Source organism: Mustelus asterias, chromosome 20 (assembly GCF_964213995.1).
Source record: "Mustelus asterias chromosome 20, sMusAst1.hap1.1, whole genome shotgun sequence".
Taxonomy (NCBI): Eukaryota; Metazoa; Chordata; class Chondrichthyes; order Carcharhiniformes; family Triakidae; genus Mustelus; species Mustelus asterias.
Window position 1 is genome coordinate 52,948,855 of NC_135820.1, and position 129,255 is coordinate 53,078,109.

A 129,255-nucleotide genomic window follows, 5' to 3' on the forward strand; every position below is an offset into this window, starting at 1 on the left:
GAGTAGATTTCAGGAAACTACCCAGAACAGAAGTGTATCTGGAACTGAAGCTTGGAGGAGAGTCAGAGAGAGTCTGAGGCTGAAGTTAGGAACAGAGGCTGAAAAGATCAAAGGTTCAATGCCCTATCGCATGCTTGCACCATTACTGTGGTGATACATTAAAAGCCCTCAAACACAATTAGTTACATTGTTTTCCTGTCAAATTTATTTTTTAGTCCAAAAAATTATGGTTTTGATGCAAACAGAAATCACAACTGCACTGAAATTATTCACTAACCTGAGGTTAGTGGGGAGGTGGTGGTGGATTTGTAATATCACTGGAACCAGTTATCCAGAGGCCCACGCTAATGCTCTGGAGTTATGTGGGTGGCATTTAAATTCCATTAATTAATAAATCTGGAGCGGAAAGCTAGCCATCAGTAATGATGTCCAAGAAATTGTCATCAATTTTCATAACAGCCCCTCGGGAAGAATATCTGAGATTCTTAACTGTTCTGATCAACAAGTGACTCCAGGACTATAGCAATGTGGTTGGCTCTTAACTGCCCTTTGCAATGGCCTTGCAAGCCATTCAGTTCAAGGCAATTAGCGACGGGCAACAAATATCGGCTATGCCAGAGACGCCCACACCCTATTGGTTCAGAAATAGAAATTCCAATCCTCTTCCCGCACCTAATGGCTAGGACAGACTTTCATCTGTTTCCATAGCTGGTAATTTCCGGAACTGGTCATTGGTCTGATGCCAAGGTCTTATAGCTTGAGGGGCGCCATTCCACATTGAGCATAGCTGACTAGGGGTCTTTCCTGCTCTTACTGCCGGCCATTGGCCTGTTGGAAGGATATGCAGGTTGCCACACTCACCCTGTTTGACCACTCTAGGCCATCAAGTCCCTGGGTGGGTCTCGAATGCAGAGCTTCTGGCTCAGAGGCAGGGATGTTACCCACTGTGCCACAAGACCTCCAGGGAAATAGATATAGTTTTAGGTAATGTATATCTGTATTTGTGGGGGTTAGGAAAAATATATAGCTTTAAGTTGAAATTTAATTTGTATTTATGTATCTGTGCGTTAAGAAATCTTGAGTTTACTTTCACTTTAAAATATGCCTGCATTTTAATGAGGTTTTATGACTTTTAGAATAGGAACTAAAACTATGCTGCAACACAGCACCCACAGAGACAGCAAAAACAATTTCAGTTGGTGATTATGCTTTTATTTGCAATGAGCAGTTTAAGTCTCTCTCTAGCAGAACATGAAGGGAGACTGTAGAAAGCAGACCCCAAATTAATGGATAGAAAGATCCCAAAGGGAGAGGGACAGAAGGAAGTTCCAAGAAGACCTTGTAGTCAAAGGGAATGAAAAGGAATCTGGAAAAGGTCCTGTTAAGAGTTGGGAGCAGAGGCTCCAAGTTAAAAGACAGCGCAACTAGGTGTGGACCTGAGATAACATGAGCTTTCAATAAGCAGGCGATCCAGGAAGATCCAAAGATTGGTGACTCCTTACTATGAGCCTATGAAGCAATGATGCTGTGTTGGCATGACTGGGTATCTGAAAGATTGCATGGTAGGCAAAGCTTAAATGCAGGTGGTGCTCTAGGGAAGAGGAACATTGGAAGGAGAGGTTGAAACCCAGGAGGTGGATCCTTGGTGAAGATATTCAAGAGAAAGTGTTGTTAGGGAAGAGATTCCATGACGTGTTCTTCAAGAGCTGAGATTGAAAACCCTTGTGTGGAAGACAGAGTTCCACTGAGGTCAGTTGGCTCACAGTGTGACAAATGTCTGGGGGAATTGATGAAAAATCCCATAGAAGTTGCTTTGGGTGGCATCTGCCACTTGGTTTCAGAGTGGGGGGTGTCTGACCATAATTTGCCTAATTGGTTTACGTGGACTATGTACATACTGTGAACATTAGAGTATAAGATAGAGTTTGTAACGTGTGATATCCTTACGAATCTGAACATATTTTGTAAAGGTATAGTTGGGGTGATGGAGTAGTATGATATAGTTTAATAAATGTTTTATTCTTTTGATAAAGGTGCTTCAAGAGTCTCTGTGACTATTCAGCATCTGCCCTCCACATATCGCAGCAAAGAAAAGTGAGGATCTATCAAGTCTGGTTCCACCCTAAGATCTGATTTGTCCAGTAGTAATATCAGCTGGAATCATAACACATTAAAGAATAAAGAATTTCAAATCAAATTACCCACAGTGGAGAACTTAACACTGTTCAAAAGCACATATTTTGTGTGATAAAGACATTTTCAGATTGCCATCCTGGATTATATTGATTCTTGTAAGGCAAAAAAAAACAGTGCAATGTTCCATTGCACTGACCAATTGTCCTGCTACATGGATGATGTTATATTTGTATGGTGACACAGTGGTTAGCACTGCTGACTCACAGTGCCAAGGACTCTGGTTCAATTCCGGTCTCGGGTGATTGTCTGTGTGGAGTTTGTATGTTTTCCCTGTGTCTGCATGGGTTTCCTTCAGGTGGTCCGGTTTCCTCCCACAGTCTAAAGGAGTGTGGGTTAGGTGTATTTGCCATTCTAAATTGCCCCTTACTGTCAGGGGATTAGCAGTGTAAATACGTGGGGTTGCAGGGATAGGGCCTGGCTGAAATTGTTGTCGGTGCAGACTCGATGGGCCAAATGGCCTCTGTCTACACTGCAGGGATTCTGTGATAATTATGCAAATACATTTTAGCTGACACCTTGAATTATAACCTAATCAGCATCATTTTAAGTACAGATTGTGTCCAAGGTAGAAACATAATCCCTAAATTTTAGTACTATATCCATGCAAAACACAGTGATGGTCGAATGGATTTTGAAAAATATTTTGAGTGATTTTAGCTCTTCTTCACTTTTCTGGTTGTTAATGTTGCATGCATTTGTTGCTTATTGATTGGTAGATATTTATAGCTCTTTGGCCCTTATTGACAGGCAGATTCCTTCTCATTCAGGTGCAACTCCTTTCATGAATATCAAATTTTAGCCAATCAGGTGCAAGCCTGATGTACAATTTGAAGTGATGATTTCAAGTATGATGGTGTGACAGATGTGGTGGATGTGTAGTGAATGCAACACTTACTTACACTCATGTAATTAGATTGTTATGTTTTTGGACTGAATTTTTCCGGGAGGGGCCATGGTCATAATGTTCGGGACAAAGCCACCTACACTTGGCTAGCTCATCCCACAGATACTTGATGGCCGATGGGCCTTTAATTGACGTGAGACTGGATTTTCAGCACCTTTAGAGAGGATGCCCTGCCACCCAAGAACAACAGTACCACTGGGAGCCACCGGCGTGCAGTTCCGATGAGGACATGCCAATGGAACCCAGCCTTTTTGGTATCTCCAGGGTCTCATGGGGGTCAAGATGGCAGGTCCAGGCAATGATGGGGTGGGCAGACATGGATCAACAGGGTGTGGTAAGAGGGGAAACATAGGGGTTTGGGAATATTTTGTTTGAGACCTCTAATGGTTATAGGGTGGCTAAACAGGAGATACCACTCCGTGATCTGCCCACAAGGCCATCAAGTGGACACATGTCTTGGGCCTCTCCCACCATGGAAAAAAATCTAAAGGCAATAGGCTGATGCCATTAAGTAACCATCGAATGACCATTTAAGGGCCTCAATTGGCCCACGGAGGAGCAAGCCTGTCAAGATGGAAAAATACCAGTGAGGGTGGGCAGGCGGTAGGCATGGTACTGCTGCCATAGCAACCAATTTTATACTGTATAGCCTGCTGGGGTAGGGGAAGCATTTTGCACAATGTTGGGTACTAATTGACCCTAGAAATGTGATTGCCACCACTTAGTGGCTGAGGGGAGGGGAGATGGAGCTGGGACACCAGAGAAGTGGCCCAAATTCTGGACCGTGTTTGGTCTTTACAAATGAGAAGATCTTCAAGTTTCCATCCTTGGGAAAGTCAGCAAAGCTGGGAATAGAGGCAGCAGATCGGCACAGGGCCACCAACACTATTTTGTTTGCTGTCCAACCTCCATTCCATTCTGATTTGGGACAGGAAGATTCATCCCACCATTCCAGTTGGGGCAGATTGAAGCTGATAGCCTCGGTTTGTGTTGGAGATATTGGTTAACGTTCTGATGTAATATTAGTTCTTGATCCTCCAATTGTTCATTCAGGAAAATGATTCATAACTTTATGTTATTGAGATCAATTAATTAGTTACCAAATATAACAATAGCATTAAACTATTGGGACAGTCAAAGGTATGTACATTTTAAAAACACCCGGACAACAAAACTAGCAATGACTTATGGAGTAAGCACAATTCAGTTGTGATTTAAATATTTATTATTTATTTGAAATTGGTGTCTTAGCGATGCATTTTGTTACAAATATAGGAAATGGTATAAGCCATTAGGCCCTCACGTATATCCCGCCATTCAATGAAACCATGGCTGATCTGCAACCTAACGCTATATAGCAACCTTTGCCCATATCCCCTAATACCTGTGGATAATGAAAATACAGCAATCACAGATTTAAAATTGACAATTGGACCAGCATTATTTGCCTTTTGTGGAATAGAGTTCCAAACTTCCATTACTCTTGAAAATCCCCCCCACACAGGACTTCAACGTGAATTCCACCTGGACAAATGAATGGGTATCATTGAACATGACAAACAAGTACTTGATCTCAAACCCAACCCAACAACTGCCTGGTTTCAACCTTCCAAAGAAAGAGTGGTCCACCCTCAACAGGTTCAGAACCAGCCATGACCTCTACTTTACCACCATCCACAAATAGGGCATTAGTGCCAGCCCCCTGTGAGCAAACTATGCACCACATTATAGAAGTGTCCAATCCACAGACTCAGCCAAGGTCAATTGCACTCAACACAGCAGGACTGGAAGAAACTGCCTGGCTTAGGGACTTTGCATTTGCTAAATAAATAAATCATTCTTTGACAGTAGAAGTGTTCCTTAATTTCGCTCCTGAACGGTCTAGTTCTAATTTTCTGACTATTTTTCCGATGTACGACTGATTTGTATCAATTTGGTGCAATGTTTGCATGAATACTGATTTATTTTTGTCACTGGCTGTTGTCTCTGGATAAAGCTCGTTTGCTCACCCAACAAAGCTAAAAAGAAAATGACAGATACAGAGCGACAAACTAAAATACTTGTCACACTTTTCATGTTAATTTCAAATTGCGGAAGTCACTTAGAACACCACCTCTTGGCTTTATGCAGTAATGACAGTCATTATAAGCAATACTCTGTGGTGAACCATCGTTGGTTCCCACCAGGTAGGACTGAGCCAGGGTCTGGCCAGTACTATGAGTCTGTATATATGTTACTGTTGGGGTTAGGGTTGGGCTGTTCTACATGTTACTGTTGGGGTTAGGGTTGGGCTGTTCTACCTGTAATATAGTTATTATGGTACATCCCAGTCGGGCTCCGCCTCCTGGGAGAGGTATAAAGGTCACTGCTCTGTCTGGGACCCTTCAGTCTGGGATCGTGTATTATATATGGTAGCTCTATTGTAGTAGTCAATAAAAGCCTTTATTTCCTCGAGCATCTCTAGCCTCGTGAGTTATATCGCACATCAATTTTATTGACTACTAATTGAACTCTCGTCGTTGAAAAAAAAAAGAAAACGATACAGAGAGCATGGAGCAAATGCTTAAACCCGAACGACTTACGCTGGACCCACGTGCGGCGGGCGCCTCCAACACCTTCGACCACTGGTTGAAATGTTTTCAGGATTACCTCGAAGCCTCCGCAGCGGTCACCACAGACGACGACAGACTCCGGGTCCTCCACGCGAGGGTAAGCGACGCTGTATATTTAGCGATCCGTGCGGCCACCGACTACAAAGGGGCCCTCGAGCTTCTTAAGAAGCGCTACATTAAACCGCCAAATGAGATGCATGCTCGATATCTCTTAGCCACTCGACGACGGCAGCCCGGCGAAACGACAGAACAGTATGCGTGCGAGCTCCTACAGCTAGCCAGGGGCTGTAACTGCAAAGCAGTGTCGGCAGACCAGAACATGAACGACCTCGCTCGAGATGCATTTGTGGCGGGAATCGGATCGTCTTATATCTGACTTCAGCTGTTGGAGCAAGGTAATCTCGATCTCACTAAGTCTATAGAGCTAGCGGATACGCTAGAAACGGCCTCCAAAAGCCTGGCGATGTATCCCGACGACCACGTGGAGACAGCGTGGCAGGGGCAGTCACAGACCCCACTTCATCCAGCGGGACCGAAAAGCTGCGTGATTGCGTCCCTACCCTCGGGCCTGACGACGGCAGCAGCTCCAGGCGGCCCGCGGTGTTACTTCTGTGGGGGAGTGAAGCACACTCGGCAGCGATGTCCCGCTACAGCGGTGTTGTGCTCCGCCTGCGGCAAGAAGGGGCATTATTCGAAGGTATGTCGATCCAAACTTACATCCAGGAACAGCAGTGCGGCGTGTGACTCCCCGGAGCCGTTTTCCTCGTCGTCGGCATCGTCAAGGGTTTCTTCCACGTGTGAGGCCAGGATGTCGCCATTCCAGACGACGGAGTCGCAAGAGACGCGCGACCACCAGGGGTCGCTGATTTGGGCGCCATCACCCACGTGCGACCTATGGGAGCAGCCATTTTGGTCGGCACCGACCGCGAATGACCAGCAGGGGTCGCCATCATCCATCTCAGCTGCCTGCAGTGGCGCTCACGAACCAACGGTGGCGTCGATCATCCTGGACCAGGCAAAGCCTCACAGACTCGACAAGTCCATGATGGACATACAGGTAAACAAACGCACGATTTATTGTCTGTTTGACAGCGGGAGCACAGAGAGCTTTATTCATCCAGACGCCGTGAAGCGGTGTGGCCTCCAGATCCAGCCTGTCAAGCAGACAATTTCGATGGCGTCAAGGTCCCGGTCTGTCACCGTGCTAGGGAGTTACGTGGTAAACCTAACGGTGCAGGGCACGGTTTACGAAAGCTTCAAGCTCCTGGTGTTACAGCACCTTTGCGCGCCAATACTCCTCGGACTAAATTTCATGGTCCACTTGAAGAGTGTAATCCTACAGTACGGTGGGCCACTCCCTCCGCTTTCAGTGGGAGAATCGCAGCCTCCAAATTGCCTAACGCGCTCCACCTGTAGCCTCTCGATGCTTAAGATTACCACACCCTCCTTATTTCAGAATCTCGTGCCAGGCTGCAAGCCCATCGCGACTAAAAGTAGGCGTTACAGCGCTGAGGATCGGATCTTCATTCGATCTGAGGTTCAGCGGCTCCTCAAGGAAGGGATCATACAACCTAGCGCTAGTCCTTGGAGAGCGCAGGTCGTAGTGGTCAAGAGTGGGAACAAACCCCGGATGGTCATAGACTATAGTCAGACCATTAACAGATACACGCAGCTGGATGCGTATCCCCTCCCGCGCATTTCTGACATGGTCAACCAGATTGCGCAGTACCGGGTGTTCTCCACCATCGACCTAAAGTCTGCCTACCACCAGCTCCCCATTCGCCCAGAGGACCGACAATACACGGCTTTTGAGGCGGATGGTCGCTTGTACCATTTTCTAAGGGTTCCTTTTGGTGTCACCAATGGGGTCTCGGTCTTCCAGCGTGCTATGGACCGAATGGTGGACCATAACGGACTGTGGGCTACCTTCCCGTACCTGGATAACGTCACCATCTGCGGCCATGACCAGCAGGACCACGATACCAACCTTCTCAGATTCCTACGCACTGCATCTTGCCTGAATCTGACCTACGACAGGGGGAAGTGTGTATTTCGCACGTGCCGCCTAGCTATCCTTGGATACGTAGTGGAAAACGGGGTCATTGGCCCTGATCCAGACTGTATGCGTCCCCTCCTCGAACTTCCCCTGCCCACTAGCGTAAAAGCACTGAGAAGATGCTTAGGCTTCTTCTCTTACTACGCACAGTGGGTTCCCAATTACGCGGACAAAGCCCATCCGCTCATCAAGTCTACCTCTTTTCCCCTAGCACCAGAGGCTCGTTTGGCCTTTGAAAAACTAAAATCCGACATCGCGAAAGCCACGATGCACGCCATCAATGAGTCCATCCCCTTCCAGGTGGAGAGCGATGCATCTGATTTCGCCCTGGCCGCCACCCTTAACCAGGCGGGCAGGCCCGTCACCTTTTTCTCTCGCACCCTCCAAGGCCCCGAAATTCGACATTCAGCGGTGGAAAAGGAGGCCCAGGCCATTGTGGAGGCCGTCTGGCATTGGCGCCATTACTTGGTGGGAAAACGGTTCTCCCTGCTCACGGACCAGCGGTCCGTGGCGTTCATGTTCAATAACACGTTACGGGGCAAGATCAAGAACGATAAGATCTTGAGATGGAGAATCGAACTCTCCACCTATAATTATGACATCATGTATCGTCCAGGGAAACTCAACGAGCCCTCGGATGCCCTGTCGCGTGGAACATGCGCCAGTATGCAGGAGAATCGATTGCAGGCTCTCCACAATGACCTCTGCCATCCAGGGGTCACTCGGCTCTACCACTTCATAAAAGCTTGGAATCTACCCTACTCGGTGGAGGATGTCAGGTCCATAACCAGAAGCTGCCGGGTATGCCCGGAATGCAAACCGCACTTTTACCGACCTGACAGGGCACAACTCGTTAAGGCCACTCGTCCCTTCGAAAGACTGAGTGTGGATTTTAAGGGCCTCCTTCCCTCGACAGATCGGAATGTGTACTTCCTCAATGTGGTTGATGAGTACTCACGATTCCCTTTTGTCATTCCCTGTTCTGATATGACCGCTGCCACGGTTATTAAGGCATTTCGTGATCTTTTCACCCTGTTCGGTTACCCCTGTTACATCCACAGCGATAGGGGCTCGTCGTTCATGAGCGGTGACTTGAGGCAATACCTGCTCTCATACGGGATTGCCTCTAGTAGAACCACGAGCTACAACCCTAGGGGTAACGGACAGGTGGAACGTGAGAATGCTACAGTCTGGAAGGCTGTCTTACTGGCGTTGAAGTCAAAAGGCCTTCCAGTCTCCCGTTGGCAAGAGGTGCTCCCTGATGCGCTCCACTCCATACGCTCACTCCTGTGTACGGCAACCAACGCTACTCCCCATGAGAAACTGTTTTCATTCCCTCGGAAGTCTTCCTCTGGGACCTCATTACCGTCTTGGTTGACGTACTCAGGACCTGTCCTCCTGCGGTGACATGTTAGGACCCGCAAGTCCGACCCTTTGGTTGAACAGGTCCATCTCCTCCACGCCAACCCTCAGTATGCCTATGTGGCATACCTTGACGGGCGAGAGGACACGGTCTCGATTCGAGACCTGGCGCCAGCAGGGGGCTTGGAAACCCCTGTCACTCCCATACCTCCTGTTAGAGACCCCCCAACTATTGTTTCCCCTCCTGACACGGCGCGGGCAGCATCGGGACCATCACTTAACCCTTTTACTCCCGTGTACAGCTTGCCTGAGTCCAGGAGATGATCGCCACTTCAAGGCGTGTCCGAGTTCAGCGGATTGTCACCACCTCGGGGTCAACCGGCCCGTGAGACATCGGAGGAGCCATTGGACACTGCCTTGGGGAGAACGCCACTGCGAGTGCCTACACCGGTGTCACCGCCGGTGTTGAGGAGGTCACAACGACGGTGCGGTCCTCCTGACCGTCTGAACTTATAGACTGATGAACAATTGTTCTGTGTTTTTTTTGTACCCCGCCGGCCTTTGTCTTCAAAGGAGGGGTGAATGTGGTGAACCATCGTTGGTTCCCACCAGGTAGTACTGAGCCAGGGTCTGGCCAGTACTATGAGTCTGTATATATGTTACTGTTGGGGTTAGGGTTGGGCTGTTCTACATGTTACTGTTGGGGTTAGGGTTGGGCTGTTCTACCTGTAATATAGTTATTATGGTACATCCCAGTCGGGCTCCGCCTCCTGGGAGAGGTATAAAGGTCACTGCTCTGTCTGGGACCCTTCAGTCTGGGATCGTGTATTATATATGGTAGCTCTATTGTAGTAGTCAATAAAAGCCTTTATTTCCTCGAGCATCTCTAGCCTCGTGAGTTATATCGCGCATCATACTCTGATGGAGTTGGAGGACTCTTTTAACAGCTAAATCTTCTGTTAACATATGAGAGGTCAGCATATAACAGAAGGTTCAGCTAATTTACAACACAACCTTGCTGGGGAATTGAATTCTCCCAGATCATGAATATTGACATTGTGCCTTTCTCACGTTGTCACTGCCATTGGCTTTTGTACTCAACTGCAGATTAGCAAAGATATTAGTGTCTTAGTTACAATCAGTGATCCCTAGCCATGTAGCAATTCATAAAACACCACCCAGGCTGCTCACACGTTATTTTCTTTATGTTATTGTGCGTGTGTGGCCATGCCAAAGTAATTAAAGTTACCACATATTTAAATAAACAGGCGGCACACAACCAAAAATGTTTGGCCGCATCTGCGGATAACAAAATTGCAGGAAGCAAAGTTCTTGCTCATGCACAACTTTAGTTATTTCTTCTGTGCTATCATATTGAGCGACAGCTGACTCTTCAGCAGATTCCAAGCTGCACATGCTATCTGCACTGGAAAGACGGCTTGTTTGTCCCACAAAGGGGAACTAAATGGCCAAAAGTAGGTCGGGGGAACATTGTTCTTCGTAACAAGGCAGGCACAGAAGTCAGAGCAAAATACAATGAATGCTGGGTATCTGAAGTAAAAACAGAAATGCTGGAAAAACCCAGCAGGTCTGGCAGTATCTGTGGAGAGAGAAACGAGTTAACGTTTCGAGTTTGTATGACTTTTTCAGAGTAGCATAGCTCTAACTATCGGCTCTCACTATCATTTAGAGAAAAGCAAAATGGGGATGCTGGAGTCTGAAACACAAACAGAAAATGTTGTAAAATCTCGACAGGTCTGACAGCATCTGTGGGGAGAGAATAGAGCCAATGTTTCAAGTCCAGATAATCCTTCGTTCGAGTTCTGGCAAAGGGACTCGAAATGTTGGCTCTATTCTCTCTCCGCAGATGCTGTCGGATCTGCTGAGATTTTCCAGCATTTTCTGTTTTTGCCTAACTATTATTCAACCTGATATTGGTGAATGATTTACAGAAATCAAATACAGATGAAAATGAAAATAAAGATTCCACCTGCCACTCCAGTTTATTTTCTTTTGCTTAGATACTCAGCTGTGTACTCAATTCTCTTGCCGATTGGGGAGTTTTAGTCAGCTACTGTCCATTGAGGCAGTCTCATCTGTGTCTGATGCTTTCATCATTCAGTATTTATCAGCAGATGTTTCTAATACAACACTCAATACCAACCAATAATCAGTACCCTGGAGCATTATTCATTTCTGTCGAACCAAAGCACCCTAAAATTAATTTAGCAACTCCTGTACTACTCTGAATGAGACTGATTAACTCAGAATACTGTAGACCTTCTGAATTGGTGCTGTCCAAAAGAAACTGGTGATGGAAGGATTAAGAACCAGAGGGCAGGTGTTTAAGGTGATTGGCAAAAGCTTATGGAGTGATTGTTTGGGATTTGGAATGCACTGCCTGAGAGGGTGGAGGGAGATTCGGGGGCGACACAGTGGTACGGTGGTTAGCACTGCTGCCTCACAGTGCCAGGGACCCAGGTTTGATTCCCGGCTTGGGTCACTGGTCTGTGTGGAGTTTTCACATTCTCCCCATGTCTGCGTGGGTTTCCTCCAGGTGCTCCTGTTTCCTCCCGTAGTCCAAAGATATATGGGTTAGGTTGATTTACCATGCTCAAATTGACCCTAGTGACAGGGGGATTAGCAGGGTAAATATATGGGGATAGGGCCTGGGTGAGATTGTTGTTGATGCAGGATTGATGGGCCAAATGGCCTCCTCCTGCACTGTAGGATTCTATGATACAGGGGAAAGGTAGGGAAATGGGCCTAGATCACTTGCTTTTGCTGCAAGCCAACACAGGCATGATGGGCTGAATGGCCTGTGTTGTAACCATTCTATGATTCTATGTATACAGCTTTGTTAACAACAAAGTGTACAACAGAAGTGATTTTTTTCAACATTTTTTCCCACCCTCAGTGTGTTTGATGGGACAGTGTAGAGAGATCTTTGTTCCCTATCTAACTCACACTGCATCTGTCCTGGGAATGTTAGATGGGGCAGCTTTATAGATAATCTCAGAACATTAACTCTGGCTGGGACTTCCCAGACCCGCCACCAGCAAGCATTGGCATGGGTGGAATCGGAAAATTTGGAGAGCTGTTAACATTCAACAAATCCCCATTGTTTCCCTCCCCACCCACGATGATGCCCACTCATGTCAGAGCCAGAATATTCCACCCTTTACTTTTCTCTCATGTCTGCTGAGTATTTCCAGCAGAATTACCAACTACTGTTGAAGTGTATTTTCAGTAGAATGTTATTTGCTTTCGACATTTCTTTTCCGACACTATAAAAAGGGGTGGCACGGTAGCACAGTGGTTAGCATTGCTGCCTCACAGTGCCAGGGACCGAGGTTCAATTCCCGACTTGGGTCACTATCTGTGTGGAGTTTGCTTCCCGTGTCTGCGTGGGCTTCCTCCGGGTGCTCTGGTTTCCTCCCACACTCCAAAGTTGTACAGATTAGATGCATTGGCCATGCTAAATTCTCCCTCAGTGTACCCGAACAGGCGCCTGAGAGTGGGAACTAGGGCATTTTCACAGTAACTTCATTGCAGTCTTAATATAAGTCTATTTGTGATTAATAAATAAATAAAGTAAATAAACTTTAAGTTAGTACAATACAACCCTACAAGAGTGTAACATGGCCACCCGTGAGAGGTGCTACACAACCCTGAGGCCTAACTTCAGCCTTTCGATCAGAATTCAGAGCAGGAGAATGTTATAAAAACAAGGCAACCTTCTTTGAAACCAAGCGCATATCAGAAGAAGAGAGGAAACGCAAGTCGACCAAGTCCCGAGCTAGCAACTCATCCAGAACTCAATTGTATGCTGTGCCCCATCTTACCTGAAGCAGAACTTTCCAGATGTATTTCAGCGTTAACAGTCATCTATGTACCCTGCATCCTTCACCTCAGAGGACGAATGAGAGAGAGAGCTAAATTAACACAGAGTGAATCTTGCCAACAAGTTCCAAGTGCCTCTTGCACATGCATGTCAGCTGAATTTTACTAGTTCGGGCATATGTCATTCCAATCACCTCGGTGATAACGTCAAAAAGCATCCTCCTTTGGCAAGCCTCACCAAATCCAAATTTATTTTGCATGCAGTCCACACAGCCACCCCGGCCATTTTTTTACAGTGTGAATATCTTGCACCACCTTACCTGGATTCACTTAACAGCCAAGCTTGCTGTTGGGCTGAATTCAGAATAGGTCACATATGAAAACATTCATTCCTCCACTTACCCTAACTTAAGGAGACAGTCCCAAAATGTACCCATCTTACAAACTTCAGAAGGCACAAAGTTGATATTTCAAGTGGAAACCACAAGTAAACATCAAAAACTTACATTTATATCGTGCCTTTAGCATTATAAAATATCTCAAGATGCCTTACAGGAGCATTACATAATAACATATGACACCGAGCCACCTAAGGGAATGTTATGTTAGAAGAGCAAAAGTTTGGTCAAAAGGGTAGATTTTAAGGAGTGTCTTAAAGGAAGAAAGTGAAATGGAACAGAGCTTAGGGTCCAGACAGCTGAAGGAATAGCGACCAGTGAAAGTTTATTTCTTTATTAGTCACAAGTAAGGCTTACATTCACACTGCAATGAAGTTACAGTGAATTTCCCCGAGCCGCCACACACCTGTTTGGGTCAATGCACCTAACCAGCACGTCTTTCAGACTGTGTGAGGAAACCGGAGCACCCAGAGGAAACTCACGCAGACACGGGGAGAATGTGCAAACTCCACACAGACAGTGCCCCAAGCCGGGAGGGAATCTTGCAGAGTCGTGAGGCTGAAGGAGATTACAGAGATAAGGAGGAGTGAGACCATGGAGGGATTTGAAAGCAAGGAAGACATTTTTAAAATCAGGATATTGCTTGAGTTGGAGCCAAAATAAATCAGTTGGCACAGAAGCGATAACTGAACTGGACTTGCTGTGAGCTATGAGATGGGCAGCAGAGATTTGGATGATCACAAGTTGAGCATGACCAACATAGCAGACCAGTCAGGAATACATTGGAATAGTCAAATCTAGAGGTAGCAATGGCATAAATGAAGGTTTCAGCAGCAGATGAGCTGAGACAGCGGTGAAGTTGATAATGTTATTGTGATGGAAATAGGCAGTCTTAGTGATGGTATGAATATGTGATTGGAGGTCATCTCAGAGGCCAAATAAATAACAAGGTTGTCAATAGTCTCTAAGTGTTGCCAGAGAGAGGGATGGAATCAGCAGCTAGAGAATGGAGTTTGGAGCAGGGACTGAAATCAATAGGTTCAGTCTTCGCAATATTTAATTGGAGAAAAGTTTTGCTCATCCAATATTGGATGTCAGATAAGCAGTCTGGTAAATTAGCAATAGTGGAGGAGCCAAGAGAGGTGGTAGTGAGGGAGGGCTAGGAATCATCAGCATAAATGTGAGAACTATGACAAAGGGGCAACAAGTGGATAAGGGGGGCTAAGGATAGATCCTTGGGGAATACCAAACGTAATGATGCAGGAGCAGGAGGAGAAGCCATTGCAAGGGGTACTCAGGCTACAATTATATAGATAAGAATGGGACCAGCTGAGAGTGCTCCAGCTGGGTAATAGTGTAGAGGCTTTGGAGGAAGATGTTGTGTTCAAATGTGCCAAAGGCTGCAGGCTGGTGGAGAAGGATGAGGAGAGATAGTTTATCTTTATCAGAGTCACATTTGTAACTTTGGTAAGAACTGTAGCATGGGCAGAAACCTGATTGAAGAGATTCATACTCAGGGAATTTTAAACAATTTTCCAGGAATTATGGCTGGCACGGTGGCACAGTGGTTAGCGCTGCTGCCTCACAGCACCAGGGATGCGGGTTCGATTCCAGCCATGGGTGACTGTCTGTTTCAAAATTGCGCATTCTCCCATTGTCTGCGTGGGCTTCCTCCAGCTGCTCTGGGTTCCTCTCACAGTCCAAATACGTGTCTGTTAGGTAAATTAGCCATGGTAAATGTGTGGCATTACGGGGGTAGGGTGGGCCTGGGTAAGATGCTCTTTCGGAGAGTCGGTGCAGACTCAATGGGCCAAATGGCACTGTAAGGATTCTATGGTTCTATGGACACGGATCTGGGAGGTTTAAAGACAAGTTAAAAACATGTCCTTCAAGAAAAGGAGGGTTGGAATTGGGGGAAATAGTTTGCAAACACACTGGAGACAAGGGTTGCTTTTTTTGAGAGGGCCAATGATAGCACAATTAAAGGAGAGAGGGGCAACACTTGAACAGAGAGAACCATTAAGCTTATTCACAAACATGGGGACCAAGAAGGGAAGTTGGGTGGTCAGCAGTTTAATGGGAATTGGGTCAAGGGAGCAGAAGGTGGGTCTAATGGACAGGATGAGCTTGGAGAGGGCACGGGGCAAAATATCATAGAAATCATAGAAACCCTACAGTGCAGAAGGAGGCCATTCAGCCCATCGAGTCTGCACCGACCACAATCCCACCCAGGCCCTACCCCCATATCCCTACATATTTACCTGCTAATCCCTCTAACCTACACATCTCAGGACATTAAGGGGCAATTTTAGCATGGCCAATCAACCTAACCCGCACATCTTTGGACTGTGGGAGGAAACCGGAGCACCCGGAGGAAACCCACGCAGACACGAGGAGAATGTGCAAACTCCACACACACAGTGACCCAAGCCGGGAATCGAACCCAGGTCCCTGGAGCTGTGAAGCAGCAGTGCTAACCACTGTGCTACCGTGCCGCCAAAATAAGAGGAACTGAAGATGCAATTTCAGAGCTAGACCAGTGGTGACGTTTAAAGGAAATCTGGCCCAATGGGCTGATTGAAGGGAGGCAGATAACCGCTGATTGGATGGTTTTGATCTTAATGACAAATGTTCATGATATCCTCGCACTTATTGTTGGAGGTGAGAGTAGAAGAGACTGGGAAAACAGAAAAGATGAACACAGGTCTTCCACTGGAGGTTCATACACTGGAGTTACCCTGGAAGATGTACTGTAAGACCTCTTGGTAGTCCTCACACAAGAACTGTGTGGGAATTGCCCATTAAGTTTCAACTTCTATTGGGCAATTGCCCTGTGCCTGAAATCCACTGAAACTCTGATTTGAAGATGGAGATTTTGAATGGTACCCACTTACTTAGCAGAATAGTTACGCAGGAAAGGATGGAGAATTAAGACCAGTTCTAACTCTTTTTTGGTAACTACGTCACACTCCAATCCCCTCACTGGAACTTCCGCCTCCATCCACCCCTACCCAACTACTCTCCTGACAACCCCCCCACCCACCACACAACCCACCCTGGCCACCCAACCACTTCCTGACTCCCCTCACCTCCTGACTACCCCCCACAACCATCTGATCCCTCCCCTTAATCTCCATACGTCCTCATCCACTTACCTTAGGCACTTACATTCCCTCCTAGCTTGACAAAACGGCTGAGACATTTAATCTTACCCAAATATGGCAGCTAATGCTATAAAAAGGGAAGGTGGCTTTGTTTCCCCGGTTAGCATTGCTGCCTCAGAACACTAGGGACCCAGGTCACTGTCTGCGCCGAGTCTGCACATTCTCCCCGTGTGGGTTTCCTCCGGGTGTTCCAGTTTCCTCCAAATGCTGAAAGATGTGCTGGTTAGGTGCATTGGCCATGCTAAATTCTCCCTCAGTGTACCTGAACAGGTGCCGGAGTGTGGCGACTAATAACTTAATTGCACTGTTAATGTAAGCCGACTCTTGACACCAATACATAAACCACTTAATACTTCTACTCTCCGAGGGAAGGACTCCAGAAGCAGGGGCACACTACATTTCTCAACAGGCCTGGGTTAGAAATCCAAGTGAGAAATGTGGATCCCCAGACTAGCAATCCCACTATAAATGCCATTCAACGGAAGATTTGGCCCATTCACGATTTTTCTCTCTCCATAGATGCTGCCTGACCTGCTGTATATTCAAAGCATTTTCTGTTTTTATAGTTGGCTTAGACCATATTGAAATATTTCCCTCTCCATTTCCCCCTTGATAATCCAGTTTGAACGTACAGTTTAGATTTATGGTTTGAAAATCTCCTTTTCCTCCATCCGTTGAAGTGTTTGGGCAGTTTCATGCAGCACACAGCACAGAACCCACTATAATGTGGCACTTGGCTCAGTCCTTAAAGAGGAAATGATTAGCTGCAACAATGCCTAAACCTCAACTATTTGAAGCAAAGATGCTTTACTGGCAGTCAGTCAGTCAGTCTTCCTCTACAACTGCACTTTAACAGTGCTGAATAAATGTAGCCTGAGAGTGCTTGGATTGAGTGAAATGTTTTTGGTGACAACATGAATTTTATTTCTAATGAATGAATTGGGATGTGACCTCGGGCACTGGGAGCAGAGTCAGTATTTTACAAAACACATATAAGCTGCCTCCACCCCTGGTAGTTTTGCATCGTTAAAGAGGAAAATGGAGAGGCATACACACATCGTGCCTTTATAACCGTTCCTTTTTCGTGATAGGTGAGATGGGCAATGGAAACACTGACATAGAACAGGGTGAGTGCTCTGTAAAGAGTGGAGAGAAGGCTGCTGGTTTTGGAAAAAACTAGTTAAAACCCAATTCCGCTAATTTCATGTTCAGATAAGCAAGGATTGTTTTCAATGGTGACATGGAAATGTGGACCAGTGCCAGCTTTTCATTTTTATTAGGGAAGAGTGACCTTGCTGCTTCCGATCTGGCCTGGCTCCAGCCTTCTTTCAGTGGGAGGTCATTTTATTTCTTGCAAGTGTCACATTCCAACAAAGATTACAGGATGGGCTTTTTAAGATGACATCAAAGTTACACAAAGAGTTTTAATTGGATATGTAAGAACTGCAACTCTTATTTCCACACCAGGTGAAGAGAGTTGGTAAGCTCTACGAACCAAAAGATGTCAGCAGAAACCACACTTGCAAGAAAAGATAAGCAAAGAAAAAAAATCATAAATATACAATAAAACAGATCAAATGTGTGTGAACACTTTCCCAGCGGGTGAATATTGGCTTAGAAATTGCTGTTCTTGCTATTAGTCGACAAATATTTCACACATTTGTCTGACATTTAAAATAAATGAGGAACATCATGCAAATGCTTAAGCCTTTGTCTACTATATTCATCAATAATGATTCCTCGGCTGGAGCACTTGACACCATTTTGCTTTCGGAGAATAGATGTGAAAATCAATCAGCTTTCTGATCAAACATCATCTTCATCATTCAATTGCTTCCATAACTTCCATCACTAGTGTGCGGGGTCCTGTCATGATGATGTTGCTGACTGTTTTATAGTCCAAATGCATTACGTGTCTGCTGTTCGCAGAAACAACAAACTGTCTGACCTGATAGAAAAGAGAAAATACCTGTGAAAAATGTGAATGTAAAAGATACACTGAATGATAGCTTTCAACTGCAGTACCGAGCTATTCCTAACCCCTCTCTTCACGCATCCTACTTGCAGTTGAACCCACACAACGGCTGTGGCACCCCAAAGAATGTTGCCCGCGAACTGCTGGACATGCAAGATGGAAAAGTCGTAGTGTCACCAACAAGGTGAACAGGGTGAGTAATTGTATATCTCCTTAGCCAAGGGGGAGGCAATGGCTTAGTGGTATTACTGCCAGACTACTAATCTAGAAACTCAGCAAATGTTCTGGGAACCTGGGTTCGGATCCTGCCACAGCCGATGGTGGAATTTGAATTCAATAAAAAATATCTGGAATTAAGAATCTACTGATGACCATGAAACCATTGTTGTACAAGATTATGAAGGGGATAGATAGGGTGAACGGTGGGAAGCTTTTTCCCAGATCAGAAGTGACGATCACGAGGGGTCACGGGTTCAAGGTGAAAGGGGCGAAGTATAACTCAGATATTAGAGGGATGTTTTTTACACAGAGGGTGGTGGGGGCCTGGAATGCGCTGCCAAGTAGGGTGGTGGAGGCAGACACGCTGACGTCATTTAAGACTTACCTGGATAGTCACATGAGCAGCCTGGGAATGGAGGGATACAAATGTTTGGTCTAGTTGGACCAAGGAGCAGCACAGGCTTGGAGGGCCGAAGGGCCTGTTTCATGTGCTGTACTGTTCTGTGTTCTTTGTTTGTTGTTTGTTTGTCAGAAAAATTCATCTGATTCTCCTTTAGGGAAGGAAATCTGCTGTCCTTACCTAGTTAGGCCTACACGTGACTCCAGAGCCACAGCAAATGTGGTTGACTCTCAACCGTTCTTGGGCAACTAGGAATGGGCAATAAATGCTGGCCAGCCAGCAATGCCCATGTCCCACGAATGAATAAACATTTTTTAAAAATCAGACTGTACAATGAAAAGCATGAGGAAGTGTAAGTCAGAATGGTGAATTCAATGCCAAATAGAAACAGGAAACAAATTAAACGGCTGAATTTACCTGGCCACACACTGTTGGGCCTGGAGGTGGTGTGGCAGGAACATAGTGGGTGCCAGGTCTGGAAGCTGTGCATTGTATTCCCACTGCTGAGGAGCTTTCCCAGGGACAGGATAGGATGCAGATCAGCTGCCCACACCACAGAGGGAGCAGCTAATTTAAATCATTAAGACACGAGTTAAGGGCTCACCAATATTTTTCCAGTGGAGGAGTGAACCTACACTCCCATCCTGCCCTGGGTGTGAAGGCTGCCAGTTCCATGGAAGTGGCCACTCTAAAACAGGTTGGAGCCAGCAGCATTGGACCAGCAGTACTGCAGGCCTGCTTGCCGTTCTTAACAGGATGGTAAACATTGATTAAGAGGCAGTCTCCAGGAAAATAGCTCTGCTGGTCTGGCTCCCAGCAAGGGCAGGCTCAGGACTATTTGGCCCCAACACCGCAATTCCAAAGTCCACAGGGAGTTACAAGCAGATCAATCGTGATCTTAATTAAATGGCGGAGCAGGCTTGAGGAGCCAAGTGGCTTTCTCCTGCTTTTAATTCATATATTCATATCTAAGAAGTGGGGAAGAAAGACTTCTGTGTCAATCAGACGGAGCCATTCATAGTATGAATAGCAGAAGCTTTACCTTGCTTCATAGCGTTTAATCTTCACAAAGCAAACATAGACATTAAAAAAACTGTTCAAAGAAAAAATAAATTATTATGTGCTCATAAAGATGTCAATGAATCAAAACAAACCTTCCTTTCAACCTATATAAACAAACCCTGTTAAACTAATCCATTAGTGCACCTTGAAGTTCAGCGATGCATTCATAATGAGGACATCTGAAGAAACAGATGTCTGGCGATCTGTTATTTTCTGGCTCATTGGTTTTGTACATAGTGCATTCTGGGTTGGTGGGCATGGAAGATGCTGGTGGGCATGGAGGGGCATAGGTTTGTGAGAACATGGAGGGGGCATGGGTTAGACCTTTGAAACGTACCTGTCATAAAGTCTCCAAAATCAGACTCTGGTTCACAATTCCTCGGAGGTGTCTTTTGGTCTAAATGAAAGCACTCTCGAACTCAGTATAAAATTATATTATACATTGGTCACTCTTTTCCAGAGGCTCCATTACTACACTATAATTAATTAACCCTTTTAATTGCACATTACTAAATCCAAAATAACCTGTTTCCGTAGTTGGTTTCTTAGCATGCTGTTCCAGAGAATTTTCTTGCATACATTTCATTAACTCATCCTCCACACTAATACTGAAAGTTTGATTTTCCCAGCTAATATGAAGATTAAGGTTCCCACAATTATTGCATTATGCTTACCAAATACACCTCCAATTTTCTGATTTATACTCTGCCCTAATACTTACTATTGTTCCGAGGCTTATAAACTTATAGCTTTGATTTGATGACTCTTATTTGCTAAACTTGGGGTAGGAACTCCAGGAAATACATCTTCAGCTGATTTAGATTATTTTTTTATTACCTTCACAGGATGTGGGCTTTGCTGGTTAGTCCATATTGCCCTTAACTAATTGTCCTTGAGAAGGTGGTGTTGAGCTGTTGTCTTGAACCACTGCTGTCCATGTGGTGCAGGTACACCTACTGTGCTGTTAGGGAAGGAGTTCCAGGATTTTAACCCAGTGACAATGAATGAATGGTGATTCCAAGTCAGGAAGGTGAGTGGCTTGGACGCAAACTTGCAGCTGGTGTTGTTCCTATGTGTCTGATCCCCTTATCCTTCTAGGCTGCAGAGGTCAAGGGTTTGGAAGGTGCTGTCGATGGAGACTTGGTAGTTGCTTCGGTGCAACTTGTAGATGGTACTCACTACTTCCTCGATTCATCGGTGTTGGATGTGTTGAATGGGGTGCCAATGGTTGTATTGTCCTGGATGGAGCTGAATTCACCCAAGCAAATAGAGAGCATTCCATCACATTCTTGCCTTGGGTGTTGTAGATAATAGACAGGCTTTGGCGAGTCAGGCAGTGAGTTACTCTCTGTGGAATTTCCAACCTCTGACCTGCTCTTGTAGTCACAATATTTATACAGCTGATCCAGTTCAGTTTCTAATCAGTGCTAACCCCCAGGAAGTTGATAGTGGGGGAATTCAGCATTGCTAATGCCTTTGAATTTCAAGAAGAAATGATTGGATTCTCTCTTATTGGATATGGTCATTGCCTGGCACTTGTGTGGCGAAAATGTTACTTGCCACTTATTAGCCCAACAAATGTTTTCCAGGTCTTGATACATTTGGACATGGATTGGAATATTGTGGTGTGTTATTTTGGGATAGACCTCTAATTTTACATATTTTGTTTTGTGCTTACATTCCAACATAATGAAGGTGCTTACATTCCAAACATAAAAATACCATGCTGGAACCATACCTTCAAGTTAAATTGTTTCTTCAGTAATGAAGAAAAACACACAGAAGGCTGCATTTTAGGAATAGAAAAATTGGAACACTTGAACAGGGTTATCTCCTGAACTGTGAAATCCCTAGCCATATTTCATTACAGGTTGTAATAAAGACAAAAGAACAAAGAACAGTACAGCACAGGAAACAGGCCCTTCGGCCCTCCAAGCCTATGCTGCTCCTTGGTCCAACTAGACCAATCATTTGTATCCCTCCATTCCCAGAATGCTCATGTGACTATCCAGGTAAGTCTTAAACGATGCCAGTGTGTCTGCCTCCACCACCCTACTTGACAGCGCATTCCAGGCCCCCACCACTCTCTGTGTAAAAAACGTCCCTCTGATATCTAAGTTATACCTCGCCCCTCTCACCTTGAGCCCGTGACCCCTCGTGATCGTCACCTCCGACCTGGGAAAAAGCTTCCCACTGTTCACCCTATCTATACCCTTCATAACTTTGTACACCTCTATTCGGTCTCGCCTCATTCTCAGTCTTTCCAGGGAGAACAACCCCAGTTTACCCAATCTCTCCTCATAGCTAAGACCCTCCATACCAGGCAACTTCCTGGTAAACCTTCTCTGCACTCTCTCTAAAGCCTCCACATCCTTCTGGTAGTGCGGCGACCAGAACTGGATGCAGTACTCCAAATGTGGCTTAACCAGCGTTCTATACAGCTGCAACATCAGACTCAAGCTTTTATACTCTATACCCCGTCCTATAAAGGCAAGCATACCATATGCCTTCTTCACCACCTTCTCCACCTGTGCTGCCACCTTCAAGGATTTGTGGACTTGCACACCCAGGTCCCTCTGTGTTTCTATACTCTTGATGGCTCTGCCATTTATTGTATAACTCCCCCCTACATTAGTTCTTCCAAAATGCATCACTTCGCATTTATCTGGATTAAATTCCATCTGCCATTTCTCCGCCCAATTTTCCAGCCTATCTATATCCTGCTATAATCTATACTTAGCACTCAAGTTCAATATATATTAATGTAAAAATAATATCAGTTGGGGTAAAATGTCTGGTTGTGAAAGCATTTTTAATTGAGGTATAGGATTAAAGTGAAATTGCTAGAAGTGCAGTAAAAATAATATACCCTCAAGGATTCCTTTAGAATAGAGACAACAAATAAATTTATTTCAATGGCAGCTATTCCTCAGTTTAATGTGAAAGCTGGTTTTCTCCTGTGCCTGCTCAATATTATGAACAAGATATTAATATGATAAATAGATATCTCCAATATGGACAATCTGCTAAGTGATTGAATATTTTTACAAACTCTTAGGCCAGCAGCATCAATCTGTTACACACCAGCAAATTTCTATAACCCAGCAGCACCAGCCTGTATGGCAGCGGCCATCAAAGTAGACTTAATTCTGGGGAATTTGAGATTGTCTTTGATTTTGATGGGAGGGAGGAGTAACTATAACTTTTTTTTAATTCATTCGTGGGACATGGGCGTCGCTGGTCAGACCATAAGCCCATAAGACATGGGAGCAGAATTAGGCCACTCAGCCCATCGAGTCTGCTCCACCATTCAATCATGGCTGATGTTTTTCTCATTCCCATTCTCCTGCCTTTTTCCCATAACCCCGACCCCTCTTATTAATCAAGAACCTATCTATCTCTGTCTTAAAGACATTCAATGACCTGGCCTCCACAGCCTTCTGCAGTAAAGAGTTCCACAGATTCACCACTCTCTGGCTAAAGAAATTCCTCCTCATCTCTGTTTTAAAGGATCGTCCCTTTAGCCTGAGGTTGTGCCCTCTGGTTCTAGTTCTTCCTACTAGTGGAAACATCCTCTCCACGCCCACTCTATCCAGGCCTCGCAGTATCCTGTAAGTTTCAATAAGATCCCTCCCCTCATCCTTCTAAACTCTAACGAGTACAGACCCAGAGTCCTCAACTGTTCCTCATACGCCAAGCTCTTTATTCCAGGGATCATTCTTGTGAACCTCCTCTGGAACCTTTCCAAGGCCAGCACATCCTTCCTTAGATACAGGGCCCAAAACTGCTCACAATACACCAGCATTTATTGCCCATCCCTAGTTTCCCTTGGAGGGCAGTTGAGAGTCAACCACATTGCTATGGGCTCTGGAGGCACATGTGTGCCAGACCAGGTAAGGACGGCAGATTTCCTTCCCTAAAGGACATTAGTGAACCAGATGGGTTTTTCCGATAATCGACAATGATTTCATGGTCATCAGTAGATTCTTAATTCCAGATATTTTTTATTGAATTCAAATTCCACCATCTGCTGTGGCAGGATTGGAACCTGGGTCCCACAGAACATTAGCTGAGTTTCTGGATTGATAGACTAGCGATAATACCACTGGGCCATCACCTCCCCTTCAGCATTTGCCATGAAGCAACGTAGAAATCTCAGTAACGTGTGGTGTAGAGTAAATTGTGGTATAAGTCATTCATGCAACCATTCCCGAAATCTCTGTGGCATTATAACCACCATCGTTCCAAGGAAATTCTGAGCCTAGGTTAAAAAGATCTCAGCGTCACTGCTGGTCAGTGATACAAGAATGATGGAAACATGTAGAGTTTTAACAAAGGGGCCACACTCTGTTGTCATCGACAAATCTGCTGTCCCGGTGGCGTGGCATGTCAACTCAAAAGCTTCAAAGATAAAATTTGTAAACAAATTAAAATATAAATAAAATTAGAGCTTATTTATTAATCACAAGTAGGCTTACATTAACACTACAATGAAGTTACTGTGAAAATCCCCTAGTTGCCACGCTCCAGCGCATGTTTGCGTACACTGAAGGAGAATTTAGCATGGCATCCCCAGACTGTGGGAGGAAACCAGAGCACCTGGATGAAACCCGCGCAGACACAGGGAGAACGTGCAAATTCCACACAGACAATAACCCAAGCCAGGAATCGAACCCAGGCCCCTGGCACTGTGAGGCAGCACGGCTAACCACTGTGCCACCGTACTGCCCCTGAAACTGATAACTGATAACAGCAGGACAGTGGTTAGCACTGCTGCCTCACAGCGCCAGGGACCCGGGTTCGATTTCTGGCTTGGGTCACTGTCTGTGTGGGTTTCCTCCGGGTGTTCCAGTTTCCTCCCATAGTCGGGAACAAATGTGCTTGGAACGTGAATTGGCCATGCTAAGTTCTCCCTCAGTATACCCGAACAGGTTCCGGAGTGTGGAGAGTAGGGGATTTTCACAGTAACTTCATTGCAGTGTTAATGTAAGCCTACCTGTGACTCATAAAACAAAAACGTTTTTAAAAACTTAAATATTATCCCACAAAATAACTGAAACCCAGCAGTAACACACTTCACACAGCAGGGGGAGCAATAGAGAGACACGGATGCAGAAATGTGTACCAAAGTGGATTGTTAATCATGGTTTCTGTGGAGTGAAGATCAGGGATGTGTTCAGTGGATTGCAACAGAATATTACCATACTTCTTCAATAAAAGACAATATTTTCAGATATTACCTTGCACTGGCTGCAAATGGATTTTCACTCTGTGGGTTACATGAATACGAATTGCATCATTATAAATTACTATGGAAGCTGATTCAAGCACAACTTTTAAGAAGGAATTAGATGAAAGGCTAAAAAACATTTTAAGGGGCAGAGGGAAAGACTTTGGATTAGCGTACATAGCTATGGTGGGCAGCTAGCAGTGGCATGATGCCCAAATAGTCTCCTTTTGTGCTGACGCTTCAGGGTCAGCAGAATAATCAACACCTTTTTAGTTTAGTTTACTGAAATATATTTTTCCCTCATTATTTTACTGTTGACTTTCTTAAGATCATAAGAAATAAGAGCAAGAGTAGGCCATTCGGCCCACTGAGCCTGCTCTGCAATTCAGTAACTGAATGGCTGATTCAATGCAGCTGTAACTCCATTTTCCTGCCTACCGCATCATCCTTGAATCCCATGTCATTCAAAAATCTATCTAACTCAGCTGTGGATGTATCCAATGATCCAGCCTCCAGTGCTCTTTGGAGAAGAGAATTCCAAAGACTAATGACTCTTAAAGAAGAAATCTCTCATGAACGAAGAGAGTTTCTGGTCTCCAATATCTTCTCCTATAATTTCCCCACCACTGATATAAGGTTCACAGGCCTGTAATTTCCCAGATTGTCTCTTGTGCCCTTCTTAAACAGAGGAACAATGTTAGCTACTCATCTCCTATTAGGCTCAACAGTACAGCACAGGAACAGGCCCTTTGGCCCATCAAGTCTGTACCGACACAGATGTATCCCTAATCTAATATTTTCTTGCTTCTATGTGGCCCATATGCCTCTATTTCCTGCCTATTCATGTATCTATCCAGATGCCTCGAACGTTATTATAGAATCTGCTTCCACCATCTTTTCCGGCAGCACGTTCCAGGCATTCACCATCCTCTGTGTGAAAAACCTACCCTTTACAACTCTTTCAAACCTTCTCACTCTCACTTTCAACCGATGACCCTGAGTAATTGACCTTTCGATCCTTGGAAAAAGACTCTGACTACCCACTCTATCCAAGCCTGTCATAATCTTGTAAACCTCTATCAGGTTCCCCCCTCATCCTCTGACACTCCAATGAAAACAATCCAAGTTTTTTCAACCTTTCTTCATAGTCCATATCCACCAAACCAGGCCACATCCTGGTAAATCTCTCCTGCACCCTTTCCAATGCTTCAACATCCTTCCGGTACTGTGGCAACTATAACTGTACACAATATGCCAAATGTGGCCTAACTAAAGTCTTATACAGCTGCAACATGATTTTCCAATTGCTATACTCAACGCCCCGACCAAGGCCAGCATGCCATACGCCTTCTTGACGTCCTTGTCCACCTGAATTGCCAACTTCAGGGAACTGTGGATCTGCACACCTTGATCCCTCTGTTTGCTAATATTTCTAAGCGCTCTACTATTTACTGCATACTTTCCTTCTGCAGTAGACCTTCCAAATCGCAACACCACACATTTGTCTGGATTAAATTCCATCTGCCATCTTTCGGCCCAGGTCTCCAGCTGATTTATATCCTGCTGTATCCTCTGACAATCCTCTTCACTATCCGCTACTCCCTCAACTTTTTTATCATCTGCAAATTTACTAATCAGACCACCTACATTTTCCTCCAAATCATTTATACATATTATAAACAACAGAGGCCCCAGCACTGATCCTTGTGGAACACCGCTTGTCACAAACCTCCAGTTAGTAAAGTATCCTTCCACTGCTACTCTCTGCTTTCTATGCCCAAGCCAATTTTGTGTACACCTTACCAGCTCACCTCAGATCCCACATGACTTCACCTTCTGTATCAGCCTGCCACAAGGAGTCTTATCGAAAGCTTTACTAAAGTCCATGTATACAACATTCACTGCCCTGCCCTGGTCAACTTTTCTTGTCACTTCCTCAAAGAACTCAATCAAGTTTGTGAGACACGACCGCCCCTTCACAAAACCATGCTGCCTGTCGCTCATAAGTCTATTCTCTTCCAGATGTGAGTACATGCTGTCCCTAAGAATCTTCTCCAATAATTGCCCCACCACTGATATAAGGCACACAGGCCTGTAATTTCCCAGATTGTCTCTGGTGCCCTTCTTAAACAAAGGAACAATGTTAGCTACTCATCTCCTACTAGGCTCAAAGGGCCAAATGGCCTCCTCCTGCTCCTATCTTCAATGTTTCTTAAATGGAAAGCCCCTTATTTTTAAACTGTGTCCTGGGTTCTAGATTCTCCAGTGAACGGAAGCATCCTCTCAGCAACGACCCTGTCAAGCCCCTCAGAATCCTATCTGCTTCAATAAGATCACCTCTCATTCTTCTAAAGTCCAGTGAGTATGAGCCCAACCAGTTCAACGTTTTCTCATAAGGCAACCCCTTCATCCCAGGAATCAGCCTAGTGAACCTTCTCTGAAAGGCTTCCAATGCAAGTATATCCTTCCCTACGTAAGGAGCCCAGAACTCTGCACAGTTCCTCAGGTTCGGTCTCACCAATGTACAATTGTACATTGTACAATCTACAATTGTATCGAGCCTTCATTTTTATACTCCATCCCCCTAACAATAAAAAAAACATTCCATAGCCTTCCCAATTGTTTGCTGTACCCACAAGTTAACTTTTTGTGATTCATGTGCAAAGACGCCCAGATTCCTCTGTATCTCTGCATTCTGCAAGCTCTCTCCGTTTAAATAATATTTTGCTTTTCTATTCTTCCTGCTAAAGTGGACAAGCTCATATTTTCCTACACAATACTCTATCTGCCAAATGTTTGTCCACTTGCTTAACCTATCTATATCCCTTTGCAGTCTCTTTATAGCTCCCTCACAACTTGCTTTCCTTTGTGTCACCTTTGTGTCATCAGCAAGTCTGGTTCTGTTGTACTTTGTCCTGTGATCTGAAAAGGGGGCAACGGCTAATCTGATTTGAGTGAAAACAATATCATTCTATCCTAAAAGTATTTGATGTCAGTACCAGTGATTCGATACAGTATAAAGTTTATTTATTAGTGTCACAAGTAGGCTCACATTAACACTGCAATGAAGTTACTGTGAAAATCCTCCAGTCGCCACACTCAGGCACCTGTTCAGGTACACTGAGGGAGAATTTACCATAACCAGCGCATCGTTCAGATTGTGAGAGGAAACTGGAGCACTCGGAGGAAACTCACGCAGACACGGGGAGAACGTGCAGACTCCGCACAGACAGTGACCCAACCACTGTCACCGTGCCGGCCCAGCGTGGACTGCCTGAAGTTACAATTTATGGACATATAGAGAGATTTACAGTAATTGAAACATTTGACATTTTCATTATTTTTTCATTCTGGTCATTTCTAAATAAATATTTTAGTTTTCGAAAATTAAGTCCAACCTTTGAACAGCTGATGGGGGCAGAGGAGAACATTACTTGTTCAATCACTAGAGACTAGATTTCATTTTTAAAATGTGGTTAATTTTAATTTAACTGCAATACAATATAGTACAAGAATATAATTTCCTATCTGACTAAAGTCAGACTATGTGCCTCGTTTAAAGCTCAATGCCTGAAACCTGGCAGTAAAATAATCGTTACATTTCATTTGTCATTGCTTGAGGCGTGAATCTAGCTCTCTCTAGTTAATACTGGACTGAATCAGGTTTGCATCTGGCATTATCCTCTAAATACAACAACCAAAGGACCAGTAATAAAGCAAGTGCTGCTCCTGGAAATTGTATGCTTATTTTAATTGTAGTGCTTTTCATTTTATTTCCAATAAGAAATAGTGTCAGAATGGTTCAAACAATCTTAATCTTTTCATACCCTGATTTAAATGTTATAGTGAAAAGACTTGTTAGCCCAGAATCTGCATTAAGAATTACTGTTGAGGCAACAGTGCTCAATATTACTGTGGAGCAAATCAAAAAGCAACTTCCAGCCTCTACACATGTGCAGCTAAAAGTGGAAACTTAGAAATTAGTGCCCAGCTTGTACTGCTCTTCCACAACTGCACCTCACTGGTATCTCACTGATGGACTCTAATGTCAAGTCTAAGTGATGCGCGATTAAATCACTCAGGAGGCTGGATCGTACCCGGGAAATAAAGGCTTTCATTAGTAACAAGAATGGAGCATACTGCATAACAATACAATCCCAGACTAAAGGGTCACCAGGCAGTGCAGTGACCTTTATACTCCTACAGGTAGGCGGAGCCAACCGGAGTGTACCACAGAACAATACCAACAGGTAGAACACCCCAACCCTAACCCCAACAGTGACAACAGTAACATATGTACAAGTACCCATAGTGCTAATCATCTATGGTTCAGTACCCATAGTGGTAACCATCTATGGTCCACCACACTAAGAAAGGGTGCAAATCTGCAGCACTTATTTACTAAACATGCCTAGAAAAGTCAACGCTCATGCACTCAACTGTAAGTCAATTCTTAACTGTGCATTCAGTCTTATATCACTGACAAGCAACAGGCAGCATTTAATGATCATGGTGGTGGGCTTGCCTGCTGCTGAAGAGCCAATGGCAACCCCACTTTAGCTATTTCTGGGACTGACGTGAATCAATCACAATTATTTATTTATTAGTGTCACAAGTAACCTTACATTAACACTGCAATGAGGTTACTGTGAAAATCCCCTAGCTGACACATTCTGGCACCTCTCTGGGTACACTGAGGGAGAATTTAGCTTGGCCAATGCATCTAACCAGCACATCTTTTGGACTGTTGGGAGGAAACCGGAGCACTTGGAGGAAACACACGCCAGTACGGGGAGGACGTGCAGACTCCAAGCCACGAGTCGAACCTGGGTCCCTGGAGCACTGAGGCAGCAGCGCTAAAACCACTGTGCCACCGTGCTGCCATTGAGGTTCCTGTCTTCACCAGGGGAAATTTCCTGCAGTGAGAGATTTCCTACTCGGAGCTGTTGGCCAGAGTACAGCATCTCCACATTGGGAACAGTGGCCATCGCTGGTACTAAAGGAGGCTTGAGGAAGAAGATTGTCCCTGGAAACGCTGGACATAAATGAGTACAGCTGAATGCCGGGGCCAGTCAGGGATGTGGATTCCCATGGGTCCCTCCCTTGCTGCAGATGGCTCCCTCCTTTGGGCAAAGGATGCCAGGGTAGGTGGCATCCCTCCTCCCATCCCTGGCCCCATCCAGGCTGCAGGCATTCCTGTTACAATCCCCACAGAGACCGATCATTTTTTTAAAGTTACCTGAATTTGTGGTGGCCAACTTAAAGGAATTGCATGACAAGATTTCAAGTTAGAATTTTTACTGTAACGCACTAAAAGCAACATCAACTAAACATTACTTAATCAGCAACCAGTGCTCTGTAGTACTGAAAAGATCATCTTTATTACTGTCCAAATACAATCAGTAACACCATGCAGCATACTTATACATTACAGTGGACTTTCCCCAGGATTGCTATCTTTAAAGGACACAGTCGACAATCACTCCAGGCTTCCAATGGGTCACATCTCCCTGTTTTGCCAAGTTTTAATGTCGAAGGGCTGCCCACCGAAAGATGCTTCCCTCATATTTTCAGAGAGTTTCCAAACTGATTACCAGTAGTAAGATCCATTCTGGTGATCTGGAGCTGCTTGACTGCTTCCACAGTCTATCATTATCACAATGGGAGGCCTGTGGGCGGCACAGTAGCACAGTGGCTAGCACTGTTGCTTCACAGCGCCAGGGACCCGGGTTCAATTCCTGGCTTGGGTCACTGTCTGTGTGGAGTTTGCACATTCTCCCCATGTCTGCGTGGGTTTTCTCCCACATTCTGAAAGACTTGCTGGTTAGGTGCATTGACCCAAACAGGCGCTGGACTGTGGTGACTGGGGGATTTTCACAGTAACTTCATTGCAGTGTTAATGAAAGTCTTACTTGTCACTAATAAATAAACTTTACCTTTACTTTATTGTAAATTCACAGTTTGATTGACAGCCTGATGAAATTGAATAGGAATTAACTGTCTTTGATGTGAGGCTATGAATACAAATGTTTATTATGATAAGGTAATGAAGGGATTTAAATGTATTGAGTGATCTTTTATCAATGAGAGTGATGTTTTTTAATATCGTGAAGTTTGTAATAGATACTTAGAACTTTAATTTATTTCATCTCAGCATGGTTCCTGAGTTCTGCCAATGGAGGATGTAATTGCAAAGCGTGAAGGTGGGGGTGGTCATGGGTTTGCATAAATTGGCAGAGGGGATATAAGGGGCCATGGGGATAGAGATGGGTTATGGGTTGGCAAGGAGTGTATAAAGGGCCATAAGGGGTAGGTAGAGAGACATAGGTTGGCATGGAGGGCATGAGAGGCCATGGGAGTTGCCATGAGGTGCTATGGATGGGGGCATGGGGTGTTTGGAAAGTGAAGAGGTGTGAAGGGTGAGGACAAGAGACCCTTACTCTTTATTCCTTCACTTTATTTGGCTTTCTATACATGTTTACACAATAAATTAAATATTCTAGTTTATACTTCTTGGTTTAGACTGCATCTTAGGCCCGATTCTACCATTGCGTTGCGTCCATTTTCGGGCGCGAAAACTTGTATTGGTTGGGCATGAGGCGAATAGCCCAATCTGCGCCCACGGCCGCGCCGATCCCCCCATTTACCAAGGCTCGAAAATGGACGTGATCGGGACCACGCCCAAAATGGGCATGACGTCAGTTTAAATGCATTTGCATGCATGTAATGGGCTGGACGCCCAAATTTAGCAGCATTTCCCCCTTTACCATCACGTTTGCCCATCCAGATTTGGCGTGAAACGAACATGCTCGGCAAAGGTCTGTTTCAGGTGCTCCAGCTTCTGAAGAGGTAAGTTTAGAGCTTCCGGTGACTCTTTAACTCAGATCGGTGTTGGGGGGGAGGGGGAGGGAGGCGGGTCAGATCGCTCTCTGATTGGGGGTGGGGGGGAGGAGGAGGGAGGCAGGCCAGGTGGATCTCTGTTGGGTGGGTGAGGGGGGCAGCGGAAGGGGGTCCGCTGCCACTCTGCGGGCGATCGGTGGGGGGAGAAGTGGGGCAGGAGGTCGCAATTGGTCTGGATAGCGGGGGGGGGGGCGGGAGTTGGATAAGGGAGGCAGTTATGTTGTGGGGTGGGGTGATGGCTGCGATTGCCATCGCTCCTGGGCCGCTTTATGTGACCCGAGAGCGATGTGGCAGGGTAGCATTTTTCAAATTTTTTTTTACTGCGTATGCGCAGTTGAAGGCTCCGATCGGAACATCAGTGTTTCGGGTGCGATAAGCCCCGCCCACAGCATGATTCAGATTCGTAACTTTTGTTTCAAGCTAAGTGCATATGGGGGTGCCTGAGAACAAGTTTACAAGTCAGATCTGAAACACTCCCAGATTCAGCATTTAGAATCAAAATGGTAAAATTGGGCCCTTAGTGAGGATTCCTCAATCTGCTCAGACATCTGCTGAGAACACCAGGTTGGATCAGATGTCTGAGGAAAGCAGCTTACTGCTCAAAAGCTTGTGAAATGTCTGTAGGCAGCTTTCAGTGTAACGAAACAAAGCACCTTCACCACTGATCTCAACATCTGGACCAATGTCACAACAAGATTCAGCCTTATAAGTTGTATGGTGTTAATCAACACTTTGTGAGCCAAAGTTGGGTCAACGTATGGAACATGATGGGTAATATTTAGCTGCCTTAATTAAATCGTCAGGGTGCGACGATTCGGCGGCACGGTAGCACAGTGGTTAGCACTGCTGCTTCACAGCTCCAGGGACCTGGGTTCGATTCCCGGCCTGGGTCACTGTCTGTGTGGAGTTTGCACATTCTCCTCGTGTCTGCGTGGGTTTCCTCCGGGTGCTCCGGTTTCCTCCCACAGTCCAAAGATGTGCGGGTTAGGTTGATTGGCTGTGCTAAAATTGCCCCTTAGAGTCCTGAGATGTGTAGGTTAGAGGGATTAGCGGGTAAATATGTGGGGGTAGGGCCTGGCTGGGATTGTGGTCGGTGCAGACTCGATGGGCCGAATGGCCTCCTTCTGCACTGTAGGATTTCTATGATTTCTTTTGCAGTCTGGTCCTTCCAATGCTGGAATGCAGTATTGCTGCTCACCAGCTTACCTAATCAACAATAATTGCACAACACCAAGGACTGGCATCCTCCCAAGTTTTCTGATCTTCAAAATTTTTGTTTGCTTGAACTTGTTCTTATTGACATAGTGCTTATCCATTTTGCTATTCAGGTCAGAAGAACGTAATGTGATTATGAGAGGAGTGCCCATAAACACTGTAACTGGGGATAAGTGGTTACATGGTATCATAAACCTACTTGTGGTTTGCATCTTTCCTCAATGAAGTCAAGGCAGATTTGGCACTCCATGGCTGAACTAGACATAAAACAATTTATTCTGTTAAGTGCATTGAAAAATGGTGATTTTTTTTGCCACCATTCAGGATAAAGCAGCCTGCTTGATTGACACCCCTTCCACAAAGCATTCACTCCCTCCACCACCAATGAATAGTGGCAGCAAGATGCACTGCAGGAACTCAGCAAGGCTCCTTAGGCAGCGCCTTCTAAACCCATGACTGCTACGACTAAAAGGACAAGGGCAACAGACACATAGGAACACCATCACCTGGAGGTTCCCTGCCAAATCACTCACCATGCTGATCTGGATCTATATTGTGGTTGCTTCACTGTCACAAGATCAAACTCCCACCCTAACACCACTTTGGGTGCACCCACACCGTATGGACTGCAGCGGTTCAAGAAGGCAGTTCAGCACCAAATTCTCAAGGGCGATTGGTGATGGGCAATAAATGCTGGCCTAGAGATGCAGAGATCCCGTAAATAAATTAAAACCTTATTTATGCTGAACCAGAACTACATCAGTAACATATAGGTTTTTTAAGTTCTACCTTTGCTGAATGGCAAGTTTCTCACAAGGCCAAGGAGTCACAATGCATGTACCTATATATCCCTTTGATTAATACTAACACATAACTCAGCACACTCTTAATGTGCAGCTCCATTGCAATGACATCAGCATACATATGAATCCTTGTGTCTCCAGCAATTGTCAAATAATATATTAACCATTAAACATAATTTGTTGCTTTTCCCAAGTGCTACCTGAGTAGTAGTATTACATCAACTGACAATTATCTTGCTCTAGGAGTCTCTCTGGGCCAAGATGAAATGTACTGGCTGTATTTCTTATGTAGCTGCACAGGCCCTGCGTCCTTTCAGTCTCATGTGCAGGTAGTTGAGGGGGGAGTATATGCTTCACATGTGCTGCCATTTTGACAGAGAGCAGCATCCATGCCCATTCCTGGCATGTCAATACATTTGGGCATTGTCTCTTAATGGAAAACAGATGCCAATGATACTTCTTCTTCCGACTTCTTCCAATTCACTTGAGGTCACCACAATGCTGGTTGATCATCCTTCTCCCTCTCCTTCCTGACAGTCACCCACTCCTCCTCCAATCCCACTACATTTAAGTCTCTCAACACTGCATCTTTCCGTCTGGTCTTCAGCCTTCCTTTCCTTCTACCTGACAGTCCAGTCTTCATTACTCACCTCACCACACTTCCTCTCTCTCTCCACAACAGATGATCATATCATTTTAATCTCTTTCTGGCTACTTTCTTCAATGCTTCCACAATCTTCGCTAACCCCCGATGTACTCATTCTTGATGTTGTCCTTTTTCATTACTGCTCACATCCATCTCAGCATTAGTATCCAGTCATCTTTCCTGCCTTCTTGATATTGCCCAGGTTTCTTCACAATGGAGCAAGGTTGGGTCTTTGCAGATTCTTCCTTGCAGTTTCAGCGATACTTTTCTGTCTGACAATGCTCCACTGAACTCCTTCCAATTACTCCAACCAGAGTTAAACCCTTGCTTAATTTCCACTTCCATAACCCAACCACAGGTACAAGCAAATCAGCGTCTGTCAATTCCTGTCCCAAAGCTGGATACAATGGAAAGGGTTAGCGGCAGAAACATAGAAACTAGAAGCAGGAGGAGGCCATTTGGCCCTTCGAGCCTGCTCCGCCATTCATTATGATCATGGCTGATCATCAAATTCAATATCCTGAACCCCCCTTCCCTCATTACCTCTCGATCCCTTTAGCCCCAAGAGCTTTATCTAATTCCTTCTTGAAATCAGACAATGTTTTGGCCTCACCTACTTTCTGTGGTAGTGGATCCCACACATTCACCACTCTCTGGGTGAAGAAATTTCTCCTCACCTCAATCTAAAAGGTTTACCCCTTATCCTCAAACTATGACCCCTAGTTCTGGACTCCCCCACCATTGGGAACATTCTTTCTGAATCTACCCTGTCTAACCCTGTTAGGGTTGTATCAGTTTATATGAGATCCCCTCTGACTAACCGACTTAGTCTCTCCTCATATGACAAACCTGCCATCCCAGGAATCAGCCTGGTAAATCTTCGCTGTGCTCCCTCTAAAGCAGGACATAAGAACATAAGAACTAGGAGCAGGAGTAGGCCACATGGCCCCTTGAGCCTGCTCCGCCATTCAATAAGATCATGGCTGATCTTTTTGTGGACTCAGCTCCACTTACCCGCCCGCTCACCATAACCCTTAATTCCTTTACTGTTCAAAAATTTATCTATCCTTGCCTTAAAGACACTCAATGAGGTAGCCTCAACTGCTTCACTGGACACCCTTCTTCAGATAAGGACATCAAAACTGCACACAATACTCCAGGAATGGCCCTGTACAATTGCAGTAAAACATCTCTACTCCTTACTCAATGGCAGAAATGGCATTCAGCTGTAAAACTACCTGCTAAATCCAAGTGATGGTTGAAATGGCTGAGGCATTGAACAGGTATTTTGTGTTGGTCTTCACAGTGCAAGACACAAATAACATGCCAAAAATTGATGACAGGAAGGCTATGGCAGGTGAGAACCTAGAAACTATCATTATCACGAAAGAGGTAGTGTTGGGCAAGTTAATAGGGCTAAAGGTAGACAAGTCTCCTGGTCCTGATGGAATGCATCCCAGGGTACTAAAAAAGATGGCGAGAGAAATAGCAAATGCACTAGTGGTAATTTACCAAAATTCACTGGACTCTGGGGTGGTTCCCGCAGATTGGAAAACAGCAAATGTGACGCCACTGTTTAAAAAAGGAGGTAGACAAAAGGCAGGTAACTATAGGCCGGTTAGCTTAACTTCTGTAGTAGGGAAAATGCTTGAATCTATCAAGGAATAAATAGCGAGACATCTGGATATAAATTGTCCCATTGGTAAGATGCAGCATGGGTTCATGAAGGGCAGGTCATGTTTAACTAATTTGGTGGAATTCTTTGAGAACATTACATGTGCAGTGGACAATGTGGATGGATGTGGTGTATCTGGATTTCCAGAAGGCATTTGACAAGGTGCCGCACCAACGACTGCTACATAAGATAAAGATGCACAGTGTTACGGGTAATGTATTAGCATGGGTAGAGAATTGGTTAACAAACAGAAAGCAAAGAGTGGGGGTAAATGGGCGTTTTTCTGGTTGGCGATCAGTGACTAGTGGTGTGCCTCAGGGATCAGTGTTGGGACCGCAATTGTTTACGATTTACATAGATGATTTGGAGTTGTGGACCAAGTGTGGTGTGTCAAATTTCGTAGATGACACTAAGATGGGTGGAAGAGCAAAGTGTGCAGAGGATGCTGAAAGTCTGCAAAGGGATATAGATAATCTAAGTGAGTGGGCAAGGGTCTGGCAGATGGAGTACAATGTTGGTAAATGTGAGATCATCCATTTTGGTCGGAATAACAGCAAAATGGACTATTATTTTAATGGTAAAAAATTGCAGCATGCTGCTGTGCAGAGGGACCTGGGTGTCCTTGTGCAGGAATCTCAAAGAGTTGGTTTGCAGAAGGTAAATGGAATTTTGTCCTTCATTGCTAGAGGGATGAAGTTTAAAAACAGCGAGATTATGTTGCAGCTGTATAAGATGCTGGTGGGGCCACACTTGGAGTACTGTGTACAGTTTTGGTCTCCTGACTTGAGAAAGGATATACTGGCACTGGAGGGGATGCAGAGGAGATTCACTTGGTTGATTCCGGAGTTGAGAGGGTTGGCTTATGAGAAGAGACTGAGTAGACTGGGGCTATACTCATTGGAATTCAGAAGAATGAGAGGAGATCTTATAGAAACATAAGATTATGAAAGGAATAGATAAGATGGAAGCAGGGAAGTTGTTTCCACTGGCGGGTGAAACTAGAACTAGGGGGCATAGCCTCAAAGTAAGGGGAAGCAGATTTAGGACTGAGTTGAGGAGGAACTTCTTCACACAAAGGGTTGTGAATCTGTGGAATTCCCTGCCCAGAGAAGCAGTTGAGGCGACCTCATTGAATGTTTTCTTATGTTCTTATGATACTCTTGAGATGAATGCAACTTATTTGGAGGTTGGATGAGATAACTTCCTCAAATCTTGAATCTCAGGCCTCTATAGGAGTACTGTGAACATCCATGGAGGAAGAGCAAATAGTCTCTTATCTTTATAATGGAGGCTTCCACTGCAGGTGTCTCTGGAAGTGCCAAATATTCCAGAGGGACAGAGTGAGTAACGGTATGTGATGTGAAATGCTAGTCAAACCAGTTGCAGTGGGAAGATGGTAGGTTTTGTTTGGGTGCATCTAAGTAGAAGAAATACGATCCCATTCTGAGAAGGAAGGGTTCACATGACTCAATACAAGGCATAAAGAGTTCAAGAATAGTTTCTGACTGATAACATTGGGTAAAGTAGAATTGGAAAACAGAGGGCGGATTCTCCGACCTCCAAGCCACATGTTTCCCGCTGGCGGGAGATGGTGTGTTGTTCAGTAGTGGCGGGATTCTCTGGTCCCGCTGCTGTCAATGGAAATTCCGGAGAATCCTGCCGGCATGAACAGCTGGAAAATTCCGGCCAGAATGTCATCAGAAACACACCATCAGCATTTGCCCTCGTACTTCAATGTCTTCGCCTTTTTTCGCTTCCATTCATTGGATCCAGCTCATGGGAGGTGAAAGATCATGGTTGGAGATCCCTACACTTGTCATCAATCTCTACAAGCTGTTACATTGACTTAAAATGTTCAAAGCATAAACTATATCGATTAGCATCTGATGCAGAGAAACCCAGATTAAAATGAAAACCCATGGGAACGCCACCACCTGCAAGTTCCCCTCCAAGTCACTCACCATCCTAACTTGGAAATATATTGCTGTTCCTTCACTGTTGCAGGGTCAAAATCCTGGAACTCCCTCCCTAACAGCACTGTGGATGTTCCAACACCACATAGACTGCAGCGATTCAAGAAGGCAGTTCACTAACACCTTCTCTCAGTGGCACAGTGGTTAGCACTGCTGCCTCACAGCACCAGGGACCCAAGTTCGATTCCATCCTTCGGTGAATGTCTGTGCGGCGTTTGCACATTCTCCCTGTGTCTTCCGGATGCTCCGATTTCCTCCCACAGTCCAAAGATGCGCAGGTTAGGTGGATCGGTCATTGCTAAATTTCCCCTTAGTATTGCCCCCCATGATGTCTAGGTTAGATGATTAGCCATGGGAAATGTGTGGGGTTACGTGGATAGTACAGGGAGAGGATAAGATACTCTGTTGGAGAGTCGGTGCAGACTCCATATCTTCATTCAAGTCATTTGTATAAGTTGCAAACATTTGAGGCCACAGCACTGATCCCTGTGGCACATCACTCGTCATATCCTGCCAACCAAACATAAATCTATTTCTGCCAAGCCTGTTAGCTAACCAATCTCCAATCCGTGCCAATACCATCCCGTACACGGTGAGCTTTTATTCTCTGCAATAACATTTGAAGTAGCACCTTATCAAATGCCTTCTTGAAATCTAAGTACAGTACATCCCCCAGTTCCCCTTTATGCACAGCACATGTGACTCCTTCAAAAAAACTTTAATAAATTGGTTAAATATGATTTCCCTGTCACAAAACCATGTTGACTCTGTCTGATGTCTTGATTTTTTCCAAGTGTCCTGCTACAACATATTTAGTAATGGCTTCTAACATTTTCCCTAGGACAGATCTTAGGCTAACTGGCCTGTAGTTTCCCACTTTCTGGGGGCAATTCTCCCATCCCGCTGCGCTAATTTTCTAGGGCAGCGGGCCAGGAGAATTGCGCAGGGTTCCCACAAGCGTTTACGCCCCACGAGCGTCTCCCAGTGCTGGATTTCCGGCGCAGTCTGCCCTGCACCGGAAATCGGAGGGGAGGCTGGACTAGCATCTAAATAATAATTTATATATCATTTAAATGCTGTTAGCGGGCCCGGGACAGAATTCTCTGGGCTCGCTCGCCTCTCCCACCCTGCTGGAGTGTTTCACTCCAACAGGGTTTAGAGTAGCTCCCCAATTTCGGGGAGGTGGTGACCTGACCCTTGTGGAGTGATTAGTGGGGGGCAATCGGGGTCCCCCCCGGGGGGGGGGGGGAGGGGTTGAGTGGCGGGGGGGGGGGTGATGCTCCCTGGGCATGGGCACCTTGACAGTGCCAGCCTGTGCCCCTGGCACTGCCCGAGAGGCAAAGTGCCCATGCCCAGCGGCACCTTGGCACTGCCCACCAGGCATCGGGCAGTGCCAAGGGGGCGGGGCCTAGGGGGTGATTGGTGGGGGTGGGGGTCCTGCTGCCACTCTGCATAGGGATCGATGGGGGCAGGAGGGAGGCCAGCGATCGGGGCAGGCTGGTGTCTGCCAGGAGGGGGGTCTGCCGGGGGGGGGGGGGGGGGGGGGATGATGGGGGATGTCTGCCTGCTGGGGTGTCTGCACTGCAGGGGGGTGGGGGGAATTGGCACTGCGGGGAGGTGGGGCTGGAGATCAGTGCAGTCTGGGATTGGGGGGGGGGCCCGGGAATGGTCAGGGGAGATACGATCGAGCTTTGGGAGGTTCGGGGTGGGGCAGCACTGCAGGGATCGGGCTGGCCAGCAAACGGGAGGCTGACAGTTCGGGGCCACTGCGCATGTGCAGAGGCCACTGGTTTCAGCCTCCCGGGTGGGAATAGGCACCACCCCCCCCACCCCCCACCGAAATGTAATGATATTCACGCTTGCGGCTTCTGCATCAATTATTTAATTAGCCACTTCTTTCAAGACCTTAGAGTGAAGTTGATTTGGATGCAGGGATTTGTCAGCCCACAGACCCAGCAGTGCCACTTCTCTGGTGAGTTCAATTTTCCTGACTTCCTCCCTTCTTTCCACTTCCTGATTTACAGCTATTTCTGGGACGTTACTTATGTCCTCTGCAGTGAAGACCAATGCAAAATACCTGTTTAATTCATCCAACATAGCCCTGCTTTCCATTATAAATTCCCCAGACGCACAATTCCCCAAGCACATTAATAGAGACTGGGACAGCGAGAAATGCTGCAAGTGGTTGTTATGTTTAGTTCAGTTCATTCTTAGAAGACGTGGAGGATTCCAATTGAATTGCGTCCACTCACAAGGTCATTAAAACATTTTGCGGTAAGGAATTGCCATGCATGAATGGTCGTAGGATCACCTCCTGTTACTGCTGCTGTTTTGCATTCCTTGGGGGCTTACATAATTCCTGACCTGATGTAGAAGCACTTGCACAGATTATCTGAAAAATCTTTAGATTCTCTGCACCCCTGCAGAACTGACAGAAATTCCCTTTGAAAAAAAAACTATTTTGCCGAGCTTGCAAAGTAATTTTAAGTCTAGCGTCCGCATTAACCTTTTAAATTATACGGCAGCACACTAGCTTCCCATCCCAAGTACTGAGCTCTCATAGCATGGTGAGCTCAGCAATAAGATTGAAATTAAGTGAACTGAAGGAACTGCACCGGGATAAGCATAGTTCCTGCCTTCTGAGCATCAATCACACACTCTCACAGTTTGCAATTTTGCCCCAGGGGACAATGTGAACCTGGCTGAGAATAACACAGGTTTGGGACGGCACAGTGGCACAATGGTTAGCACTGCTGAGTCACAGCGCCAGGGACCCAGGTTCAATTCTGGTCTCGGGTCACTGTCTGTGAGGAGTTTGTACATTCTCCCCGTGTCTGCGTGGGTTTCCTCCGGGTGCTCCGGTTTCCTCCCACAGTCCAAAGATGTGCGGGTTAGGTGGATAGGCTATGCTAAATTGTCCCCAGTGTCAGGGGGATTAGCAGGGTAAATGTGTGGGGATACAGGAATAGGGCCTGGGTGGGATGTGGTCGGTGCAGACTCAATGGGCTGAAAGGCTTCCTTCTGAAATGTAGAGATTCTATGATTCAGAGAGCTGAGACGGTTGTAGTTTTTTTGTATTCATTTGTGGGACATGGGCGTCACTGGCAGCCAGCAATTATTGCCCATCCCTAGTTGCCCTTGAAACTAAATGGCTTGCTAGGCCATTTCAGGGGGCAGTCAACCACATTGCTGTGGCTCTGGAGTCACATGTAGGCCAGGCCAGGTGAGGACTGCATATTTCCTTCCCCAAAAGACATTAGTCAACCAGATGGGTTTTCCCGACAATCGGCAATGGTTTCATGGTCATTAGTCGATTCTTAATTCCAGATTTTTTAAATTGAATTCAAATTCCACCATCTACCGTGACGGGATTTGAACCCAGGTCCCCAGAACGTTAGCTGAGTTTCTGGATTAGTTGTCAAGCCATAATACCACTCGGCCTCCCCAGTTTGTATGCATTATAAAGTTCATACCCCTGGTCACCATCTTATGATTCCTTGCTGGAAGCATATGTGCTTGGATGTAAGCTCTGCTATCTTGGAGCCCAGTAGTTTGAAGATAATTACTCCTGAGGCCTATGCATAAAAAAATAGCTGCTTGGGTGAGGTGCAGGAGCAGAACTGGTGTCCACAGGACCATAGCTTGGGATGAACAGGACTTCTTCAGCTGGAGAGGATAGGTCACAAAACTTAAGAAATCAAAAGTGAAAATATGTTAATCGATGTTAACAACTTCGCTGAAATTCAGTCAAAAAAAATTGAGAAATAACAAACAGAACCGAAATTTGTACAGGAGCATGAGGTATCTGAAAATATCCATGTGCATTCTGCTGAAAGAAAATCAGAATCTAAAAGCCTATTGGTGAGGCAATGAAACTTCAAGCTAAATCAATCACAAATTAAGATTTAAAATTGGAAACATTTGACAAGGAATTATAATTTCAAAGTCTACTAACAGTAAGAAGCCATATGTCAGTGCTCTATATGTGTGGGCACTCATTAACACAGAAAAGGCTTAAGTCTTCCAGCTGTTTCCAAAACAATAATGAAAGAGGCGATGTTTAGTTCCATTTTGGAGAACTGATGTGCAGTGCCAAAGAGCTAGAGGACTTAGCTATAAATTCTTACATTGTGCTCAGTTCTCTCTTTAGAGTTGCACTGTGCAGGGAGGCATCACATGGAGACCAGGCATTTGACTATTGGGAGAGGGAGATTAGATGAGGAGCTCCTGTTGAGTGTTTCCTAGCAACCAGAGGAGCAGTGATGTTGATTTAGGTGCATTCCATTACTCCTCCCCACCAAGCCCTTGGCAAGAAAGCAATTGGTGTGGGAGGACTTATGATGAAGAAAAATATCTATGATGAGATGTCCTTCATTAGAGCACTCATTAAATAGTTTTACATTTGCTTTGAAGTTAGACAAATAGCGAGTAACATAATTATAGTCTCCTTAGAACATTCAACTAACAACAATGCCATTGGCTAACTAATTTCTCTCTCACCAACATAGTTGGAAAAAAAGTATCTTCACATCATATAATCACAGATCAGTTATTCTTTCTTACCAGTTTGTTTTACCTCGGTTAGTACACTAACCACAATAGAAAATCTCTGACTCTTGGTTGCCATTTTTAATTAATTGCCACTACATTCAACTTATTTTTGGAATAAGAGAGTTCCTTGTGTTATGTTACAAATTGCTTTTTTAAACTCCAGTGAGGTAACTTTCAACATTAGGGGATGTAGAAAACTAGCTTTCTTGGAGTAGGCACCTGTTATTCATCCCTTTTGATTTGCATTTCTACTAACTGCTCTGATACCACCAGCTTTCCACCCATATTAATTAGCCCTATGTGTTATTCAGCCATGACTCAATGGATAGTACACTCATCTGTGTCAGGAGGTTTGGGGTCCAAGTCCTATTTCAGCACTTACGCACAGATATCAAGGTTGACACTCCAATGCAATTCTGAGGGATGCTGCATTGTCAAAGGTGCCATCTGTCGGATGAGACATTACACCAAGCCCTCTTAGGTGGATTTAAAAGATCCAATGGTACAATATTGATGGAGAGCAGGGGAGTTGTCCCCAGTGTTCTGGCCAATCAACAACACAAAAACAGATTATCTGCTTATTGTCACATTGCTGTTTGTGGGAGATTGCTGTACACAAATTGGCTGTTGTGCATTTTCTGGCACGGGGGGTTGGCGGGGTACCTGCAGAATAGCAGGAAGGCGATGGCAAGGAGATGTGGCACCTCATTAACCAGGACTAATCAATGGCAGATGCAGTAGAATGTGAGGTTATTCACTTTGGAAGCAAAAACAAGAAGGCAGATTACCAACTGAATGGCTGTAAATTGGGAGCAGGGAGGTTTCCGACATTACAACAGTTTTTTTTAATTCATTCGTGGGACATGGGCATCGCTGGCTGGCCAGCATTTGTTGCCCATCCCTAGTTGCCCTTGAGAAGGTGGTGGTGAACTGCCTTCTTGAATTGCTGCAGTCCATGTTTTATGCTTTGACCCACAATTCCATTTGGGAAGGAATTCCAGGATTTCGACCCAACGACTGCGAAGGAACGGCGATATATTTCCAAGTCAGGATGGTGAGTGGCTTCGAGGGAAACTTGCAGGTGGTGCTGTTCCCATTTATCCGCTGCCCTTATCCTTCTAGATGGAAGTGGTCGTGGGTTTGGAAATTTCCCAAACTCCTGTTATGTAGGGCCATCACAGCCATCGGATAAAAAATCTGCTGGATTTGAATCCTGAGCGCAGAGGTGAAAGTTAGTGTCTAACCTGCGACCCAGTTCCTATGGAATGAAGAGGCAAGTGTCCTTTTTTTACAACATATTTCTGTGATCTAAAGCATTACCTTTATTCCAGCTGCTGCCGCTGGACCGCCTGGATCTACTGCCTGAATGTAACACGGTCTTCCACCTCGCACAACAAAACCCCAGCCCACTGCATCACCTACAATCTGCAATAAAAATAAATGTACAAAAATAATTTTATTTTACAATAACTGTTTTGTAGACGGGATGAATTTATACGATACTCTGCACATAATGTTAGCAGACTTTGCAAGGCATTACTGTTGGCATGGTCTCACTCAGTGTGACCATGGGTCAGAGTCCGATTCTGCACTCCACATCATGTTTATCAAAGATGCTAGCCAGAAATTTCAGAGCTCCCATTTTTGGGTGGCCCTTCCATGGAGTGAACTTTCCCTGTGCACAAGTGGTGAGCTCTGAGAAGCCTTGGCTATTGTCTCTAGTACCTCATTGCCATACTAAAGGCACTGTGGAAGAAGCTTGTTGCAGCTAGGTATAGGAAGTTCCGGCCACAGCTATCTCAAAGGTTAAGTAAGGTCTTGTGCGATGGGGGTCTAATTGGAAATATACATGTGCAAAGTATATTCCTGCCACTTTGGAGAATTAAGAGACTGCTTGGCACCTGAAAAATGTACCATGGTGCAATTTCCCATCAGTGGTAGCATCTTGTAAGGCTGCTTTTGTATAAATATCGACTCAAATAAATACCTGGGAAAGATTTAAACCCTAATCATCTTGAATGCTGGTGGTGTCCTTGATTAAAGAAACATGCTTTTATTGTTGTCCGTGTCAAAGATTGGGTGCCCAGCTGAGAGAGGTTCCTGACAGCAGGCAAGACGTTTTGAGAGCTGTTGAAATTTATTAATAAGATTTGATGACAAATAAATTTGCACAGATGTTGTTTAACAACTGGAAACACTTGTAATGGAAAATTCCATTTGCTGATGTACAGATCATAGGAATAGAGGGAGTTAATGACTGTACAACAGTTCTGCAAAAGAAAATCACATTTGAAAGATATTAGGCATCTCAGTGATCCATGGATGCAGAAAGAATGTGAAACTGAGTCGGTCAAAGATTGTAATGATAAGGTACTGAATGCAGTTAAGAGCTGGAGTGTTATTGGTAAAGACTTAGCTTCAGCCCAGAAAGCTTGAAGGTCAGACCAATGTCACAACAACATTTAAAGACATAATTTGTTCAAAAATTGCATGGGGTAGACAGATCTGAGAACTATGTAGATAAAACAAAAACTTTTGGGAAAGAGCAAAATGTCTTTATTTCTCCAGTTGTAGTTCAAAATACTTCCATTGCAGAGTCCAGATTGAAATGTTGGTGTGTGTAAAAGGGCTTGAGGTTTGTTTTGTTTCTTGATCAATGCAGCTTATGTTAAAAAAAAACATTGTCAATATTAGCACGGCTCACGCAAGGTATTTGGCACGGGAACATGCTCATAGCTCCCTCCACTTAGTTGGAGGAAAGCAGCTCCACCCTCTAATGCATATGGTTCTTGCTTTAAATCACAACTTTTTGATGACCTTATCAATTAACAAAAACAGAATTAACATTTTTAGCAGGTGATTTACCCCAAAATGTAACTGGACCAGAAAAAACATAAAAGACTTTTAAACAGTACAATCTGTATTGCATTTGATGCTGACGAGTCAATTACCTAAAGATTAACAATGCTATGCTGCTGTTACAAAGGAATCTCTTTAAATATAAATGATGAGCTCTTCATTGCAAGCTGTATGTGCTGCAGGAAAGACTACAGATAAACAAACTTGCAATGTTCAAAGATGTACAGGGGGATTGGTAATGCTAAATTGCCTCTTAGGGTCAAGGGGATTAGCAGGGTAAATACGCAGGGTTATGGGGACAGGGCCTGGGTGCGATCGTTGTCAGTGTGTAGGCTCGAAGGGCCAAATGGTCTCCTCCTGCGCTGTAGAGATTCTATGATTCTAACCTGTCCATGCTATTTGACTCAACTGCAACAAAGCCAGACATTCGAGCATTTCAGCTTCAAGGTCCTGCTCATTCTTAAGAAAAATGGTTGACATTAAGTAGAACTGAAATTTAAAATGCTATAATATCGATAACATAAAAAAATAGTATGCCCGAACCGTGAATAAGATTGTGTACTGCTAGTTTGCTAATTTATATTGGTTAAAAGAAAAGCCAATGTACATGTAGCCTTTTCTAGAGAATTGGTTGCTTCTCATGGTTATTTGATTGGCCACTGCTAACAATGAATAAGGGGTCATTCTGTATAGAGGCACGGGAAGCTAATCTGAAATCAAATCTTCAATAAATATTTTGCTCAACCCAAGGCCCTGTTACACTTTGTAAAAAAGCTGCTCTTCCTACTTTTGAAGATAAATCTAACAGCAACATATCCGCCAATCTTTAGGTTTCCGCTTTTAGGACTGGATGGACAAAAACCCCTCTACAGCTCAAAAGGATGGAGAAAGGACAAAAAAAAACACACAGGTAACCAAAAGTTTTGAAGTTTAGGAAAATTCTAAAGGGAAAGGTTGGTGTACAGTTTATGGCACGGTGGCACAGTGGTTAGCATCGTTGCCTCACAGCACCAGGGACCCGGGTTTGATTCTTGGCTTGGGTCACTATCTGTGCGGAGTCTGCACATTTTCCCCGTGTCTGCATGGGTTTCCTCTGGGTACTCCGGTTTCCTCCCACAGTCCGAAAGACGTGCTGGTTAGGTGCATTGGCCTTGGTAGATTCTCCCTCAGTGTACCAGAACAGGTGCCGGAGTGTGGCGACTGGGGGATTTTCACAGTAACTTCATTGCAGTGTTAATGTAAGCCTACTTGTGACACTAATAAATAAACTTTAAAAACTTTAGTACATAACAATGTCAAGGTTAAAAGTTTATTTTAAATGGAAAGTGAAAAAGAAAAAGAGAATTGGAAGCAAGAAAAAGGGGGTCACCAGACAAGAACTGGTGAAGAATTAACTCTTATGGAAGGTTGTGTTGCGATTCCATTTTGTTGCATAGCCTTCTTATTACAGTAATAAAGCTATTCCCAATGGATGAAAATCTTTATCACTACTTATGACTGTTCATTTCTGTGTTGTAGTGTCTTTGTTGTACCAGGGAGGCAGCGGTTTTCCTGAACTTAACTAAGCATTAAAATGACTGGGAACTAACATTCTGGTCTAAGCTGAAATCTGGCTCTGTAATATTGCTGTGGAATACTAATGTATGCACACCTAGAACATAACTAAAAATTTCTTTCTTCACCATTTCAACATGGACATTAATTTATTTGTGCCTGATATAAATTAGAAAGGGAATTTTCATAGAAAAATAAAATCGTAGATAAATTATAAAGGGAATTTTAGATACATCCATTCAGCATTTGCACACTAATATTGCATGTCATATTGCAATGCTGTTGTGCTTTATTAATTAAATCAAAGCATTCGCCTTTGAGTGCCATCAAAAGACCTGAGTAATTTAAACATTATTTTCTGTTAAATAATATCAATGACAAGTTAAACATTTGCACAACAAGCATTAAGCACTGATCACTGGCACATAATCTAATTAAAGATCTAACAATATGTTTCATGTTTTCTTCATAGGCTGCTCCCGAGACTCCCCACTCAGTTGGAGAACCGCGGTGGCCAAAGAACATTCTTGGCACCTCTGGTGAACCATTGCCACAACTCCAGCAGGCATATGGGCAAAGGGCTGGAAAATAGGTTTGAATCCTGCCTGGCATCAGAGGCCCAAGGAGCCAGGGTAACAAGTTCCAGCATCAGTTCTCACATTCCCAACCAGTCAGTTGGCATGGACAGCAGTCAATGTGCCCAGAAAATGTGCTACTCAAAGGGCACAAATGGACCCAGACTTGGGATGAAGTCTGAACCCCAAAGATAGTCTACCTCATCATCTTATGATGCCCCTATTTTAAAATCAACGTTAATTTTTTCTGGGTTAGGAAGGGGAACCTGCCATCCAGATCCTGCATCCTGGATTGACATCGTGGGCAATGTTCCTTGCCTTTGGAAGAAGATGCATATATAAGATTACAGGGGGTGGGTGGGTGAAGCATCAGATGGCCTGTCCAACTCTGAGCCCATTGAGGCCCTGAACAGGCCACTTAATGGCCATTTAAAGGGCTCATTGTACCCCTGACATTATTTTATTTTAACTGTGGTGCACGGGCTGGTATCCGACAAGGGAGAAGGACCTCCTTTGTGGATCCTCTGTGCCCATCTGGGCACAACACCAACAGGACATTTCCCCGCTTTAATTCTCCCCAGCCTCCTGAACCCAGCCTTCCAGTCTCACCTCACCCCCTCACTGAGACCCGACCCTGGACTTACCCGGGCTCATCAGCATGGTGGGACTGCTTGTAGTCCCGGCAGTGGCCACTGCTCCTGACTGGCACTGCTGGAACATGATGTGGAGATGCCGGCGTTGGACTGGGGTGAACACAGCAAGAGTTTTAACAACACCAGGTTAAAGTCCAACAGGTTTATTTGGTCGCAAACACCATTAGCTTTCGGAGCGCTGCTCCTTCGTCAGATGGAGTGAAAAGAGCAGCGCTCCGAAAGCTAATGGTGTTTGCGACCAAATAAACCTGTTGGACTTTAACCTGGTGTTGTTAAAACTCTTGATGCTGGAACATACAGAGCTGGCAGCAGCTCCTCAAGACAGGACGTTCCCCACCCCCCAGGAAACGGGTGCCAGTCTTCCTCAGAAGCTAGCAAAATTGTTCTAGCTGTTAAATTGATGTGGGGCAGCCATGGGGATGATGGGCAGATTCCACCTTGACTCTTCAGCTGAGGTGGCAGGGACAATGATGGTCCAAAGATGTGTAGGTTAGGTGGATTAGCCATGGTAAATGTGCAGGGTTATAGGGATAGGACGGGGTGGGTTGGGGTGGGGTGGGCCTGGGTAAGAAACTATTTTGGAGAGTCAGGGAAGACTCGATGGGCCAAATGGCCTCCCTCTGCACTGTAGGGATTCTATGGTTCTATTCTGCACCCCATATTTCCACTCCATCTGACGAAGGAGCAGTGCTCCGAAAGCTTATGGTATTTGCAACCAAATAAACCTGTTGGACTTTAACCTGGTGCTGTGAGACTTCTTACTGTGTTCACCCCAGTCCAACACCGGCATCTCCACATCATGGCACCCCATAAATCCAGCCCATAATGCTAAGATACTTGTGGGGGGTGGAATTCAAATGAGGTTACCTCCTGACTCAAACTGCAGAGTTCACCAGCAGACATGATCCGGGCTGGAATGCAGGGATTGCTGATTCCTGAGATTTCACCATAGTTCACAGAAATACTTCTGCACAACGATAACATTGGATCTTACACAAAATTCCATACAGTTTGAGATAAAGGGCTCTTTACTCTCCCATGGCAGTGTTGCAGTTCAATCAGTTTACAACTTCTACTTAGATTATGCCACAGCTCCACTTCCACTGCAGTAACTGATTAAAGTGTCAAGGAATGCACACTTACTGTTAATGTTTTCTTTAAGTAAGGTGCTCCAGGAGACAGGAGTTCTTCATTAGTTACTGGCCTCTTCAACACTACAACGTTAAACACCAGTGTGTTAACATTTTAAAACCAAGAAAATGGCCACATCAGCAACACACCATATTCGGACAGGCTGTTACCAACTGGCAGGAAGGAATCGTTTTCTTGTTATTACATTTAGTCAAAAAAAAAAATTGAATTTATAATGCTGCCTTTTTATATCTCTCAATGCATTTCAAAGTTCACGATACAACGGATTATTTTGGAATGCTGTGATTAGACAAATTTCAAAACTAAACAGGGTAAGAAGGGGACGTGATTTTCAACTTGTCTGTTCCTCGCCTGAAGGACAGGCGACCACTGAAAGAAAACTTGCGAAACTCGTTTGACATATGAGGCCAATCTGATCCAATTTTCAGGCAGCCCCTTAAATGGGCGCTCAAATGCCGGCTCAAAGCATATGCAGATAGGGGCCTACACCAGCTGCAAGGCACTGATGACCATCTTAATGTACAAATGAACTGAGTGTGCACCATGCAGGCGAGACTCAGTCACACAGGAGATTGAACGGCCTAAAAAACTGACCATAGAATCCCTACAGTGCAGAAGGCGGCCATTCGGCCCATTGAGTCTGTACCGACCACAATCCCACCCAGGCCCTGTTCCCGTAACCGCACACATTTACCCTGATAATCCCCCTGGCACTAGGGTCAATTTAGCACGGCCAATCAACCTAACCCACACATCTTTGGACTGTGGGAGGAAACCGGAGCACCCGGAAGAAACCCACGCAGACACAGGGAGAAAGTGCAAACTCCACACAGACAGTGACTCAATGCTGGGATTGAACCCGGGTCCCTGGTGCTGTGAAGCAGCAGTGCTAATCACTATACCACTGTGCTGCCGTGGTTTGAGTCCTTAAAGGAATTGCTGGAGACTGGTCCATGAAAAGCTGGATAACATTTTTTGGAGAGAATTTTTGAGAGACCTGGATTGTACCACCATCCCTGACAATGCCCCCCTCACCCCGCCACCCAACTCCCCCCAATGTTTCAGCTGGGTCCATGCTGATGCTGGCCATTTTTCAGCTTCCCAAAATTAGCAAGCTGCAGTGAAGTTTAACTGCAGTCTGCCAGTTGGATTCAACTAAGTTCCAAACATGAAAATGGTGGCTTTAGTCAGGCACCCCTGGCACACACTGACGATGCACCCATTCTGGGCTATAGAACTCCCACATTGTGGTTCTGTAGTTGATTTAAAGGACAGTAATCCAACAATGCAGTGTCGGACCTTACTCGGATTTTGGAGTAGGCTCAAACCCACAGCACAGGGGCAGAAGTTTTACAAAATCTGTGATGAGCTTTCTCTAGCCTCAAAAGAAAGAAAGCTCATGACTTATTTCCTCTGATTTTTGTAAAGCTATTTGCTCCTGATAGGCTCTGCCAGCTATTTTTCTGGCAAAATTTCCTTCGGGTTCAGTGTCCACATACAAGTTGAACAAACCTGCTTACATCATGATATTTACAGTGTCAATGTAATGAAGATTCACAAGGCATGGTGGCACAGTAGTTAGCACTGCAGCCTCACAGCACCAAGGACCCAGATTCAATTCCAGCCTCGGGTGGCTGTGTCTTTGTGGAGTTTGCACATTCTCCCCCGTGTCTGCGTGGGTTTCCTCCAGGTGCTCCGGTTTCAAAGAAAGAAAAGTACAGCACAGGAACAGCCCTTCGGCCCTCCAAGCCTGCACCAATCATGATGCCTGCCTATGCACTTACGGAGTCCGTATCCTTCTACTCCCATCCTATTCATATATTCGTCTAGTTGCCCCTTAAATGCTGCTATCGTACCTGCTCCCACCACCTCCCCGGGCAGCGCACTCCAGACATTCACCACCCTCTGTGTAAAAAAACTTGTCTCGTACATCTCCTCTAAACTTTCCCCACGCACCTTAAACCTTTCCTCTTATACTCCAAAGATGTGCAGGTTAAGTTGATTGGCCATGTGGTAAATTGGCCCTTAGTGTCAGGGGGACTAGCAAGGTAAATATGTGGGGTTACGGGGTTAGGGTCTGGGTGGGCCTGTTGGTACAGGCTTGATGGGCTGACTGGCCTCCATTGTAGACATTCTATGATTCGAGCTTGATCCACTATGCTACCTTGATCCAAAGGTAGTTCCCTTTTTGGTTCTACTCCCCGCCAATGAAGATTTAAATGCTCTTATATCTGTTATCTATTAAAACAAGTCACTTGACATGGGCGACACGGTGGCACAATGGTTAGCACTGCTGCTTCACAACACCAGGGATCTGGGTTTGATCCCGGCATGGGTCACTGTCTGTGTGGAGTCTGCATGTTCTCCCCGTGTCTGCATGGGTTTCCTCTGGGTGCTCCGGTTTCCTCCCACAGTCCGAAAGACATGCTGGTTAGGGGCATTGGCCATGCTAAATTCTTCCTCAGTGCACCCGAGCAGGCGCCGGAGTGTGGTGACTAGGGGATTTTCACAGTAATTTCATTGCGGTGTTAATGTAAGCCTACTTGTGACACAAATAGATAAACTTAAAACTTGCAAAACCATTATTGAAAAAAACCTCAGTATCTCTGAAGTACTTAAATTGCTTCTTTCTGTTAATTGCCTTTGTATTAAATTAATTTAAATCAATTCTGAATCTTTGTTACTTAACAGGCTTTACGCTCCAGTAAAATTGCAGTTTTATTACGCACAGTAAATCTCTGAGACCTGTGATCAGATTGCAATCTGCAGCATGCCAAGCACAACCTGTAGGTGGGAGAGCAGGAACAAGGACAGGGCTGTCAAATAAATAACTACCCGTGGCAATCGTCAACTACATTGCTTCCAGAACAGCATACAGAACCTCATTAATTAGTGAAGCAAATCTGGCTGCAACTTTGTTTTTGTACAAAATAGGAAGTTTTTGAAACCTTACAGCTATTTAATACCAATGAAACAATGAGTGGTCTAAACAAACACTTCTTTGAAAGCGTAGGCAGCATTGACTAGATCAACAGGAATCTTTTAAAACCAGAATACCTAAACGGCATTGACCCCTGAGATTAGTAATGATCACAAAAGTTTATAATGAACCGAGAAAAGTCTTTGAATGTGCAAAACCTTGCTGTAACTACAGGGAAGAAAAATTCCATATTTGAAACTCAGATCTCTAAACGCAAACATATTTTTCAAAGACCATGGGCTCAATGTTAATCCCCATACTTTCCTTCCCCCGCCAAATTAAGTAGTGGGAATGTAACCCCAACATGCCAATTGCATTACCTGTTTAATGGTGGTAATATGGAGATATCTGAGTGTCCAGCCATGGAAAGATGGGACATTGGCCAGAATTTTACCGACACGCCCGCCCCGATTCCGGGGGCAGGCGAGGCTCGGAGGACCGCATACTCAATTGGCCTCGGGCAGGATGGTACGAACCTCGGGCGGACGGGCCAGTATAATTCCGCCCAATTTATCTAAATGTGCAATTCTGGGAAACCTTGCAGTAAAAAGCAGGCGAGAGCTGCAGGCTCCACCAGGTAAGCAGCTTTTTGCATTAGTTGTTGGCCAGGAACAGTGGGAGTACTCCCCCCAGGACGCTCAGGAAGTTTTACATGGTGAGCGGGAAGCTATGGACATGAGACTGGAGCAACGATTGAAAAGCAAAGGAGTGAAGAAGCCTCAATTGGGCAGGAAACAGATAAGGCAAGTTACAGAAGGAAAAAAAGGAGGGGAAATTCTGGTATGTGGGAACTGTAGAGTGAGCGACCAATGACCAACAATGAAGCTCAGGCCTGGAGCAATGTTGGAATGTGCACACAGAAGGTGGGATTTTCCCCTCCTGTTTTTGATGGGCAGATTTGGTGTCAGGAGTGGAAATTCTCACCAGAACTCCCAAGTTGCATTTCCCCCGATGTAAATGCATAACACACTTATCCCCATCAGTGACTGGGCACGTTTGAATGGATTAGCATCTAATTATCACCCCTATCCCCCACCGTCAGAAAATCCATTCACGTTGGTGTGAAGGCAGAACGGCATGTATCACGACTTGTCTCCCAAGGCTTATACCTGGCAAGCAGAGCTCCCAGGGAAACTCAGGTGAGTGCCATACTCAGGGGAGAGGGCAGGTCATGTCAGGCACTACCCCTGTGCACTACCTGGGGAATGCTCCCAGGCACTTCCCTGGCACTATCAATGCCAGGGAATGGGGGATGATTCAGGTGTATATGCCTGATAATTAGATGCTAATGCATTTAAATTATGTTCCCAAAATTGAACGCCAGAAAGCATGCCCCGTCACTGATGGGGGAAGCAGACAACTGTGTCATGCATTTCTGTCGGTGTGAAACGCAATTTGGGAGCTCTGGTGAGATTTTCCAGTCCCGTCACAGAACCTGTCCAACAGAAACAGAAGTTGAAGATCCCAGCTTGTGTGTGCAGGGTGGTTCCAGGTGAATTCTGCTGTGCTGGGGTGACCTTTAAATATGGCACCCCAATCTTCAAGGATCTCAGTTGCTGGCAGGTGTATCAGAGGCCACCCTGCCAGCGCTGTGTCATGGAACTCACCCCTTTTTAAGGTTTTTGTTCTAAGTGTGGAACTATATGGCACCTCCCCCAAGGTCATACCTCCCAGCCCCTTTAACCCTCCCACCCAGACCTCACAAAACAGGCCCTGAACCCATTCACTCCCCTTTCTTGGGCCTGCCAGCCAGGTCCTGCCAATACATCTCTTGTTTGGTCCCAGCAGTGGTCAGCAATTGAGCCTGGCAATGTCAGGACTACAGAGCTGTTGGCCATCCAGCTAACTGGCAGCTCGTTAAGGTGGGAATTCCTCCCTCGATGGGGGGTGGAAGTCTCACTCTTAGCCAATTAACAACCCACTGAACAGTAAATGGCCAGGGGAGAGTCAGTATTAGCAAGGGTGCATTCCCCACAAACTCTTCAGGTGACAGGATGGGGAACCCCACCATGCAAAAAAATCCTGCCCTATCTTTTTTTCACAGAACAACACCAACCATCCAGATTTCAAACCACAATTCCATCACACCAGGGACAATTAGCACCATCACTGTAGTAGTCACCAACACAAAGACTGGTGCATCTAAACCTGTGAGATCCAGCACAGAAACAGATCATGAAGAATGTACAACCTCCACTAGCTAATGGTAGTTTGGAAAGGCCAATGAGGGGTTGCAGGTTGTGAAAGTGTGAACATGGTAGAAACCAGTTCCCTGTGGTCAGGTAAGTAAAAACACCCCACTATGGTCTGAGGCACACACATCAGGCCTGAAAGGACCAACTGCTGGAACTTTTATAGGTGGACCTTTGATTTCCTATCAACACTGTTTATTTACTGAGACCCAAAGTCGGCGGCTCTGTTGATGTCCCCATGTTGTACGTACGAATGAACGTACAACAGAAGTGCTGACTTCAAATTGAAGTTAATAGAACATCATTGTCATCTACACACTATGGTAGCAAGATTGATAATGATAAAGAATTCCTTACTGGAAATATCCATACGAGTCAATGGCTGATCTGGGCAGATCCTAAGTGCACAATATGGTGAATTGAATGACGCACTGTTGCCAGGTCTGAAGTAAGGTTCCTGACCTCCCACCAAATGACTATTCAGCACCCCCCCCCCCCCACCCCATAAAGGGATTGGTTCAAGAATTTATTTTTTTCTTCAGGCCACGATCCAGCCCTTCTTTCACAGACTGGCTTCTAAAGATCCACCAGGGATATAAGAATTGGGAATGGAGGGATACAAAAGAATGGTCTAGTTTGGACCAGGGAGCGGCGCGGGCTTGGAGGGCCGAAGGGCCTGTTCCTGTGCTGTATTGTTCTTTGTTCTTTGTTCTTAATTCTCAGACTTGGGAGTGTCCAATCTCAGAGTGACGACCTCTGCATTAATGGGTTTGTTTGGGGCTTTTGGGAGGACCAATCCCACAAAAGGTTACAGGAAGCCTCTGGACATGGTCAAGCTTGAGTTCCATGGAAGATTGTGGCACTTCTGTTGTACGTTCATTCGTACGTACAACATGGGGACATCAACAGAGCCGCCGACTTTGGGTCTCAGTAAATAAACAGTGTTGATGGGAAATCAAAGGTCCACCTGTAAAAGTTCCAGCAGTTGGTCCTTTCAGGCCTGATGTGTGTGCCTCAGACCATAGTGGGGTGTTTTTACTTACCTGACCACAGGGAACTGGTCAGTGATAAAGTTTTAAGAAACCCCCAATTTGGGATTTCCTTACATGCCATGGATGTTTTGAACTCCAAAGGATGTCAGTGACATCACTGATCAGCTCCCTGACTAGAGGCCAGGCTGATTGTGGAAAGAAGTGGATGCCGACTGGAACATTCCCCACACTGGGGAGACATGGCCAACAAGTTGCAAAGCTGAATTACAATCAGGCTCACAGTCCCGTGATGCTTAACTTATAATCCGCCTCCTTGGAGCGGATGGGCTGGGTGGTGAACAATCGTTGGTTACCACTGTGGGGTTATTCTAATGTTGTTGTTGGGCTAGGGTGTTTACACTGTGGGATTAATATACCTGTGGTGGTTGCTGTTGTGGCACATCCCAGTCGGGCCCCGCCTCCTGGGAGAGGTATAAGACCCTCTGCTCGGGCGGGACCCCTCCAGTCTGGAATGGTGTACTCGTGTTTAAATAGTTCCATTGTTAGACAATAAAAGCCTTCAATTACAGAAGCCTTGTGTCTCGTGCTCGATTGTCGCGCATCAATTTTATTGTCTAACACGAAACTCTCGACAGAAAGGAGAGTATGGAACAAATGCTAAAGCCAGAGCGTCTGACGCTGGATCCACGTGCGGTCGGCGCCTCTAACACCTTCGACCACTGGCTGAAGTGTTTCGAGGACTACCTGGCAGCCTCTGCAGCAGTCACCACGGATAACGACAGACTCCAGGTCCTCCATGCGAGGGTAAGCGACACTGTCTACCTCGCGATTCGTGCGGCCACCACTTACCCGAGGGCCCTCGAGCTTTTGAAAAAGCGATACACGAGACCTCCCAACGAGATCCACGCTCGTTACCTCCTCGCTACACGACGTCGGCAGTCGGGCGAAACCATGGAGGATTACGCCAATGAGCTCTTGCAGCTTGCCAGGGGCTGTGACTGCAAAGCTGTGTCGGCTGAGCAGTACATGTACGACCTCGCCCGAGATGCGTTTGTGGCAGGGGTAGGGTCTTCGTACATCCGGCTCAAGCTGTTGGAGAAGGGGAATCTCAACCTGACCCAAGCTATGGAGATGGCTGAAATGCTGGAGGCGGCGTCGAAGAGCTTGGCCCTGTATCCGGAGGACCACGTGGAGACAACGTGGCAGGAGCAGTCACAAATCCCTCCTCGCCCCACGGGCTCGCGCTCCCATATCGACCCGACGACGGCGGCAGCCCCAGGCGGCCCGCGGTGCTATTTCTGCGGAGGAGCCAAGCATCCACGGCAACAGTGTCCTGCTAAAACGGTGGTCTGCAATCAATGCGGTAAAAAGGGGCACTACGCGAAAGTCTGCAGATCGAAGCCCAAGAACGGCAGTGCAGCCTGTGACCCTCCAGAACAGAGACAATCTCCATCGACGTCGCAGTACCCACGAGGTCCGTCCACGTGCGAGCCCAGGACGACGCCATTGTGGCTGGCGGAGTCGGAGGAGGATGACCACCAGGAGTCGCTACGCTTGGCGCCCTCAACCATGTGCGATTCATGGGGGCGGCCATCTTGGTCGACGACGACCAGGAGCGACTAGCAGGGGTCCTCAGCATCAACCTCGGCTGCCTGCAGTGACGTCCAAGGGCCAACGGTGGCGTCGATCACCCTGGACCAGGCTAAGCACCACAGGCTTGACAGTTCAATGATGAACATTAAGGTAAATGGTCGTACTGTTTATTGTCTGTTTGACAGCGGGAGCACTGGGAGCTTTATTCACCCTGACACTGCAAAGAGGTGTGGACTCCGGGTTCTACCTGCCAAACAGACAATTTCTATGGCATCACGGTCCCGGTCTGTACCGATCCAAGGACGTTGTGTGGTAACTCTGAAAGTGCAGGGCACAATTTACGAGCGATACAGGCTCCTTGTGTTGCCGCATCTTTGCGCGCCAATTCTCCTCGGACTAAACTTTATGGTCCACATGAAGAGTGTGATCCTACAGTACGGTGGGCCACTCCCTTCGCTGACAGTAGGGGATCAGCCGCAGCCTCCAAATTGTCCAAAGCGCCCCGCATGCAATCTTTCCACATTAAAGATCACCACACCCTCTTTATTTAAGAATCTGGTACCAGGCTGCGAGCCCATCGCTACTAAAAGTAGGCATTACAGTGCTGAAGACCGGATCTTCATCAGATCTGAGGTTCAGCGGCTCCTCAAAGAAGGGATCATACAGTCCAGCGTTAGTCCGTGGAGAGCACAGGTCGTGGTGGTTAAGAGCGGGAACAAACCCCGGATGGTCATCGACTACAGTCAGACCATTAATCGATATACGCAGCTGGATGCGTATCCTCTCCCGCGCATATCTGATATGGTCAATCAGATTGCGCAGTACCGGGTGTTCTCCACCATAGACCTTAAGTCCGCCTACCACCAACTCCCCAACCGCCCAGAGGACCCACATTACACGGCTTTTGAGGCGGATGGTCGTCTGTATCAGTTCCTTAGGGTTCCATTTGGTGTCACCAATGGGGTCTCGGTCTTCCAGCGTGCTATGGACCGAATGGTGGACCAGAACGGGTTGCGGGCTACCTTCCCGTACCTGGATAATGTCACCATCTGCGGCCATGATCAGCAGGACCATGACACAAATCTCCAGAACTTTTTGCGCACTGCATCTCGCCTGAATCTGACCTACAACAGGGAGAAGTGTGTATTCCGTACGCGCCGGTTAGCCATCCTGGGATACGTAGTGGAAAACGGGGTCATTGGCCCCGATCCCGACCGTATGCGCCCCCTTACTGAACTTCCTTTGCCCGCTAGCGCAAAAGCACTGAGGAGATGCCTCGGCTTCTTCTCCTATTATGCGCAGTGGGTCCCCAACTACGCGGACAAAGCCCGTCCGCTTATTAAGTCCACGACTTTTCCACTCACGCCAGAGGCCCAATTGGCCTTCAAGGCATTGAAAAGCGACATTGCGAAAGCCACGATGCACGCGGTGGATAAATCCATCCCTTTTCAGGTGGAAAGTGATGCATCTGATTTCGCCCTGGCCGCCACACTAAACCAGGCAGGCAGGCCCGTCACGTTTTTCTCCCGCACCCTTCAAGGTCCCGAAATTCGGCATTCAGCGGTGGAAAAGGAGGCCCAGGCTATTGTGGAGGCCGTCAGACACTGGCGCCATTACCTGGCGGGGAAGCGGTTCACCCTGATCACGGACCAGAGGTCCGTGGCGTTTATGTTCAATAATACGCAGAGGGGCAAGATCAAGAATGACAAGATCTTGCGGTGGAGAATTGAGCTCTCCACCTATAATTACGATATTATGTATCGTCCAGGGAAACTCAATGAGCCCTCGGATGCCCTCTCGCGCGGAACATGCGCTACTATGCAGGAGGACCGCTTGAATGCCCTCCATAATGACCTGTGCCATCCTGGAGTCACTCGGCTCTACCACTTCATCAAAGCCCGCAACCTGCCCTACTCGGTGGAGGATGTCAGGTCAGTAACAAGAAGCTGTCGGATTTGCGCGGAATGCAAACCGCACTTTTACCGACCTGACCGGGCACAATTGGTCAAGGCCACTCGCCCCTTCGAGAGGCTGAGTGTGGATTTTAAGGGCCCCCTTCCCTCTACGGACCGGAACGTGTACTTTCTTAACATCATAGATGAGTACTCCCGGTTCCCGTTTGTTGTCCCCTGTGCAGACACGTCGACTGCCACGGTGATCAAGGCATTCCGTGATCTTTTTACCCTGTTCGGGTACCCCTGCTATATACATAGCGACAGGGGCTCGTCGTTCATGAGTAACGACTTGAGGCAATTCCTGCTCTCATACGGGATTGCCTCTAGTAGAACCACGAGTTACAACCCTAGGGGCAACGGACAGGTGGAGAGAGAGAATGCTACAGTCTGGAAGGCTGTCCTATTGGCGCTGAAGTCCAAAGGCCTTCCAGTCTCCCATTGGCAGGAGGTCCTCCCAAATGCGCTTCACTCCATTCGCTCCCTCCTGTGTACGGCAACCAATGCTACTCCCCACGAGAGGATGTTCTCATTCCCTCGGAAGTCGTCCTCGGGGATATCTTTACCAGCCTGGTTGACGTACCCAGGGCCTGTCCTTCTGCGGCGACATGTAAGGGCCCGCAAGTCCGACCCCTTGGTCGAACCGGTCCACCTCCTCCACGCCAACCCTCAGTATGCCTATGTGGCATATCCTGACGGGCGGGAGGACACAGTCTCGATCCGAGACCTGGCGCCCGCAGGGGACGTAGCAACTCCTGTCGCTCCCATACCCCCAGTCACGAATCCCCTATCGCTTATTTCTCCCCCGGACGTGGCGCGGTCAGCACCGGGACCAGTGCATAACAGTTATACTCCACTGTACAGCTTGCCTGAGACTCGGAGATCGGCGCCATCGCAGAAGGTACCGGGATCCCCTGCACTACCGCTTCATCAGGGTCAACCGGCCCGTGAGTCCTCGAGGGGACAGCCGGACGCTGTTTTGGAGAGAACGCCACCGCAAGCACCTGCTCCGGTGTCACAGCCGGTATTGAGGAGGTCACAACGACGGTGCGGTCCTCCAGACCGTCTGGACTTGTAGATTTTTTTTGTATATATATAGTCTGTTTTCGCACCCCGCCGGCCTTTGTTCTCAAAGGAGGGGTGAATGTGGTGAACCATCGTTGGTTACCACTGTGGGGTTATTCTAATGTTGTTGTTGGGCTAGGGTGTTTACACTGTGGGATTAATATACCTGTGGTGGTTGCTGTTGTGGCACATCCCAGTCGGGCCCCGCCTCCTGGGAGAGGTATAAGACCCTCTGCTCGGGCGGGACCCCTCCAGTCTGGAATGGTGTACTCGTGTTTAAATAGTTCCATTGTTAGACAATAAAAGCCTTCAATTACAGAAGCCTTGTGTCTCGTGCTCGATTGTCGCGCATCAGGCTGCCCATCACTTTCCAAGCTCAGTTGAACTTAAGAACATAAGAACATAAGAACGAGGAGCAGGAATAGGCCAACTGGCCCCTAAAGCCTGCCCCACCATTCAATAAGATCGTGGCTGATCTTTTCGAGGACTCAGCTCCACTTACCTGCCCACTCACCATAACCCTTAATTCCTATACTGTTCAAAAATGTATCTATCCTTGCCTTAAAAACATTCAATGAGGTAGCCTCAACTCTTCACTGGGCAGGGAATTCCACAGATAGCCAGCAGGAAGCAGAGGAGTTAGAGGAAGGTTTGTGTCATTAAATAGATTTTTCAAAACTTAGACCCACCCAACTCAACTCACCCTTTGTACAGGTTAAAATTCAGCCCAGGCTTCTATTGTTTGGATCTCAACAAACCAAGTTTAGGAGAGAATTTCACAGTAACTTCATTGCAGTGTTAATGTAAGCCTACTTCTGACACTTATATCAATCTCCTCCAATGATATGGCAGAATTGACATGTAGATTTGGCAGTCTGATATTAAAGCCATCACTATTCCTGCTTCCCAACTTAATTCCTAATGAACTGCAAAACAAACTAGTGCAAATATCATCGCTCTTTACACTTAAAAAAAACTTTTACTAACATTTAGCTATCTTTTTAAGTACTGCAGCGAAACTTATGCTCCAGTTGTTTGTCCCTCCTGGAGAAAACATTAAAAGCTATTTGATTGGATTTGACAGGGCAGTCACCCAGTAACATTGCTGTAAAAGTTTGACATAGGAACAGGAGTAGGTCTTTCAGCCCATCGGCTCTATTCTGCTGTTCAAGTAAGTCAGAGCTGATCTGTATCTCAGTCCTATTTTACTGCCTTTGATCCACATCCCGAGACCTTTACTGAACAAGAATCTATCAAGCTCAATCTGAAAAATTTCATTTGGCCCAGCTCCAGGGATGGGTGTGGGGATGGTGGTGAGTGGGGAGGTGCAGTGGAGCCAGAGTTCCAGTCTTTGGCTATCCTTCATCTGAAGAAATACTGATTGCACCCCTGACTCGAATTTTAAACTTAGGGGCCATTATCCTGGATTAATTTACCCTTTTGAATCCTTTCATCATTTTAAACCACTCAATTTGATCCCCTTAATCTTCTATACTCAAGAGAATGCAAGCCAAGATAATTCAACATGTTCTCAACATTCAACCCTTAAAACTCGTATCAGTCTGGTGAATCTCCATTGCAACTTCTTCAAGGCCATTATATCCTTAAGTCTTCTGGGCTGAAGACAGCACATTATAAAATGATGCGCTGTCATTTTTCACCCATCAAATTGAATGCACAAAAACAATCCGAGGCTAAAGGTGCTTAATTTTGCAATGTGGCTTTCCCGGTATGTATGTGATGTGCTGTAATGGAACTTTTGCACCCATTGTATATGCCATTGTCACTGCCATTGAACTGAGTTGCTCTCACCTGACTTAGGGTTACACTCTACTGAAGGCAAGCAGGCAAGGCTGGGAGATGTATTGTAGAAGGCTGTGCTTCCTGCGACCCCAGAAGTAATGCTGCTCCGGCGTACGGCCGACACTACCTTTATCTCTTTGTTGGTTTGCACTTGAAATAAGGAACAGGAAACAAGTTAGACCTTCATCGCTTGGCTGTCTAGAATCACACATTTATTCCCATCAATAGTAAAATAGCCACAGCCTTTATTGATTCAACCTGGGCATTGTAGGAATGGTGATAAGTCAGGATGGTGAGTGACTTGGAGGGGAACTTGTAGCTGGTGGTGTTTCCATACATCTGTTGCCCTTGTCCTGCTACATGGTAGAGTTCGTGGGTTTGGAAGTGCTGTCGAAGGAGCCTTGGTTACTTGCTGCAATGCATCTTGTAGATGGTACACACTGCTGCCACTGTCTATTGATGGTGGAGGAAGTGATTGTTTAAGGTGATGGGGAATATCTGATCAACAGAGGCATGAAGTGTTTTCTAAAGGTTGAAGAATGCCTGTGTGTGTACCCCTTGCTAACCTGTTACTCTTGGGCTTTCAGTCCACACTGATGTATTTGCCAATAGTGTTGGCATTCTGGAGGGATGAAATCAAATAGGCCAAATGTCTTTCTTCATTCAAAGTATTACAGAAATTTACACTACAGAAGGAGATTATTCAATTTATTTTTCTATACCTGCTTTCTGAAAGAGCTTTCCAGATACTGCTATTCCTCTTCTCTTTATCCAACCCTTTAATAGTTTACTTTTCACAAAAAATTTCCATTTCCTTTTGAAACATTATTATGAATTCACTAACAGAAGTATCTTGAGTGGGATGTTGTATTTTTCGACAGCCTTCTGTACAAAAGAAAGTCGCCTAACCTCTCCTAAGAATGCAACCATCAGTTGTCAACATTCAATGGCATTACCAATGCTAAAACCCAATTAGCAACAAGCTGGGGTTTAGCACTGACCAGAAACTAGGCTGAACCAGCCATACAAATACTGTGGCTACAAGAACAGGTTAGAGGCTGGAAATTCTGTGGAGAGTAACTCACTTCCTGACTCCCCAAGGCCTGTCCACCATCTACAAGGCGCAAGTCAGGAGTGTGATGGAATACTCTCCATTTGCCTGGATGAGTGCAACTCCAACAATATTCATGACATCATCAAGACCATTTGATTGGCACCCCATCACCTTAAACATTCAATTCCTCCACCACCAATGGACAGCGGCAGCAGTGTGTACCATCTACAAGGTGCACTGCAGCAAGTAACCAAGGCTCCTTCGACAGCACTTTCCAAACCCACAAACTCTACCACGTAGCAGGACAAGGGCAACAGATGTATGGAAACACCACCAGCTGCAAGTTTCCCTCCAAGTCACTCACCATCCTGACTTGGAACCATATCAACATTCCTATGTTACTTGGTCAAAATCCTGGAACTCCCCTCCCTAACAGCACTGTGGGTGTACCTACACCACATGGTCTGCAGCAGTTCAAGAAGGCAGCTCCCCTCCACCTTCTCAAGGGCAATTAGGGACAGGCCTAACCAGGGACACCCACATCCTGCAAAAGAACAAAAAAACCTTACCCCTAATTATTTGTCTGAAGAACTTAAACTCACATCATCGCATAACCAAAACACTGTCCAGTGGAACCCATCTTGTGATATCTGTTATTGGATAAACACCTAACCAATGGGCTGCTAACATGAATTTTATATTTCTACAAACCAAGCTAAAATCAGTTGCTAACTGAAAACATGAGAAAATCTTGAATTTATAGCATTGAGAAATTAAAACATCACATGGTAAATTAATTCATCAACATCAGGCCAGAATTTAAATTGAAATAGGCTTCTAGAACATTGATTCTGAAAAATGCTGTGGGCATTCACATTCAAGCGATGAAGCAAACACTATTTTTGACACAAGCACAGACAGACGTCCAAGTACGTTTCAAACAAGTATGTACTTCTCGGAAACCCTCCTACCTGAGAGAAAACTTGAGCTGTCTTGTTCAGGGTTTAGCTTCCGCAGGCAGAACGGGCTGTCGTGGGATTCCTGTGCCGTCCCTGAGTTTTCACTCAACAGTTCAGTGAGCCGTCTTCTTCGGCGGAAGTTTATGCGGAACTGGTACAGTAAGTTGCCGTCAAAGAAGTGGTGACGGTTGGAGACTGCAAAACAGCAAATCATCTGCTCAGTCAAAGCAGTCAGGTTACTGAATGCTGTTCCATTTTTAGAATTATACCAGCATTCCACAACTGGAGTCGCTGGAGCTTTGACTGGCACAGTGAGGCACACGCTGGTCTTTCAGCTCCTAAACTGGAATAGTTGTCCGACCCAGACTAATGAAATGAAAGTTTCATTGTTCTATTGTTTGCAAGGTCATTCCTGACATTAATTTCAGTTTTGAGTTCGGAGTGGATATAAATCCAGAGCAAAAAACTGCCCCGACTTGAGGACAAACATGACAATCCAACTCAGAGATGGAGGGCAGAGTTTTCTAAACAAAATCTAACGGGCTAGAAAAGGGTAGGTTTTCTTGCCGTTTGTTTCAGTGAGTTAAGTAACACGAATTTACGGCACTCCGTGCAAAACAGAAGCTGTCATGCGATTCCCGCCAGTAGGGGAGGTGGAGCCTCAGCTCGCCTGTGAAGCCGGCTGCTGAGCTCTTGGGGTGCCATTGCGCGGGTGCCCAATCTCCCAGTATATACTGAAATCAGCCTTGTGCCCTTTCTGGGTGAGAGGTTGATTTTGTGGCAAAACTGTGCCGGTAAGATCGCGACAGGCAAGAAACCAGGCGCAAACCCAATTTTTCACCTCTCGTCCTATCTTACTGGCTTGCCACGCCAATCAACCGGCACGGTGAGCCGATAAGATCATTCCCTGTATCTTTCTTACGCTGCCCTTAATTGCATTCGAATTGCCTGACCTGGAAATGTTTCACGGTGGCAAACATATACGTCCATGTATTTTCCTTTATAATCATATTTAATGACTTCACATTTCATATTTACATTGTGTTTCTTCACGAGCGTTGAATGAAGGGAAATATAGAACTCTAAAAAACAGTTGCTTTAGCGTTGGGTGGGAGGCTAGAATTCTCAAACACGACTCCAACCTGTCGCAAACTCACCCATTCTGTTTTAATAGAGGTGAGATTGGGGCCTGATAACCAACTGTTCAATTCGGTATGACTGGAGGATATCCATTCACCCAGAAACCTGTCCTTCCGGATTTCCTGGCCACAAAACAGCACTCTGCCTCCACCCTAAGCCCTGCAGCTTCCTTTTCACCTCCCCAAGAAAATATCAAGGTCATACATTGTGCAGAAGAGTGCTTTCCTGACATAGGATCAGAAAGGCTCCAAGTCTCTTCAACATTTTACTTTAAAGGACACATTTGTCATCATTGACTGTCAGCCTAGAACCTTTTTGTATTAGAAATCAGGAAAAGTTAACAACACCACATCCTACAATTAAGTTATTGAACTAATTTAACAAATACTTAATAGACTTCTCTCTTAGCCAATAAATATTCACATGTTTTAACTTGTCACGCGAGCATTTGCATGTTGCAGAGAATTGAACCATAATCAGCATTTTGGCTCAGACAGGAAAACATTAATAGTTGCCAAAAACAAAATGGAGAGGGAAGTAGAGCCAACGTGGTTCTGGGTGGGAGCACCTGGCAGTGGCGAAAAGGTGGCTGAACACTGTTACTAGGGGTGGAATCTAAGGAAAAGAGCACAGCTCCCAAGAGTGGGGACAGAAGTGGACACCATGCACATATTGGGAGCTTGTGGCCGCAGGTGTAATCTCGCAGAGGAAGCAGACAGGAAGTGTCTGCCCCTATCATCACCAGATTCAGCTGTAGGTCGGGCAGACTAGAAAAGGCCCACTTCTCCAAGCATTCAATCTCTGCAGGCAGGGAGAGGTAGGAGCAAGATATTCCACAAGCAGGGCCACTAAAACATTGTGTCTGGAACCAGAGTCCCCTTTTGCAGCTTATTTTTAATTAAACTCCCTCACTCCATTCCCCCAACTCTTCTTTTTGGCAAGCATCTTCCAGTACCTCAATCACTTCACCCTCTCCTCTATAGCAATCATCTTCCGCCATTCCCACCACTCCCCCCGTCCATCAGCACCACATCCAGTTCCAAGCCTCGTTGAAGGTTCTCCTCCAGACCATTCAGGAATGGTGCGAGTGCTCTTCCCAAAGGTCGGCAATTGAAGACCCTTCCTCTTGACCAAAGCAGCTTGAATGGAGATTGCAGAGGAGGTGAGCATCTGAGCAGCAGTAAGCATGCATACGGTGCCACAAAAAGGTTAACGAACCTCCTCCAGTCCACCAGAGTAAGTGACAACGTGGTGTTGCATCAAAGGGCCTCACGTGAAGGTATCAAGAAATTGAACTTTTCAAGTGAGGAGAGAGGCAGACCGGAGAATGCATGGTCATCCTCAGAATAACATTGCACATTAGGCCAAACCATGAGGGAGTTGTGCTTGATAAGGGGATTGGGTACTGGTTGGAATGTGGGGATATTGTGTGGCATGGGAATGCATGGGAACAAGGGAATTAGATGTCTTTTGACATGTCACTAAGTCTCCCCTTTTCCATGCAGGATAAGATCACCTTCAACTCCAAGGGGAGGGCCAACATAGGAAGAGGTGTTCCAGAGTTGAAAGACTTGACGCCACATATGGAGGAGGTCATGGATACCAAGGGAGTGTATGGTGGCTGTTACATTACAAATGGCGAGGTTAGGTTAACCAGACAGTAGAGCAAGAACGCCTTCAAACTGGTGTTGAGATATGGGCACACAAGAGGCATGCAATCCAAATGGACTGTGCTTCTCCTTAATGCCTTTCTTCTTGTTCTCCACTGCAGTCACTGCCATAGGGTGCAAAGGTCCCAGCCCGTTGAACAAAACAGCAACTCTACCATTGAGAAAGATAACCAACAAAACCCAGATGATGCACCATCTTCCTCCCCTCCCTCATCCTCCAGCATGGAGTTACATTCACACAGGTCTCAGGTGGTTCACGTGTAGAACCTGGGGCACATGTTAGTGAACACTTCACAGACATGTATCAGCAGCTGAGGTGCTAGCCAGCTCACTGACAGTGGGAGGGCTGTTGGATTAGGCCTATGATGAACCGTAGGCTGATGATGGGCCACATTAAGCCTGTTGGAGATGCAGAGATAAACAAGATAAAACTGGTATTGGTTCCAGAGGTGATGCAGAACCTTGGGTAGATAGTGAAGGAGTTCATTCAAACCTGAGTTCTGCCATGGCTCTGGAATGTGGGCACATGGCTTCCTCCATGGAGAGGCTATCCACGGCCATGGACAGCCAGTTCTACCACAAAACTCATACCTTCATTCTGTCACTCTGCCATGGACTTGATCAATCAGTGGCTCGGTGAGAGGGGCATGAGGCACCTGGACCTTCCTTCAGGTGCTCTTTCTCTCCGAGAGATAGAGGGGCGCCATTGCACACTGAGAGGGAGGAAGAACACCAGCCCGCTGCTCCTCACCCCCTCGGCTGGTGACCCCAGGGGGCACCCCTACACCCGTGCAGGAGACCCCCACGTAGACCAGAGCCCTCAAGGCCTCAGCCCACCTGAGGGTGGCCACCAAGGTCATCGCACGCAATGGAGCATTGTCTTCAGCAGCCTGCCTCCAGCTGTGGATGTCAGGGTTGCAGAGGAAATATTCATGATTGGCAATCATTGATAAATGAAAGTTAGTGAGGGAAATCTCATACTTGGAAGCAACAATGAGTGATGTGTTTGCCTTCAGTCTTTACTGCACGGTGATGTGCGTGACTTAATTTGTGTTCTCAACATAACAGAACATGCAGCCTCTAATGGTCCTTCCAAATATGCCATGCTAAGGAGATGAACTGAGGTCACTTGTTACTACCACAAGTGATGTACTATTTGTGAACTCTCGGCCCGACCACTGTGAGCAAGGAGCAGGAAATTCGCTCATAATAGTTTCAGTGACTTCTTTGCAAGTGCAAAACCTATATCCTGGGGCCAATCTTATCTTTTGATTTTGTATAATAAATGTCCACTGCACTTGACTTTCTAGGTGGTCGAGGATGTGGATAATGAAGCAGCTGGAGGCTGACACAGGTGGTCACACATTCAAAGCATGCACTGATTTGTAAGCAATGTATTGCTGATCAGGGAAGCGCATCACTTCTGCTCAAACCAATTAAACTAGAATTTGTCTCTGAAACCCTCACACTTCTCTCCTTGGCTCTGGCACCTTGGTAAGGTGCCACGGCTTCTCCAGCCTCTTCCTCATATTCATCTCTGTCACCCTCATCTGAGGAGGAGAGCAGCTCCTCCATGTCCTCGTCTGCCAATTCCTCTCCTCACAGCATAATTGCTTCTAATTGCTAGAATGTTTGTTTTAATCTGGACCAATGCTGTTCTGTTGTTGGTTTCCCCCGGGATTTTGCAGAGTAGGGCTTGATTAGGATGACTGATGGGGCACAAACCACATGAGTGGGTAGAATGTGGCTTACACAGAGAATTCATGCCTCGTTGCTGTTTAGATGCTGCTTTTGAGTTGAGAGAGAGCAGTGATTCTCCTTTCCCCTCTCTGAAGTCTGGGAGCTGCCACAGGCTAGGTTTACTTCTCTAAAGTTTTGCTATTTTGATGATAGTTCCTTCTCTGGAAACTGCTGTCTGGATCTTTGTCCAGAAATGTTAAAAAGGTAGAAATCCAGCACCACATAAGCATACTTTTTTCTTGTGCTAACTAATTCTGAAGAGGGGTGGATGGTTACGGGGATATTGCTTTAAATTGGAACAATAGAAATAGTTAGCTGTTAAGGATTATATTTTGTCATGGTTAGGTATTTTGATTGGTAAAAGTTATGCTAATTCATTTTGTCATGTTCTAACTGTATTCTTAAATAAAGTTTGTTTTGATAAAAGCTTCCTAGTGGGTCAATACCTGGAGCGAAACATCTTATGCTCACCGTAATGCTAAAATCAATTGCAAAAGTTGTGATCTAGGCTAACTACACGATACACCTTGGAGTTTCTGGTCTGGTCCCTAACACTAGTTTCATCTGGGGCTATGGCAGTTTTATCTTTTATCCGCTTTGGATCACTAGAATGAGCTGCTGGCATAGAAATTCAATGCTGCTATCACCCTGAGGGCAACCGGCATCAGGTTCCCTCCAAATTCACGGAGCTGCAGGGCTTATTGACAGAGTGCAGACAGTTCAGTGACTGCCTTCCAGGAAAGCTTGGGCCAACTCTGGCCTCTCACACATTTGATGCACGTTCTGTACATGTGCTGACATGTCAATGCTCATAGATGACAATGACAGCCGCAGAGGCCTGCATCCTGATCTTCTACCCCTCGGCTGGTGCCAGCTGATGGCCCTGTGGCCTGTGTTACTGTTTGGGCCATGGTTCCCCTCCGGCAAATCCTCTCCTCCATACCCAGGTTTGCAAAACGATTGGGCGGAATTTTCCGTTATTTGCACAGAGCACTGGCTGAGACGGGAAAACCGGCATGCAGCTTGTCGGCTGCACAGTCGGCTTTTGTCACCACATTTTGCGGCACTCTGGCAGGGAAAGGCCTAATAGAGCTGGCAATGTCATGTCGTCAAGGGGGGATTTCCTAATCTGGGGGAACGGTATGGTGGGGAAGCGTTTTAATTATATTAAAATTTATTGAACAAAGGTTCCTACCTTCCTAGGAGAGAAACTCGTCACGTCACTGGCGGAGCGCGGAGAGAATCGGAAAATGAGATCTCGCCAGCAATATTCGCATTTTCCGAGACTCCGGAAATTTTGCACTCACATCACTGTTTGCACTCGAGGCTAATGCGGGTGTGACATTGCAACAATTGGCCCAAGAAACCCATTGCATTGCAAATTCACAAAGTGAACCGTGTGAAGAAGGCTGGCAAAAATATGAGCACATCTGTAGAGATGGCATTTATCCATCGAGAAGATGCGTTTGGCCATTTGGAATGCATGACCCTTCCATGGGCACACCCAGGCCACCTCCCATCCCACGGTGCCCACAAGAAACTGATCTCCAGCCAGCTCTACCTGAGGAGGCAGCCATTTGAGGACCCGACCACAACAACCCTCTCCCCTCCAACTGCCCCACCTCCTGTAGCCTTGCCACTAGCAGACCGTCCAGCTTCTATAGCCCTCCCTTCTGCTTCTAACTTCAACAAAACAAAACCTCAGATGAACAACTTTGCCTGGTGCACGTCATCGTTAAGCAGTCGGGAGACACAAATTTCCCTTGTGTAGCTAACTTAATAATTTTGAAAATATCCCATATACGAGGGTTTATGGCATGAAAATGCTTGGAAAATAGGTTCACGCCACTGGGTGACATGATGCCCATTCTGCCATTGACTGTTTCAAGAATTCAACTGAACGTCAAGAAACCAAAATTTTGGCTCCCATCTAATTAAGACCCCCACCTGCCTCATTTCTTTGGGCGGCATAGTGGTTAGCACTGCTGCTTCACAGTGCCAGGGATCCAGGTTCAATTCTGGCCTTGGGTCACTGTCCGTGTGGAGTTTGCACATCCTCTCAGTGTCTGCATGAGTTTCCTCCGGGTGCTCCGGTTTCCTCTCACACTCCAAAGATGTGCAGGTTAGGTTGATTGGCCATGTTAAATTGCCCCTTTGTGTCAAGGCAATTGCAGGGTAAATATGTGGGGTTACGGGAATAGGGCCTGGGTGGGATTGTTGTCGATGGGCCGAATGGCCTCCTTCTGCACTGTGGGGATTCTATGATTCCTGCTCCTAGAGACCCCATTAAATGCCACTCTAAGAGTGGGGTGAAGGAGGGGAGGGTCCAGGCAAAAAGCCAAGTTAAATGATCAAATTATGTGGTTGGGGAAGGGTGTAGGCATAAAGTTGGAGAAGGCTGTACAGATGGGGTGGAGATGCAATGTTTCCACTGAACAAATTGGAGGATTCAGTATGGGAGGATGGGGAAAGATGGAACTGTGGGACTTAGTGTGGGACAGGATATGGGTGGCTCCATTTATAAATATAAAATAACTATGTAAAGGTCCTATTTAATGAAAAAACTGTTGTTGCCATGGTTTCCTCACCATGCTGAATGATTCCATGTTCAAGCTCTCGACGACAGAGCTCCACTGCGTCCGTCCTGGATGAAGCTTCCCCTTCTTTTATTAGCCAGTCAACGATTTCGCAGCCAAACACTGCACGCTGGTACTTCACTCCATTTTCCTCTTGTAATTTCATGATTGCATCCTCAGAACTTATAAGCCTGTCAATTATGTAGAGATGTAAACATCCTGAAATGAATATAATTTGGAAGCGAGCTACAGAGATTAGTGGATGTACTGGTTGTCATTTTCCAAAACTTTTTGGATTCTGGAGAAGTTCTGGAGGATTGGCAAACTGCCAACATGACACCCCTATTCAAAAAGGGAGGGAGGCAAGAGGCAGATAACCATTGGCCAATTAGCCTAACATCTATTTTAAGTTTAAAGTTTATTTATTAGTGTCACAAGTAGGCTTACATTAACATTGCAATGAAGTGACTGTGAAAATCCCCGAGTTGCCACACTCCAGTCCCTGTTCGGGTACACTGAGGGAGAATTTAGCCTGGCCAATTTCACCTAACCAGCACACCCTTCGGACTGTGGCAGGAAACTGGAGCACCCGGAGGAAACCCACGCAGATATGGGGAGAATGTGCAGACTCTGCACAGACAGTGACCCAAGCCAGGAATTGATCCCTGGTCCCTGGCACTTTGAGGCAGCAGGGCTAACCACTGTGCCACAGTGCCGTCCAATTGAGAGTTTTTGAGGAAGTATCAACCAGTGTGGATATGTGGGAACCAGTAGACGTGCTTTATTTGGATTTCCAGAAGGTGTTCAACAAGGAACCACACAAAAGGTTGAGTCATAAGATATGAGCCCATGATGTTGGAGGTAGTATTTTGGAATGAATAGAGAATTGGCTAATGGACAGGAAACAGTGAGTGGGAATAAGGGGCTCTTTTTTAGATTGGTGACCTGCAATCAATGCGGTTCCATAAGGATTAGTGCTGGGACTGTAACTGTTTACAGTATATATTAGTGATTTAAAGGAAGCGAATATACTGTAGCCAAATTTGAAGATGGCACAAAAATAGGTGGAAAGGCAAGTTGTGAGAGGGATACAAACAGTTTTCAAAGAAATATTGATGCATTAAGTGAGCAAAAAGAACAACAAAGAACAAAGGAATTTACAGCACAGGAACAGGCCCATCGGCCCTCCAAGCCTGCACCGACCATGTTGCCGGACTAAACTAAAACCCCCTACTCTCCTGTGGACCATATTATTCATGTATTTGTCCCATCCTATTCATGTATTTGTCCAGATGCCCCTTAAAAGTCACTATCATATCTGCTTCCACTACCTCCCCCAGCAGTGAGTTCCAGGCACTCATCACCCTCTGTGTAACAAACCTGCCTCGTACATCTCCTTTAAACCTTATCCCTCGCACCTTAAACATATGCCCCCTAGTAATGGACTTTTCCATCCTGGGAGAAAGCCTCTGACTATCCACTCTGTCCATGCCCCTCATGATCTTGTAGACTTCTATCAGGTCGCACCTCAACCTCCGTCGTTCCAGTGAGAACAAACCAAGTTTCTCCAACCTCTCCTCATAGCGAATGCCCTCCATACCAGGCAACATTCTGGTAAATCTTTTCTGTACCCTCTCCAAAGCCTCCACATCCTTCTGGTAGTGTGGCGACAAGAATTGAACACTATATTCCAAGTGCAGCCTAACTAAGGTTCTATAAAGCTGCAACATGACTTGCCAATTTTTAAACACAATACCCCGGCCAATGAAGGCAAGCATGCCGTATGCCTTCCCGACTACCTTCTCCACCTGCGTTGCCACTTTCAGTGACCTGCGTACCTGTATACCCAGATCCCTCTGCCTAAGGGTTCTGCCATTTACTATATATTTCCTATCTTTATTGGACCTTCCAAAATGCATTACCTCACATTTGTCCAGATTAAATTCCATCTACCACCTCCCCGCCCAAGTCTCCAACCAATCTATATTCTGCTGTCTCCTCTGATGGTCCTCATCACTATCCGCAAACCCACCAACCTTTGCGTCGTCCGCAAACTTACTAATCAAAGCAGTTACATTTTCCTCCAAATCATTTATGTATATTACAAACAGCAAAGGTCCCAGCACTGATCCGAGGAATGCCACTAGTCACAGCCCTCCATTCAGAAACGTACCCCTTCCACTGCAACCCTCTGTCTTCGATGATCGAGCCAGTTCTGTATCCATCTTGCCAGCTCACCTCTGATCCCATGCGACTTCATCTTCTGTATCAGTCTGCAATGAGGGACCTTGTCAAAGGCCTTACTGCAGTCAATGTAGACAACATCCACTGCCCTACCCTCATCAACCAACTTCGTCACTTCCTCAAAAAACTCGATCAAGTTAGTGAGATATGACCTCCCCTTCACAAAACCATCTTGCCTCTCGCTAATACGTCCATTTATTTCCGAGTGGGAGTAAATCCTGTCTCGAAGAATCCTCTCCAATAATTTCACTACCACTGTCGTAAGCTCACCGGCCTGTAATTACCTAGATTATCCTTACTACCCTTCTTAAACAAAGGGACAACATTGGCCATTCTCCAATTCTCTGGGACCTCCTCTGTAGCCAGTGAGGATACAAAGATTTCTCTCAAGACCCCAGCAATTTCCTCCCTTGTCTCTCTCAGTATTTTGGAGTGTATCCCATCAGGCCTTGGGGACTTGTCTACCTTAATGTTTCTCAAGAACCCCAATACCTCCTCCTTCTTGATCTCAACATGACTCAAACTATCTACACACCCTTCCCCAGACTCATCATCCACCAAGTCCTTCTCTTTTCGGTAGATCTAATGTAAGGGGGAGCTATACAATAAATGGCAGAATCATCAGGAGTATAGACACACAGAGGGACCTGGGTGTACAAGTCCACAGATCCTTAAAGGTGGCAGCACAGATGGAGAGGGTGGTGAAGAAGGCATATGGCATGCTTGCCTTTATTTGACGGGGTATAGAATATAAAAGTTGGCATATGATGTTGCGGCTGTATAGAACATTGGTTAGGCCACATTTGGAATACTGCGTCCAGTTCTGGTCGCCACACTACCAGAAGGACGTGGAGGCTTTGGAGAGAGTACAGAAAAGGTTTACCAGGATGTTGCCTGGTATGAGGAGAGATTGGGTAAACTGGGGATGTTCTCCCTGGAAAGACGGAGGATGAGGGGCGACCTAATAGAGGTGTATAAAATTATGAAGGGCATAGATAGGGTGAACAGTGGGAAGCTTTTTCCCAGGTCGGAGGTGATGAACACAAGGGGACACAGGTTCAAGGTGAGGGGGGCAAGGTTCAACACAGATGTCAGGGGGACGTATTTTACACAGAGGGTGGTGGGGGCCTGGAATGCACTCTCAAGCAAGGTGATTGAGGCGGACATGCTGGGATCGTTTAAGACTTATCTAGATAGCCACATGAACAGACTGGGAATAGAGGGATACAAATGAACGGTCTAGCTGGGCACATGAGCGGCGCAGGCTTGGAGGGCTGAAGGGCCTGTTCCTGTGCTGTATTGTTCTTTGTTCTTTGGTGAATACTGACGCAAAGAACTCATTTAATACCTCGCCCATTTCCTCTGGCTCCACATAGATTCCCTCCCCTGTCCTTGAGTGGGCCAACCTTCTCCCTGGCTACCCTCTTGCTCTTTATATATGTATAAAAAGCCTAGGGGTTTTCTTAATCCTACTGGCCAATGACTTTTCGTGACCCCTTTTAGCCCTCCTTACTCCTTGTTTAAGTTTCTTTCTACTTTCCTTGTATTCCACACTTGCTTTGTGTGTTCCCAGCCTCCGAGCCGTAACAAATACTTCCTTTTTCTCTTTGACGAGGCTCACAATATCTCTCGTTATCCAAGATTCCCGAAACTTGCCATACTTACCCTTCATCCTTACAGGAATGTGCTGGTCCTGAATTCCTAACAACTTATACTTGAAAGCCTCCTACATACCAGATGTTGATTTGCCCTCAAACATCTGCCCCCAATCTACATTCTTCAGTTCCTGCGTAATATTGTTTCAATTAGCCTTCCCCAATTTAGCACATTCACTTGAGGACTACACTTATCTTTCTCCATCAGTACCTTAAAGCTTACTGAATTGTGGTCACTGTTCCCGAACTGCTCCCCTACTGAAATGTTAACCACCTGGCCGGGCTCATTCCCCAAATCCAGGTCTAGTACGACACATTCCAGAGTTGGACTATCTACATACTGTTTCAAGAAGCCCTCCTGGATGCTCCTTACAAACTCTGCCCCATTCATGCCCCTAGCTCTCAGTGCGTCCCAGTCAATACAGAGGAAGTTAAAATCTCCCACCACAACAGCCCGGTTACTTTTACACCTTGCCAAAATCTGCCTACATATCTGTTCCTCTATCTCTTACTGGCTGTTGAGCGGCCTATAGTAAACCTCCAACATTGTGACTACACCCTTCCTATTCCTGAGCTCTACCCATACTGCCTCCATGTATGAGCCCTCCGAGGTGTCCTCCCACAGTACAGCTGTGATATTCTCCTTAACCAGTACTGCAACTCCCCCACCCCTTTTACATCTCTCTCTATCCCACCTGAAACATCTGTATCCTGGAACATTGAGCTGCCAATCCTGCACTTCCCTTAACTAAGTCTCTGTAATAGCGACAACATCATAATTCCAAGTACGAATCCAAGTTTTAAGTTCATCTGCCTTACCTGTTATGCTTCTCGCATTGAAACAAATGCACTTCAGTCCACTAGACCCTCTTTGATTAGCAACCACACCCTGCCTGCTCTTTCTCTGAGTCTTACTGGCCCTATACTCTAGTTCCCCTTCAGTTAATTCACCTTTGCTTTGGTTCCCACCCCCCTGCCAAACCAGTTTAAATCCTCCCGTGTGACACTAGCAAACCTCCCGGCCACAATATTTATGCCCTTCCAGTTTAAATGCAACCTGTCCTTCTTGTATAGGTCCCAACTCCCCCAGAAGAAATCCCAATGGTCCAGATATCTGAAACCCTCCCTCCTACACCAGCTGTTTAGCCACGTTTTGAGCTGTACTATCTTCTTATTTCTAGCCTCACTGGCACGTGGCACAGGGAGCAATCCGGAGATTACAACCCAAGAGGTCCTTGCTTTTTAACTTTCTACCTAACTACCTTAACTGTTGACAAATGGATTATAATATGGGAAAATGTGAAGTTGTTCATTTTGGAAGGGAGAACAAAAGAACAGAGTATTATTAAAATGGAGAAGAATTGCAGAAAGGTGCAACACAAAAGGGACTTGGGGCACTTGTGCATGAAACACAGAAAGCTAGCACACAGGTGCAGCAGGTAACCAGGAAGGCTAATGGAATGTTGGCCCTTATTTCAAGGGGATTGGAGTATAAGAGTAGGAAGGTTTTGCTGCAACTGTACAAGGTACTGGTGAGGCCACATCTGGACTACTGTGAGTAGTTTTTGTGCCCTTATGTAACAAAAGATATTATTTCATTGAGGCAACTCAAGAGTTCACTAGGATGATCCCCGATATGGAGGGATTTTCTTATGAGGAAAGGTTAACCAGGTTCAGACTCTACTCACTGGAATTTAGAAGAATGAGAAGTGGTCTGATTGAAACATATAGGGTTCTTATTCTTGCTTGACAGGGTAAATGCTGAGAGGGTGTTTCCCCTCATGGGAGAATCTAGGACCAGAGGGCATAGTCTCAGAATAAAGGGTGAAAATTTAAGATGAGGAGAAATTTCTTCTCTCAGTGGGTTGTCTCTCTTTGGAATCCTTGCCCCTTGTGAGAGTAGAGTCATAATGGGTGGGACTTTACGGCCTCGCTCAACCCGAGACTGGAAAATCCCGCCCAAGGTCAACGGACCTTCCCATGTTCTGCTCCTCGCCCGCTCCGATTCCATTGGCAGGCAGGGCGGTAGAATTCCAGTTTATGTATATTTATTTAAGGCTGAGATAGATAGATTTTTGATCAGTCAGGGAATCAAGGGTTATGGGGAAGGGACAGGAAAGTGGACATGAGGAATGTCGGATCAGCCATGATCCTGTAGAATGGTGAAGCAAGCTCGAGGGGCCGAACAGCCTCCTCCAGTTCCTATTTCGTATGGCCTTATAGGACAGTCTGAACCACTCTCCTAATGGGCATCAACATCACCTTGTGTTAACATGGCAGAAAATATGAATTTGACAAGAAGAATAAGCAGGCACACGAATCATTCCTCGTCTGGCTAGGCTTCAAAAACACCAAGCCCAAAACATGTTGAGCAACCTCTTGCAATTTGGAAAGTGTGTGCCCATAAAAAAAATCCACATATCTGTCTGAGCTAGTTTCTGTGCATCTGTAATAAATAAAAGTTGAAGACACACCATTAATCACCGTTCATGCAAACATAAAATGCCACCAAATAAATATATAAATGGATATATCAGCAGCCTTCATTGTGATTTTACAAGCCTCCAAAGTGCTGGCTTTATCATTTGGTAATTAGAATTCTGAGTGTTGCAACACAGAGTGAGGCTATTCAGCCCATTGTGCCTGTGACAGATTTTGGTACAGTTTTCTAATCAGTCCCCTGCTTTTTCCCCATGGCTCTGAACATTTATTTTCCTTTGAGTATTTATCCAATTCTCTTTTGAATGTTGCTGTTGAATTGGCTTTCACCACACTCTCAGGCAGTCCAAAGATGTGCAGGTTAGGTCGATTGGCCATGCTAATTTGTCCCTTAGTGTCCAAAGCTGTATAGGTTAGATGGGTTAGCCACGGTAAATGTGTGGGGTTACAGGGCTAGGGTGGTGAGAGGGCCTGGGTAAGATACTCAGTCAGTGTTCACTCGATGGGCCGAATAGCCTCTTCTGCACGGTTATGATTCTCTGATTCCTGATCACAACAAATCATTGTGTAAAAAACTGTTTCCTCATGGTTTATTGTGTCCTTTGGTTACTGACCCTCCTGCCAGTGGGAACCATTTCTCCTCCTTTATTCCTGTCAAAAATATTCATGATTTTGCACACCTCGGAATAACTCTTAATCTTTTGTGCTCTAAGGGTAGCATCCACAGCTTCTCCAGTCTCTCCATGTAACTGGAATCCCTCATCTCCAGCACCATTCTAGTAAGCCTTGTCTCAACCCTATGCAGGTCCTTGACATCCTTCCTAAATTGTGGTACCCAGAATTGAACACAAAACTTTAACAGAGGTCTGACAAGTATTTTAGAAACGTTTTTAGCTTCCTTGTTTTTGTACTCTATTCCTGCAGTAATAAAGCCAAGGATCCAGGTGATCGTTATAAAAACCCATTTAGTTCACTTCAGGGAAAGAAATCTGCCATCCTTACCCAGTCCGGTCTACTTGTGACGCCAGACTCCATTTGGAATGGAGCCGTTTTGGGCCCCATACCCAAGGAAGGACGTGCTGGACTTGGAGCGGGTCCAGAGGAGGTTCACAAGAATGATCCCCAGAATGAAGGGTCTGTCATATGAGGAGTGGTTGAGTCAAGGGCACAACCTCAGAGTGAAGGGACCTTCCTTTAAAACTGAGTGGAGGAAAAATTTCTTCAGCCAGGGGGTGGTGAATAGGGAGGCCAGACGTCCGGCTTTAGGCCAGACAGTCCGGCGTTTGAGCACTCTGTCCTCTGTCCGGCGCCACCTCGAACCGGACGTTAATTTGTCCTCCTTTTTTGGGTCTGACTAAAAAAGGGCAGGCGCTCGGCTCTTTCTGGAGGATTTCCGAAGTCAGCTTCATTCCGTGGAGTGCCCGAAGTCCGGTGACGCAACCTCCGCGCTCCGAAGATGACACAATGCTCAGTCGGAACGCAGTGCCCTCGGCTCATTCCGATCGGTGGCCGAAGATGAGTCGGGAGTGCTCGGGTGGGTGGTGACGTTCTCGGCTGTGTGGAGGCGCTTGCCGAAGCTGACGCAATGGGCGAGTGTCCAAGCGCTCGGTTGTTTCCGGAGGGATCCAAAGATGAGTCGGGGGGAGCTCGGATGGTGACGCGATGACGTTCTGGTCTGAGCCGGCATGTTGCCGAAGATGACGCAGTGGAGGGGGGGGGGGGGGGGGGGGAGCTGGGCGGAGGGAGGGGGGGGGGTGGATGGAATCGGTCGGAGCGGCTGTCCCAGAGATCTTCAGCTATTTCCGGCGGCTGGCCAAAGCTGACTCGGGGAGGGGGAGACTGCCGAAGATGACGTGTTGGGGGTGGGTGGAATCGGTCGGAGCGACTCTCCTGGAGATCTTCGGCTATTTCCGGCGGCTGGCCAAAGCTGACTCGGGAGGGGGGGGGAGAAGAGGCTGCCGAGGATGATGCAATGGTGCGCTCGGCTGTTTCCGGATGGTTTCCGATGATGACGTGACGCGGGGAGGCTGGCTGAGTGGATGGTGTCAGTGCGCATGCGTGGCTGCCATCTTTGTCCTTATTTTTGGAAATTTGGAAATGGCCACCCTAGTGGTGAATCTGTGGAACTCATTGCCACAGAGAGCTGTGGAGGCAAGGTCATTGAGTGTCTTTAAGACAGAGATAGATAGGTTCTTGATCAATAAGGGGATCAAGGGTTACAGGGAGAAGGCAGAAGAATGGGGATGAGAATCATATCAGCCATGATTGAATGGCAGAGCAGACTCAATGGGCTGAATGGCCCAATTCTGTCCTTATATCTTATGTACCTGAACAGGTGGCGGAGTATGGCGACTAGGAGATTTTCACAGTAACTTCATTGTAATGTTAATATAAGCCTACTTGTGAAACCAGTAAATAAATTTAATTTCAGATCTCCAGCATTTGAATATTTTCTTTTGAGCTAATTATAAAATGTGTCAGAGGCACAGAGCATATATGGTGAAGATGCTTAAAGGAAAGATTGTTTTAACATTTTTATTTATTACGCATCAAAGGATAACAGTACAAAGTTACTTTGCAATGTTTTCAGGTAAGGTTGATATTTTTTCATGCATTGTCAATACCTGAATTTGAAAATTGAACGTTCTCCCAAATTAGATCGCAAAGGGAGATACCAGGCTGGACTGGTCCAATTGGAATCAGTTTGTCTAGGATTGACCGCCTCGATTGTGCAAAATAACTACTGCAATCGTAAAGATCATTGACTTGACATTAAAGGATATCAGAATGAGATAGGCAGACTGGTCACAGATTGCAGAGACTGATATATATGGATTTTGTAAAGCAACTCACTTTTCATATAAACTCTGGCCCCTGATAAACACCTTCACCTCCTTAGTTAATGGAAACGTTCCGTCATCTTTCCGAAATCTGTACAGTAGTTTTGCATCCTTGAACTCTGAATGTCCATCACAAACTAAAATGAAAAAAATATTTTCCATTGATCCATCTGACTTTATAACAGTGCCATTCCTATGCAATTAATAATCTTCCAATGCGGCAAGATTGATTTTGACATTATGACAATGCAGTGATTGGAAAGAAAGTTTTTGCACTTATACAGATGTCATTGCAGGAAACAAATGGAAAAGCAAGTTCCAACGTCCAGGAACAGATTCCACTCCCATATGGAATGAAGCTCTTGAATTTTCTTTATTAAAAGTAAGTTTTCACTTGAGGGCAAGGAAAAATCCGCAGGTAATCTTGCAGAAGTGAAAACGTGGAACTCAATACCACAGGAAGTAGTTGAGGCAAATATTGTAGATACATTTAAGGGTACCTAGATTAGGGTACAAGGGGAAAAGGAATAGAAGGTTATAATTATATGATGAAGGATGAGAGGAAGCTTGATTGGAGCATCAACGCAGTATGGACTGGTTGAATCCAATAGTCTTTTTTGATGCTGTATATTCTATGGCATTCTAAGGTAGTCCAAATAAGTGCATTCAAGTGAATGTGTTATTTTATTTTGGAAGAGGATCTGGTGGTATGTCATCAATCAAACCTCACCCACTTTATAGGATAAATTGGTTTATTCTGAAATAAATTGGCCTTTCAAACAAATTTCCAAAATGGTAAGATTCTCTTGTAAACCACACTTGCAAACTAAATATTTACTGTTATTGTCTCAATCGCTTTAACCCCATTTGTGGTTATTTTTTTAAACTTAATCCTTTTCAAACAGTTGATCAGGATTGTTTCTTTGAAATTTTTCAAAATATAAATATTACGGAACTATGGAGGAGGTTGTGAGCACTCCCATGTTGGATAACTCTAAAGTGGCTTCTGGAAATTCCTGTAACTGTACAGAGGTAGAGGAGGTTTCTGGTAGTGATTTCGTGGATGAATGTAGCACGTAGTGGGAGGCAGAAATTTACAGACCAAGAAGGTTCAAGGTTCAGTCCCTGTCTGTTAGGATTTAGCTGGTTTCAAGAGTAACAGGGAGACTTACACAACAGGTCTAGGCTGCGGAAAGCAAAACAAAGGCCAGTTGGTACTTGACCTCTTGATCATTATTCAGGGATTAGCGCTGGAAAGGTGTACACATGCAGAGAGGGTCAAATTCAACTACAGTGCCACCATAATCATGATCTTGGATTTGAAGCATATGAATGAGATACAGGAGGGATGCTGCAGAGAGCGGAATTGTCCTGAACCCAAGTCATCTCCTTCATGACAGGAGAGTACATTATATGGAAGTTCTTGAAGTTAAAATTTAAAGTTTATTTTATTAGTGCCGCAAGTAGGCTTACATTAACACTGTAATGAAGTTGCTGTGAAAATCCCCTAGTCACTACACTCCAGCATCTATTTGGGTACAATGAGGGAGAATTTAGCATGGCCAATGAACCTAACCAGCATGTCTTTTTGGACTATGGAAGAAAACTGGAGCACTCGGAGGAAACCCACATAGACACGGAGAGAACGTGCAGACTCCGCACAGACAGTGACCCAAGCCAGGAATCGAACCCAGGTCCTTGGTGCTGTGAGGCACCATGTGTCACCATGCTAATCGTACAAAGGCAAAAATCCTTAACAGCACTTGAGAAACAAAGATAGACTAAAACATGGAGTATAATCAAGTTCTTATAGTAGCCATATACTTGAGGCTGGACACAGTGTGATCTTGCCTGCATTGTGTAGTTACCCCAGTTAAATCATACTTTCCTAATTAAGAAAACATATTTATTCCTCAGGATTTAATGGTGCTGCAGTGTAGCTCAGATTATTCAACGAATGATCTCACCCTTTTAAACTTGGATGATAGAACGCACACACAAAGTTAATATTTAACTTCAGAAAAAGCTCTGAAGCTGTAAAACAAAATATTATGGTTACTTTTCTTCTGCTACCATATGATTTTATGATTCTACTCGTGTATAACATTCTCATTTCAAAGGATGAAATGATGAAAAAAAAACATATTATTAACGTTTTATTTAAAATCTGTGGAAAGCAATCTGCCTGTACACATTTTAAACCAATTACTGGGATCTCGAGTCACATTTTCCTTTTCATTATCACTATCATTTACAACAGTAACATTGTTGCTCAGTAGAAAAAATATTAAAAGATTGTTTTCTCTTTACTGATAACTTGTCATAATTAAAGCCTTATAGTTGGCAGTGATTACATAGCATATCCAGCACAGAAACAGGCCATTCAGCCCAACCAGACCCTGTCAATATTTATGAAGGATGGCATAATGAAATCTAGGAAACCGTGAGGGTAGGGTGGATTAAAAAATAGTTCTGTAACTTGCACAATTTAACCCCAATACAAAATTTCATGCAACTGGGGAATAATGGCTACAAGAGGCTAGAACAGCGGATTCTCAGCTTGCAAGATTTTCTGTCCATTAATTTTAATCGGCAGAAAATCATACAGGACTTGAATCAGACAACATGGCCTCGACATTTACATACTCAATGTGTACGCCGGGGGCACCAAATTGTCAAATCTACCCCAATATTCTTATATTTGTTGTGCGCAATGGAGAGGAACCTCCAGTACATGCATCACATTTGCTCCATTAACCCTGGTGTAAGGCAACGTTCAATTGCAATCTTAATAATTACCATGCTGTCAAAAGTAAGTACAGCTGCTAATGAAGAGTATTAAAATTATATTCAATAATTGTACATGGTGCTTTAAATCTTCAAACCACTGACATTTCCGACAAGATATATGCCAATATTCAGACATCTTATGGACATTACAGTGCTGCTTAATCAAGCACATGTCACTATTACAGTCTTCATGCAAACAAATAGCACAGAGACACTGAACAAGACAGATAAAGAGTACAAGAGAATTTAATGTCAAACTAAGCTGTTTGTTGTAAATCTTGGAAAGTATGAAACCTGTGCAGCAATTTGTATTGATCAAAATAATCATAGCATGTCAGCAAGATGTCAATACAGGCGCACAGATTCCATGGGGTTAAAGACTGAACATGTTTGTTACGAACAGTGAGGAATTGTTCTACAGTTTGTGCAATGCAATGAACCATTAACCATCCAGTCAATGTGCAGCGCTGTGTGTTCTCCATGGTTGCATGTAACTATTGGCAGTAGGTTACTCTTTGTTTATACTGAAGGTTCTTTTCGCCTTCTTCCTTCTGCTAATAAATTTTCTCCCCTCCAGCAGACATTGGGATAAAAATTGGATAAGGCCTATTGGTGGGCACTGGGATTGCAAATTCACAATGCACCATTACCCCAAACCTGATCAAAGTGATGCAGACAGCATGCAAACTTCATGCTGCCTTATTATTATTCATTGCCATTATTGTGGCATGCAGTCCAGCATTAAATGTGCTGCTGTCTGGCTGCAGGGGCTCCAGGTTCATGCAAGGCCAACACTAGTTAAAGTTTGCCCGCACTTAAACAACAGCCTGCAATTCTTAAAGGGGAGGAGGTGCATTGGGCAACAGCAATGCTGGAAGTGGATGACAAGAGATTTTGTGAGTAGAAAAAAAGAGATGAGAAATGCTGCAATGGGACAGAGATAAGCTCCCAATGCAATGCAGGAGATTTTAGTGCAGGAGGTGGAAAGGAAGAGAAACAGGGTTTGCCTTTCTAGTGGGAACAAGGAGCCCTCCAGAGAAGCAACTCAAAAGGTAATGGGAACAGAAAACCACGGAGATCAGTGTCAGCGGTTTGGACCTGAGGACTTGGCTGCAGTGCTGGAAGAAGCTCAATAGCCCCAGGGCAATCAAGGACAGTGAATATATCTTCGAATGTCAACAATGTCCGAACAACTGGACGACTAACTTTACATACTGCTCAATGCGCCACACCCCCATCAGCTAATGCCTAACATGCAAATGCTTCACTTCATCCACTGACCATTTCTGCAAGTCTCACAGTTTCCATGCACTGACAGCTATGGTAGGTACATCACAAGACATGCAATCTCATCCCTCCCTTTTGCAGAACAAGGTGGTGCGTAACGGGAAGCAGCAGCAGAGAACTGATGGAGGATAGACATGGCTGCTTTTCTTGCTGGAGGAGACGGGTACTCCATGTTATTTGCCCAGCCATTGCAACTGGTTCCTGAAGTCATCCAGGAAGATGCTATATTTCTGCCTTATTCACCCTCCCAAGTCCCACTTTGCCTGCAATCTAGTATACACTGCAGATGGTTTAACCATGTTCCTCATGCTTTCCACCCATTTTGTATACTTATACTTTCCCGAGACTTGCTGCCTGGCCAGCCATTGGTGCATGATGATGAAGGACAAGGGAAAATCACACCATTTAGGAAACAGTACTGTCCCTTGCTCTAAAACTTGCAGCTGTCAGCTCTGATAAATAGTGGCTACCTTAGCGTGTAATTGTGGTGATTATCCCTTTAAGGGTAACACAACAGAAGACACAACAGAAGAGGATCACCTGGCTTGAGAGATCAATTGGGGCTTTGAGTGGTTAATCACCCCAGGGGGTGGAGTTATCTTTGAGGCAGAAGACAGTCTGAAGGCATGCAGAAGAAATGAAAGGGACTAGGGCAACTGGGGGCAGTATCCCCTTGTTAATAAATACTCTTTGTGTTCCTGACAAAGTCTGTAGCATGCATCATCACATTGGCGATGAGGATAAAATGGATTATGATGACACAGCCAACCCATGAATATCTGGTTTTAATTAAAGTCTGAGGAAAAAAGATACTCACCAAATGCCTGTTTTTGGATGAATAGACCAAGTAAGATGTTGAGATGGTGCCAGACTCTGAGTCTGTGGATTGGCCGGTACAGTCAGAAGTTTAGAGATATATAGGAAAACAACCGAACAGAAAATAGCCCCCAAAAGCCAGAACTGTGACTTTGATTTTTCAAGAAGTGGAACTTAAGTAAAAAAAGACAGGGAGTTGCTGCAGTTTTCTTAAAAAAGAAAGAAGAGCACAGAGAACAATGTTTAAAGTAAAAAGACCTGTCCCAGAAGCACTGGAAAATGAGTTTAAGTTTTATTTATTAGTGTCACAAGTAGGCTTACATTAATACTGCAATGAAGTTACTGTGAAATTCCCCTAGTCGCCACACTCCAGCACCTGTTCGGGTACACTGAGGGAGAATATAGGATGGCCAACGCACCGAACCAGCATGTCTTTCGGACTGTGGGAGGAAATCGGAGCACCCAGAGGAAGCCCACACAGACACGGGGAGAATGTGCAGACTCTGCACAAACAGTGACCCAAGCCGGGAATAGAACCCGGGGCCCCTGGCGCTGTGAGGCAGCAGTGCTAACCACTGTGCCACCCATAAGAGGCTGAAACAGAAAGGCTCCCGCTAAAAATTGCTGCACTAACCAGAAAAGGTCTGAGGGTCTGGGGAGAAGTCCCCAACCTGCTTAAAAAAAAGAAGTTAAAAAGTTTTTAAAATAACGGCCCCACACGGACAGTGCTGGATCTGCTGATGAAATTAACAAAGGAAGGAATGGTCACATCAAAAGATGGAAAAGAAAAACAGAATCTTTGACAAGGTGCTGCGTAGGAGATGGTTAAATAAGTTAAGGGCCCATGGTGTTAAGGGTAATATCCTAGCATGGATAGAGGATTGGCTGACTGGCAGAAGGCAGAGAATGGGATAAAGGGGTCTTTTTCAGGATGACAGCCGGTGACTAGTGGTGTGTCTCAGGGGTCGGTGCTGGGACCACAACTTTTCACAATATACATTAACGATTTGGAAGAAGGAACTGAAGGCACTGTTGCTAAGTTTGCAGATGATACATAGATATGTAGAGGGACAGGTAGTATTGAGGAAGCAGGGGGGCTGCAGAAGGACTTGGACAGGTTAGCAGAGTGGGCAAAGACGTGGCAGATGGAATACAATGTGGAAAAGTGTGAGATTATGCACTTTGGTAGGAGGAATGGAGGCAAAGACTATTTTCTAAATGGGGAAATGCTTAGGAAATCAGAAGCACAAAGGGACTTGGGAGCCCTTGTTCAACATTCTCTTAAGGTTAACGTGCAGGCTCAGTCGGCAGTTAGGAAGGCAAATGCAATGTTAGCATTCATGTTGAGAGATCAAGAATACAAGAGCAGAAATGTACTTCTGAGGCTGTATAAGGCTCTGGAATATTGTGAGCAGTTTTGAGGCCCATATCTAAGGAAGGATGAGCTGGCCTTAGAAAGGGTCCAGAGGAGGTTCACAAGAATGATCGCTGGAATGAAGAGCTTGTCGTATGAAGAACAGTTGAGGACTCTGGGTCTGTACTCGTTGAAGTTTAGAAGGATGAGTGGGGATCTTATTGAAACTTACAGGATACTGCGGGGCCTGGATAGAGTGGACATAGAGAGGATGTTTCCACTCATAGGAAAAACTAGAATCAGAGGGCACAACCTCAGGCTAAAGGGATGGTTCCTTAAAACAGAGATGAGGAGGAACTTCTTCACCAGAGAGTGGTGAATCTGTGGAACTTTTTGCCGCAGAAGGCTGTGGAGGCCAGATCATTGAGTGTCTTTAAGACAGAGATAGATAGGTTCTTGATTAATAAGGGGATCAGGGGTTATGGGGAAAAGGCAGGAGAATGGGGATGAGAAAAATATCAGCCATGATTGAATGGCGGAGCAGACTCGATGGGCCGAGTGGCCTAACTCTGCACCTTTATCTTATGATCTCATAGAATCTCCAAGCAGCTAAAAGGAAAAAAGTTGCAGAGATTGCTGAGTTTTTTTCCAGTAAAATGAAGGGTTTTAAAGTTTAAAAAAAGGTTCAAAGGAGCACCTGCCAGTTTCGCGGCAAATCTTCAAAAGAATGGGCAAATGGCAGAGACAGTTGGCAGCTGGTGACAGTTTTTTAAAAAGTTGATGGTCTTAAAGCAGTAATGCATTTAAAGTGTCAATGCATCTAAAGTGGTAATACATTTAATGCAACGGAGGGCATTGGACAGGAAAATTGGAGAAGACCCCAGAAACAGGGCAACTCTCAAAAAGATCCATAAGCAACAAAGACCTCAAGGAAGAGGCAACAGTAGACCCCAGAAGGAGAGCACTGAAAAACCCCAGAAGGAGGGCAATGAAAAGCACTAAATGACCAAAATGAAGGACAACAAGAGAATTGCAGAATGGAAACAAGTCAACGCTTCATCAGAAACAGACGTAACCAACAGTGAAGCCAAAGAGGGTTTAGCTGAAGTTAAGACAAAGAGAAAGGGAGGTTCAATTTGTGAAATGTATATGTCCAGTAAGAGCATGATGGATTCCCCTCAGAAGAAGTATAGAAATAAAAGGCTTCAAAAGAAACTCAGAACTATTGAACATGAAGAGGAAGCAGCAAAAATAATTAAAGCCCAAGAAAAGACCTTAAACAACAAGATGAACTGACGGCAAACTTGGAGAATAAAAAAGTTGCAAAATGTTTACAAAATGAAATTAAGAAGGAGAACTAAATGAGACAATTGAGGATAAGCTGAACTCCACGAAAAAACAACCAGAAAATAAGATCAATTCCAGTGAAGAATTGAATCAGGAGAACAAGAGCTTGAAGAAAGGAAGCTTAACAATGAGAAATTAACTGAAGAGTAAAAAAACATTAAAATTGACACAGAATCAGCAATTCAGACAGAGAAAGCAATTAACATTACATGCCAGAACAAGATTGCTGAATTGGTCACACAAATGGAAAAGCAGCAAGACCATATTTGAAACTGTACATTTTTAAAGCCTACCTATAAAAGTGTTTAAAAATACCACAAGCCAAGATCTCATCAATGAGCCATCAAGAAACAATTTCAAACCTGTAAGTAACAAATACCTGAGAACCTGTTCAACCTGCTATAGTCATAACTGATGTTTCTGTGGAAGCAAGTTGTAATGAACTGTCTGTGCTCAGAAGAGGCACCTGTTATTTACGTCGATCCTGTGGAAGCATCTCAGACTACAGAATTACACAGTCGTACAAGAAACAGAAAAACCCCCCAAAGACGTGATTTATAATTATCCAACGCATGTGTAGAATGTTTAGTTAGAATTTGGGCTTGAGTAACTCAGGTATGAAGATTGAATAAAAGAGTTAAAGGGGGAGAGATGTGGTGATTGTCCCTTGAAGGGCAACACGGCAGAAGAGGGTCACCTGGCTTGGAGGGCCAACTGGGACTGAGGGTGGATAATCACCCCAGGTGATGGAGCTCTCTTTAGGCAGAAGACAGTCTGAAGACATGTAGTAGAAATGCAGGGACTAGGGCAGTCAGTGGGCTACTTCAGGGAAGCGGGGGGCGGGGGTGGGTGGCTGCTGGCCTCTGTACACTTTTTCATTGATAATAATTTTTCCTTGTAGCATGCATCATTACAGTATTGGGCAAGAGTGGGTTGTAGCAAGTTCAGGGGAAAAGGGTGGAATGTGGGCCATCAGAGGCCTTAGATGAGGGCTTTGATGGAGGCTGAATATAGGAAAAGGCCGAGGGACATCCACATAGCAATACCTGATGAACTGCTAGGCCTGTCAGCAACCTTGTTGCAAATGTAGATGGGAGGCATCCAGCTCTGACTTGGCACGGGCTTCACAAAGAGCTTCTAGTCCACCCTTTCATGCATGGAAATGGTTGTCAACTCCATGATAAAAAAGGTGGACCCAGTTCTGATGCAGCGAGTAGTGGCCAATATCTTCCCTTGCAGCACAGGTAGAGGCCATTCAAAATACAAGTTCTGCAGTGGAAGCTTAGCTTGGGGTCATGAGATCCATGCTTGGTGCCAAGCAGACTTGGACAGCTGCTATCATGGCTACAGGTACCAGAGGCATGGGTCTCACAGCAGTCCAGCAATCTCCGCTCCAGCACATTACTTAGATTGCTGAGGTACCAAGAAAGGCCAGTGACTCTGTGGTACCCAATCCCTCATAGGATGACTGCATCCATAAGCCCACTACTGCCAGTCCACCAATGCCCGCAGGCTGCTACTGTCCATATATCAAGGTGATGCTGTCCAAAGCCAGAACCTCATGACCCAGAGCTGCTCCTGCCATCTACTTCACTGAATGTCAGCAGCCTTCCACTTGCCATGCTGCAGTTGGAGCACTGGACAGACAAATGTACCTGCAAGAAAATAAAGGATAAATTCATCCTGAGAGCATGGCCAGTTTTGCGGGCAGTGACATCTCCTAACATGACCTGTTTTAAACTGGCGCAAAAGGAATCCCACGGCTACTCAATTTGTACCAGGCAAAACCTGCACTTGAAATGTTATGATTCTTTGCACTGGTTTGGTCAATCTCAGGGGATTTGTGGTAAAAAGAAATGAGCAGAAACACCAAGCCAATGCACATAGCAAGAGAAAGGTTTCCAGCACTTATACATATGATTATGCTGTGCATCTCTTGGTTCTATTATTTGGGTGTAGATGAGCTGGAAATGACAGTGGTAAAAGAAGGGTTCAAGAAATTTTCACAAGAGAAAGCTGAGCTGACAAAAAAGACCAGTTAGGAATGCATATAACAAACATCTCGAGAGTTACTACCAGGATCCTGATCCCAGGGGCAATCCTCAGATTGACAGTCGCACAATCAAGCCTATAACTAAATTAAAGAATGAGGATCATTGTGACTGCACTTATTTCAAATATTTTGAATAAGTGTAAATGCCTTAATGCAATTAGTTAGTGAAATTGCACTTGACATAGGTGCTTCATTATTTAGCAGGTCGTTCCAATCCTATTTTTAAAATTATTAATAATGAATACCGACGAAAATGCACATCCATTATTCACCCATCAGCCACTGTAGTATTTTAAGTCTCGAGAGCTGAAGAATGAATTATAAGCTGTGCCATTATTTGTTACAGAAAGATTAGTTACAACAGTCGTGGATCATCTTGGACAGAATTATAGGGCAAAAAGAGAAGTTATGCATGAGGTTATATTAAAGTCCATCAAAAGATCAAAGGAAGGCTAATACAATTTTTGGGAGAATTATTATAAAAGATGATGTCAGGTCTTCATTAGCATTGCTGTGATTTCAACTTTCCTCATATGGATTGCAATGAAATGACTGTGAAATTCCCCATGTCACCACCCTCCAGCGCCTGTTCGGGTCAATGCACCTAACCGGCACATCTTTCAGACTGTGGGAGGAAACCAGAGCACCCGGAGGAAACCCATACAGACACGGGGAGAACGTGTAAACTCCACACAGACAGTGATCCAAGCCCGGAAGAGAAAGAAAGATTTGCGGTCATGTAACACCTATCATGATATGGTGTCCCAAAGCCCTTCACAGTCAATGAAGTGGAGTACTGCCATGAACAGAACTTGGGTATAAACAGTCATATGTATAAATTAAGGATAAAAGGAAATATAGGAGGAACGTTTTTACGAAAAGGATGTTAAATATATGAAACAGATTACTGGCACGGACGGTGAAACAAGAAACCTTAATGGATTTCAAGAAGGAACTAAAGAAGGAACTGGGTGGCACGGTGGCCCAGTGGTTAGCACTGCTGCCTCACAGCGCCAGGGACCCGGGTTCGGTTCCTGGCTTGAGTCAGTGTCTGTGTGGTGTTTGCACGTTCTCCCCATGTCTGCATGGATTTCCTCCGGGTGCTCTGGTTTCCTCCCACAGTATAAAAGACATGCTGGTTAGGTGCATTGGCCTGAACAGGCACCGGAGTGTGGTGACTAGGGGAATTTCACAGTAACTTCATTGCAGTGTTACTGTAAGCCTACTTGTGACACTAATGAATAAACTTTAAATAGTTCTTTTTTTTTAAAATGGGATTCTGGTTATTGGAAACACATAATGAGGTCCTCCTGATAAAACTTTCTCACTATGTTCATATTTCTTAGCATTTTCTCCAAATAACACATACACAGAGCACCACATGATCAGTATTCTGTTTTTATTACTCTATTAATTCTGTTGCACCATTATACTTAGATTTAATTACTTGATCCTTGACCATTTGATCCAAAGTTTTCCATGATACCGTCCAGTGATCAGGATTAGGAAGCATACTAGGTGGGAACTGACTTGATCAACGACATTCAACCCCATTCACTCACCCTCCATTAGACTTATCAGTATTAATGATACAGCTCAGAAGGGATTTAGTCCTTTTTCATTATGGCATTAAAGACATATGGTGTAAATGGACTGTGACAGTAACATACCATGATGAATGATGTTATGATCCATTAACTTTTGCATTAGTTTTATGGCTGTCTCCCTGTCAGGTGCCTCTTTATGGTCTATCAACCAATCAATTAGCTCTTTAGCAACAAAGCAGTTTGGATAGGTTCGCAGATTATAACGACGGTCTTTGATTAATTTTCCATCATGCAGTCGAAGCCTGATAAATAAAACAAAGCTAAATTACAATTTTCATCAACAAAATGTTCCTTCGATAAACAACTAACATTTCAGCAGTGCCATTTTCAAATGCCAGTCAAATTCTGATCAACAATTTTCAATTCTAAATCAAACCAGTCATGGCCCTCCTGCGTACAGAAGGCCAAAGTTATCGTTAAGTAATTAGATTAACTGTTGGATGTTAATCAAAAAGAGACAAAATAAATTGCTTGGATTGAATTGTTGAAGAAAAGAAAATCAGATAAAAATGTACTTTTAGATTTGTGACACATCTCAGAATCACCTTACAAATAACCAGATGAATCCTGCAATTCTAAAATAGCCAATCTATCAGTGGAAAGCTTCAATATGTTGTTACATTGTCAATTTTTGAAAAGCTTTATTTGAACAGTGAACACTAACGGGGTAATGGCTTGGAAAAGTTAATAGAATAGATTTTCCAAAACAGTGCAGTTTGAAGGTGCAAAGTTCACTAAAAGTGAAGTGTGCTGATTGCACACAATATCTGTGGCCCACTTATCGTAAGTGCACGTAGCTCCAAGTGTGAACTTAGCTATGTCCAGGGAACAAGCAGATGTGGGAAGTAAATTGCAAGTCAGGATAATTTAAAGTGGGCAATTAAAGAGAAGTGGCAGGACAGAGGGCAGAACCCTTGCAGCTTCAGAAAAGACTCAAAAGGCCTCGCAATCTACCGAGATTGAAGGAAGCTTACAAAGTGAAGAAGCAGCCTAGCATGTAACCCTCTGCCTCAGATTTCTCCCGAAGCATTTATCATCACATGTTGAGTTTGCATAATTATAAACTGTACATATGACAGGTTTTCAAATGCATTGTTAAAAAAAAATCACTTTAATCTGGACCTCTGCTTGTTGAGGAACACCAGAAAATTAACTAATTAACTAATGGACGGCAAAGTTCTCATGAGGGGTTCAGGCCCCAAATCTTTAACCTTCCCTTTTTTACAAATTTTATATTTCCAACATTATTTTTCTGTTTATTGGCAACAATGTAGGAAATGGTGGACAGAAATGTTTGTACAGGCTGTTCGAATAACTGGTCAGAACAAGACTTGTATAAACAGGCTTGTCCTAGTGTAGAGAAGGTAATGTTATTTTACACAATAAAAATGAAACAGGAATCAAGGTACAACCATCACAGACTGGGGATATCTTACGCAATGTATACTTCATCTGTGAATATCCTGCACCTTTTAATTCTATTTAGACTCAGCCCATTTTAATTGAGCAGATAGGCTGGCAGATAAAACAACAGCCCAGATGATTGTACAGCCCAAAAACATTCTGACCAAGAATAAGGAAGTTGCAGAAATGGCCAGAATTTCTTAAATGAAGATTAGGACAACCATGAAGTTTTAAAAAGGTGACCTACAGTAAAAGAAAGGCTAAAAGTAAAGAAGAAAACAGGAAGCAATATCAAGTGTTGAGAAATAAATAAATAGGCAAATTGGAAAGTTTAAAAAGACAGTATGATAAAAGAATAGCTGTTTTTGTTAAAAAGCAAGAAATTTGTCAAAGCATGGGCAAAACTACTGAAGGAAAGAAGGTGCCCTGATTGTACAGAATAAAAGAACAGCAGAATTATTCAACTGGCATTTATTGGAGGACACAGGAATAAATAATAAATCAAAATATTAACAAAGCTGTATTAGAAGGGTCAATGGGTCTTACGTCACACAGCCTGGATAATCTATTCCGGAGTACTGAAGATTAGTTACTAAATATAGCCTGAGCACTAACAATTATTATCCCAAGTTATTTAGAAACAAGTACTGTACCAAAAGACTGGAAACTGAGGCAAAAGCTATTTTCCTGTCAAAATAAAGAGAAAGAAATAAGCCACTTAACCATGAACCAGTTGACCTCATATTGGGAAGTAAAAAAACTGCCACTAATCATAATAAGGAAAATTAGGGTGAACACTTCGAAAGGTGCAGATTCAGAATGGGCAGTTACATGGATTTATAAAGCACAAGACATGCCTGCCTAACACGAAAAAAAAATTTTCAGAAAAATAACTGAGCTGATAAATAAATGGAATGCCTAAACTTCCAAAAGACATTTGACGAAGTGCCATTCAAGAAATTTACCAAGAAGATTAATTGAAAGTAAAGTGTCAGCATGCACAGAGGAGTGGCTAAAAGAAAAAAAAGAGAATCGCTGCAAAAATTGGTGAGACATGACTGAGATCTGGCCAAAGAATATGTGTTGGGACTTCTCACTCTGTATCTATTTAATATTGAAATTCCTTTATCTCCTACCAATAAAACCTTACTTCCTGCTGTCAACAACCCCCTCCGCAATATAAATTCCTATTTCTATGTTAATAATGGAAAGTGCTGATATAAACTTTTTATGTTGCAATTATGACCTCCAGTCAATGGTGGTGCTATAACCTAAAATTACTGTTTCTCGCCTCCTCAGCCTGCACTACACAGGAACTTGTATGTAGCACCCAACACAACTTTTCTTTGTCCCAGATGTTACTATGTGAAGAAGGATTATACAAAACCAAAGTTTTCAAAATGATAGAATGTATTACTTTAAAAGTGCACAAGAGTTTCATCTGCACACCTTAATCCTCTAACCCCTGCTTCACCTTAAGACTACAATCGGTCTCAAATTCACAAATAAAATGGTGAAGGATGAAAAATATAATAGATTAATACTGGACATAGATATTGAGGATATCAAAATTTGCTGACAATTACCAAATTATGGAGAATGGCAAACTGCCACCTGGAATGTGAGATAGAACCGTGGTTTTGGTAGGTTAGGGAAAAAGCCAGATATGTGACAAATGCAGTTTAACACAGGTGACCCACAAAGTAATAGTTTAGGCAAAATAGTAAGGAATAGAAATATACTGCAAATAGCAGAATTCTCAATGAAGTGAAACAACTGAAAGATCTTTAAAACCAGAATTACACAAATGGAGAGCCACGGAAAAGAAATTGTAGATTTTATGTATTAGTGTATTACAAAAGCAGAAGGTATGAGTATTTTATACAAGACTTTGATTAGGGCACGACTTTGAGTACTGTTTAGTTCTGCACTCCCAGATCTAATTGGGTTATTACCAGAGATAATGAATACTGTTAACAGGAAAGGATTGAAAAAACTGGAATTCTTTACAGTGAGGGTCAATCTGAAAAATGTTCAAAATTTTGAAAAGGTTGAGAGGGTAATTAGTACAAGATTATTTCCACAGCTCAGTGAATCAGTAATAATAAATTGAGGATTAGAACAAGAAATCTGGAGGAGGTGAGGGGGAGTATGAAGGACTTTTCCCCCACACAAAAAGTTTCCAAGAGTGCAGAATGCATTAACGCAAGTAGGTACTAAAGCCAAATCAACATGGAAATTTAAAGGAGTCTAAACAAATATGATAACCAGTTATGAGGGAAAAATTAAAAAAATACAGTTAAATGTGAAGGTGTTCCATGCGCAAATTGATTGAACCAAATGTTCATATAACATATTATACAATATATAATATATAAATGTCCACTTTTAGTGTTGGAGATTTTACAGTATCATTGATCTTGTCATTGTATCTTCTTAAGAATAGATAAAGCCTTCAATGAACTTTACCAAAGCAACGCTGTTCCTTTCACTTTAATAGCAAAGAAAATTTAAATGTATCAAATGGTCTGTTTGTCCGCAGCAAACTACCCAGCCTTCAGGAGAACAGTGACCACGACACCACACAACCCTGTCACAGCAACTTCTGCAAGACGTGCCGGATCATCGACACGGATGCCATCATCTCACGTGAGAACACCATCCACCAGGTACACGGTACATACTCTTGCAACTCGGCAAATGTTGTCTACCTGATACGCTGCAGGAAAGAATGTCCCGAGGCATGGTACATTGGGGAGACCATGCAGACGCTACAACAACGGATGAATGAACACCGCTCGACAATCACCAGGCAAGAGTGTTCTCTTCCTTTTGGGGAACACTACAGCGGTCACGGGCAATCGGCCTCTGATCTTCGGGTAAGCGTTCTCCAAGGTGGCCTTCTCGACACGCAGAGTCGCTGAGCAGAGACTGATAGCCAAGTTCCGCACACATGAGGACGGCCTCAACCGGGATCTTGGGTTCATGTCACACTAACTGTAACCCCCACGACTTGCCTGGGCTTGCAAAATCTTACTAACTGTCCTGGCATGGAGACAATACGCATCTCTTAGGGCGGCACAGTAGCATAGTGGTTAGCACTGCTGCCTCACAGCTCCAGGGACCTGGGTTTGATTCCCGGCTTGGGTCGGTCACTGTCTGTGTGGAGTTTTCATATTCTCCTCGTGTCTGCGTGGGTTTCCTCCGGGTGCACCAGTTTCCTCCCACAGTCCAAAGATGTGCGGGTTAGGTTGATTGGCCATGCTAAAATTGCCCCTTTGTGTCCTGATTTGCGTAGGTTAGAGGGATTAGCGGGTAAATGGGTAGGGATATGGGGGTAGGGCCTGGGTGGGATTGTGGTCGGTGCAGACTCAATGGGCCAGATGACCTCTTTCTGCACTGTAGGGTTTCTATGATTCTATGATTCTCTTTAACCTGTGTTTAACCCTCTCTCCACTCACATTGTCCGTACCTTTAAGACTTGATTGCCTGTAAAGACTCGCATTCCAACCATTATTTTGTAAATTGAGTTTGTGCCTTTATATGCCCTGTTTGTGAACAGAACTCCCACTTACCTGACGAAGGAGCAGCGCTCCGAAAACTAGTGGCTTTTGCGACCAAATAAACCTGTTGGACTTTAACCTGGTGTTGTGAGACTTCGTCGTGAAATAAGCCAGACCAGGTGAGGAGGAGAGATTTCCTTCCCTAAAAGACATTGGTGAACCAGGTGGGTTTTTTGGACAATCGACAATGGTTTCATAGTCATCATTAGATCTTTCATTCCAGATGTTTTAAAATTGAATTCAAATTTCACCACCTGTCTGGTAAACAGGAGATCCTGAGTCGGAATTCAGCGGTGCCTTCGTGTCCATTGCATTTTGCAATTTTGGGGCGGCACAGTGGTTAGCACTGCTGCCTCACTGCACCAGGAACTCGGGTTCGATTCCCAGATTGGGTGGCCGTCTGTGTAAAGTTTGCACATTCTTCCTGTTTCTGTATAGGTTTCCTCCGGGTGCTCCGGTTTCCTCCCACAATCCAAAGATGTGCGGGTTACATGGATTGACCATGCTAAATTGCCCCTTAGTGTCAGTGGGACTAGCTAGGGTAAATGCATGGGGTGTTGGGAATAGAGATGGGGTGGGATTGTGGTCAGTGTGGACTCGATGGGCCAAATGGCCTCTTTCTACACTGTAGGATTCTATTCTATTATATCTGCTGTGGTGGGATCCGAACCTGGATCACCAGAGAATTTCCCTGGGTCTGTGGATTACTAGTTCAGTGAAAATATCACTACCTCCCGTAAAGTGTTCCCAGGGCAGAAGATAATTGAAAGTCCAAGATGGAACAGTTACATATGAATTGTAGATAGAGTAGATTTATGGATTGAATGCTCTTTCTTCATAGAATTATAGAACCACAGAAAAGTTACAGCGCAGAAAGAGGTCATTTAGCCCCTTGTGTCAGATAAATAATAAATTCACTCTGAATCTTATACACTCCTAGTTTGGCATCTTATTCACCTTAAATATTCCAAGATACAAACTATTTGTAAAATGTCTACTGCTGTCAGAAGGTGCCAAGGAACCATAAATATGGGTTATAGATCCTGCATTATTCTTACAATTGTCTCTTGTTAATACTGATTGAAAAGCAATTATCAAAATTAACCTACAATAGTTTATTCTTTGGATCATTTTATGGAACTACTTGTTCTTATATATTGATGTAACATGACATTTAATTTTTTACAAACTGCTGGATCAATAAACAGCAAACAAACCAATGCAGCAGCAACTACAATATGCCAACTTCTCCTTCTGGCCAGTAATCTCCACTAGCTGGATGCTGACATTATCAGAAACTAGTTGAGTTCTTTGGAAAACTGTGGGATTACGTTTGAAAGGCTTTGTCATTGGTGCAGTGTCTTCCAGCAGCAAGCTTCAGATGTAGAATAAGAGAAAGAACATTATAACCCAATTTCCCACCCACATCCACAGCCAGAAAAGCTTCTTCTGGAATTAGGACTATACAAAATAACCATACAAATATTTGAGTCCAGCATATTTCAGACACTGCAAAACAATCTTTTAAAAACAAAGTCAGTCAGTATCTGTGGCTAGAGGAACAATTAGCCTTCAAGTTACAAGATATGCCCAATTACAGCAATTAGGCCATGTCCCAATGGGTTACATAGAACTATAACATGGTAGCGAAATAATACTTTGCATCTAAGTTGAATGCTCCTATCTTTATAAAACGGTACATTAAGAACCACTTGTGTTTATATAGTGCCTTTGATGCAGTTAAATGTCACAGGACTCTTCATTGGGGCTTTATCAAATGAAATTTGACAGAGTCACTGAAGGAAGTATCAAGAGAGGTGACTAAAAGCTTGATCAAAGATTTGGTTTTAGAAACTTAGGTAGTGAGGTATAGGGAGATAATTCCAGAGCTTAAAGCCTAGGCAACTAAAGACACACCAATGGTGGAACGATTAAAATCAGGGATGCACAAGAGGCCAGAATTGGAGGTGTCCAAAGAACTCAGAAGGTTGTAGGACTGGGGGAGGCAACAGAAACGAAGAAAGGTAAGACCTAGGATGGACTTGAAAAAGTCGAAATCGTAAAATGTAAGTCAGCTAGCACATGGACGACGAGTGAACAGGCCTTGGATACAGGTAGCAGAATTTTGGACAAGTTCAGCTTTATGAAGTGTGGGAAATGGAAGGTAGCAGGAGAGCTTTGGAGCAGTCAAGTCTAGAGGCAACAAAGCATGTGTTTCAGTAGATGAGTTGCAGCAAAGGGGAAGTTGATCATAGTTACAGAGGTGGCAGCAGGCAATTCTGGTGATGAAGCCGATATGCAACTGGAAGCTCATTGGAGTAAAATATGATACAGAAATTGCAAATGATCTGATTCAGCCTGAAAACATTAACAGCGAAAGGGCTGGAGTCCCTAGCTGGGAAATCGGGTTTGAGGTGGGGTTGACGATAATGGCTTTGACCTTCCCATTATTTAGCTGGACAAAATTTTTGCTCATCCAGTCCTGCATGTCAGGTAAGCAGTCTAACAAATTAAGAGACTGTGGGAGGGGTTGAGACAGGTGGTACTGAGGTGGTGATAGCATGAGGATGAGAAGTAGGAGGGGGCCAAAAGAAGACCTTTAGGAATCTCCTGACTTACCATGAGCAATGTCTCAGGAGATCAATAGGACATTGACAAGGATTACAGTATCTCCTCTCAATTAAATGCTATTCAGCACACGAGAGATCATCTAATTGAATTCATTGGGCACTCCATGATCACTGTTATATTAATTATTTGGGTTTAGTCTTGTGGTGCTCCTGAGTATTTGGCACATTATAACATTCAAGGCTATGGGCCAAGTGCTGGCAAGTGGGATTAGGTGGGCAGGCCAGGACCTTTCATGCGTCGGTGCAGACGCGATGGACCTCTTCCGCACTGTAGTATTCTGTGATTCTGTGTTTTCTTATTTTTTCAAGTGAACATAGACCCATTAAAAATATACCGTGCTAAGTGATTACATTCCTTTCATTTTCAACATTCTCAAGTTGCAAAATTGACTCACCTCCCATCTCAGTCAACCTTAGTAACATAGAAATTAGTCAAAACATCGTTTTAGTGGGAGGAAATTGGAAGATATGTTGCTTAGGCAGTAAGGTACGATAGATGGAGTCTTGCCTCTAGCAGTGCATGTACTACTTTTCCTGCGACGCTGCATTTTATGTACCTGTATTATTGTGCACCTAGTTACAAAGATAATTAAACAGCATGCTACTTTTTGCGTACACTTAAAAGGCGCTTTCAAACAACGTGGAATGTGTCAGTTTTTTGTGGGAAACATTTTTTCCCGGGATCAACAGAACGGAACAACACTTCATATGAGGTCCAAAACCAACCAGATTCCTAAATATTTGCAGATCTAATTTGATGGATACGCATTTTCCACACTTTCGTTTAAATACACTGGATTTTCCGCACATAACAGTTGGTGCGGTACTACAACTGTCCCGATCCCCTGTAACAGACATCATGCTGCTTCCATACCTTAATTGCTCGCCCGTAATTAGTACTTCAGCCTTGTAATGTCTTTCAGTTGCTTTCTTTTTCACGCTGTTCTGAAGACTTTCCATTTTTTTTAACAAAAATCTGGTTCCAGTTGGCCGCCTGCCTAAGCTGTGTGCTGGGTGCACCTGCTGGCTATGGTCAGAGCCCAAAGCCCTGGAATCCCGGCTTCCTGCGGTCAATTTCACAGACTGCTGAACGGGGTTGCTCAATACTGCCTCCCCCGCGTTCAACTTTACCTTTCTCCCATTCTGCCCTCTCTCGGTCTGTTTTGTATGTGGGAGCTGAGCAGATTGCCCGCTAATTGAATACATACTGTAATCTGATCTGTTATCAGTAAAGGACGAGATTAGCAGCAAACAGTAGCATATGCTGCAAAACAGGCAAAGCCTTTTGGTCCAAATTTACCTATAAATCTGCGCATTTTATGCCAACTCTCAGATTTGTGTAGAAAGTGTATATATTAGCACATTTACACTAACTCTCAGATTTGTGGAGAACATAAGAACATAAGAAATAGGAGCAGGAGTAGGCCATCCAGCCCCTCGAGCCTGCCCCGCCATTCAATCAGATCATGGCTGATCTGAAGTGGATCAGTTCCACTTACCCGCCTGATACCGAAAACCCCTAATTCCCTTACCTATCAGGAATCCATCCATCCGTGATTTAAACATATTCAACGAGGTAGCCTCCACCACCTCAGTGGGCAGAGAATTCCAGAGATTCACCACCCTCTGAGAGAAGAAGTTCCTCCTCAACTCTGTCCTAAACTGACCCCCCTTTATTTTGAGGCTGTGCCCTCTAGTTCTAGTTTCCTTTCTAAGTGGAAAGAATCTCTCCATCTCTACCCTATCCAGCCCCTTCATTATCTTATAGGTCTCTATAAGATCCCCCCTCAGCCTTCTAAATTCCAACGAATACAAACCCAATAGAAAGTGTAGAAAGTGTATATATTAACACATTTACACCAACTCTCAGATTTGTGTAGAGAGTGTATATATTAACGCATTTACACCAACTCTCAGATTTGTGTAGGAAGTGTATATATTAAGACATTTACACTAACTCTCAGATTTGTGTAGAAAGTGTATATATTAATGCATTTACACCAACTCTCAGATTTGTGTAGAAAGTGTATATATTAATGCATTTACACCAACTCTCAGATTTGTGTAGGAAGTGTATATATTAATGCATTTACACCAACTCTCAGATTTGTGTAGAAAGTGTATATATTAAGACATTTACACTAACTCTCAGATTTGTGTAGAAAGTGTATATATTAATGCATTTACACCAACTCTCAGATTTGTGTAGAAAGTGTATATATTAATGCATTTACACCAACTCTCAGATTTGTGTAGAAAGTGTATATATTAATGCATTTACACCAACTCTCAGATTTGTGTAGAAAGTGTATATATTAACACATTTTACACTAACTCTCAGATTTGTGTAGAAAGTGTATATATTAACGCATTTACACCAACTCTCAGATTTGTGTAGGAAGTCTATGTCTTCATGTTGTCGGAATATACCGACATAATTGAGAAATTAACGAATCTACCATACCTCACGGAATTGATCGTCAGGCGCTAGTGTGAGGGCATACATCCCATAAAAAACCAGATATTTACAGATATCTGGCACCTTTCCTTATGTTTTGTATTGATCCCTGTGTACTCCTACAAGCCATCACAGGCAAGGCATTCCAAATACCTGACAATGTCCATTTACCTCCAGCCTCAATCTCATTGACACATGGAATCGCGCCCCAATCTTTTATTTTGAAGTGGTTTTTTTTCTCTTTCGGTGAGGACAGTTAGTGCTAGGAGATAGCATTTTCCAGAACCTTCCGGTCAGATATGGGATGCAGCAAAAAAACTCTGTCCACTCTGCACCAACAACATACCCTCGCCCTAAACTCAGCAAGCTATTCATGTATCTGGCACTTCCCCCCTTTTCCAAAACCAATCATCCTTAGATCCCTCTTGTACCAAATCTCAGGACAGTTCTGCACAGTACGGGCGGCATGGTAGCACAGTGGTTAGCACTGCTGCTTCACAGCTCCAGGGACTTGGGTTCGATTCCCAGCTTGGGTCACTGCCTGTGTGGAGTTTGCACATTCTCCTCGTGTCTGCGTGGGTTTCCTCCGGGTGCCCTGGTTTCCTCCCATAGTCCAAAGGTGTGCGGGTTAGGTTGATTGGCCATGCTAAAAAAAAATTGCCCTTAGTGTCCTGAGATGCGTAGGTTAGAGGGATTAGTGGGTAAATATGTAGGGATATGGGGGTAGGGCCTGGGTGGGATTGTGTTCGGTGCAGACTCGATGGGCCGAATGGCCTCTTTCTGTACTGTAGGGTTTCTATGATTTCATATCGTTCAGAAACTGGATTCAGACTGCTCTAACGCATTCCACTCATAACCTACAGAGATGTTCATTCCGCCAGGCAGTGATGCATTTGAACTCGCATCCCAGTGGTCAAAGCTAGGTAACAGTATGTTGCCCATTGCATTATCTTGTTATCCTATCTCCTCTAATGATTTACACAAATTTTTTTGAAGGATCACTTTTTTACTCTGTCCTTATTCATCATGTCATTTGTTCTCTCTCTGGAGCTGAAATTTCACTTTTTAGAAATATTAGGAAACAAGTAGACAAGAATAGAAAATGTTGTTTCCTTCCTAATTTCAGCATCCCCTCCTGTGAGAGACTTGCATTCCTTTTTTCTTTCTGTACTTCATTGTCACTCTCTCCTGCAGCCTTTGCTTTTCTTTCTTTGTGTTTTAACCAATGTGCATTTAATATTACTTCACATGCAGTGACATTTTGGAGAACCTGTTCTGAAAACTGGACTTTAATAAGCCTTAATTTAGGAAATAAAATGCAAAAACATAAATATTGCATATATGAAACACTCAGCCAGCATATGTGCAGAGAATAGCCAAGTTAGTCAGAACAGGAAAAATAAAAATTAAGCACAATTTAAATTGATCAATTAAAAAAGCAGGAGGGTTAGGGAGGAGATTAAAATCATACAAGAGGAAATATGGGTTCTATGAGCAATAATGTGCATTAAAGCTGTGATGATATTTATGATAATATGGTGAATTGAGCAGGGTGGGGGAGCACCCTGGTAAGCCCAGGCTTTTGTACTCAGAGTCATCTCAGGAGCTGACTGCAGCCACAAGGCTACAGGCCTCTGTATAGTTTCAACCTTTAAATAAACGAGTTGTGTTTTCCCTAAACTGGTGATCGAACATCTTTACATATGGCTATAAAATGATGGAATAATAATAATGGAATTTAAATACATGAGATATAAAAGTACATGTGAATGGATGAGGTGGCGGGGGGGTAAATCATGTCTGAAATTGAAAGAGGAGAAGCTAGCAGCGCCCCAATCATCTGAAGAGAAAAAAAAGCAGACAGACAAAAAAGACATAAATGTTTTCAGACAGAAAAGGACAATAGAGGATCTTCACCACAAGCATTAACCTATTTTCCTTCTCCCACTTCACCAACCACCAACACGGACACATTGGGCGGGATTTTACGGCCTCGCTTATCCCAAAACTGTAAAATCCCCCCGAAGTCAACGGATCTTCCCATGCTCCGCCCCTTGCCCAACTCCGATTCCCGTGGCAGGTGGGGCGGTAAAATTTCAGCCATTATCTTAGATGACCAGAATCCTTTATCACAACTAAAGCAAAAGCTACATTTAAGGTCTGCAGTTATTAAAGTCAATTAAAATGGCAAACAACGGGAGTCTCAAGGTCACACTTTCAGGTAGAAAGGAAAGGTGAGGGTAATAATCACCTGATCAGCACGACAACACTAATGACTTACATTTATAGCACATTTAATGTCATAAAATCTCCCAAGGTGCTTAACCAGAGCAATACCAATAAAAACAATTTTAACAAGACCCATAGAAGGTTACATCAGGAAAGAGGACTGGGAGACTGATCTGAGGTAGCTCTTTAGGAGAAGCTTAGCAGTGAAGAGAAAGGTAGAAAGAGAGACAGAAGTTTAAGGAGGAATTTCAGAGGTAAGGGCCAAAATATGGTCACCAGTGGTGGAACGAGTAAAATGAAGGATGCAGAAGACGCCAGAAAGTGTGGAAGTGTGAGGACATGAAAGGATTTAAAAACAAGGATGTGAGTTTTAAAATTGAGGTACTTTCAGACAGAGAGCCAATGAAATTCAATATACACAGAGGTTGTGGGAGAATGGAATTTGGAGTGAGTTAAGATGCAAGGGCAGCAGAGTTTTGGATGAGTGCAAGTTTACATAAGATGGAAAATGGGAAGCTGGTCAAGGGTGTAATGGAGTCAAGTCTAAAGGTAACAAAGGTATGGATGAGGGTTTCCGCAGTAGATAAGATGAGGGAAGGTTAGAGTCTGGTGATGTTATAGGGTTGGAAGAAAGCAGTCTTGATACTGGTGCAAATACGTGGTTGGCAACTCAACTCTCGGTCAAACACTCATCTTTAAAACTATTTCTAGGGATGGAAACAGTGGAAATGAACAGAGTTTGTGGCAGCGACTAAAGAAAATCACTTCTGACTTCCCAATATTTAGTTGAAATTTCTATTCATCCAATATTGGATGACAGACAAGGACAAATGAGAGACAGTTGATAGGTCCAAGGAGATGGTGGTGAGATAGAGCCAACTGTAATTCTCATATATGTGGAACCTGATCTTCAGAACATATTACCAAGGGGTAGCATGTAGATGAGCAATATAAGGATGTCAGAATAGGTCCTTGGGGAATTCCTAAGTGTTGGATAGAAGTCATTATTGTAATTTTCTGGCAGTTAAAGAATAGAACCAAACAAGATAAGTTCTACATACCTGGACAAGACATCCATTGCAGGAGAATGGCATGGTCAATTGTGCTGGAAGTTGGAGACAAGTCAAGAAGAATGAGAGGGGCTAATTTATCAAAAAGTGCCATGTGATTTTAACAAGGATTGTTTCAGTGAGCTGGAAACCTAATTGGAGGAACTCAAACATTGAATTGTGGGAAAGGTGTGCATGGATTTGGAAAGTGGCAATATGATCATGGGCATTGGAGAAGAAAGGGGAGTTGGAAATAGTGTGGTGGTTTACAGGTTACAGAGGATCACAAGAAGCCTTTTTTGAGGAGAGGGTGATGACAGCAGATTTAGTCATAGAATCATAGAATCCTACAGTGCAGAAGGATGCCATTTGGCCCATTGAGTCTGCACCGACAACAATCCAATTTATGCCCTATCCCCATAATCCCATGCATTTACCCTAGTAGTCCCCCTGACACTAAGGGTAATTTAGCATGGCCAATCCACCAAACCTGCACATTTTTAGAATGTGGGAGGAAACTGGAGCACCCGGAGGAAACCCACGCAGACATGGGAAGAATGTGCAAGCTCCACACAGACAGTGACCCAAGCTGGAAATCGAAAGATAGTGCTAACCACTGTGCCACCGTGCCGCCCATAAAGACATTTGAAAGACGTTGGATACCACCCAACAAAATGGAACCATTATGCATATCAGCTAACGTGTGACCAAGTAAGGGAAACTGACTGGTCAACAGTTTAGTTAGAATAGGATTGACCTTATTAAGCACAAGGTGCTGTATAGGTTGATTTGAGGTTGTCAATACTCTATCGTGATTCTATTGCCTGATCGGTTGTACTGTTTTTTCAGCATAACGTACCCAAAATCGATCAAATCAGTGCAAAAGATCGCAAAACTTAGGGCGGAATTTTACCGACACGTCTGCCCGAGGTTCATACGATCCCGCCCGAGGCCAACGGAGAATGCCATTCTCCGAGCCTCGCCCACACTCGGAATCGGGGCGGACATGCCGGTAAAATTCCGGCCTTAAAGTGCAAATTACGACTAGTGCAAATCAAGTTCCTGTGATCTATTGTACTTATACCAGAAGTCATCCTTTCCCTCAAAACTGGCCAGGCTTCAGATTGGATTAATTACAGTGAATTCCTGCTAATTTGAGGCCCCTTTGAGGGCGTCAAGCCAGCTTTTAAAATGGTTCTTTTGTGCACTGGGAAACCAATAGGCCTGGTTTAAAAGCTTCTGAATATAAACGCTTTTAAAAATTAAGCAGTTGACTGCCGTACACTAATATAACCAGCAAATGGTTTTGTACAGTTTTCGAGCCATTTTTCAATATTTAAAATCTGGTTACTCAGAGATGGTGAGCTCGACATTGATTAATGGCGGCACGGTAGCACAGTGGGTAGCACTGCTGCTTCACAGCTCCAGGGACCTGGGTTCGATTCCCGGTTTGGGTCATTGTCTGTGTGGAGTTTGCACATTCTCCTCGTGTCTGCGTGGGTTTCCTCCGGGTGCTCCGGTTTCCTCCCACAGTCCAAAGATGTGCGGGTTAGGTTGATTGGCCATGCTAAAAATTGCCCTTCATGTCCTGAGATACGTAGGTTAGAGGGATTAGTGGGTAAATATGTAGGGATATGGGGGTAGGGCCTGGGTGGGATTGTGGTCGGTGCAGACTCGATGGGCCAAATGGCCTCTTTCTGTACTGTAGGGTTTCTATGATTTCTATGATTTTGTGGTAAAGTGATTTTCAGCGCTATGTAATCAAACTCGCCCAAGTTACCACTCAGAAATAACATTTACATTCTAAGAAATTTTGATTGTACTGGCCTGTGTGATGTTAGTGTGCTTTTAAGAACGTTTTTTTGAACCATGATTTCTGCAGCTCTCACAGCTTCAGGGTTTTCTTAGTTCACAGCCTCAGCTAATGTCATTTTGTTGCCAGCTTGTCTGGAGATGTCCTTTTATTGCTGCTTATACAGAGTTTGTTTGTTTGTTTTTACTGAGATGTTAGTGACTCTGCATTGTTAGGAATGCAGGTCAGATGATAGGAGGTTTTTTTCAGCTCTGAGCTGCAGATTAGAGTTTGAGTTTTAGTTTTGAAGGGACAGCAAGCTGAACAGAAGTCTCTCTCTCTCTCCCTGGTTTTAGAAATTCAGCTGATCATCTGAAAGCAAGGTCTTCCCTTTCTGAAGGGGATGGGAGGGTGGTGGAATCTGCTATTGGTGGCTTGCCGAGAGTCCCTAGTGTTTTGGGAAGCTGTTCTGATTTCAGACTGCTCTGGGTCTATCCAGAGAACTGCAGATCTCATCCAAAGGACTAAATTCCAGTATCACGTGAACATCAGTCTTTGCTGTGTTAAACCTGGGAAAAGGGGTTTTTTTGTCTATGGGATTGGTTTGATTGAAACACATTAGATATAGTTGTTAAGGGTTATACATTAGAGTGGTTGTTTTGTTTCTTGTTTGTAATTGATAAAAGCTCTTACTAATTTTCTTACTGTACATGTTAACTATATTCTTAAATAAACTTTGCTTGAAAAAAAGTCCCGAGTGGGTCATTTGAATCATACCTGAAGTGAAACCTATCATGCTTATCCTAGCCAAATTCAAGATGCAAAACCTATGATCCAGGCTGGTTCCATAGAACACTTTGGAGTTTCTGACCTGAACCATAACACCCGTGACAGATTTTACATTCATTATATCCAAATGGGTTTGAGCGGGAAGTTAAGGAAAACATGAACTTGTCCAGTTCTGGGAGTAACTTGCACCCGGATTACCTTTCATGGAAAAGAAAGATGCAGAACTATATTCCTAGGTGCACTGGCTAGATAAATGTGCTGAGTTGACTTAGTTGCACAGGCTGACCCGTTTACAGACTGATCCAGTTCCTCATACTCCATAGTGACAGAACACATTGAGGTCTACCACTCCCACTGGCTCAAAGATGGTGATAGGGAAAGAACTGATTGAGCTAAATGAATGCATTATTTGAGAATAAAATTACAGATTACAATCCCCAAGATTGTACAGGTCAAAACTTGTAAAGTTTAAAGTTTACTAATTAGTGTCACAAGTAGGCTTACGTTAACACTGCAATGAAGTCACTGCAAAAGTCCCCTAGCCGTCACATTCCGGCATCTGTTTGGGTACACTGAGGGAGAATTTAGCATGGCCAATGCACCTAACCAGCACGTCTTTCAGACTGTGGGAGGAAACCAGAGCACCCACAGGAAACTCATGCAGACACGGAGGGAACGTGCAGACTCCACACAGACAGTGACCCAAAACAGGAATCAAACTTGGGTCCCTGTCGCTGTGAGGCAGCAGTGCTAACCATTGTGGCACCATGCCACCCATCCCAAATAATAATAGACTTAAACTTATTCAGTCACAATGAATCTTCATTCACTTTCTCATCATCTCAGCTGGAGTTCAGAATTCTTTTGGGTATGCCTGATTGTCACTTTTGATGTTGGTTGGTGCCCCTCAAGCTATAACCACTTGTCTGTCTCTCTAAATATAGAGAGATGCCTATGGTCCCTTGCGGACTACGGCTGATTACAGAGACAGACTCCAGCTATTAAATGTACAATTGAAGGAAAAAGAAAGATATAGGTATGTTTTCCCTCGTACTTCTTTCCACTTTCATTGTTGTGAAAGACTGACAAGTTGAGTATTGCTATCTCCACCTTGTCAATTGTGCAGTCTGCCTTCTTTTGTAGTAATGCCCAATGTGTGCATGGTGAGGGTAGGTCAGCTTGGCAAGTGGGAAGGGAGTCAGAATCACTTAGTACTTCTCCAGCTCTGGGTAGATTTCACCTGATCAGAGTGATTGGCACACCACACGTTTTCTGTGGAAACAGCTGTGTTTTGCCTCAACAGGAAGCTGCACTTTCTATTGAACATCCAGCCGGGCCATAAAATATGGAGGAAAGTCATAGTAATTTTGACCTTCAGAATTGCTGACTGGAACGGACACAAATGTGGGTGGGCTGTGTCCAACATCTATGTAGGAGGACATATTGTTAGCTGCTGATGGCCCCAGCAGAATCCAGCAATCTGGAAGGAGTGGAGTTTGTACAGCTGCAGTACATTGGCTTGTGATATCAGATTGACTTCCTTTCATAATATTGGTGCAGAAGACACGAGAGTCACTCATCATAGTTTTCATTCAATTATTACTTGACAACATTCAGCGCAAATCTGGGGCACTCGTATGTAGGCTAGGGATAAAGTCAATTCCAAAGTTTGCATTGGTGTTTCAAAAGCGATTACCTCCAAGAGGCTGCAAAGTCAATCGAGCAATAAAATAAAACCATCTTAATTGCTGGATGATCGTGATCTGTGGAAGAATTTGCCTCATCTTTTCATCTTTGACTTTGGTTCCATGCAGAATAAGCTTTTCTTGTGAGTGCTCCATTGTAGTAGGTTGGGTGCATCATCACCATTTGCTCAGTAAAGGTGCAAGCTGCCGTGTGTTCCAGGCTCCTGCAAATCTTTTTCTGGGGGGGTGAAAGATATGAAAGGGGGAAATTGAATGGGGGCTGGTGGCGTGGTTGGAATGGGGAAAAATAGTGGGCCATGCTGCAGGTAATGACCACGAAATAGAAGATGATTAAAATAGTCTTGAACTAAGGTTAATAAAAGCACATATTTACTATAGGTTCCACTGTCCTAAATGGAAAAAGAGGCTTCCAAATAGCCAAGAAATAAGCCAGAAGCTAGGGTCAACCCACGGCAATTCTTTTAACTTATTATAATGTAAAATTCTCCGATCGGCGCCTCCAATTGCGCATGCGCAGTAAAAAAAAATAGAAAAACGTTCCGCTACCACATCCCTCCCAGGCCAGATAATGCCTCCCCCTAGCCCCACAGACATTGCCCTACCCCCATAACATTACTGACCCCTTTATCCCCCCAATCCCCTGCTACCCAGACCGATCGTGGCCCCCTGCCCCCTTCCCCCCCAACCGATCACACACAGAGTGGCAGCGGACCCCCCTTCCCCATCACTGAGCAAAGGCAGAGTGGCAGCGGACCCCCCTGCCCACTCCGCTGCCCCCCCCCCACTGATCTGATGCACAGAACCATCTGACCCACCTCCCTCCCCCCCCCCACTGATCTGACGCACAGTGCCATCTGACCCACCCCCCTGCCCCCTCCCCACCCCACCGACCTGATGCACAGAGCCATTTGAACCACCTCCCCACCACCCCCCACCGCACCACCCTCCTCGCTCCCACCCCCCCACCCCCACCACCCCGCCACTGATCTAAAGAAGCGAGCCGCCGGAAGCTCTGAACTTACCTCCTCAGAAGCTGGAGCGCCCAAATCAGACCTTTGCGGACCATGTCTGTTTCGCGCCGAATCTGGACGGGCAAACGCGGTGGTAAAGGGGGAAGTTCAAGTAAGTTTGGGCGTGCAGCCCATTAAGTCAATTTAAATGCATGCAAATGTATTTAAATTGACATCATGCCCGTTTCGGGCGCGATCCCAATGGTGGCCATTTTCAGCCCTTGGTAAAGGGGGAACCGGTGTGGAGATGGGCACGGATCGCGCTACTCACCTCACGCCTGACTTTACTAAGTTTTCACGCCCGAAAACGGGCAAACTTGCTGTTAAGATCACTTTAATCACTTTAATCCACCAATAAGAACTAAAGATTAATATGGCTTGCTACTTGCTCATTTGAGTTTTCAACCTACATTTATGCTGACACTGATCTGCTGCCAACCACTGCGCACAACACATCTCTCAGGTTACTGATGTGATTGCTGTATCTAATAACAGATTTAAAGTTCAAAAAACCCTGATGCAAACATATAGATTTGTCAATTTTCCACCAGTGAACAATTTCCTCTCTTACAGTCAATTGTTTCTATTTGTGGTCTATTTACTTATCGTATTAGTCACACTTTCTGTGCTGTTAAAGCAATTTGTGATAAGAATATGAAGGTCAACAATCTAATGTGAATACAAAAGGTTAATGCAGAATTCAGCCTGCAAGTTGTTTGTAATTAATTTAATTGTGAACTTATCTATTTAAAAAATCTCCAGTGTCTAGCAAAAGAAATTAAAGAATCTAAACTGTTATTTATTCATTTTACTTTTTTGTTTTAGGTTCGGCCTCTTACGCACCTTGGAGCATTTTACAATAATAACACGCTACATAAGTGCAAGTTATTAATTAATCACCTCTGTTAACACTGGTTTCCATAAAGTTCCTCAAATGTTCAATGCAACAAACAATATGCAAGAATATGTACACCTCTAATAAGTAATTCTGAACATCGTTTCAAAGTAATTGACTACATAATTTTGGGAACAGTGGCAACTGAAGTTTTATTTATTAATTATTGTTACAAGTCGGCTTACATTAACACTGCAATGAAGTTACTGTAAAAATCCCCTCGTCTCCACACTCCGGCACCTGTTCAGGAACACTGAGCGGGAATTTAGCATGGCCAATCCATCTAACCAGCACGTCTTTTGGACTGTGGGAGGAAACCGGAGCACCCGGAGAAAACCCACGCAGACACGGGGAGAATGTGCAGACTCCACACAGACAGTGATCCAAGCTGGGAATCGAACGCTGTAAGGCAGCAATGCTAACCACTGTGTCACCGCCGCCCCCATGCATACACACAAAAATATCTGTTCAACCACCGCATTGTGGGAGAATGTCAGCATTGCAGAGAATGCTACCACACCCAAAGTAAATGGTCACAGTATTAAGATAAGTTCCCAAACCCTACCCCTTGTGTGACAGGAGCAAGGACCCCGAACAGGTATAACCTTGACTGTTATGAAATAATTATGTTTGGAAAAAGGAGGCAATCATTCTTTGTCAGTTCTGATTTATAAAATAGAGTTAATATCCAGGCATGTGTTTTCTGTTAAACAGAGAGAATAATTAGGGATAGAAGGGTTACTGATTAACCGCTCTTGACAAGATGGTTTCAGATTCCATTGTCTAACTAAAGGGGTTCACACACATGCATACAAATACACGCACACACACACAAAAATATCTGTTCAACCACCGCACTGTGGGAAAATGTCAGCATGATACAGAATGCTGCCACACCCAAAGTAAATGGTCACGGTATTGAAATAAGTTCTCAAAGTCTACCTCTTGTGTGACAGTAGCAGGGACCCTGAACTGTTGTAACCTTGACTGTTATGCTAAATGCTAAATCAGCTTGGCCAGGCTAATAGATGAAGCCAAATATTTTACGCTGGGTCACTTTTACGAGAAAACTACTAACAATGACACTGCAATTTCTTAGGTCAGGCTATCTTACCCAGACCTGTGGGTAACAAATGGGGAGAACAAACTTTAATATCAAAATCAATTTTAAAAATCTACCAAAATTAGGTAACTATTACAGAAAAGTTTATATTGCCATTTGATGAATGGAAGGGTAAAATGTGCACCTTTTGGAATACAATCCACATTTCTAGTACAAACTTAAATTTTATTTCAAAAAGCTGTATAATATGCTGTATAATATATTGAAAACAGGAGCAGTTTAATGTTTGGGAATAAGTACCACTAAGTGCATGGGTCATATTTAATAGGAATTATGCCCTTGACACTTTATTTGTCCGAATACCATCTCCTTTTACTTTGCACCATCATTCCTTTTGTCGTTCAATCTTCCCCACCTTTCACCCTATCACAGACATTACCTTTTATTCTTTGCCCCTTTCCTCACCCTCTATCACCTGTCGAAGGTTTTTAGTTCTAACTAACAAAAAGGCTATAGACCTGAAGAATAACTCTGTTTCTCTCTCCACAGACGCTACATGACCTGCTAAGTATTTGCAGCATTTTCAGCTGTTTCCCAATAAACTATTTATTTTAAATGCAACAACACCTGAAGTTACTGAATGCAACCACGATAGTTGGAGGGATCATTTATTATTCAAAGTTTGGAAAAGAAGCAAAATAAAATGTCAGGTCAGGTCTCAAACTCATTTACCATCAGTGATGTTGCTGGAAGTGCATGTGGCTGACAAATGATGTAATGCAATTGGTTACAAAAAGTGTCTGCTAAGGAAGCTTTCCTCGACTTCTGTATGTTAATAACAAGTTTTTATTAACTACTTGTAACTACCCACATGCAGTAAAGAGTACAGATAAAGAGCTTTCTCCATGTCTAGATCTTAATGTGTCTCACACCACACTGACCCTAGGTCTGGGTTATGTGCCTTCTTACATCACTGTGTGAGCGGTATTGTACTCAGTCCCACGTACACATCATACGTACCCACATATATACCATACCCTTATACTACACTTCCCCCCAAGCCTTTATCCCATGGATACAGAGTTGCATTATTTACTTCAAGTCTTACATTGTAATGTGTCTTATGTATTTAACATATTGTTAAAACCATAATGCTATTCCCCCATTATTACTTTTATAGGATCAGCATTAACAAAATTCTTGCCACCCCATCTCCCTACTTCCAGTCCTTGAAGTTAGAGGTCCAGACAGTCTGGAGGTCTTATAACCCCTCCACATCTTGTTTGCCGTTCTGTCATGGGAGTAGTAGGCTCTTGAGGTTCTGGTTCTTGCTGTTGGCTTGGAGGTTGGACTGACATTTGGGTATGCTTTCATTCTTATTGCTTTCTGTTCTGTTGCTTTTTGTTAGTCCACACCTTGTTGGTTTGGCTGTTGCCATGATGACCCATGTTTGCTGTTACTCCTGATAGTTCTTTGCAGGGTGGACAAACAGGGATGAACAGATGAACACCTTGATGCTGCCTTTTTTTCTTTCTCTGTGTGGGCTACCTGGAAAGCCCTCTGAGGCTGAGAAAGAGCGTTCCTGCAATGAGAAGAAGATTCAGGGGTATGCTCACCCTGCTTTTTGTTGTCAATGGTAGAATGCCAGAGGTCGTAGTAGAGGCAGGTACAGTTTTGTCTTTTAAAAAGCATTTAGACAGTTACATGGGTAAGATGGGTATAGAGGGATATTGGCCAAATGCGGGCAATTGGGACTAGCTCAATGGTTTAAAAACAAGGGTGTCATGGACAAGTTGGGCTGAAGGGCCTGTTTCCATGCTGTAAACCTCGATGACACTATGGTGCAAGACTGCTACTCGGTTGCAGCATCCCTTGTGGTTATGGCATATGTGTGTGTGTGTGTGTGTGTGTATTGTGGTTGTTTGATGCGTGGTTCCTTGCCTGATAAGACTGGCATACTGGCAGCTGATGATAACATTTATTAGATGATCATTTACCAGAGTGTCTGCATTCCATAATTAAAAACCACAATCTTTGATCTCACCCAAGAAGGATAGCTGTGTGGCTTTTGGGTTTCCAGTCTCGACCTCGCGAATGACCTTTTGGCAATCTGTGCTGTGCTGGGGTTTTAACTTGCAGTTTGCCAAAGTGTCCCTGTCTCGTGCAGTGAAAGCATTGGCCTGTACTCGCAGGAACTGATCTCTCCTGTGAAGGTGCTTCACTGGCAAGGTCACTCAGCTGGGCATTTCAGGAATTGTTTTCCCTGACTTGGATTGTCCCTACGTCCTTGTGATCTGATAAGCTGGACTGAGGGTTGACTTAGAATCACAGAATCTCTAAAGTGCAGAAGGAGGCCATTCGGCCCAATTGTGTCTGCACTGACCGCAATCCCACCCAGGCCCCATCTCCACAACCCCATGCACTTACCCTAGCTAGTCCACCTGACACTAAGGGCCAATTTCGCATGGCCAATCCACCTAACCCGCACATCTTTGAACTTCTGCCCCATGTTGTATTCTGTCCCTCTTGGAATTGTCCTGTGTTGCTCACATATCTCTGACAGTCTAACTGTCTAGATTGCCTAGTCTAGGGTAAGATCATCTTTAATTGGAGGAGGTCAGAGAGCGAATCATCAGCAAACCCACTTTGGCTCTGTCTTGGATGAACTCAGATTTTAAATCTCCATTTTCACATCCTTTGTCATCATTCTTTGAAGGAATTGACAGGTTCCCCAGACAGTTTGACTCACTTATTGAATTTCATTCTTTCCAATACTTAGTTGGATCTCAAGTTGAAATAAATGTCAATGGATTTTAAACCTCCTCAAATCTGACTGATGACTCATTAATATTCTATTGTGCAATGATGCCATTTGCAATTAGTCCTATTGAGTAAAGAAGTGTGTTTACTTATTCCTTTTCTGATTTTTTATTTAAACCTGAAACAATGCTGTTTCTTAAAAATATTTTCACCTAAAGCTTCCAACTTTGAGACTGGTCTGGGCCGTGGGGGAGTCCCAGTGGAGTTGGGAGTGTAGAATTGTGATTCATGTTGAAGTGTGAGTACAATTTTAAGAACTTACCGTGGCTTGTCCAACCTTCATATGTGGGTGGACCACAATTCTATTTTTTTCTCACTCAAGGGGGCGACGAACAAATTTTGGGAAGATACACATGAATTCCAAAAAAGTTGAGTATGAAGAAAATGAACAACTTGCTGAGTAGAATAAAGCAATGTTAGAGCAATATATTGCTGTTAACATACAGATGACTATGAAGACTTCCTTAACAAACATGTTTGGTAATCAACACCATGATAATAAAAGGGTCAAAAAAATCCTCAACATCACAAAAATGCTCAAAAACTAAGAAAAAGAAAATCTTCAATGAATTCTGAACTGAAAGATGCTCCCAATTGAAGCTACAGATGCTGAGAAAAGTTACAGAAAAGGTTCCAGACAGGAGAGTCCAGAAGGTGTTTTACTGCAGCAGAAGATTGCATAGAATATCCCCTGGAACTTCAGCTTCAGTACACAGACTCTATAGCCTGCAGTGGTGAGCTAAATCATTTTAGCTTCCAGGCTGCACTTAGTCCTGTGAAGTCCCTTTTACTCACTCAATTGAAAACATCATTTAAATGAAACAAGTCACTAATTCTGATCCCAAACTCGTAGCCTCAACATGTGGCCTCTGTTTTGAAAATAAAAACAAAAAAAATAATAATTAACTGACTCAACTCTCGGGAACCTTGTGACTGTTTGATTCCTTAAACAACCAGCATGAGGTTGATTTAAATGCCTCGCTGCTCGCAATGCTACATTGCTGAATAAATCAAGTTGGCAGACAGCTGGCCAAACCGGCCATTGTTAAACACAATTTTGCCAGAAGTGCGCAACTGCCATTTTCCAAAGCCTGCCAAACTGGCAAGTGCAGGAGGTCCATTGTTCTGCAGCGAATGGCTATGCCATCTTTGAAGCCCGAAAGCCAGGTTTGTCCAACACGCGGCCCACAGGCTGCAATGTGGTCCCTGAAGCAGATGTTCAAAATGCCAGTCAGACAGGCAAGTGAAGCTGATGAATCTGCAAGGGACTCCTCCCCCAATTACAGGCCACTCCTCTCCCATATTTGCTGCTGATAGGTGTGAACAAATGAGAGTGAGTGTGCGAGCGAGACAGTGGGGCAAATTTTCCCGTTCTGCCTGCCACGGGAATTGTAGTGGACAAGGGGTGGACCATGGAAAGGTCCGTTGACCTTGAGCAGGATTTTTCGGTTTCAGGGTGAGAACGGCCAGAAAATCCCATCCAGTGAGTGTGCAAGCAAGCTAGTGAGCGAGAGAGTGAGTTTTTATTAATTACTTGTGACAAAATAAATTTATTTATACAGTAAAGGGTACAGGCAAGGAGCTGTCTCCATTTCTAGATCTTAACACAGATCTGCTCAATGCCACCATTGACCCTAGCTCTTGGTCATGTGCCTCTTACATTACAGTGTAGGTAGTACGATATACTCAGTCCCACATTAACCCTGTATATACTAAAACAAGAATCAAGTTCAGTTGTGATGACAGCGCACTGTCAAGTTATCTGCCAGATTTCACTCTCTTGGTCCACATATTAACTTTTTTTTAAAGAATAAAATAATTTTTTGTCGCTAAAACCAATTTTAAAGTTACATATTTCAGCTATTTGAAAGCCAGATATTCAGAAGATTGACAAGATGGCATCCTCATTTTTTTTGTATCTTCTAGACATTAATCTCTCACCAGTGCTCTAAGGGTTAATAGGACAATGAGCTAGGACGGTAGTGGCCAAAATAGCTTAGATACAATTCTCTTCCACCGCCCCCCCCCCTCAAAACCCCCTTGCCCACCTTCCACTGTGCCTGGCCACCAGCCACATTGAGCACAGTATAGTCTGACGTTCAGGTCTAGCTTCAGCCCAACTCACCTCAGATACAGGATGGTCACCTGATCTTGCTCTTGGCATCAAGTGTGGAAATGCAACCATTACTGCAGACCTGAGCAGCAATGGCTGCCAGCATTGGGACCTCCTGACTGTTTTCCCAAAAGACAGCAACCAGAAGACCTCCACCTCTGATCTCTAACCCAGAAAGAAAACTGGATGTACTTTCTTGGCCCTTCTCCAATCAGGGAACTATTATCTTTCGGAAGCCTCTCAGAGCGTGTTGCCAATGTTGGAAGAAAATGAGATTGAAGTTCAATGCTACTCCCCCCCAATCTCATTATCATGTCTTCTATTTGCTTGCAACCTCTAAATTCTTTTTGATTTGATTTGATTTATTATTGTCACATGTATTAACATACAGTGAAAAGTATTGTTTCTTGCGCGCTGTGCAGACAGAGCATATTATTCATAGAGAAGGAAACAAGAGACTGCAGAATGTAGTGTTACAGTCATAGCTAGGGTGTGGAGAAAGATCAACTTAATGCAAGATAGGCGGTCCATTCAAAAGTCTGATGGCAGCAGGGAAGAAGCTGTTCTTGAGTCGGTTGGTACGTGACCTCAGACTTTTGTATCTTTTTCCCGACGGAAGAAGGTGGAAGAGAGAATGTCCAGGGTACGTGGGGTCCTTAACTATGCTGGCTGCTTTTCCAAGGCAGTGGGAAGTGTAGACAGAGTCAATGGATGGGAAGCTGGTTTGCGTGATGGATTGGGCTACATTCATGAGCTTTTGTTCACAAATTCACAAGCACACCAACTCTGTAGCAAGACTGGAACACCCTCAGCAACATAAAGGAGCAGGAGACGTGTTGAAATATGTCCCCATCCCCTTCTACTCCATTGCATCAGGAAAGAGAGTTTCCCAGGAACATTAGACTGGAAAACTATTGTATTAACAACTGCATCCGTTGGCGCGTCTTGCAGATGAGAGCAGTGAATTGTCCACACTGGTTCTCTTGAAGCCATAAGCAGCCACAATTTAGACAGACCTCACTTGATAAAAAGCTACATAGAGAATAGACCTCATGAAATCAGGGGCAACCCACAAATTTAGAACCCAGGTTCCAACACCGTACCATCAAATATTTAGTTACACCACAAGCATAAAAATGTGATAGGAACATAGAAAAAGAAAACAAAGGAGGCATGCTAAATGTAGAACATCCTCCAGAACATTTCAACTAATCTAGACATTTTATTCCTGAGAATGAAATTTTGAAATTATGGATAAACATAGCCCCTATATTTGACACTTGTTGCAGGGCCAATTTAAATGACTTATCATTGAGACCTGCAACGCTCTAAATTTTAATGAATACATAAATAATTTATTGGCACAGAGGTTTCCTGCTGATCAGCAGTGATATGAAGATACACCTCTGCTTCCAATTCCTTCTCAAATCTTGATAGTAAAACTTGTATTGGCAGTCACAGGGATAGAAATCCAGCCGAGGCTTTTCAAATTATTTATATGTTGGTTCTGAGATTGTGTGGGACAAAGGGTCTTGTCCCATACAATCTTTAAAAATTATCCGTATAAATAAGAGACTAAAAAAAGGCAACAATACAACAATAACAAAATGAATTCTAAGAATGTGGTATTAGCATGACAAACTTTAGACTTCAGTAAGAGTTTTAACAACACCAGGTTAAAGTCCAACAGGTTTATTTGGTAGCAAACACCATTAGCTTTCGGAGCACTGCTCCTTCGTCAGATGGAGTGGAAATGTGCTCTCAAACAGGGCACAGAGACACAAAAATCAAGTTACAGAATACTGATTAGAATGCGAATCCCTACAGCCAGCCAGATCTTAAAGATACAGACAATGTGGGTGGAGGGAGCATTAAGCACAGGTTAAAGAGATGTGTATTGTCTCCAGACAGGACAGCCTGCAAGTCCAGGAGGCAAGCTGTGGGGGTTACTGATAATGTGACATAAATCCAACATCCCAGTTTAGGCCGTCCTCATATGTGCGGAACCTGGCTATCAGTTTCTGCTCAGCGACTCTGCGCTGTCGTGTGTCATGAAGGCCGCCTTGGAGAACGCTTACCTGAAGATCAGAGGCTGAATATCTCCACATTAAAACTTTAGACTTGACAGAGCAAGCAGGGAGGAGATGGCCCAGTGGTATTATCACTAGACTATTAATCCAGAAACTCAGCTGATGTTCTGGGGACCCGAGTTCAAATCCCACAGGTGGTGGAATTTGAATTCAATAAAACAAAATCTACTGATGACCATGAAACCATTGCTGATTGTCAGATAAACCCATCTGGTTCATTAATGCCCTTTAGGGAAGGAAATCATCCTTACCTGGTCTGGCCCACATGCAACTCCAGAGCCACAGCAATGTGGTTGACTCCCAACTGCCCTCTAAAGGCAACTAGGGATGGGCAATAAATGCTGGACAGCCAGCGGCGCTCATGCCCCACGAATGAATAAAAAAATATAAGGTGTACTTAGAGTTGGTGGACAGGAAGGAAGGAAGTCCTGAAATCCTCAAGATGACTTTGGATCTCATGATGTCTTATGGCTTTCAGTCAAACATCTACTACTGATTTACACCTATTGCCCTCCCTCAGTTGTTGAATTAGTACTCTACCATAATGGAGATCACTTGGAGAACAGTACGAGCTAAGAGTGTACTCTAGATGTCCAGGGGAAAAAAAGTTTCTCAGTCATTGACCAATTTGGCAAAATCCTGAAGGACATGGCCCCCAGAATGGGCTTCCATCAACATGAGGGAATAGCATACTTGAGTTTGTCCTCGCCCGTCTACCTATCACAGATGTATTTGTCCCAAAACAAAAAGAGTGAACACCCAATAATCAGAGAACAGGATGCATTTTCCTCAAATGACACCCTCCATTATGTCATGTGACACTACTACCATGCTGTATGGAATAGGCTAAGAACAGATCTTCTAGTTCAAAGTCTGTCCTTCATGGAGGTGGACTGGGTCATCAGCAGTGACAAAATTTTATGCCATCACAATCTGTAACTTCATGGCCTGATAGATCCTTACTTCAGATGACCAACCCAGATTCAATGAAAGAAGTGTGATCCATGCACTACAGCAACACTTAGACCAGGTATCTACTTGCCAACCAATCAATACCCTCTTCTCATGCAGTATAAACACTTGTTCCTTTTGAGATTTGGAATTCTTATGAATCTGTCCCAAGGATGGAAGACATAAAGCTTCAACAGCATGTTCCCTTTTTCAGCAATAATATTGTGCATTGAACCTTTCAACATTGAACAAAACTATTGACCAGAATGACTATTTTAAAAAAACATGGCAGAGCTTGTGGCCATGGCCAGACAGGTACCGTGTCGGCAAATGCCAACTAAAGTATCCTTCAGCTTACACAAGATGCTCTGATCTTACCTTCAGAAGAACACCGCCTACTGCAGTGAAAAAATTGTCTCCTCTTCACTTTCATCAGCAGCCATCTTCTGTTATCTCAGTAACTTGCCAAATTGTGGACAATTTTGTGTTTTTTAATTTGATTTGATTTATTATTGTCACATGTATTGGTATCCAGTGAAAAATATTGTTTCTTGAGCACTATACAGACAAAACATAGGGCGGGATTCTCCAGCCGCGCTTGCCTGAAAACCGGAAATTCCCACCTGAATTCATTGGACCTTTACATGGTCTACCCCCACCACCCACCACTCCCCCCCCCTTACCACTCCCCCCCCCCAATCCCACCCCCCTCCCCCCCATCTCACCCCCCCCCATCCCACCCCCCCCCACATCCCACATCCCCATCCCACACATCCCCCCAATCCCCACCCCCCAATCCCCCCCCCAATTATCCCCCCCCCCCCAATCCTCCCCCCCAATCCTCCCCCCCCCATCCCCCAGAATTCCAGTGGCGGGCGCAATGGGAGAATTCCGGCCATACTATTCATAGAGTACATAGGGGAGAAGGCAAGCAGAGGGTGCAGAATGTAGTATTACTGTCACAGCTAGAGTGTAGAGAAACAGCAACTTAATATATGGTAAGTCCATTCAAAAGTCTGATATTACATGACCTCAGACATTTGTATCTTTCTCCCAATGGAAGAAAGTGGAAGAGAGTATGTCCGTGGTGCATGGGGTCCTTAATTATGCTGGCTGCTTTTCTGAGGCAGTGTGAAGTGTAGATGGAGTCAATGGAAGGAGGGCTGGTTTGCGTGATGAGCTGGGTTATATTCACAACCCTTTGTGGTTTCTTGCGGTCTTGGTCAGAGCAGGAGCTGGTGATACATCCAGAAAGAATGCTTTCTGTGGTGCATCTGTAAAAATTGGAGAGAGTCACAATAGACATGCCAAATTTCCTTAGCCTCTTGAGATGGTAGAGGCATTGGTGGTGTGAATCCCTAAGAACTGGGCTGGGATGGGAGCAGATTAATTTTGCACATGCTTCTCTCAGCCAGTAAAGTGAGCCTTTCATCCTAATTAAACCAAGGTTCCAACACTGACAACAATGAACTCCTGTTTTTCTGAAATATTAATCTTTTACATATATATTAACATAATTTCACCTACAACAGTATTGCCCACCAGAAATTGCTGACTAGCCCCAGATGTAGCTTTGATGACATAGTTTTAGTTACATGTAGTTCTAGACTATTAATCCAGAAATTCAGCTAATGTCCTGGGGACATGGGTTCAACTCCCAGCGTGGCAGATGATGGAATTTGAATTCATCTGGAATTAAGAATCTACTGCCACCATTGAAACCATTGTCGATCGTCAGAAAAACCTACCTGCTGCCCCTTTGAGGAAGGAAATCTGCCGTCCTTACCTGGTCTGGCTTACATGTGACTCCAGAGCCACAGCAATGTGGATGACTCTCAACTGCCCTTGAAATGGCCTCCTAAACCACTCAGATCAAGGGCAACTAAGAATGGGCAATAAATGCTGGCCAGCCAGCGACACCCATGTCCCACCAATGAATAAATAATATTTACCAATGTATTTATATTTTTACAAATTGATGTACTTGATATGTACATTTACTTGGTATTTACTTAACAGACATCTACCAACTTTCAGTAACCAAGGAGGTAAAATGCTTATAAGAATCTAAAAACACTCAATCACACTGCTTTTTGACTTCGCATTCTATCAATAAATGCAGAATGAGGTTAAAGTACACATAAAGACACTATGTGAATGAGTATTCAGATCACATGCCCAATGGCATTTCTTTGCTTACTAACCAAAAGTGTAATTATCCACTTCTAGGTTCTAAATTACCCATGGGACTAGTGTTAACATATTGGGCAACACTGACCTACAGCTCTATCAATGAACCTGAAAAAAATTCTGCCATTATTTAAAATGGACATTTCATCAGGGAAAAGTCCATTCTGTAAGTATTTCGAAGAAGAAACCTTGACTTCCGAGCAATGATGACTGCAGCATTCACAGCAAAGCTGCATGCGATGAGGATTTGGAACGATTATTGATTCTAATTAGGTTAACTGTTTTCATGGCATGTGTCGGGTCATTTATAATACAGTGCAAGTTCAATTTTGCAGAAATTCATAGAATCATACAGTGTAGAAGGAGGCCATTCGGCCCATCGAGTCTGCACCGATTGTTTTGGAAGTATTGTCAAACAGTTGAAAATGTACAATCATAATGTCGGGCTGAATGTACAAATGAGATTGGGCAATCTTGTTTCTGTCTCCAAAACTGAGAAATCAGTCTAAAAAATTCATTCCAATTGCGGTTCAATGATTCAGATATAAAGCAGCACTAGATTTCAAGGAGGTGGTACTTCAGAGTGCAAATTGACGATAAAAATTAAACCATGAGACATATGTATTATTAGTTTCATGTATAGCATACCCCTCCATCCCCTATAACCAGCACTTTTAATGCATATACTGTACAGCTGACAAATACAACCATTATTGCTACTCAATTTAAATGATTGCATAATGTAGATTAATCCAGGAGACTGACACAATTCTTTATAAATGATATCTCTACAAATATTTACCCCATTGATAGTATCTCTGGTACAACATAGCTTGATTAAGAAAATCAAAGTAATGCCCTTTTGATATATGTGTCACAACTAAATACAGTAAGAAGTTTAACAACACCAGGTTAAAGTCCAACAGGTTTATTTGGTAGCAAAAGCCACACAAGCTTTCGAAGCTCTAAGCCCCTTCTTCAGGTGAGTGGGAATTCTGTTCACAAACAGAGCTTATAAAGACACAGACTCAATTTACATGAATAATGGTTGGAATGCGAATACTTACAACTAATCAAGTCTTTAAGAAACAAAACAATGGGAGTGGAGAGAGCATCAAGACAGGCTAAAAAGATGTGTATTGTCTCCAGACAAGACAGCCAGTGAAACTCTGCCAGTGAAACTCTGCAGGTCCACGCAACTGTGGGAGTTACAAATAGTGTGACATGAACCCAATATCCCGGTTGAGGCCGTCCTCATGTGTGCGGAACTTGGCTATCAGTTTCTGCTCAGCGACTCTGCGCTGTCGTTGCGACACATGACAGCGCAGAGTCGCTGAGCAGAAACTGATAGCCAAGTTCCGCACACATGAGGACGGCCTCAACCGGGATATTGGGTTCATGTCACACTATTTGTAACTCCCACAGTTGCGTGGACCTGCAGAGTTTCACTGGCTGTCTTGTCTGGAGACAATACACATCTTTTTAGCCTGTCTTGCTGCTCCCTCCACTCCCATTGTTTTGTTTCTTAAAGACTTGATTAGTTGTAAGTATTCGCATTCCAACCATTATTCATGTAAATTGAGTCTGTGTCTTTATAAGCTCTGTTTGTGAACAGAATTCCCACTCACCTGAAGAAGGGGCTTAGAGCTTCGAAAGCTTGTGTGGCTTTTGCTACCAAATAAACCTGTTGGACTTTAACCTGGTGTTGTTAAACTTCTTACTGTGTTTACCCCAGTCCAACGCCGGCATCTCCACATCATCACAACTAAATGACAGGGGAAGGTGAATTTACAACTTGCATTTCTCAGAAAATATTGCTCACACTGATTGAAATGCCACCTAGTGGTAACAAAATTCGTGCTAAAATACAAACTGCAAAAGCTGGAAATCGGAGAAGAAACTGGAACATAATAGGAGGGGTAGACCACATGGCCAATTGAGGCTGCTCTGCCATTCAACACGATCATCACTGATTCTCAGCCTCAACTCCACTTTCCTGTCCACTCCAAATACCCTTAGATTCCCTGGTCTGTCCATCATGCGTCTCAAATATAATCAATGATGGAGCTTGCACAACACTTTGGGGTCCAGAATTCAAAAGATCCACAACCCTTGTGAAAAGTTCTCTCAGCTCAGTTTTAAATCATTGGCCCCCTCATCGGAGACTGTGTTCTTGTGTTTTAGGTTACCCAACTGTGGGGGGGGGGGTAAACAACCACTTAGTCTACCCTGTCAAGTCTCTTCAGAATCTTGTACATTTTGACGATATCAGCTCTCATTGTTTTAAACTCCAGGGAATACAGACACAATTTACACAGCCTCTTATTAAAAGGACAACCCTCATGCTATGAACCAATCTAATGAACCTTCACACCACCTCGAAGCAGGTATATCCTCCCTTAAATATGTAGACCAAAACCGTGCACAGTATTCCACGTGTGGTCTTACCAGAGCCCTGTACAATTTGCTGTATAAGGGTACTCGGGCAGAGCGAGGGTTAAAGCAGGATTGGAGAACAGTACAAACCACGGTACAAGGGAGTGAGTCACTTGATGGTAGACTGTGTATACAGTCTGAAAGGAGCCAGCACCCATACTTTGGATCTGTATATAGTTATGAGCTGTATATCATCAGCAAACTTAGATACATTATTTTCTGTCTTTTTGTCTGAGCTATTAATCTAGATTGTAAAGAGCTGAGGCTCCAGAATTGATCCCTGTGGTACTCCCTGCTCTTTGTTTCCTACCCATTAACCATTCTTTTTTCCAAGTTTATATATTAGCCCCAATCTCACAAGTCCTTACTTTGTGTGTTAACCCTGGGTGGCACCTTATCAAATGCCTTTTGGAAATCAAAATATATTTACATGTATTTGTTCCCCTTTAACTACCCTACTAGTTACATCCTCATACCCAAATTTGTTTTGTCAAACACAATTTTCCTCTCAACCACGTTGATTTTACAAAGATTTTCTCAGTGTTGTTAATAGTTCTGCAATAATAGATTCCACCATTTTTCTGACAACTGATGTTGGGCTAACTGCCCTGTAGTTTAGTTTTCTCTACCACGGAGTTCCACTTGCTATTTTCCAAATCATTGGGATCATTCTAGAATCTGGAGAATTTTGGAAAACCATAACCAGTGCCTCCACCATCTCTGCTACAATCTCTTTTAGAAGCTTAGGAAGGAAGAGTCTTCAGTTCTTGGCAATTAGTTGGATTCAGTCCCTTAAGTTTCTCTAATACTTTTTCAGTACTGATATTACTCATTGCTATTAGCCCTGAGCTTACCCTCAATTTCTGATATTTGTTGAAGCAACATAACAGATTAAGATCTTGAGCAAGAAAGCAGGTTTGAAGTTTCAGGTGTAGTTCCTTCAATAGAGCAGGACCAGTTTTAACAGCAGTGGGCATCTTCTCCACCTTGCCTACCATCTCCCTTACAACCTCCAATATATTTCTTCCCACCTCCTGGGGTCCAGGCTCAACCTAATTACAAATCCAGACCTATAGTCACTATAACTTCCTTTTCCACATACAACTTCACCCCTAATTTACTCCCCCTCACCACCACCATTTGTTATTCTTCCTCTGAACAAAATTACTCCTCGCTTACTCTCTCCAATTGAATAAAAACAAAAACACACAAATTGAAAAAAGGGAAGAGTTATCAGAAATTGAAAAAAGACACCAAAAAAGTAGTCCCCATAAAAGCAAACAAACATACAAAAAGGCCAACAAGAAAATGCCAACCACTTAGGTACCACTGTGAAACATCAGTGGCAAGGTGTTCAGTGTGGAGATTGGGTGATTTGTGCAGGACTCTGTGCTTGACAAAAGAAAATTATGGGATTAAAAATTAAAGTAAGATAAAATAAATATGAAAAAACTTATACAGAAACGCAGAATTTACTTAGTTACTTTCCTTTATGATTTTTCTACACATGCACTTCAGTCTGTCATGAGTCAATGCCCCTTCATTTTTGAAATTATGATTTTTCAACTTTCACCTAACTGGAAATTTTGCAATTTGAAACTGAAACAGAGCAAACTGCTTAAAAATGCAAGGTCATATTCCAAGGTGAAGGTGAGAAACAAACAAATCACCCTTTATGGAGTGTGAAGAAAGATAGTTCCTATAATCCAGATACCCATTGAAACTCGTAACTGTCTAAGGAAGACATCAAAAATGCAAAGTACTGAATATTGAAACAATGGCTGCTACAGGCAGACACTCAAAATCTCTTGGAAATACACAATGGACAAAGTATTTCAAGGAAGGTTGCCCAGCCATTAGAGAGAGACTGTCAGTGACACAGGCGGTGTCAAGAAAGTCTTCAGCAGAGGAAACAAGCTGATGGTTACTCTCTTTTGGAATAAAGCCAACTTTACCAAAAACCTACCAGTGACCCAAGATCTAATAATTGCAACATCTTCTACATCTGACCGCATTCAGCTAACTCAAATCAACTGCAGTGTTTAAAATCTACGCCTCAAGAGCAAAGGACATTTACTCATATATTCTTTTACAATTTAAAAAAAAATCGGACTCTACCTCCCCGTATTTCTGATACCTGCGTGTGTGCGTGTGGGGGGGGGGTGGATGCTGTGTTATCATTTTTCTCAGGTTTAGGAGGTTAAGAAATTCTCTTTCCTGAAATCAGGAACACCATGTTTAATTGGATCCTTATTGCTCACCGCTTAAATAGTTTAATACAATCCGATCTGGAAAGGACATAGGCCAGTAATGGGAAATGCAAGATGATTATCCTGCTTCAGATGATTTGGTCCATTTCCATTACGAAACTGGCTGCCATGGATCTCATTTAATCACATCACCGAAGGACTACAAGAAACTTTTGTAATACAGCCGTTCACGCCTGCAGGATCTTCTGCACCTGCCGACGGCACACTCCCACTATGTGTTTCACAACAGTTGGCAGTGCATTCAACAGGACACACCATTGACAAAGGCAGGACCAGATGATCCCACTGCCTTCCAGTGGCGAGCCACCTTCTGCCGCCACAGTTGTGTGGTAAATCCCACCCGTATCCTCGTGGAAAAGAAACCCAAACCTATGTTGCCACCAACCGAGGAGATTGAACGGAGGGAAGTCATATCTAATTTTCTATCCATTTCCTCTAATGATTTCCTCCAAATTGTTACTCAAGAATCTGCTGTTCAATTTTCGATCATGTACCAACACCCACCATCGGGTATAACTTATGCTACATGGTTACCTGAGTCAGCTATGCAGTACAGGCTTCCAGTATTACACAGGTTGCTAATTGCACAAATGTTCAATCAGCAACTCAAGACACCACAAAACATTCGATTTTCTGTGAAGCTTAAAGACAGCAGTCACTGCCATTCTGAAAACATTTCCTTCAAAACTTTAGCCACACGAACAGAGTGGGAATGAAGGGATACAAAAGAATGGTCTAGTTTGGACCAGGGAGCGGCGTGGGCTTGGAGGGCCGAAGCGCCTGTTCCTGTGCTGTATTGTTCTTTGTTCTGGAGATTTAAGAAATCTCAGAAATATAATTTTGGAAACTTAAGTCTAATAATTATGGAGTTGCTAAATCCAAGCACTGGATAGAAATATCCCTACTCTCAGTAGAAAAAAGGTTGCTCATTGTTAACTCGGAGGTCATTAAATGAACAGGAAGGCACTTGGGTTGGGACTTGAGGCTGGAAAAAGTGACTTGCAATATCTCAAAGTCAATAAGTGTTTTTGGCTGATTCTAGTATACCAATACCATATTAGCCACCAAATTAAGTAAAATATAAATTTCAATATCAATAATATTCAAGGTGGCACAGCAAACCAACAGCACCCAACATTTTGTTTTATAGAATGACAAAATACAGTGACTTTGAAGAACCTTCACACAATTGGATTCCAATCTTAGTCATACTAAAAGCCATTAAGCAGAGCACAGATTCCCGACATGTAACTTTTATTCCTTTGGGATGAAGAAAAAGTGATTTGGAAAAAGTGCACCACCTGTTGATCAATTAAAGAGTGACAGCAGTAGAGGATAAGAAGCAGGTTCTCTGTTAAAGCATCTAATGCAGTAGAGTTACCCTGAAGAATCACAATGGTCATTTTTATAATACAGAGAAGAACGTTATGGATAACAAACATAATTATAAGTAAGGCCAAGTTCTCAAAATACCTCCTCTTCATTTAATAAATTTGCTATCATTGATGCATCATCTGCAAAAACCAACGTTTTGGATTTAGATCCTTCATTGGAACTGGAATGAGTTCTTTAAATGGATTTTAGCAAAGCAAAAAGGTTGTAGGAAAGACGGAAAATGAGGTTTGACAGTGAATCAATAGCTGCAATTAGTTTTGAAAGTTGTTTGGGGTTA

The 129,255-nt window shown here is 44.3% G+C and overlaps 1 protein-coding gene across 3 annotated transcripts; it reads right to left on the bottom strand.

The window, feature by feature from the left end:
• Positions 1 to 17,440: 17,440 nt before the first annotated feature.
• Positions 17,441 to 100,839, bottom strand: LOC144508305 (DEP domain-containing mTOR-interacting protein-like). 3 transcript variants are annotated; one of them, XM_078236126.1, is made up of 10 exons: positions 100,597 to 100,839; positions 92,189 to 92,367; positions 80,885 to 81,008; positions 78,712 to 78,852; positions 71,706 to 71,884; positions 64,580 to 64,762; positions 62,564 to 62,704; positions 49,969 to 50,039; positions 44,505 to 44,609; positions 17,441 to 18,483 (listed from the first exon to the last, which is right to left on the bottom strand). In XM_078236126.1, exons 1-10 carry the CDS (start codon positions 100,680 to 100,682, stop codon positions 18,358 to 18,360), a joined length of 1,335 nt encoding a protein of 444 aa, XP_078092252.1. In that variant the 5' UTR covers positions 100,683 to 100,839; the 3' UTR covers positions 17,441 to 18,357. The 3 variants fall into 3 exon arrangements, with proteins under 3 accessions (XP_078092252.1, XP_078092254.1, XP_078092253.1); XM_078236128.1 differs by lacking the exon at positions 100,597 to 100,839 and adding an exon at positions 92,683 to 92,784; XM_078236127.1 differs by lacking the exon at positions 78,712 to 78,852.
• Between the last annotated feature and the right edge of the window lie 28,416 nt (positions 100,840 to 129,255).

Coding starts and splice junctions, on each gene's coding strand:
- LOC144508305 (XM_078236126.1), bottom strand. CDS start 100,682: ATGGAAAGTCTTCAGAACAGCGTGAAAAAGAAAGCAACTGAAAGACAT. Junction 92,368..100,596: donor ATTACGGGCGAGCAATTAAG/GTATGGAAGCAG, acceptor TTTATTTATCAG/GCTTCGACTGCATGATGGAA. Junction 78,853..80,884: donor GGCCAGAGTTTATATGAAAA/GTGAGTTGCTTT, acceptor ACCACAATTTAG/GAAGGATGTCAAGGACCTGC.